Below are 144,179 nucleotides of genomic sequence, written 5' to 3'. Positions count from 1 at the left end.
GAGAGAAAAATGATAGGTTTCTGCAAGCATTTGAGAGCTAGTCCCATGGAAGAGGGATTACATTGGCTGTGCTATCTCAATGAGCTAAGAGAAAATGGGTGAAAGTTTTACAGTATAAAATCTAAGCTCAAGGTAGGAAAAACTTTCACAAGTACAGCAATCTAGAAATGGAACAAGAGGCCTTTTTCTCCCCTCAGAGAAGGTCTCCAATCAAAGCCCCAGAGGTTGTAGGGTATATTGCACAGTACATTATATAGGTCTTCAGGAAGGGCTAAAGGGTTTCTAGAACTGCTTCTAATTCTGGGTTTTTTCTTAATGAGGATAGCCTAGCTTTCAGTGATCATTTTATATGTTCCCAAATCATAGCTTAATAAAGCATTCCAGATTTTCTCCAAGAATCAGCTGTAATATTGATCTTCTTCCTACTCCCTCACCATCTCCCTCCCCTTCAGATATAACATGCAGAAGTACACATCCCTCACATTCACTGACATGTCAATGTCTACTTTAAGGCAATGTAATTAAAAACCACATGGGTAACTCTGGCACCCCAGGATGAATTATGAAACCAATGAGTTGAGTTTTTTCCTGTATTTAAACACATCTCTATGCACAAACACCGAGAGAGAAAGGGGGGGGGGGGGAGAGAGAGAGAGAGAGAGAGAGAGAGAGAGAAGAAAAAGAAGGAGGAGGAACAAGAGGAAGAGGAGGAGGGGGAAGGGAGGGAAGGAAAAAGAAGAAGAGAGAGAAGTGGGAGAGGGAGAGAGGGAGAAGAAAGAAGAACAAGAACAAGAAGAACAAGAACAAGAAGAACAAGAAAAAGAAAGAAAGAAAGAAAGAAACCCAGTGATTCTTGATGTAGCCTAATAGTGTTTTCTCTCTCCATATGAGGAAACTTATGATGTATTAAAAGATATGCTAAACCAAATATTTCTAAGAGCCAAAGACCTCATCTTGAGCTTGTATAGAACAGTCTCTCCACAGCGAGATGATGAGTAATCTTATGTGTGTGTGTGCATGCAGAACATGTGATAAATATCTAATAAATTAAAGAATGGCATTTTTTCTAAAAAAAAAAAAATTAAATCTCTTGGGTATAGTGTTCTTTTCTAATAGATAAACATCGTGCTAAGGACTAATGTTCTTTTGGAAAATTTTTTCCCAAACTGAAATTACAGCAAATTGGCACCATTCAAAATAAAACATTCCTGTCATTCCCTCCTTGGAAGCAACAGAGTAATATTAAGGGAAAAGAAAGGAATCTGAATGAAAAATTTGTAAACACTCAAGGTTTTGTTTTTTTTAATTCCTATTTCTGAGTCTGGCTCAAGACTAAATTAGCTTCTGGGACATTATTTAATTTTTATAAAATGTCTCTTAGAGGTGGGGGGTAGGGAAGGCAAGAATGTTTGTGTTGAAACTTTGTAGACCACAACTGCTGAAAAATCAAACAAGAATATTCATAGTTCAGCAAAGCTTTGGCTTTTGGCCAAGTGTTACAGAGTATTTCTAGCAGTCACTGAAACCCTGTAGAAATTGTGTTGTTGGTTTGCATTTGCCTCCAGTAGTTATGTTATGAGAGGGATTAAGTTTCATTTGTGTTTGTTTCACTTAGTTTCCATGTTTCAAAGTTCTTAAAGTAACTTATGTTACTTAAGTCCCATTCACAAGGGAGAAGACCCACTTCTAAAGCTGACAAAGTATACTTTAGAATGGGAGGCCTCCTGGAATGATAGCACCGGACAAAAATATAAACGTATTATCATTTTATAAATAGGAAATAAACATATTATCGTCTCATATCATCACTGCAAACTACTTTGTTTGAAAGTTCCTTAAAAGGAATTACTATTTGTAGAATAAAAATCATCTTAATGAACTAAAATAAAAAGTCTCTCCATCTGAGGGTAGATTTAGGTCCACCTAATTCTGAATAAAACAAGGATTTGTAACTTTTTGTGCTGTTGGTCTCTCTAGAAACTGATGAAATCTATGAACATAGATGCAAAAACTGAGGCAAGCAGAAATTAGGTGACTTGCCCAGAGTCACACAGCTAATATCTGAGGCAGGGATTGAAGTACTCAGCTGTAATGAAAGAAATGTAAAGTATTAGATTTAATTAGGGAAAAAATTATTTAACATGATACAGGAAAAACCCAAATTTGCTCTGTAAAATAATTTTAAAATCCAAGGTTCTCAACCTTTTCATTTCTCATGAAAGGTCAAAGAAGGAAAAAGCAATGAGAGTTGCCAACATGGAAAAACAGAGAACAGAGATGAAATTTCTGGCCATTCTCTATGATGGCCCCAGAGAGCTGAGGCATATGGCAGCATGACATGTCCTGAAGCTCTACCAAGTAAAACTTATTGATGAGCTTGTTAGAGATTTGTCTTAATCATCACAAATTTCTTGACTCTATCCCATGAGAAATGCTTATTGCAATGTTCTCCTCCAATATGGTCTCTAGTTCAATCTAAAGGGAAGAATAATGGCTGTCTATTAAGCTTATTTAAAATCAGAAATTAATACAGATTTATTGAGGGCCTGTTATATGCCAGACACTGTGCTAAATGCTAGAGATACAAAAAGAGGCAAAGGACAATCCCTGTCTTCAAGTAGCTCACAATCTAATAAAGAGACAACAAATAAACAAATATATACAAACAAGCTAAATACAAAATAAATAGGAAATAATTAAGAAAGGAAAGGCACTAGAATAGAGAACGGTTGGGAGGAAAAGATTATAGAAGGGGAGGGGGAGGGAGGAGTAGTTGGGATTTAATGGAATTCAGGAAACTATTAGATAGAGATGAGGAGGGAGAACATTTCAAGCCATGAGTGTAGCCAGAGAAAATGCCTGGAGCCTGAGAGATGGAATTTCTTGTGAATGATCTAAAAAGTATGCTTCTGTTACCCTGAATGGAAAGACTAAATCCATCCAATAATGTTGCTTGCTCTTTGTACTTCACATAATATAATTAAACCAATATTCTGTAAAGTACTTAAAAAACTTTTGAACTATAATAGCACATTTTAGAGCTTTGCTTGGATTTTAATCCTACTCACTAGCTTGCATAATCTTGTACAACCTATTTTATATTTCTTTTCTTAGTCTCTTAAACTATAAAATGAAAGCTCCAAACTACAGTCTCAGATTTTTGCCAGCTCCAAAGTTCTGTGAAATATGGGTTTTTATTACCTTCTAGATCTGTAATTTCATCAGTGTAGGGAACTCTAAATGAATAAATCCTCTACATTAATATAGATTAGTGATTGTTAGTATAATCTTAGAGAGTTGCCTCTGACACTAAAGTGTTAAATGACTTGCCTAGAGCAATAGAATCAACATGAACTTTGATTTTCCTAATTCTGAAGTTGGCCCACTGTCCACTGTACCTACAATACCTCTCCTAAAATACTATATATCCATAAAAAACATGACTTCTACTCTTCCTAGATGAGGAGGAGAAGGAAGAGAAAAGAAGGAAAAGAATCTTTCCATAACTCTGTATAAATCTGTAATGAATCACAATGAATTCCAACCTTTCTCCATTGGAGGAATTGCACCTAAATAAGAAAAATCCCTTTAAGAATGATAGCTAAATGATAAATGTGGAAATATGTATAGAAGAATTGCACGTTTAACGTATATTGGATTATTTGTTGTCTAGGGAAGAAAGTGGGTGGAAGGGAGGGAGAAAATTTTGGAATACAAGGTTTTGCAAGAATAAATGCTGAAAACTATCTTTGTGTGCATTTTGAAAATAAAAATCTATTGTTTAAAAAAAGATTAATAGCTAAACATGTGTAATCTATATTGGATTACTTGCTCTCTAGGGGAGGGGGAAGGGGAGAAGAGAGGGAGAAAAAATTAGAACACAAGGTTTTGCAAGGGTGAATGTTGAAAACTATCTTTGCATATATTTTGAAAATTAAAAAAACTATTTTTATTTTTTAAAGAATAAAATAGCTAAATTTCTATAATACCTACTATATGCTAACACTAAGATGAATGCTTTACAAATGATTTCTTATTTGATCTTCCCAGCAATGCTGGGAGGGAAATGTCATTACTCCTGTTTTACAGATAGAGGTTAGTTTTCACACTCTATATGTTTTCTAGGTGTGTCCATGGAGGTGAAACGACTTCTTCAGGATCACATAGCTAGTGTCTGAGACAAGATTTGAATTCAGATTCTCCTGATTTCAGGCCCAGCTCTCTGTGCCACCTAGCTATCATTAACAGTTTGTAATGCAAACTAAAAGTTTCAAGAAAACCTGAAAAAGCCAAACAAAGAGGAGAAAGCTCCAAGGCAATCCCAATAAATTTTGGATAGAAAATGCCATCTGCATCCAGAAAAAAAGCTATGGAAATTGAATATAAATCAATACATGCTGTGCTCAATTCTTTTTTCTGCTTTTTTTCTCTTTCATGGTTTTCCCTTTTGTTCTGATTTTTCTCTCTCAACATGATTCATAAAGAAATGTGTATTAAAAAATAAAATAAAATAAAGAAGCAAAAGCAAAACACAAATCTTTTAAATCCTGTGTCTGTCACTTCTCTTTAGGTTTTAATTTCCTCATTTAGTGAATTGAAGGAGGTAGCTGTGTGAAAGTCTATAGCCCAAAGACCCCTCTTAGAAAAAGTAAAAGTTATGCTATAATGAGGTACTTGATCATGATGTCCTCTATCTTTCTTAGTTTCCCTTGAATGGAGGGACTAGACAAGATAGATTCTTATTTACAGAAAAATCAAGATTCAGAACTTGCTATGTAATTTTCCACTTTTTACTAGCAATCCTACTTGGTTTATACTCCATAGAACATCATGCTTCCCTCCAGCATTCACTTAAAATCTGTTCATCAAGGAGATTAATTCAGTTTTTGATATTTTACTTCTCCTTAGCTCCTTCAGTTGCCTCTCACCTCTGACTGAAAAACTGGAGGATGTGACAATAAACTTCCCTTCTTCCTTTAAAAGGGATTCAGAATATTTCACGTAATTCTCCACTTGATTTCTACTTGGTTTCCACTTCATGGACACCCTGGTATCCCGACATTTCAGCTGTTTTGTGTGTGTGTTTCCCTTTTAGACAATAAGCTTCTTGAAAGGAGGGACTATCTTTCTTTTTCTTATTGTGCCTGGCCCAATTTAATAAGCATTTACTAAGCACTTACTGTGCCTGACACACAGTAAATGCTTAATAAATGCTTATTAAATTGAATGGGCATAATTATAACAATATAAGGAGTAGCCTTAGTTTAGTGGTGACTAGATCTTTAATTTTCTGAGGACATTTTACCATGATACTCTCTGATGAATAATTCAAGAACCATGTAGTTCTATCCCCCTCTAATTTAAAATTCCAGTCTGTACATTCAATTAAAAAGTGTCTCTAAAAGATTTTAGCCAAGGAAAATAGTTAGTAGCTTTTCTTGCACAGTTATATCATCTCCAAGGTCCCTTGCAGCTCCAAATATTAAGATCTGTTAAAAAGGAAAAGGAGGGACTTTTTGCATTATGGATTAGAATGTAAACTCTCTGAGGATTTTTTCTTTGTTACTAATATTTCCCTTCTCCAGAGATCCATAATTTTATTCATGTGAGAACTTCTTCTCACATTGCAGGTTGACAATACTAACACAATTTAGAACACTTCTAGAACAGTCAAGTGAGTCAAACAAATCAATCACTAAAGTAAACCTGGTGATGAACCTCTCAATGTCTGGCCAGCCTGTTTCCCCCAAACCAGACATAGAGCCCATCCTCAGATTCATATTCAAAATCTGTCCAGTTGGATAGGATCTGTCAGAATATGTGCTCTTGTCTTGCATGTTTTGAATTGCAAGATACAGGGAAACATTTTCAGCTACTCATAGACTTAATTTATTCTTTTTCTTTTCTGACCACTATAAGGCATGCCACAGCATGTGAGATTTAACTAGACAGATGGATGGACAGATGGACAGACAGGTTTTTTTTTTTTCGATTTAGTTTAAAAAAAAAAAAAAAAGGAGTTTTAGTGAAAGGACTTTCCAAAATAGGAGTATATAGGATAATTGTTCTAGAGCTTGAAGGAATCTCAGAAGTCATCTAGTCCAACCTCCTCTTTTTACAGCTGAGGAAACTGAAGCTCATGGAAGTGAAATGTCTTGGCAAATGTCACAAAGGTGCTAAGCATCAGAGGCAAGGTTAAACTAGGTTCTCTGATTCTAGAGGCACTGCAGTTTACTATTCCCATAAAATTGCAGGTCAGGACAAAAAAATTAAAAGGAATTTTTTTTTTTATCTATGAGAAATTGACATCTAAAAATCTTGAATCCTTTTCGGAATACTCCATGGCAAATAAACATTACTACAGGAACATCTTCCTATTTTTATGAGAACATAGCAACAAAATGAACTATTATTTAATTTAAAAAGTTATGAAACCCAAATGTTTAATTTGCAAAACAAAAAAAAGTTTTCCCTTTCAAGTGACAATGACATTGTATTAAAAGTACATTGTACTGAAAGAAATACTGACAGTTTACTGGAAATTAGATTCTATTATTACTGTTCTTAAAATGTTGAGAAATTTTGCAAAAAACAAAATGGCCTATGTGTCTTTTCTGTTTGTTGTGCTATGCTCATTCCAAGGCCAATAACTCTTTGTGATTTCTTAAAAAAAAAAAAAAAAAAAGAAAAGAAAAGAAAAGAAAAGAAATGAGGCCATGTACAGCAAATTAATGCAATGAAGATTATGACTCATTAGGAATGAGTTGTGGGATTTGGAGCTCCTGGTTTCATCACTGGAGGGACCAGCATAGATTGACAACTCTCTGAAATTTATAGTCTTAGCAAATTCTCTGGAGCAGTGAAAAGATAAGCTAACTTGTCTAACAATGTGTCAGAGGTGGTACTTGAACCCCTATCTAAGTGACTTCAAGTCTGTCTTAACTACCATACTGCCTTACCCCTCTAGAAATTACATCATTGAATTTAAAATGCCCTAACACCGAAAACTATGGAAGGAAATTTTTTTTTCAATTTTAAAAAAATTGCATGTAAAAACACTTTTTAACTTTTATTTTTTGATTTTGAGTTCTTCCCTTCCTTCTCTCCTCATTAAGAAGGCAAGTAATACGATATGGGTTATATATGTGCCATCATGCAAAACATTTTTATATTAGTCATGTTGTGAAAGAAATCACAAACCAAAAATAATAACAAAAACCAATAGAAATAAAGAAAGTAAATAAAAGTATACTTTGATCTGCATTCAGACTCCATCAGTTCTTTCTCTGAAAATTGATAGCATTTTTCATCAAAAAATTTTTCATCAGAATTGTCTTGGATCATTGTGTTGATCAGAATAGCTTAAATCATTCATAGCTGATCACATACAATATTGCTTTTTATTGTACACATTGTTCCTTACTTAATTTTGTATCAGTTTATGTAACTCCAGCTTTTTCTGAATTCTATCAGCTCATTATTTCTTTCAGCACAACATTGTTCTATCACAATCATATACCACAACTTATTCAGCCATTCCCCAATTGATGGTCATCCCCTCAATTCCCACTTTTTTGCCACCACAAAAAGAGCTAATATAAATATATTTTTTAAATAAATAGGTCCTTTTCCTTTTTAAAAAAAAATCTCGTTGTGATACGGACCTAACGGTGATTTTGTTGGGTCAGTATACACAGCGTTTCAACACTTAGTGCATAACTCCAAATTGTTCTCCAGAATGGCTGGATCAGTCCACAAATCCTCCAACAATGCATTTGTGTCCCAATTTTCTTATTCCTCTCTAACATTTGAAGAAGATTGTTAACTGGCCAAAACACAATTCTTAAACACTGCAAAGTGTTCCCTTAAAACACAAATGTATTTATAATTAGTTACATTAAGATCATTTTTTTTCCCCTCAGAGAACAGAAAAACCACACTGGCCAAATCTAAACCAGAATAGGTACAGCTCTGAGAAGAAAAAGAAGAGAGCAGAATCATTTTGAAGCATTCTAATGTATTTTTTCTGCTGATAAGGGAAGGAGGAGAAAATTATTGCCTATGTTTACATTCATTTGGGGTGTTGGAATAAATTGTTGTCTTCATTTCAGGAAAGTAAACAGATTGGGAAGGTATTTTAAAGAGTGTTTGAAAGCTTCTGGGCTTGATTTTTTCCCCCTTCTTTGTGTTTGTGGTTAACCACATTTCTGGAATCTTATGACTTTTTTTTTTTTTTAATGACAAATTCTGAAACTTCTAACACAATTTCTGACAAACTGCAACCTCTAAATAGACTTGCCTCTTCTCCTGTTGATGTTATCAGATGCAAGAACGGAAAATACACTGGGAGGTTATTTTTGGAAAATTAGATTGAGATAGAGCCCCCACTTTTCTGAAGCAGCAATTTCCAGTCTTTATCAGAAAACAGGAATTTGCAGACTTTAGAAAGTTCTTTTAGAGATAAATCTGTTGCTTTCATTAAAGCTGAATAGTGAATTTCCTGAGAGGATAGCCCCAGCAGAAATTTAAAAAGCAAAGGAATGAAACGTGGATTTTAAACTGGAATAAAACTGAAAAATCATCTGCTCTAAGTCCATTATTTTATATGTACAAACCGGAGCCTAGAGAGATAATATGGGCCAGTGGGATGTCTCTGAGCTCAAATTCAGACCCATGTCCTCTGACTCAGAATCATAGCTAAAAACTTGAGTCAGTTCTTTTGGACAGGAAACAGGAATTGGTGAAATTTCTAAGGAACGACTCTCCTTTATGTGGTTGAGGTAGAATAAAGACATGTCATGGAAGTTAAAATGATTGGAAACTGGCAGGTAAGACTTTTCAAAGGGAACAAAAATTGGAATGAAGACAGATACTGAACTTACTGGTGAAGATTCAGTGAGCTAGAGGTCCATAAAGATCTGGACAGGACAGAGTCAAATTTAATGAGGACCACAAGAGAGGAAAACATGAGAGTAGGCTTAGAATATAGGATCAACCAAAACTATAACCAAAAGATCATATAGTCCTTTCTCTTTCTATTCTTACTGTTCAGTTGTTTTTAGTCCTAATTCTCATGACTCCATTTGGAATTTCCTTGGCAGAGATAATGGAGTGGTTTGCCATTTCCTTCTCCAGATAATTTTAAGATGGGGAAACTGAGGCAAACAGGAGTGAGTGTTTGCCCAGTCATAGCTAATAAATATCTCATGGCACATTTGAACTCATGAAGATGAGTCTTTCTGAGTCCAGGCCCAGCACTTTCTCCACTGTGCCATTTAACTTCCCCCTCTTTATACATATAGGGCAATTCAAAGCCTGGAAGGCTTAATACCAATTATTTATAACTAATATAACCCTAACAACCCATTAGTATAGGACTCTGTCTTCCCTAGTAAAAATCAGTTTCTCATATCTTTGTGAGAACTGGGTGGAATTGGCAAGAAGAAGAGAAGAAAGCTCCAGACTTTTTGAGACTCCAGAGCTCTAAGAGAGATGATGGAAAATGGCACCCTACTTCAGGTCGCTGAAGGAAAAGACTGAAGGAGGACATGAGAAGAGCTGGCAGTTTCTATCATGTCCCTATCCCCAGTTGGCAAAAAGTTTCCCATTGTGTGAGACCTAGGACTTTTTTTGGTTGATTTGAGTTCCCAACTCTTAGTAGGAGAGCTCCTTCACTCTATATTGTCTGATATATTCTCCTGTAACTACTTTTTCTGATTTCTGTTTTGTTACCAACTTGGATAAATGGTCTGTTACATGTGTTTGCTAATTGTGACATGTTCATTGTAGAACTGGAATTTAATGAAAAGGGAATCAAGACCTGGATCCAAAGCTTGGGTCTTGCTTCCTCCTAATTAATGAAACAATGATCAGAAGTTAAGCTTGAACCTGAAAATTGCATCCTCTAGACTATCAATGTTTGAGGGAGCAGATAGATGTAATTCTAGCCTGGTGCCTCTTCTCTGGGGAGATCAGAGTAGCCAAGCTTCTGATTCCCACCTTTTTCTTTCTTTCCTGACAGGAATTTAAGTCTTCTTTGAAGAAGGATGAAGGGAAAAGAGACTAGAAATGTCTCTTCTATCTCCCTTTGAACCACATAATGACATCCCCATGCTACAGGTAAAAGGGACAACTCTTGCTACACTAATAAAGGCAGGAATGCAGGTCATATGGGTGGAGGGTGACTTTACCTGTTTCATGTGACTTTTATACTACTAGATCAAATTCATTTGCATGCAGAATTGGAGAGGACTTGGTGAATTTCTAAGCCTAAGTCAGATTTTTTGAAAAATCTAGAATAACTGAAATTCAGCCCTAGATTAAGTACTTAAAAGAAAGGACTTGATCTAAACCTATTGTTATATTGAATTTTCCTTTTTTTTTCCAGTAGGCTCTTGGGATTGGGTGCAATGATAGTCTCTGGCTATGGCTAAAGAGGTATCTATCTGCCTTTATCAAGGAAGGACTTTCCTTAGCATATGGATACTGAGGTGACTGGCAGGTAATCCTAAAGGCTCCTATCATGGTAATCATCAGAAATGGAAACAACCATTAGACCAAGCAAGTACTATCTGCCTTGGGGTAGGGGGTAAGGGGAAGGAGGAGACCCTGGAAGAAAGGTAGGAGGGAGATGGAAAGAAATTACTTTCAGCACAGATTATAACTCTGCTTATCAGGAAGCCCGCCAGAGTGGGCACAATGATGACATTAGTATCAATTACCAGGAAGCAAAGAAGCCATGAGTATTTCCCTTTAAATATGTATTCCAAGACACACATTCTCTATTTCTATATCTTACTACATGAATTTTTGTGTGCCCTATACACGTTTTCTAAGTGTGGCCATGGATGGTATGCATACATGTAGGAGACTGTTCCCCAGGTTTATAGGGGTGGGGAAATAATTTGCTGCGATTTATCTTACACTGATATTTCATTAAATATCTTTGCTTTTTAACTAGTTACTTCCTCTGGATGACTACTAAAAGTAATCCCGTTAGTAAGGGCTTATGACTATGAATAGCTTGAACCTGAGTTGGATTTTCTGGGGACCCCATATATGAGACCCAGATACTATATTTAGTAAAAGAAATTGAGACCTTAAGCAGTAAATAGCAGAACTAGGAATCATATTCAGTTGTCTGATTAAATTCAGAGATCTATTATACTTCAATAGTGGAAGTTTCCAGGAGATATATTCAAATAGGAGCTCAGAGGAGGACAAGGACTGGGAATTGAGAGGGTTATGTTTACAATGGATAAAGAGACGGCTAGTGGGACCAGCTTGAGATTCTTTCCCCAATGATTTCCACCATTCCTCCCCTAATTGACCTCATGCTCATATCTCATGTGATGAGAGATGTTCTCCCTGATGGGCTTGGGGACAACAGCCTGAGAGAATCAAGACAAAGAGCTAACAAGGGATCAGTTGGGCAACTGTGGATGGAGAGAGGAAGTTGGATACTCCACTTTTCTTCAAAATGTCATTTCCCCAGGGATATCATGTTTAGATTCTTCTCTGACAGCAAAGTTAGCATTTATTTCTCTGAATCATACTTCCTCTCAGGCTTCCATTTATTTCATATCCAAATAACAAAGTTACATTTTATCTGAAAATGTAGGCCAGCAGTTCCAAAGAGAAGGCCTACTTCCCACAGATATGCTGGTTGATCCTCTCAGATGGTTTCAAATTCAGTTTAAGGAATTATTCTGTAATTAGGTTGTACCATGTAGATTAATGATGGCTTTCTAAGTCATAAGTACATTTCAAAAGATTTGAATTTTACCTGAGTCTTGTTTCTTCTCCATGGAACAGGTTATGACATATTGCAGTACTAACTTTATATTATTACTCTTCTCATGCATGAGGTAAATGACTTGTCAGAATCAAGATTGGAAGGAAATTCTTCCCAGAATATCATAATGTTCTGGTCTTTCTGTGTTTCCTGAAATTTCCACCATTACTCACCTCCCGTGGAGAAACAATCATAATGGCTCACATTTATATTATCTTTTAGAGCTTCTATAGGGGTTGAGGAGAAAGAGTAGAAAAACAGGTTAGAACACTTTTTTGGAAAATGGCAGAGCTCCTTTAGGGATTCCAAGCTTCCCATCTTTTTTAATATCTAATATCTATAGGCTGCTGGTGTTCTTGTATAGTAGTGAGAAATGAGATGCCAGGTTTCTGAAGAATTAAAAATTAACATCACAAAGAAGGAATGAAGAGACAGGAGCACAGTGGATGGAACAACTACAAAACACAATGTCCCAAAAGTCTTCGTGTAGTTTTAAAATTTAGTAGGCTATGGTAGCTTAAAGCACTGAGGCTTTGTTGGTTAAAACCATATTGAGACTTTGGGGATATCTGGTAAAACCAAATGAGGAACTTTGGAATACAGGAGTAATGGGTAGCATCCAATAATTATATGATAGAAAATGGGTTAAACAATTAAACATTTTCAGTCCAATTGTGCCATCCTAATTGAACTAGTAAGTGATTCAATTTTTAAGTGACATTTTATTTTTCCAATTACATGTAAAGACAATTTTAAACATCCACCTTGCAAATTTTTTTAATTAAATTTTTTCCCTCTCTCTTACCTCCCCATTCCAAAGAAGGTAATCAATTTTATATAAGTTATATAGTGCAATCATGCAAAACACATTTTCATTTTAGTCATGTAGTGAAAGAAATAGACCAAAAGAAAAAAAATGAAGAAAATAAAGAAAATGAAAAATAGTATGCTTTGATTTTTATTCAGACTCCAGTGCTTTTTTCCTAAGTCTTTCAGAACTCTCTTAGATCAAAAAACCATTACATTGAATTCCCAATCCCTATATTTATGCACACCTGCATTTTTGATTTCCTTCACAAGCTAATTGTACAATATTTCAGAGTCTGATTCTTTTTCTACAGCAAAATAACATTTTGGTCAGGTATACTTATTGTGTATCTAATTTATATTTTAATATATTTAACATCTACTAGTCATCCTGCCATCTAGGGGAGGGGGGGGGGGTAAGAGGTGAAAAATTGGAACAAGAGGTTTGGCAATTGTTAATGCTGTAAAGTTACCCATGTATATATCCATATATCCTGTAAATAAAAGGCTATTAAATTTAAAAAAAAAAAAAAGAACTCTCTTAGATCATTTTATTGCTGAGAACAGCTAAATCATTCATATCAAACAATATTGCTGTTACTATGTATAGTATTCTGGTTGTGCACACTTAATTTTGTATTGGTTTGTTTTAAGTCCAGACTTTTCTGAAATCATTATTTTTCTTATAAAGTGTTCCCATTATTAAAAGATTTTATTATATTCAACAAAGAAAATGTTTATATAAATATACTGGGTAAAAAAACTAGATACGCCAAAAAATGAATTAACTCAATATTAAGTCCCTGCTATGTCCAAAACATGTAGCTAAATGCTGGAGATACAAAGGAGAAAAAAAGAAAAAATAATAATCCTTACCCTCAAGAAACACATTTTGCTGGAGAGATCTGAAATATATGCTGATAAGTAAATACAAGTATACTTAAAGAGATAAGACAAAGAAATTTTAAGAGGGAGAAATGTTTCCACTATTGTCATGAGTATCAACAAGAAAGACTCATGAAACATTGGACATAGAAGGTGGTACATAATCTGTTTAAGAAGAAACTAGTAATTTTGCAAAGTCAAAGTGAGAAGGTAGTGAATTCTGGACATTTCTTTGCAAAAAGCACAAAGAGATCTATAGAATAGTCACTAAGTTCCCTAAAAATATTTCAATTTCAATGGAAATCTGGGTCTGTTTAGTGATGAGCAACACATTTTGAGTTAAATTTTATGGAGCTCACAATTACTAATGGGGCTCCCAAAATTTGTCTGGTTTATGATAGATAAATTGCTCCTGAGTGAGAAATATCTCTAGGCCTAATTAGTCTCAGCTATTTTACCTATTAAACCTTTCTTAATACTTGTTCAAATAAATACTTCATAAGATGAGAAATTCAGAGGAAGAAGGAACCTTAGATACCATCTAGTAAATTTTATTTTACAAATGTGTAAAGAGGATAGAAGAGAGAGTCTACGTTATATCATCCCTACCAGCACAAGAGAGACAGAGAGAGAAAGAGAAAGAGAAAGAGAAAGAGAGAGAGAGAGAGAGAGAGAGAGCGAGCAAAAGAGAGACAGACAGAGAGCTTGCTTGAAGGTTTGCAAAGGGCTTTATAAATATTATTATTTCATTTCATTTCTACCACCTGGGAGGTAGATGCTATTATAGTCCCAATTTGCAGATGAGGAAATTGAGGCAGACAGAGGTTAAATGAATTTCTGAGATTCACACAGTCTGAGACTAAATTTAAATTTAATTCTTCCTGACTCTTGGACCAGTAAGTATTCTAACCATTGCATCATCTAGCCACCAATCAAGTTTCTTGACCGAGATCAGTCAGATGACAGATGTCACATTTGAACTCATGTCCTGACTTCAAATCCAACATTCTTTACACTATTTTACATATAGAACCTCAAAGTCAAAAAGGATCTTGGAAGTTCTCCATGCCAACCTCTACCTGAACAGGAATCCCTTCTTCAGTATCTCTGACAAGGAGTCCTCCAGTTTCTGTTTGCTGGTGTCCAGCGATATCAAAGATAAAACCTCCCAGCTCTGACATTTGGATTCTGAATTTGAACAAGATTCTAATCCCTCTGGGATGCTCAGTTTCTTTATCTATATCTAATATATAGATATTCTTTATAATATATCTATATAATATACTGTATATAATATATTTATAAAGTGAGAAAATGTCTCTGCTGGTCCTAGATTTTACAATCTTAGGATTCAAGACAACTCATTCTACTTTTGGATAGCTCCAATTAGTAGAAATTGTTTTATTGAAATGAAATTTGTTTCATTAAATGTCTTTGCTGTGAACTAATCATATCTTCTGGCTGATTAGTAAAAGTAAATATATCTTTAGGGATTCCTAAATGATGGATTTTGAGTAGATGCCCACAAAGAAGCCTGAACTTTGGGTAATAATACCTAACCTTTACATAATACTTACTATATACCAGGCACTAAATATTTTACAAATATCACTTGATTCTAAAAACATTTCTGGGAATACATGCTATTATTTACCCCCATTTTACAGTTGAGGAAACTGAAATTAAATGACTTATCTAGGATCACATGACTCAGGGTGTTGGAAAGGGATTTCAAACTCAGATCTTCCTTACTCCAAACCTGACACTCTATCCACTGCACTGTCTAACTCTTTGTTGGGTTGAGTTGGGTTCCCCAGATACTAGCTGTGAAAGATGAATTTTATTTGTTGTTCTTGGCCCTTAAAGTAGAGAACAAAGAGCAATGAATGGGTGAGAGGAATTTGGTCTCATCAATGTTTGACTTTCTCCATCAGCTGTATTATCCCCATCTTTACCCCCCCCCCACTAGCTCCCAATTCCTCACCATCTTGCTGCTGTTGTTTCTTCCAGATGTCTGCTCTGTTAAAGACAGTGCATCCTAGTGGATAGTGCATTGGACTTAATGTCCAGAATACTAAATTTTAAATGGGAACATTTTATGGGAATGCAAGTCAATAAATCTCTTTGAGCCTCAGTTTTCTAATCAGCAAAATTATTATAAAGACTATAATACCCCCCATTACATGGTTACTTTTAGATTTATACAAGATTATGAGATATACAAAGTGCTCTGCAAACCTTAAGGCAATATACTAATGTCATCTATTATACCCTAATTGATGTTGTCAGTTCCTAAGCAGTTGGACCCCTGAGAGATTACAGAAGTATAATCTGTATTTTAGCCCTGTCAGAATTAAAAAGCCAAGACTAAAAATGCCTCTGAGCTATTTGAAAGTTTCCAGCTCTTTCAAGTCCAGGCTCTAAATGCCCCCTGGATTTTGAGGGTTTCTGCTCTTCTACCAAATCCTACAATCCCATCTTCTGTACAAAGGGACTCACTAGTGCTTCTGAGGACTCTATTCATTCTATTCTGCCAAGAATCTCCATTTCCAATGCCTAACTTGAGTTAGAACAAATTGGTCCCATTCATCAGTTCTATTTCCTTGTGTCCAAATAGTGTGCCTCCCACTGAGTCGTTTGGGGTTTGGAAATATACTCGTGTCTCCTTTCTCTCTGCTTGTCTGCTTTCCATTCTTCTTCCCAGCATTAGAGCACTCCATCCAAATTCCTCAGGAGCTGCTCTGCAGAGAGGAAGGACAGTGTGTTTTTGCTTGCTTGTTGGGGCAACATCTCATTATAATAATTAGCTTATTTTAAGCCTAAGGGGCAATACAATGACCCCTAAATTTATTTCCCTACTCTTTAACTATAAGAAATTTATTTTAGATGAAAAGTTCTGACTTGTCTTAATTACTCTGAGCCCCCAATTGGGAAAACTTCTAATATTCAGGCAGGAGTTGGATTCTGCCCAATCTTATGTTTATATCTACCTCTAGTCAACTTCTGGTTTCTTGGTGGTTGAGACAATTTAGCTTTCTGGAACATTTGGGTAAAACACAACAAATGATGTCATAGTATCTGTGAATAGTAAGGCATTGGGAGGAGAAATTAAAGAAAGCTCAGGCAATCGTTTGTTGGGACCTCCCTCAGGTCAGGTTATTCTTTCCAAGATTCCTATAAAGCCAAATACTCTTTCTGAGATTTCCTTCATGGTCATAGTTCCTTTGTTCCACCTTGTTCAAGTCAGAATCTTGGAATCTCCTCCCCACACCCGTTCTAGGTTACTTTCTCCCTTTTATACAAATTGTTCAGGTCAAAGCTTCTTTAACTCTGAATTGTGACTTCATGTGAGGGCATATAACTGAAGATGGGGTCATGAAATTATGACTTATTATTAGTAAATGTTTAATTTGTATACTTATTTTATATACTTATATGCCCAGGATCCATATAAAAAAAATTTTCGGTGAAAAGAGGTCACAAGTGGAAAAAATTTAAGAAGCTCTGATTTAAGTTGTAACTTAAGATGGTTTGATTATAATATTTAATAAATGCTTAGAGAGGTTTATCATCAGAGGGTTGGCTATCAAAAACTGATACTTTTTGACCAAAGTAATGAGGATTATCAAAAAAGCATCATCATTTAAGTCCTTTCAGGTAATGAACTTCCCCAAACTTATGTAACTCTGTCTTTGACCAACTGCCATCCCATCTATTTCCTGAAATACATTTGAAGACTTGTCAGAATAGTGGAACATGCCAGAACTTGCCACAATCTTCTGATATGACCTGCAAGAACCTAAGTTTATCCTAAATAGGATTTCAGTTCATATTTAAACCAATATTCATGTAAAATTCTCTGATACCCATCAAATTCCCATGAACTTAATAGGAATAATGTAAACAAAAATTCAGACTTTTATTTAAAATTTCTATTTTCAACACAAAAATTCATTCATTTGTATTGGATTCATTAGTTTTCTTCCCTTTATTAAATGAATTATTAAATTCATTCATTTTCTTCCCTATTATTAAATTTATTAAAATATGCATCTGTTATTTTGAGCCTCTGGTTATACATACACAATGAAAGCATACCAATTCAATTAAACTCAGCAACTAAGATGTTTCCCAAGCAAAATTAAACAAGGAAAGCTATAGAAATGTAGTAAACAAAGAAAGAACACAATAGCAACTGACATCTGAGAAAAGGCTGGCAATTCCAAGACAGAATTAACCTATGTTAAATTATGAGGCAATAAATGGGCTCGTTTCCAACTCACCATATGTACCTCCAATAGTCTTACAAGTCACACCATGCCTTTTGGAGGGAAACATTGATATATTCATTCATTCATGATATACACTGATATATTCATTTATTCATGATATACATTGATATATTCATTTGTTCATGATATACATTGATATATTCAGACACAGATTATCAGAGGTAGAGGGAACTCTGTTACTTACCATCTGGATGACCCTGGGCACCTAGCTGAATCTCTCTGGAGACTAATTCCTCATCTACAAAATGAGAGAGATGGACTAAATAGCTTTTATGTATCCCTGATGCTCTAATTGTGGTCCTATGTCCATCGAACCCAATCATTTTATAGAAGAGAAATACACAAAGGGAAGAACATGGGACACATGGAAGTTAAAATAACTAGGTATATTCTACATGAGGAGGAGTCTAAAGAAGGGCACAACAGTTGCCTTGAAGAATTTGGAAAGCTGTTACAAGTTCCTGTTTTCCCATGTTCTGGATTCTCTTTCACTTAGAAATTGCTCTGGTATCTTCCTTTTTTTTTTATTTTTATTTTTTATTTTTTTTTTTATTTTAAGGACTGAGAGCTCCTGGTCTTTCCCATGATGCCTTATGATCTTCACCCCATGGTAGCAGCTTGTTAAAAGTCCAACCATGACATACTCGTTCCTGCAAGCTTTCTGAATGAGTCTGTAAAGACTCTCCCTGAGTTACATGAGTTTTTCATTTGCAAATCATCTTAAGAGAACTTCTGAGCAATAGATGTGCCCACATTTTCCAGGCTTCAAAAATAGTTCATATCATGCTCAATTATTCATTGTCAGAGTGTCTTCAATGATTGGAAGTTAAAGGACAATAGCATATAAATATTTAGCAGAGCAATGAGGACACAATGGAGTTCATTTCAGAACCCTGCTGAACAACATGTTCATTTCCCACATGTTCTAAATGATCCATTAAAACTACTTAGAAAAGGAGAAGTCAATTATTTATATCTTCTGTGCTGATTCCTCTTGGCTAATTCCTTAGCCTATCACAATATTACAAGAAGGGTTAACTGATCCATGCAAGGCAGAATAGGATTACGCTGGGAAGATATTATATGGATGGTCATTAAGCCAAAATATTACTTGAGTGCATACAGTGCTGAAGGAACTGGGCTATGAATTGCAGATGCAAAGAGATTTGACCCAGTCTCTGTCCCTAAAAAGCTTAGAAGGAAATTAGGGGAATATTTGCATAAAAAGATAAAAAAATGAGAAATGAATTTGTGGAAAATGCCCTCCATCTGCATCCACCAAACCAAGATAACTGAGTAGTTTTAGCTTTAGCTTTACCCAGTCCATTGGGTAACTCCCTTGAAACTGCCTGGTACTGTGGGGGGAGAAATACAAATTAAATATATGTACCTAATGCTGTTGGTGATAAGGAAATATGAGCATTATTGAATGAAACTAAACCACAGTGGATCTTATTCAGCTTGTATAGTCCATACTGTCTTTCAGAAAGAATAGCAGACTTTTCTGAGTGCCTGTATTACATCAGCACACACTGATTCCACACAGCAATTTTGTTGTAAGTGAAAAGCTTTACATGAATATCCTCACTTGTTCTCCACCAAGGGAGCAATGGGGGAAGAGGCATCTGATTCCAACAGTGTGACCCAAGCAATTTAATAAATGAAATTGAAAGAGGTTTGGGTCCCTCAATAGATGGCCCCCCAAGTCCTCTCAGTGGTTGTCAGAGCTCACATTCACATAATCCAGTAGAAGATACACTCAAGGTCCCATAAAAGGGCTTAACATCCTACAAACTCATCAAGTTTAATAACAATAATTTAAATAGTACTTACTATGTGCCAGACATTGTGTTAAGTGCTTTACAATTGTTATCTCATTTGATCCTCACAAAAAACAAAACAAAAACAAAAAAAAAAACCATTATTATCTCCATTTTAGAAATGAAGAAACTGAGATAAATGGAATAAAGTAATTTGCCCAGGTTACAAAGGAAATCAATTATATCAAAATACATAATCCTAGATTCCAGTCCAACTCTTATTTTGCAGATGAAGAGTTTGGGCAAGGGGGGAAAGGGCATAGGATTTGAGCCCTGGGCATCTGATTTTTGCTCAACGTTTTTGAACACTAAAACAATTAAATGTATTTGAAAGCATTTGATAAACCATAAAACTCCTAATAATGTAGGGGAGTCTTGTTATTACTCCTTGCAATGATTCTGAACATATAAATGCTCTTTCTTCACAAAAGCACAACTAAACTTGTCAGGAGTTCAGAATCTCAGAGTTGCCAGAAACTCAGCAAAGTGAATTGATTTGCCCATGAACATAATTCCTGAGACTGGATTGCGTCTTTTTTTTTTTTTTATTCTCAGTGACTCACATCTGATCATGACAGTGACTGAACAAGGACAAGGGCACCATGGAAGCCCACAACTGTTGCCAATCTATCTTTTCCTATGCAAAGGGTCACTCCAGAAGTGAAAGGGTCCTACCTTTATAAACTATAAATTTCACTACCCATTCTGAAATGATCTAGCCCTTTCCACTTTCAGTTACCTGCCCTTCCATCTTGTTATGTTATCAAGCGAATTTGGGAGGACTCAAGTAATCAGGTCCCCTAATCAAACCATCTCACCAAATTCACATACACCAGATTGTAGAAATTAATCAAAGCATGTTAAACTCCATCTTCCTTCAGACCCTAAACTGACTTTCTGTGATACACTTATGGGAAGTCTCCTCATGCAGGAGAGCCAGAAATGATTTGTTTATGATCTTAGTTATTGGACGAACTCTCTTCATTAGTGACTTCATAGATCTATGGGAAGAACTGCATGTACAATATCTCTAAATCTGTCCTTCTGATTGGAAGGTGGGAAGTTGGAACTAAAACTCCTACCAAAGCCTCCATTTATAGAGGGCTCAGAAGCAGCCAGCTCTTCATTTTCCACCAGCCACAATCCCTGCATTCCACTCCACTATCATAATCATTCCTCTCCCCCCACTCCAGCCCCTTCTAGCTTCTCCCCGTTAAGTAAACTCCTTGAAGACAGGGATTATCTTGTTTTTTCTTATCTGTATCCCCAGCATTTACTTAGCAAATGATAAGCAGTTAACAACTGTCTATTGTATTATTATGGTTCTCAACTAAGGGAACAGTGGAATTAAAGCATAGTTTTGCCTGTTTAAAGTTGTATTTACTTAACTTTTTTTCCTTAGCTAGATTTTGGAAATCCCCCTTTTTCAATTCACTCTGATCCCTTCAGTACCATCTTAAAAAGAAGAAAAAGGGAAAAAAATAGAGAAATATAATTCATCAGTTTTGTGAATTAGTTATCCTTTTTTCCTCATCCTTAAAGTTAGAAATTCACATTTTTAAAAGTTTATTGTGAGTTTTGTCAAAGGTTAAACACTAGCATCCTAGCAAAAAATAAGGAAAGATATACTCCCACCATTATTACTTTATTACTTTTATAGGTTATAATCTGGAAGGAGAATCCCTACCACCAACCCCCAACTATTTGTTCATCTTAGAGGCACCAGCTTCTAGTTAAATGTTGACAGCAGCAGGAGACAGCACTATCTATAGTAATGTAATTCTCTATGTGTGTGGGAAGGTGTCAATTTTATCTGTGATGTTTCCAATAAACCAGAAAAAAGAGAGATACCAAACTAAAACTAGAGTAGAAACTTCTGATAGGGGGGAAAAAAACACTACTTGTAGTTTCCAGCAATGAAAAAAAGAAACTGTGGATCTAAGTCATAGCTAATTAAGTCTTTTAAGATTTGCAAATTAATCCTCTCCTTCAGAGTCAGGGCTACTGTTCTTCCTATGAACTATTTATTAATTAATCCTGGCTCTCTAGTATTTTGAAGGTCATACCTAGACCCTATGGGCCCAGACTTCTTTCCTAAAGCTTAGCTGAGGAAAAGATAACTACATTTCAATAAGAAAGCAATTCTTTTGCATTCCATTTTTTTTAAATTTTCATTTTCAAATACATAAGTTGTTTCCTTTTGGAGAATAACATCCAGCCAGCAAAAACCCTGAAACCAAAATAGATTCTCATTGACTGGGATGTAGCTGAGCAAATCGTGGTATGTGAATGCAAAGAAATATTTTTTGAGCTTATGTGAAATAATAAATACAAAAATTCAGAGAGAACTTGGGAAGATCTGTATGAATTAATAAGAATTGATAACAAAACAGAACCAAGAGAATAATATATACAATAATCACAATCATGTAAAGGAAAAACACCACCAAATCATAACAGAATACAGATTCTTGCAATATCTTTTCTAGATTCCCCTAAAATGACTATGAAGTATATTTCTCTCTTCTTGATAGAGCTTGTGGACTTGTGGTCTATGACTTTGGAATGCTTCATGTTTTGTGTGATACCTGCGTGTACTATTTTTAAAAATTTTTTCAGTACTTTTTAAATAAAAGCTTTTTATTTTCAAAACACACCTACATATACTACCATTAAATATGGTCAGCCCTTTTTGTAGCGGAAAGAACCTGGAAACTGAGTGGATACCCATCAGTTGGGGAATGGCTGAATAAGTTATGGCATATGAATGTTATTGTTCTATAAGAAAAGAATTTACATATATATATATATATATATACATATGTATGTGTGTATGTGTATATATAAAGAAACATTAGCAGAATGATTTCAGAGAAGCCTGGAGAGACTTATATGAACTGATGCTATGTGAAGTGAGTAGAACCAAGAGAACATGGTACACAGAAACAAGATTATACAAAGGATCAATTCATGATCAATTCTGAAAGATGTGCCTCTTTAGCAATGAGGTGATTCAGGGCAGTTCCAATAGACTTGTGATGGAGAAAGCCATCTGCACCCACAGAGAGGGCTATGGGAACTGAGTGTGGATCACAACATAGTATTTTCACCTTTTTTGTTGTTGTTTGCTTACTTTTTGTTTTCTTTTTCATTTTTTCCCTTTTTGATCTAATTTTTCTTTTGCAGCATGATAAATGTGGAAATATATATAAAAGAATTGTACATATTTAACATATATTGGATTGCTTGTTATCTAGGAGAATGAGTGGGGAGAAGAGAGGAAGAAAAATTTGGAATACAAGATTTTGCAGAGGTGAATGTTGACAATTATCTTTGCTTATATCTTGAAAATAAAAAGCTATTTTTTAATTTAAAAAAATGTTTCTTAAATTGACCAGAAACCCAAGGCTTCTGTACCATCTTTGAGCCTTTGGCCTTTCCTTAACCATGTTTTTCAATATTTTTTCTCTGTCATTCTTTATGTTCATCTGTGAATTAAAGTAATTGAGTTTTAAGATATATGTGAATCTAAAAAAAAAAAAAAAAAAAAAAACCCAGACATCCAGCATTGGAGCCCCTCTGATTATAATTAGACATCTGGAAAGAAGGCTGACAAATTAAAAATGTCACCAACATATGTTTTTTTCTCAAAGGAAAATTGATAATATCACCTTGAAAAGAAGTTTGAACAATACCCTCTGAGGTGTTCAGTCCAACTTGAATTATTCATTGTAGATTAAGGATAGTCAAAAGAATTATACTGATAGAAGAAAGAACTAGTTGACAAAGCCTGGAAGAACTTATTATTTTTTATTTACAAGTGGACAGAATGTGACAAAGGGGACCCAGAATGCAGCAGGTGGAGGGAAAAGTCTGCATATAGTCTTACAGACATAAGAAAAGAAAACATATGAACAGATTAGAAAAAAAAATAGATTAAATGTTTTCGAAGCTACTGCTTGCCTACACTCGCCAGCTGAAGCCTTTAAATAATTAAATCCCTCTAGCAACTGCCAGACCCAACTGGAATATTGAAACAAGGCCCGAATTCAGTTTGAGCCCAACAGGTGCAGCCTAATCGGGCCTTCTCCATTCAACTCCCCATCTATGTTTATGCCCCGGGAGGACGTCTTATTCTTAAATTCAGCATGGCATTAATTAAATTAGTCTAAGTGCTGCTTGTTTTATCCCATCTTCCAAGATCAGATTACCCACAGACAGACATCACTCTATTTGCCTCCGTGGAAATGCTCGGCATAGGAGGGAAAATACAAAGGAGGCTATTTTTCTAAAACCATTTTTTTTTTTCCTAGGAAGATTTCTTCTCCGTGGATTCTTGGAAACAGAATTAACAGCTAAGGAACATTGTTTTACTTTTGATCATAAGTTAGTCTCTTCCTGCAGTGACAGCTATTTAGGAAGGGCCCCTCTGAGCTCTTCTTTAGCTGGAAAGGGTTTTGAATCAGGGCTCCTTGGTTTAGCAGCTGTGTGACTTCAAATATATTCCTCTACCTCTCTGAGCCTGTTCCCTCCTTGGTAAATTGGTGATAACCGTGATTATGTGACCCTTCTTCAGGGTTATTGTGAGAAAGGAAAATAAAAACCAAAAAGACTATTCTTTTTATTATTGTAAGTTTGTAGATCTAGAAGGGAACTTAGAAGTCATTTATTCAATTCCATCCTTGTACACGAAACAAGAGACTGCTCAAGAGGGACCCCGGCCCTTATTTACAAGCTTCCAGGCCCAGTCACATGCTGAAGGTCTGGGGGCTCATTCTTTTGTAAAGCCATGATGTTGTATAATGGAGGACTCTGCCCTCCATTTCAGAACCTGCACAGATATCCTAACTGTTTCCTGTCTGCTTAACTTTGTGAGGATGGAAAAATCTTTTTAATGGTTGTGGAACCAAAGCTGAGTGTCCTGTTTCTTCCTCTATCTCACTCCTCCTCTCCTTTTTTCTCTCTCATCTTTCTGTCTGTCTGTCTCTTTCTTCCCTCACTCTCTCTCACTCACTCTCTTGCTTTTCATTTCTCTCTCTCTCTCTCTCTCTCTTTCTCTCTCTCTCTCTCTCTCTCTCTCTCTCTCTCTCTCTCTCTCTCTCTCTCTCTCTCTCTCCGTCTCTCTCTGTCTCTGTCTCTTTCTGTCTCTATATCTCTCTTCTTCTCCCTCTTTCTCTCTCTCTTCCTCTGTCTTCTGTCTGCCTGTTTTTTTCTGCCTCTTTTTCCCTCTCTGTTTCTTCCCCCCCCCATCCTCTGCCTCTCTCTGTTTCTTTCTTCCTCTTACTTCTCTCTGTCTCTATTTAGAATGAAGAGAATGAACTGCTATTTATAAAAATACATTGCTCAATAAACTGCAATGGCTCCCAATTTTCCCTTGGATTAAATATAAACTCTTTTTTAAATTCAATTCCATCACACTCTAGCTCCAACTGATCTTTCCGGACTTATGACACATTAGTGCACTTCACGCATTCTCCACATCAGCCTAACTGGTCTTCCTGCTGTTCTGTACTTTTGGTTTCCTATCTCTTCCCTCAGACTCTTTGTACAGGCAGCCCCCCACAGCTGGAATGCTTTTCCTCCTCCCCTCTGTTTCTTGGAATCCAGTTCCTTCAAAGTTCAGCTCAAGTAACAGGCCTTTCCTGAGCATTCACTAGTGTCTTTTATTTACTTAGCTTATATTTCATAAATGCTTCTATAAGTATGTGAAAAGTGAGCCTCTTAGAAGCAGGGATAGTTTCATTTTTTTGTTTGCATGTAATTGTTTGATTGTTGTTTCTCCCATTAGATTGTGAGCTCCTTGAGCTAAGACTCCATTTTTTGCCTTTCTTTGTACCCCAGCACCTATCACTGTACCTGGCATAAAGCAAATGCTTACTAAATGCTTATTGATTGAGTGAAATAATAACTGACATTTGTAAAAAAACTTAATTTGACAAAGTATATATATATGCATATATGTGTATGTGCATATATATATAAAATCTATGTTATATATCATTAAACATGTAATATATTATATATTGCATATATAATATAATACAATATAACAATGTAATATAATATATACATATACATAGATACAATATGTAATTTTATTCAAGACTTACAACAGTTTTATGGAATCAGTGCCACAGCTATTATCACCATTTTACAAATATGGAATCAGTGTCCCATACGACATATATACATGCACATTAAATATATATATAATATAACATAACATGTAATATAATATAATATATAATTTTATTCAAGATATACAACAATTTTATGGAATCAGTGTCACATACCACACATATACATACACATTAAATATATATAATATAACATAACATAATGTAATATAATATAATATATAATTTTATTCAAGATATACAACAATTTTATGGAATCAGTGCCACAGCTAAGATTATCATCTTACAAATTAGGAAACTGAGACTAAGAAAGTTTGGGTCATTTGGCTGAAATTACAGTCCTAAAGATCACTTTTCTATTTTTCCTGCATAAAGGGCACACTTGGATCAATGCACATGGGGGAAAAATTAATCCCAACTTCGCCACAGCTTCCTTGCTCACAACAATATTAGTCAATATTGAGGGAATGGGAGCTGGGAGCACTTATGACCAAGGATTTAACTCCTTTTAATCCTCAGTTTCTTCATCTGTAAAATGAGAGAACTAAATTCTCTAATTTCTAAGTTTCTTCTAATTCCCATCCTACAATAGCTTATGATCCTGAGAACCAGTGCCAGGATTCAAAAATGGGTCTCCAGCCTCCAAATCCTTTTCCTAACCACATGGGAAAAATTATTTTCATGAGCACTGATATAAATACACAGACATACACTTCCATCTTCCTGTGTCTTTGCACCTACAGTTTTGTCCCTGATCCTTTCCCCTCCTCCTCCCTTTGCCTAGTGCTGTCTGGCCCACACATACAATTGCTTCAGTTCCTCCAAGCAGAGAAAATAAAATCCATTTAGTCTTTTGGAGATGGTGACAGATGAGTCACTTCACTATCGGTTGAGTCATGGCGGCGCATTGACATGTATTAATTTATAATAAATACAGAATCAGCTCTAGAAAATCAATGATCTCATTTAGAAAGACATTCTGTCAGTAATGTATGTGCGAGCACAATCGAGACAGCACAATTGGTGGGAGGTACTATTCATTCTTTGGCACTCTTTTAGGTGCTATTTGTGAAATTAGGTGAAATTGTGAAATATTAGGTGATAATTTTGCAAACAGGAACAATGAACTTGCAGGGTGCTAGAGGGACCACAGCAGGGTTAGCCCAGTGGTCTGCTCTACCTGAATCCACATGGGTCACTCACTCACCACTGCCACATGAGTGGGGGGCTTGCTTCCCTGGGTGGTCCGGGCTGGAAGTAGTCTGGCAGGTGCTTCCACTCCACAGTCTAGTTCCCTGTTGCCTAGCTTTTCTGTCTCTTCTGTAAAGTCTACAGGAAAAGGTGAAATTGGTCAAAAAAAAAAAAAACAGTCCCTTGCTGTTCAATCCTTTCAGTCACATCTGACTCTTCATGATTCAGATTTTCTTGGCAAAAATACTGGCGTGTTTTGCCATTTCCTTCTCCGGTTCATTTTATAGATGAGATGATACAGATTTTATAGATGAGATAGATGAGATACCCTGAGGGAAACAGAGTGAACTGACTTGCCCAGCATCACTGGGCAAACTGAGACCAGTTTGAGCTCAGGTTTTCTATTTTCTACATTGGGCCACTAATCCCTAGAAGGAAATCAAGTTGTTAATGGGACATTATTCAAAATTAGAACTAATTCAGCTCTGGGAATAGTTTAAGGCAGAGCCATAATTAGTGATTTTGGCACCTGAAGTACTAAGTAGGTAAGTAGCAAATAAAGCATGAAAATCTTCTCAAACCAAGTTTACAATGTGAAAACCACATAACAAGAAATTGAGATTAATTCACTTGACCAAGATGAATTACTTGGTTTCTGCTGAAGAAGCGGGGGGTATATGTTCAGCTTTTTGCACCCTCTAAATTGCAGTGGCCTAGAGCATACCCTTGGGTTCTCCTGACCTAATTAGAGCTTGAAGCTTTGGGAAATTGAAACGATTCAATTGAAACTGAAAATTGAAATGACCAAGTTATTGTCTCTGGTCATCTGGAAAAAATTCAGAATATTTATTTTTTTCAGATCCATTTTTTTCCTATCACAGACTATTGCTGCTTTAGACATTTTAGACATTTACCTCCTCAACCCTATTTTCTCATCCTAAAACTCCCCATACTGGGACTCTTTCTTGCTACAAATGTCCAGCTTCCTTGGTGGCTCCTGGCCAAGGTATCATAGTTGGAAAGCCAATAGGAAGAATGTTCCCCTTCCCATCAAAGCTCTTGCCTTCCTCCAGATATCCAAATTGATGCTTAGAGTGAAGTGCAGAAGAATAGAAAGAAATAACAATGCCCTGAGTCCTAGAGACAATATAAACAGTCTTACTCACAGGCTTATTCCTCTTGCCATGGCATGAAGGGGCTCTCTGAAAACCTCCTTATTTATTATATATCTTCTCTGTCTCACTCTGCAAGTGTTGAGTGATTTTCTCTTATAACAATAACAAAAACAATAATAAAATTTTGCATGTATATAGTACTTTTAGGTTTGCAAAGTACTTTGCAAATATTACCTCATTGAATCTTGCAAAATCTCTGGGAAGTAGGTGCTATTTTTATATCATTTTGCAGTTGAAAAAATTGGGGGTAAGTGAGAAATGCAGCTAAGTGACCTGCCCAAGATGACTCTAGAGCTAAGAAGTATCTAAGGCTGGATTCAGACTACCTTTGTATTCTTTTTTTTTTCCTTTTTCCTTTCTATACTCCTAGTCTTAGGTATCTCTGGTTAAGCTATATAGTTCTCTCTTGTGAGTTAAAACATGATGGTAATAAAAGCTTATTCCTTTGTGTCACTGGTACATCTAATTTTCCTCTAAATTCCTAAAAAAAAAGTTACTGGAACAGAACAAATGACAGAATCTTCCATCTTTATTTAATTGGAGCAGATGCATATCATATCTTAGACTGTATCAAAGTTTGACTCTCATCCCTGTCCCCTTGCTATATGTGTGATCATAGGCAAATTCCCCAAACCTAGACCTTAGTTCCCTCATCTGCAAAATAAGGCTTTGGACTAGTTAATTTCTATAATCATCTATGACCCATATTCTCTTTGGAATGTTTTCTTTCTTAGCCCTCTCTCCATCCAAACTCCTCTATAGCTTTTGAGAAAAATATTGTAATTCTTTCAATTCAGTGAGATTTCTAAGCCCTGCATATATTTTCCTACTAATTGCTAAAGAAAAAACAAAATTGTGCAATTATCTAATTCCCCAACTTTTCTTCTCCATATTTACCAATAAGTGAGATTTCAAATGTTACAAGCTCTAGAAAAGAAAAAGTTTTAGCATCATTTTATAGGATAAGTAACTAACAGAAAATACTACTTATTCAAGGTGACATGTTAATCCTAGTAGTCTGATGGTCAGTCAACCTGCTAGCATAACCTGGGAGTTTGACAATATTCCCTGAAGACATCTTTCTCACCTGTGTCCACCCAGGTAAGACCTGGATAAAGACAAAAAACAAGCTCCTTAAAATCCATCTCTGTGCTTGAATTCTTACTTCTAGGCCCATTCAAATAAGATTAAGATAAATGAAAAGAAAAATATGGAATTAAACAGCCTGTTGAAAAATATTAAATTTTAAAATTTATGTATCTTTTAAATAAGACCTTTAGAGAACATAATTTTTTTCACATTACATGGTACTTTTCCAAAAAGAGATCATTTTCAAGGAGCTAGAGAAACTCTAAATAAACATAAGGAAGGAAATTATTAAACACATTCTGCACCTATGTAAGGGACAGGAAAGAGAGCTTTGATCTTTTCAATCAATTAATCAATCAATCTTCTTCAAGCTTTTCAGTTTTTTTTTCCTTCAGCAATCTCGAAATAGGTTGATATCTTCCATCTTCTCTTTCAAATTTGGCCATAAGAAGTGCCTTGGGAAAAACTTGAAGAAGGCTGAAGAGACTGGAGCTCTCTCTTGCATTCTCACCAACTTGCCCTGCCCCTTATACAGGATCAGGGCATTGATGTCCATTGAGAATAGCATCCTATACCAATGGGCTTTGGGTCTGAGGTTATATACATTTACAAAAGAGGGGAGAAAAGAAAAATAAAATTAATAATGTGATATTTTTAAATAGAAAATTAACACAATTAAAATGAACACAGAAGAAATATAAAAAATTAAAGGGGACATTGACAAAATGAAAAATGAAAAGCTTATAGGAATAACTTACAAAACAAACAAATGATATTTCAAAATTAATAACAATGATATACCTTTTAAGTAACATGATGCGCCAAAAAAAAAAAAAAAGAAATTAGAAAATTCAAATCACCATTTTAAAAAACTACAATGTGAATTTACAATGAATGGGGAGAAAATAAAATGATGTAGACCAAATGTGTCAAAAACATTACCTGTAGGTTGGCCCAAACCATATTAAAATATTTTGGGGAAATATTTATCAGGATAAAAACATATACAAAAAAATAGATAATATTACATTTTAAAACTAAGTCAATATACAGTCTGAGTGAATCCTTATGCATAAATTAGTGGCCCCCATTTCTATTTGAGTTTGATACTGCTAATGTAGACTACTGATTATGTTTGGCACTAGAGGGAAAATGGCTAGAATTTGCAAAGAAGCAATTTTAGACCCTGACTTCAAGAAAAACTTACTAACAATTAGAACTTCCAGAAGTGGAATGAATTGCTTCAAGAGGTGGTAAGTTATCTACTCTTTGCAAGTCTTCAAACAAAGACCTTACAATTGCTTGTTGAGTATGATGAAGTAGCATCTGTGGCTATATGGCTTTTGAGCTTAAACACCAGAATGTCACTATTAGAAATAATAATAGTAGAAAGACCATTGGGAATGTTATTCATTTTTTTAAAATGTCAAAGTTTAAGAAGAATGCACAGAATTGAATGGCAAAGCTATTTGGGAAAGCAGAAGTCACAATAATTTGGTCATGGAATTTAGACAATTTCTCATGGTGACATTAAAGTAGACAAGTTAGTGGAAAAAAATAGATAGTCAAGAAGGGAAAAAAAGCAAACAGATGTTTTCCATCTTTGGCTATGTAATTCCATCTCCTGGAGGGATGTTTCATGCTTCATTTAAGGAATGATGACATCACTTAAACCATTTTCAGTATGAGGGATAACCACAAATAAAGCATGTTGTTGATAAATTATGTATTTTTTAACCCTATAAAAATAAAAAATTTAATTTCCAAGTCTGCAAAATATTAAAGACGTTAGTTCTAGAACAAATCTGACAGATAGGTAATCTAAACTACATCACTCATTTCACAGTTGAGGTAATAGGCTCAGAAGAGTGAAATAAATTTTACAATGGTTCCCAGCAAAATTCTAAAAATGGATTAGTAAAGGTTTGGGGGTTTTGTTCTTCTAAAGGGAAGAAGTGATTACTATTAACCAAAATATTTTGAGTAAGAGTGGCAAACAAGTTTGTTCAGACATCCCCAAATAATGGGATCCCATAGTTTTTGTATGTTTGCTACCACAAAGAGTTCTGTTATGAATTTTTTGGTTTAATTAAACTTTTCTGTCTTTGACCTTTTTTAAATATGTCCAATTATAAAAAATTGTTTTTTAGATTGGAGAGACTCCTTTGCAGTATTACTAGCACTATATTAACGTAGCCAGTCCTCCCATATCTGTTTTGCATTTATTTCTGTCATTTGTCATCATTGCCAATTTTCTGACTATGTGGTAAGACCTCAAGAGTAATGTTAACTTGGGTTTCTCTTATTATCAACAACCTAAGGCAATATTTCATATGGCTGCTGATGTGCAATTCTGTTGATAACTGTTTATATCCTATAACCACTTTTCTTTGGGGGAATAGTTCTTGGTCTTATATGTTTGTATTCCCTATCTTATATTTTTACTAGAAATATCCAGTGTAAATATTTTTCCCAGTCCAAAGTTTCCTTTCTTATACTAGCTGCATTAATTTTGCTTATGCAAAGGCTTTTAAAATTTTATACAGTCAAAATTGTCTATATTCTCTTTTATGATACCTGGGATTCCTTGTTTGGCTATTAATTCTCCCCCCTTTTCACAGTTGTGAAACATCTTTTCTTCTATCAGCTTCCAAAACTTTTTGTCATATGACATTTTTAAATTAGATCACATATACATTGAAACTTATTGTGGCATTCAATGTATAATACTATATATATTATAACAAACTGCTTTCCAATTTTCTTAAGTGTTCTCTTCAAATAGGTTGTCCTTCTGATAGGTTTTGTTCTTGACTTGAGTTTGGGGAGGAGGGGTTGAGCCAATTGGGGTTACAAGGTCACAAAGCTAATAAGAGATCTGAGTCCACATTTGAACTCGGATCCTCCTAATTCCAGGGCTGGTACTCTATATTCTTGGGTTTACTGAACAATGGACTTAGTCCAGATGTCTCTCATCTCTGCCAGTTTGGTCTATTCCACTTAGGTACTTTTTCATTTTTTTTTAACCAATATCAGATAGTTTCAATAATCACTGCCTTATAATATGCTTTGAGGTCCAGAATTGGCAATGTCCCTTCATTCCTACATTTTTTCATTATTTCCCTTGAGATTTAAGATGTTTTGTTTGTTCAAATGTATTTTGTTATTATTTGGTCCTGTTTTATAAAATAACTCGTTGATAGTGTGATTTTCATAGCCCTAAATCAGTAAATTAATTTAAGTTTTATCACAATTTTTATTATATTGGCATTGATACTTAACAAATAATTCTTTATTTCTGGAAAGAGCATTTTGTCATTCTATATATAAGTGTCTTTAATGTGTCTCAGGAAATATATTTCAAGCTATTTTATGTGTTTACTAAGTTATTTGAATGCTATTAATCTTTCTATCATGTTCTCCAGGTTTTTTGTTAAAATGTGAATTATCATCTTTTTTATTATCATAATAAAAAACGAATTGGATAAGTTTACTTTGTGTCTGGCCACTTTATTTTTAATTTTCACAATGAATTTCTTTACTGATTCTCTGTGGTTTACCACTTTGAAATCGGGCCAGTCATACAACCTCCTCTTTCTAGATGTGCTTCTAATTTTCTAGATTTCACTGTTTTGTCCCTATACCCTACCTTCCTCTCCCCTTACACTTTTCAGATCTCTTTTATGTATTATCTTCTCCCATTAAAATGTAAGCTTCTTGAAGTCTTTTTGTCTTTGCCCCCCCTCCAAGCCTAGCAAAATGCCTGGTACATTTTCAGTTTTCTAACCTTTGCTTGTTTCTCCTGCCTACAACACTTTCCCTCATAATCAGTCAGATGCCAAGTCTTATCAATTCTACCTCTACACCATCTCCCAGGATAGTACAGTAAAATAAAGATTGGATTTGGAATTAGAAGACTTATAATATCTATTATTATTCTATATAATTATTCTATTAATATATATTACATATAATTTTATCATATATACATTTATATGTAATATAATTATATTATATATGATATATAATATATAATTAATATAATTATATTCTATATAATTATAATTCTAACTTGAATTTCTAACCTTATCACATATTAATGCATTTCATACAGTCTTTGGTCCAGTCTAACTGATTTCCTTTCTATTCCTCACAAAGAACATTTCATTTCCCATCTCTATTTTTTTTTTTTTTTTGCTGAGGCAACTGGGGTTAAATGACTTGTCCAGGGTCACACAGTAGTAACTATCAAGTGTCTGAGGTCAAGAGTCTTGAACTCAGATCCTCCTGACTCCAAAGCCAATGCTTTATCTACTATGGTATAACCTAACTGCTCCTCCAAACCCATACTTTTGAACCAAGAGTCCCCATTCCTAGAATACATTCTCTCCTTTTCTTTGCTGCTTAGAATTCTTACTTTCCTTCAAAGATTAACTCAAATGTAATTTCCTACATGAGGCCTTTCTTAGTGTATCCCAATGGAATGTAAGTTTCCTGAAGGCAGAAACCATTGTTTTGTTTTTGTTTTTGTTTCCCTATTTTTAGCACCTAAAATAGTACATAGTGGGCACTTAAATGTTTGTTGATTATAGAGGTAGAATGAACAATATTTGGAAATGGAATAGATGGGAGGAGTGATGGGAAGTGAAGAATGAAGATAATTCCAAGATTGCAAAACTAGGTGACCGGATCAGAGATGGTACTTTCAACAGAATTCGGCAAATTAGCAAGAGCAAAGGGTTTATGGGGGAAAATAGCATGTTTAGGGTGCCAAAGGGAACATCCATTGAACCCTTCTTATGGTGAGATTTAAAAAACGGAACACAAAATCATACACCCACAAAATGTTCTGTTTAATAGAAAAAACACTGACTCAGTAGGAGAAGGGAAACCCGGGTTCTAGTCTTGGTTCTACTACTAACTAGTTCTGGAATGCTGGAAAAGTCACGTCTCTATCCAAGCTTTAGATTTCTGTCTCCTTATCTCTACCATAACAAAGTTGAATCCATGGGTTTTTGGTACTTTCCCAGATCTAACATCTCATGATTCCAGTAAAAATACATGTGTATGCACTAATAAAGAAAAGATCAAAAGGGAAGGAGAGCTGTAAATAAAGCTCCATGTTCAATGGGTTCTTTTGGACGAGTTCCCAGAACTGCTGAGCTGGAAGGGACCTCACAGGGCCCCTTAGGCCTCCCTGTACTCCAAAGATCCTTCTGAACGACAATTGCTCATAACTCTAAAAAAGCTTTCTGTCCCATAACAAACAATCCAAGGGAGAAGACTGGCCCTGGCAGACCTGGGGGCAGCCACATGGAACTCTGAGTACACAGAGGAAGAGGAAGGATACAACAGCTCCTTCTAAAGCCATGGGTCACAGCTGGAATCACTGCCAGGGGGATGAATGGAACGGAAGAAACTGTTCTTGAAGTTTTCCCCCATCTTGGAGTTTGGATCATCGCTCCTCCCCCAAAGGCGAGGGACAGCTGGGATGAGGAACCTATATATGGCCTGTTGTCTCTGTTTTGTTATGGTTTATACCCAGGGAAGCTGAGTGGATCAGTGGATGGAGTTCCAGGCCTGGAGTTGGGAAGATTCATGTTTCTCAGTTCAAATCCGGCCTTAGACCCTTACTAGCAGTAGGATTCTAGATAAATGACTTAATCCTATTTGCCTCAGTTTCCTAATCTGGAAGTGGGAAATGGCAAAACCCTAAATGGGATAATGGGGACATGATCGGACAACAGCAAATATACACCCATTTATAAATTTGACCTGGAAATGGAAAAACTTCCCGTAGGGCTTTTGGAAATTGTCGTTCTTCAAAATTACACACTCTCTATATTGTAACCTATTTAACATGTATAGGACTGCTTGCCATCTGGAGGAGGGGGTGGGGGGAGGGAGGGGAAAAACTAGAACAGAAATGAGTGCAAGGGATAATGCTGTAAAAAATTACCCTGGCATGGGTTCTGTCAATAAAAAGTTATTAAAAAAAAAAAAAAAAACAAGAAAAAAAAATTACACACTCTCATTTGTCTCTTTTGGAAGGTTATTTATCTCACATTCAGCTTTCAGAAGGGGGTGATCCATTGATATTTTGAGTTTTTTCATCAAAGTACTCCAGCCTAACCATTCATAAAGAATTCTGTACAAACCAGCTTCAATCAGGGACTCAAGAAGTCTAACTGCCTTCCTGGAAAGAAGATGAGTCTTAACTTTGTCAGCAAAACTTAATACTTCCTAGCTGTGTGACCCTGGGCAAGTAAGTCACTTAACCCCAATTGACTCAGGGGTAAAAGAATCTTAAGACTTTCTTACTCTGTTTTCTTCTCTAAGGTTGGATTGAAAGGCAGAGGAGTAGAGTTAAAGCTATTTGTCTAGAGGAACCTGCATTTGAACCTAGCCTCTGACAAGGACTTACTCTCAATGTGACCCATCAGCCATTTTCTTATTTGAAAAAGAGAGATACTCCAAGTTATCCTTATGATGAAAGTAAACTTCAAAGAAGTCCATCAGTCTGGAAAGTTGTCAATGTGAGTACTCCCTTTGAAGGATCAAAATATTCTGGAGATACCCTGTTTCCCAAGCTAAGGCCAAATAGGCAGACTGTTCCCTGATCTTGGCAATATAACAATCCTCTGCGCTTGGGATGATATCACCTTCTGGCAAAGGGCATTGTTTGGACCAGCACCAGGTGTTCTCTGGAGGATTCAGCTCCCCCATTTCCCAGGGTCATCCATCCCATGTTCACAGTCCCTGTTCCTTGTAATTCCCTTGTAACTGCACTTTTGTTCCTATCCCAGAACTCTGCTTCTACATCATGGCCCCCAAGACCTGATACAGTGACTCTTCCCACAGGACCCTTTTCATGGATCTAAGTGGCCCCACTCTCAACAGGATTAAGCCCCCTCCTTCTCGGATTGGCAGATGGAAGGGGGTTGGGGGGCAGGGGGCCCACTTCCATTTGCAAATACCATGTTCCTCACTCTGAAATTAATTAAGCCCGGGTCTGTGTCCTGGCTCTCCTATCCTTAGCCCGCTTTGTATGGTTCTAGGCTCTCACATGTTAGAGGCTGGATTGGGTCGAGTCGATCAATGATTATAATCTGCCAGTGTCATAAAAGTGTAGTAGAGAAAGCGAAAGGATACGCTGGATGGAACGCCAGGACTGGGGTCTGGAAAACCTCAGTTCTTGTCCAGCCTCAGGTTTTTACCAGCTGGTGACCATGGGCAAGGCACTTGACCTCTGTCAGCCTTAAGTTTTTCATTTGTAAAATGGGGATCACAATAGTACCTACCTCCCCAGGTTATTGTGAGGGTGAGAGGGGATATTTGTAAAGCACTTTATAAACCTTAAAGCACCATATAAATGCTATTTATTACTGTAATAGTAGTACTAGTACAAGCCATCTAGGGGAGGAGGGGGGGAAGGGAAGAAAAATTGGAACACAGGTTTTTCAAGGGACAATGTTGAAAAAGTGTCCTTGCAGAGGTTTTGAAAATAGTAGTAGCAGTGGTAGTAATAGTAGTAGTGGTAGTAGTGGTGGTAGTAGTAGTAATAGTAATGATAGTAGTAACAGTAATAGTAGTAGTAGTACTAATAGTGGTAGTACTAACAGTAATAGTGGTAGTAATAGTAATAGTAGCAGTAGAGTGGTAGTAGTAGCAGTAATAGTGATAGTAGTAACAGTAGTAGTAGTAGTAATAACAGTAATAATGGTAGTAATAGTAGTAGTGGGACTAGTAGTGGTGCTAGTGGTAGCAGTAGTAATAGTAGTAGTGGTAGTAGAAGTAGTGGTGATGATTGTGGTAGTAGTAGTAATAGCAGTAGAGTAGTAGTAATAATAGTAGTAGTAGTAGTAATAGTGATAATAGTGATAGTAGTAGTGGTGGTGGTGGTGATTATGGTAGTAATAATAGTAGTACTACTGCTGCTGCTGCTACTACTACTACTATTACCACTATTACTATTACTACTACTACTACTATTACTACTACCACCATTACTACTACTACTACTACCAGCATTACTACTGCTATTACTACTACTAGTATTACTAATACTTCTTCCATTACTACTGCTACTACTAGCACCACTACTACTACTATTACTACCAGCATTACTACTGCTACTAATACTATTACTATTACTACTACTACTACTACTACTACTATTACTACTACCACCATTACTACTACTACTACTGCCAGCATTACTACTGCTATTACTACTACTACTATTACTAATACTTCTTCCATTACTACTGCTACTACTAGCACCATTACTACTACTATTACTACCAGCATTACTACTGCTACTAATACTATTACTATTACTACTACTACTACTACCACCACCACCACCACCACCACCACTACTACAACTATTACTGCTGCTACTTCTAGTACTTGTACTATGTGCAGTTTCATTTTATTGGGGTGTATATAGAGGGAACTGTTATAAGGCAAAGGACTTCAAGCCAAACAACTAAGATCATTAAACTTAATTTATCAAACTAGCAACTTGGTTTTACTTTAAAAACGAGATATATCACACTAAATTCTTTTTGAGACATGAGGGTGTGTCTGGGTACACCCTGTACACATGCCCATTCAGGGTCCTTGCCTTTTTCTCTTACGCAACTTTTGCCTATTTTTTCCAGTAAATCTTCCATTGCGAGTTCACTTCACATGTCGAAAGGCCTTCCTTGACTTCTCTTGATGTAGTGTGGATAATTCCCTTGTCATCCTTCATTCTTGTTTCACAATAGGCCCATCTCCTTTCCGCATATTCCTCCACATGAGCTCTCTGTATCCTTCTCTTTCACAATTCTTTGTTAGTTATGGGCTATAGCCTCATGCTCATCGTAAGCCTTTTCAACATCCTTCAGGTGATCCTCAAATTTAATTGTAGGATTTAATTCCCTGCCTTCTAGCCAGTAGTATCAATACTTGATAAATATTTATTAAATATCTGTTATGTGCCAGGTACTGTGCTAACCCCTGGGGATACAAATATAACAAAGATAGTCCCTTTGTTCAAGGATCCTACAATCTAATGGGAGAACACAACACATACACAAAAGGAAGTTAAATAGTAAGGGACTGAGAGGAAGAAGTTACAATGGTTGGGGCAGTAAAGAGATGGTGACCTAGAAACCCTCTTTAAATAGAAGCTTTGGGAGGAGTTCTTTGCTCTGCCCTCTACCTCTTTAATCAGAGAGGCAAAAGATATGAAGGAACTGATAAGGTGTGAGTATCAAAACTAATATAATCTCACTGGATGATAAGAATGGTGTATGGGTAAATGTTCAACAACTGACTCTCAGACAAAAAAAATGCATGCATAATACACTTCTAAGTTTAATGGCCATTATTAATATTTTCTCTGTCATTTTCTAAAATCTAGACAAAAATAAAATAGTAAATCAAGCCCTGATTTATAATGTTTGCTAATTTCTCAAGTGTAAGTTCTCACTCTGAAAATTTAACAATCAGATTTCTAGCATTTGTTTAAGAACTCCAGCACACTACTGTTTCTAGCTATATAGTATCACCCTAAGAGTAAAAAGATCGGCTGCTATCTTAAGAAAAACTTAAAAAACCTGTAATTACCTTTGAGAAATTAAATAAAGCTATTAATGATTTTCCTGATTAAAACCTTCAAGCACTACAGAAATGTGAGGTATTATTTTTTCAGTAATAGGACCATATTATTTCATCTATGGTGTTTGTTCAATTCTATCATCTTATAAATGGGCCACAGCTACTTAAATGTAATAATTCTGCAGCAAAGTCAGTAGCTATGGTCAAAAATAAAAGTATGATCTCTGATTCTGATTTCTGATGTCATATTAACAAAGCTAATATTATGAACTCATTTTCCAGAGAAAAACATTTTAAGTTTATTTTTCTTATCCTGTAGCAAGAACAAAGGATAACCAAAGGAATGAATATAGATATAGATATAGATATAGAGAGAAGTAGTAATAGTAGTAGCAGTACTAGTAATAATAGTAGTAGTAGCACATATGTATGTAAATAAATATATAATGTATATATATATGTACAAAAGTTGGTAAAAGGAGGAATTGGCAAGGAATTTGAAAGTTTGGAAATGTCCAGAAAGTAGAAAGGTGGACAAGGAACCAGGTAAGATAAGGTGGAAGCTTGCCAACCCAAGGCCATGGTCAAGAGTCAAGAATCCAAATTGCAGTGGGGAGAAGCTAAGGAGAAGGAGAGTGTGCAGAAAATCAGCATGGCTTAGAGATGGTACATATGCTCTATGCAGGGATCCTCAAACTTTTTAAATAGGGGGCCAGTTCACTGTCCCTCAGACTGTTGGAGGGCCAGACTATAGTAAAAACAAAAACTTTGTTTTGTCGGCCTTTAAATAAAGAAACTTCACAGCCCTGGATGAGGGGTATAATTGTCCTCAGCTGCCACATCTGGCCCGCAGGCCATAGTTTGAGGACCCCTGTGAGTCTATAGGGTTCTACATGATGGCAAGAGAATGGGAGGAAAGCCCTCACCATATTGGGCCGGTCCTCTGTGGCAAATTTATGAAAAGACATGAACAAAGCGCCAGGACCATGCTAAGTTCTTGGGATACAAATGCAAACAAAGAGAAAATGAGGGCTTGCCCTCAAGGGACTTACATTCTAAGGATGGAAGACAAGACATAAAATGGGGCTAAAAGGTGGAGGGTAGGGTGGAGGATATAATTTTATTTTATTTGAGGATAATATTTTCATTGGAGCAAGATGGCAAAATCCAGAGAATGAAGGGGCCTGGTTTGGACTCTTTCTAAAATAGATGGCCCAGGAGGAACTCAACAGTGGGGACCAAAAGGGAGAGAGGGAGGAGACAGGTGGAACATGGTGGCAGTCTCCCATTCTATAGTGTGACACTATTCCATGCAACTCTATAATAATAACCCCATAGTCCTGAAGGTGACTGGCACAAAAACGGCATTGCAAAATTCCTTCCACGAAGCAGCACATACTTGGACTGCGTGTCAAGCCCTTCATTTTCTGCCAGGAATAGTACTTATAGGGAGGGAACGTGCTATCTCTAGCACAAAGAGTTCTACTGAAAGTTTAGAGAGAAGAAAATGTCTTTATACTTCAGTGACTAGAAGGAAAACACTTGTGGAAAAGATAAAAAACAAAAAGTCTGAGAAGTGTATGTTACTAAGGAAGGGAGGAAAGGTGATCTGGTTAAAGAAGTATGTTCATGATGTCATAAAATAGATGCATCCCATATAAATCAGCCTATATCGATTTAATATATCCCTAATCCCCACAATCTGGTCCACAAAATGTCAAATCAAAAAGCAATCAATCAATCATTTAAAGTGTCTGACTTTGGGAATACAAAGATAAAAATGGGAAAGTTCTTGCCTTCAAGGTGCTTATATTCTAATGCGACACCTGGTCAGAGAGGTAAATAGGTAAATGCAAATCAATCACCACTACTCCAATAGGCTAATGGGTCTGTGAGCTTACAAATGTGGAAACTCCCACAAATGTGGGAAGGTATCATTCTTGTCTCTGCCTTCCCATATATTCACTGAAGAAGGTCCTCTCAATATGCTAGGGGATATTCCATATTCTCTTTTTATGGTAGAGTATCATCAGTTATCTCTTGGTCTCATTACACAGTCCGTCCATTGGTTTTGATCATCCATTTCTCTGTTGACTTCCTTTACTTTAGCTCTCCTTCTTTTATTCATTGAACTCTGCTCACAGCCATCACATCTCTCCATTGCCTCTTTATTGTATTAATTTTTAATTCTTCAGCAGCTATAATATTTTCTGATTCCACATAATGAGGGATCCTAGTACAATATTAAAAAGATTGGCTTTTATTTCTGGAAGAAGGTTGGGATCGGTAACAGCTTTGCAGTTTTTGAAGGAAGCATTCCAGCAGACTTTCCTTCTCCTGTTTGATTTATAGTATAATTCATTGCCCATTTTCATTGTCTGTCCAAGACATGTGTCTAAAGTTTGTCCACCTAACTGTGTGCCATAATCTAGACAATGGATATTTATCATGAATTGTCATTGCAATGAAATTTTCTATATAGAAGGGTAACACTGAATTAAGATGCACACATTAACATCCCCTAATTAACTTTTATTATCTTACGGAACAATATAACTTAAAGAATAAAGTTTTTTTTTTAATATATGGTAACAAAGGGATCATGGAACACTACCCTCTCAGAATCAAATGTAGCCCAAAGAGTAATGGAAAGATGCCTGGTGGGCACAAAGAGACAATAGCACATTATAGAGAATAATTCCTCTAACTGCATGTGTTTAACCTGTATGGGATTGTTTGCTGTCTTGGGGAAGGGTGAGAAAAGGAGGGAGGGAGAAAAATTTGGAACACGAGGTTTTGCAAAAGTGAATGTTAAAAACTATTTTAGCATGTATTTGGGAAAATAACATACTATTAAAAATAAAAAAATATTCTGCAGAAAATAATTTAAAAGATATCACTAAAGACATATATGACTATTAAAGAAGGTATAAGGAGGACATTATGTATGAGAGGAACAGTTAATCAATGGACAATCCAACAATAATGATGGTATCAGAGAGATTTTAAGAACTAGGAAAAAAAAAAAAAAAAAGGACTAGGCAGGGCAGCTAGGTTATGCAGTGGTTAGAGCACCAGTTCAAATCTGCTCTCAGACACTTTTTTTCCACTTTCTGGCTGTGTGACCCAGGGCAAGTCACTTAACCCCAATTGCCTCAGGGGGGGAAAAAACTAGGGAAAAGCCTCAACTAGGGTAAATGCCATATAGAGGAGTGATGTCAAACTCAAATAGAAATAAGGGCCACTAATGTGTCTATAAAGATCCCTTCAGGTAACATATTGATTTAATTTTAAAATGTAATGTTAACTATATTTTATTGTGCTTTTGTTTATTTTATTAAATATTTCTGAATTACATTTTAATTTCTTTGGGACCACATGTTATGCTGTGAAGGACCTCACCTGGGTGGATAAGACAAGACCCTGGTCTCTATGGTGATTCTCATGCAACATACTCCAGACATTTTCACTGGCTGTTCCCATTTCCATGCCCGAAATAATCTCCCACCTAATTTCTACTTCTTGGCTTCCTTTAAATTCTGCCTCAAAGTCTGCAGAAAGCCTTTCCTGGCCTACCTTAATTCTAGTTTTGCCTCTGGGATAATATCCAAATTTTCTTGTACATATATTGTTTGTATGTAGTTGTTTTTATTTCCCCCATTATATTGTGAGCTCCTTGAGTTCAGGGACTAGTTTTCAGTCTGTATCCCACTGCCTGACAGCAGGTGTTTAATTAATATTAATTGACTTGACAATTATGGCATTAGATGAAAAGGCACGGATGGGTTGGTGTCTACATAAATTGTTTCCCTTGCAGCATAATGCAACTTCGCATTTCATATTTCTGTTGTTAAACAGAGTGACTGGCACATGATAAGTACTTTAAAAATCCTTAAAATATAACAAAAAAAAGAAAAGAAAAGCGTGGTAAAAGTTATATGAACTGATGCAAAATAAAATAAGCAGAAGCAGGAAAAACAATATACACAACAACAATATGAATAGAAAGAACAAAAAAATGATTGAAACTGAATGCCATGTAATTATAGTGCCCAAGCTTGGCACAAACACAAGATAGAAGTAAGTACCTCTCCAGCTCTTTGAAGATGTAGAAGACTAAATTTGTGGAGGAGCCTATATATAGAGTTGGACTTTTTTCAATGTGTTGATTTATTTTTTTCTTTTTCCTTTTTTTTCTGTGATGACTCTCTAAGAAGGACAAAGGGAAGGGATAAATTGAAAAATGTAAGTCAAATACCAACAAAAGATACAATTTTTTTTAAAGTTTGTTCAGATAAGTTGAAATAAATTGAACTGCACAACTGGAAAGAATATCCACAGGAAGGAGATTCCAGGTGCACTGAAGTAAAACAGAATTTAAAAAGAGATTAAAAAAAAAAACCTCAATTCTCAATCATTCAAATCCAAGACTAGTCATGGTGCATTACAGCTTCAGCATGCATGTGAGGCTACAGACCATTTTTGAGTATATTTTTAAACACTTTAAAAATAGAGCCTCAAACATATATTTTGGTTTCTTTCACATGAGGTTTTAAAAATATTCGCCCATCCCTCCGCATAGCTCCAGTCATGTGTTTGTTCACTTGCTAGTCTTTTTTGTAAAAGAGACCAAATATAAAAAGCAGACAGAAAACCGAACTGCTGGGGTGGGGAGTTGGAGGAGACTTGGTGTGCTGTTTCTATGTATAGATGTACACCCCGTACTTGCTAAGAATTTTACTTAAGACCGATTTTATATATGCCTTATGGGCGCCTCTTAAAAATTAGAAATAGAGATATTCAAAGAATGTTCCTCATGAAGTTTAGTAATCTTGAACAGGACGGCAGCTACTTGGGTATCAGGGGCATTTCACCAAACCCTTTGGCTCCCAAGCAAAAATCTAAAATTGACCTACACAGTCCAAGAAATACAATTTGGCTATTGAGATGATTGATTAGGGAAGCTGAATATTTTTCAAGGTAGCTCAATTATAAGGGCAACTAGATGGCACAGGAGAGAGAGAGCTGAGTCTGAAGTCAGGAAACCCAGTCTTAAATAGCCATATGATCTTAAACATGTCCTTTCCCCTTTGTTTGCCTCAGTTTCCTCAAACTGTTAATTAAGGCAATAATAGCATCCACCTCCTAAGGTGGTTGTGAACATCAAATGAGATAATAGTTCTAAAGTGTGTAGCGTATCAACTGCACATAGAAGATGCTTAATAAATGCCATTTCCTTTCTTCCTACTCTGACTACACAAATCAGTCCCATTTCATACGAATAATTAATCCCCTGAAATAGTGACATATTCTAATTTATATTTTTTAAAACTATAATTATGTAAAATAGGATAATTGATACCATCTTAATCGAAAAAATATAATGCAAATAGTGCAAATTCAAATTATGCGATTCACACATCACTCAGCTAATTATATAACAGTAGTCTTTTATATGTCTAGAAATCCCTAGTTCCTTCAGGATTTAGTTTCCCCATAGCCCCTTTCATTAGTGCTTTCCTCCCCATTAATTTGCACATATTATGAATTTGCTTATCTATATACCTGTTTCCCTTTCTGCTAACCTAAGAGAATGTAAGTATCTAGAGGGTAGAAACTTTCATTTTTATTTATTTATTCATTTGTCTGTAGAACCACAGAATATAACAAAACTGCTTGGAACACAGTAACCATTTAATAAATGCTTTTTTTAATTGAATCAAACAGAATTAGGTAGAATAGCAAAACTCCCCCTTGGATTCTGAAAAGGGAAGCTGTCTTAAACCACTTGATAATAGATTCAGACTGAGTTCTACCATTTTGAACAAGTTATTTTTTTATTGGATTTTTTTTTCTTGAACCAACCCGGCTTGCTTTGGTCCTTGGAGGAGGCTATGTTAGTCTGCCACCTGGAGGAGTACTGGAAACATTACAAGAGGCAAATTTCTCATCCTAAAATTGCGAAGAAATTTTAAGTAAAATCATAATCTGTGAGTTGCAAATGGTGGCTGTGGGATCTGGTTGAAAATATTCATCCAGTAGCAATAGAAAACCCATTTTAAAAGAGTTGTTGTTCTCTCTTAATTTATAATCCTATAATTTCTATCTATATTTCTTATTCCCCCAGGAATTCCTGAAGAATTGAATAGAATTGGAGATTAGATAATGACTTCTATATCTATGCCCCAAAGATCTTGGGTTTCATTAACTTAAATTCTTCCAGATTTTATTCCCTCTTCAAATCAGCAAAATGATCATCAAGACTTGCTGTGGCTTGAAAATTCATCAACCTGAAGCAAATAGGATGATGAACCTCTCCCTGCTCACCTGGGTTGTTCCCCAGGTAACAGACCCTCAGTTTGTCCCTACCCAGCCCCGTCCAACTGGCAGAGCTACCACAATTTATGCCCTTCTCATTTTACAAAGCACAGCGTCGATTCCACTATGATAAGGCATCAGAGGAATAAAATAGATTTTTATTTTTTTTATTTATTTATAGATCTACTGCTAAGCCAAGATATAAGGAATTGAGCATGGGACTAAGAGTTAAAAGAACCCGTTTTCATTTAATTGATCAACTGCACCACCTGGGAATCTTCCCAGAGAGTTTCTGTCTTTGTATTCCTGACACATAATAGATGTTTATTAAAAGCTTATTGATTTTTATATTCTTTTCCTCAATTCATTCCATAGTTGCACTGTGTGAACAAAAGCAGGTCTAGTACAGTTATCCCTTTCCCTGTCATGGTTTTCACATATTGAGGGTCAGCATAAAAAAGTAAAGGAGAATTTGGGGGGAGTTTTGTGGAAACCATAGAGGGCACAGAAAAAGTATAGAAATTCAGGAATACATAATATATATGTAAGGTATTATATATTATCAACATATTTTATGTTTTAATATAATTTATAGTTTAATAATAATTTAAACTTTTCTGGTACTGATGGAATTTTAGCTGCTGCCCCAGCCCCTTATTCTGACTCTACAAAGGGACGTTTTTACCTTGCATATCTAGCTACTAAATGCTGATTCTCTCTCTCTACAACAAAAGGAGTTTTTCTATGTATATATTATCTGAGATATACCTAATCACAGAGATTTTTTCCATGCCCATTTTTATCTGAGATTGCCCTATTTTCCTGTTCTTTCTTACTCTACCTTCTCAACATGATCTCTTGTCTTACTTTGCTGGCTTGTCCCTCTCCCTTAAGGAAGAGGTCCACAAGCTGGGTCACTCCTTGTCCCAAGTAAATGCCCAAATAAATGCCTTTGCAGAGATTTGGAAACAGTTTGAGTCTGAATTCTTTTGGAGATGACACTGAAACACATGTCCTGGTATCCCAGCAATGCAAAAGAAGGACCAAAAATATTTTATTCTGATTTCTCATGTCAAGGAGAATGGGGGGCATTGTACCCCCAATCTTTGCAATGCAGAAGGGATAATAGGACTTTTGTCTAGCTCTGGAAAGTCATTCTATCTTTCTGAGATTGAATGTTCTTCAAAAAAAGTGAGGACGTTGAAGAAAATAATAACAAACAAAATAATAACAATAATAATAATAAACAACTCATGCTTATATAGCACTTTAAGGTTAGCACACTTTCCCTAATGCCACTCTATCTATCCCCTGAGGTCCCTTAATGCAATAACAATTTGGGATAAGAATTAGAGATTAAGAGTCTAGAAAGCCCAATGCAAGTCATGAGTTATAGCCAAAAGTTAAAGTAACCTTGGTACAACCTAGAAATATCTAACAAGGTCATTCATTTTGTGATTAGTTAGCTATAGTCAAGCTCAGGTTATTGAGATTAAAATGAGCAAAGATTTGTAAATCTGGAGATGGCAACTATCTTCTATTTATAAACTGATTGACAAATCTATCTCCTATAATAATTAATGGCATTTGAATAGAGCTTACTTTTTTTTATTTGTTTGTATTTTGGAGGAAACAATTGGAGTTCAGTGCCTCACCCAGGATCACACAGGTATTAAGCATCTGAGGCTCTGTTTGAATTCAAATTTTCTTGAATTCACGGCCGGTGCCCTATCCACTGTGCCAACAAACTGCCCTCTTGAATGATACGGTATTATATCAAATACTTTACAATTATTATTTAATTTGATCACCATAATAACTCCAAAAAATAGTTACTATTATTATCCCCATTTTATAGATGAGGAAACCGAGGCAAATAAAGGTTAAGTTATTTGCCCAGGATCACATAGCTAGTAGGTCTCTGAGGTCACATTTGAAATCAGATCTTCTTGACCTAGGTCTGATATTTTATCCTTTATGCCAGCTAAAGTATATATTGTTTGATTGTAAATATTGTTTTACTTTTTGCTTATTTGTGTATGTGGGTATATGTGTGTATGTTTTATATTCTAGAGCTTAGCAACAGTATGTTGCTAGTCGTGGGCACTTAATAAACGTTTCCTTAACTGAATTATGCAATTCATCGGTTACAAATATTTATAATCAAACATTTGACTAAATGTTTAAAAAAAACTTTATTTATTAGATGCTTACTATATACAAAGAACTATGGCTAAGGACTGGAGATACAAATCAAAAAGTAAGTCAGCCTTTGCTCTCAGGGAGCTCACATTCTTTTTTTTTTTTTAAGCTTTTTATTTTCAAAACATATGCTTACTTAATTTTCAACATTCACCCTTGCAAAACCTTGTGTTCCAAATTTTTCCCTCTCCTTTCCCCCACTCCTCCTCTAGATGGCAAGTAATCCAATGTTATGTTAAACATATTCCATTCTTCTATACATGTTTCTACAACTATCATGCTGCACAAGAAAAATCAGATCAAAAAGGAAAAAAATGAGAAAGAAAACAAAATACAAGCAAATAACAAAAAAAAGGGAAAAATCCCATGTTGTGATCTACACTCAGTACCCACAGTCTTCTCTTTAGTACAGGTGTCTCTCTCCCTCACAAGAATATTGGAATTGGCCTGAATGATCTCATAGCTGAAGATGGCCACATCCATCAGAATTGATCATCGTATAATGTTGTTGTTGCCATGTACAACGATCTCCTGGTTCTGCTCATTTCATCAGCATCAGTTCATGTAAGTCTCTTCAGGCCTCTTTGAAATCATCCTGCTGGTCATTTCTTACAGAAAAATAATATTCCATAATATTCATGTATCACAATTTATTCAGCCATTCTCCAACTGACGGGCATCCAAGAGCTCAATCCTAATGTGAGACAAAAAATATATATAGAGAGAGAAGTTTCAGCTGCAATTCAGATGGGAAAATTCCATGATCCTGTAGGTACCACAGCAAAACAGGTGGTGAAGGCTTTTCATGGACACCAAATATATTTAAATCTTAAATAAAACTCACATTAAGATTCAATTGTACCCAGAGAATATTTAAAGTTTTCCATAGCATTCTACAGTTTCTTTAAAAATAATAAAAAGGTAATTGGAGATGCACTAGTGGAAAATTATTCCTCTTATTTGGAACTCCTCTGAATAGTTTGGTGATATGTAATATAGAATGTGGAATCCTTTTTCATCTTTCTTTTCCTTTCTTTTTTACTAAATACTAAAGTGACTCATCCCTATGTATGAAACAAATGTAAATACCAGGAGGGTGGATTCCCTAAAGGGAAAAATCACTGCAATATTTAAAGCAAAGAACATTTTAGAAAATTATTTTAGTCACTTATTATTAGCAAAACATTCTTCAGAGCCTAGAGCAAGTGCCAAAAATCTTGACCTGAGAGGGTCCTCCTACTGATGCAATGAGGAGGTCTACCTCTACCTTCAGGGGACATCCTTCGGGAGGCCAGAAACATTTAAAAGTAAAGACCTTGACCACAAGGGCAAGGGGCGTTCAGACAGATAATCTTTATAGTTAGATAGTGCAGAGAACAGACCACTAGGCTCAGAATCAGGAAGATGTCTCTCTGAGTTAAAATCTGATCTCAGACAATTACTAGTCGTGTGACTTTGGGTACATCACCTAATTTTATTTGCCTCAATTTCCTCATCTGTAAAATGAGCTGGAGAAGGAAATAGCTCCGGTATCTCTGCCAAGAAAATCCCAAATGGGGTCACCGAAAGTCAGACATGACTGAAAAATGACTGTCCAACAAAAACAATTCTGACTGTATCTATTTCTGGTTTCTCTTTTCCCGGAATCTGGTATACTTCTGATTAACATTTTAACATTTGGCATGAACAATTCTAGCCGTTCCATGAAGGAGACACTCCATCTCTTACTCTGGGCATTCCTTTGGGGTGTCCCTGGAATGATCTCCCCTCTCCATTCTGGCTTCCTTTAATTCCTAAGAAAAATCCCACCTTCTATTAGAAACCTTCCCCAATCCCTCTTAATTCTAATGCCTTCCCTTTGTTAATTATTGCCTACTTATCCTTTATTTATGTCATTGCTTTCTATATATCTGTTGCATGTTGTTTCCCCGATTAGATTGTAAGCTCTTTGAGGGGAGGGAACTTTCGCTTCTTTTTGTGTCCCTGCCCCTTTACAGTGCCTGGCACACAGTAGGCACTTAATAAATGGGTTTTTTTAATTAATTGATTGATTTTTCCATCCTCTGAATCTCAGAATTTATTTCCCTAGCAGATGCCCAGAGTAAGCTCTTAAGGACTAGGACTGTCTTTTTCCTTTTTTGTCTCCAGTGACTGGCTAACACAGTGGTTTGCAAACTAATCCTTTGAAGATGCCATTAGTTTTCCTCCTCTTAAATTGCCTCCTATCTATTCTGTATGAACTTTCTATTATCCTCTCCCTTTAGAATGGAAGTTCCTCAAGAGCAAGAACTGTTTTAATCTATGATTTGGTTTGTGAACAATCACAAGCACTCTTTCCACCGCTGGAACTGTGACCAGAGTCCTCTGCAGCCATCAGCTCCACTGTGCTAAAATTCCTCCTCACTCTGGGACTGCCACCCAGGTCTGATCAAGTTCAAGTTCAATGCTCTTGATGCCAGCAAAGGGATGCCTGTAAATCTCCTCCTGATTCCTTGTCCAATCCCTTTACATTTGTGAGCTGAGAGGTCTGGGAACTGCCACTTGCTCCCATCCCTGCTCCTGATTTGTTGATTCCCAGTCTGTGATGACCAGATCTGCTCTCTCCCCCTGGTGAAAAAGACTTCCTTTTTTTTTTATTTTTATTTTTTTTTTATTTAATAGCCTTTTATTTACAGGTTATATGCATGGATAACTTTACAGCATTAACAATTGCCAAACCTCTTGTTCTAATTTTTCCCCTTCTTCCCCCCACCCCCTCCCCCAGATGGCAGGATGACCAGTAGATGTTAAATATATTAAAATATAAATTAGATACACAATAAGTATACATGACCAAAACATTATTTTGCTGTACAAAAAGAATCAGACTCTGAATTATTGTACAATTAGCTTGTGAAGGAAATCAAAAATGCATGTGTGCATAAATATAGGGATTGGGAATTCAATGTAATGGTTTTTAGTCATCTCCCAGAGTTCTTTTTCTGGGCGTAGCTGGTTCAGTTCATTACTGCTCCATTGGAAATGATTTGGTTGATCTCGTTGCTGAGGATGGCCTGGTCCATCAGAACTGGTCATCATATAGTATTGTTGTTGAAGTATATAATGATCTCCTGGTCCCGCTCATTTCACTCAGCATCAGTTCATGTAAGTCTCTCCAGGCCTTTCTGAAATCATCCTGTTGGTCATTTCTTACAGAACAGTAACATTCCATAATATTCATATACCACAATTTATTCAGCCATTCTCCAACTGATGGACATCCATTCAGTTTCCAGCTTTTTGCCACTACAAAAAGGGCTGCCACAAACATTCGTGCACATACAGGTCCCTTTCCCTTCTTTATAATCTCTTTGGGATATAATCCCAGTAGTAACACTGCTGGATCAAAGGGTATGGAAAAAGACTTTTCCTAACAAACTTCTCAATTGTCTTGGGTTGGAAAATAATTTCCCTTCCTCTTATTGTGGACTCTGCTACTCTAAAATTTGTTTAAGAGTCATTATTTAAATAATTAATTAATTGATTTGATTATTTATCTTAATAAATAAATATTTGAATGATGGTATTAATAATAATATTTAATGATATTAAGTAAGATATTTGGAAGAGTTTGGAGGAGAGCTCAGGCGTGTCCATGCCTCTACTTTATCATCTTAGCTCTGACTCCAAAACTTACTTTTACTCCTTAACCTGAAAAGAGAACTAGTAAAATTTCTTCTAGGGACCAGACTCGTCAGTAGAGTGGGATATAGGATAGCCGTCCCAGAGTACATTATACAAAAGAAAGGAAACATAAATTTTAGATAATCACTTGGGAAAGAATTCAATTTCAGAAATAATCAAAGAAATATAAATTAAAACAATTTCAAGGTACTATCGCTTATTCAGTCAACTAATACACATGAGTAAAAGTATGCTAGTGGTATTTTTGTATTTAGAGCTGGAAATGATCTTAATCATCTAAAATCATCTCTTCAAATACAGTTACAGATATGTACACTAAGGCTGAAAAGAAGTTAAATGATTTTCCTGAAGTCAAGAATATATTTGGTAGTAGATCTGGGATGTGTAACTAAGTCCGCTGATTAGAAAATCATTTGGTAGTTTACAATAAGAACCCAGGAAAATTGATTATACATTTTGATCTAACGATGCCATTATTGCAAATACACCACAGAGTGTTTTGAAAAGAATGGGGGGTGGGGAAGAACTTTCTCTACAGCTTTTTATAGATTCATTATTTATAAGATTAAAAAATTGGAAGTAGGTTAAAAGCTAAATAAATTGTGGTCCATCATCACAATGGAGCATAATACATACAAAATGATATGAAAGTAAATAATACAAAATATAATACAAAATGATTATGATTGTATAAAAATATGGATAAGAATGAACAAAGATTAGCAGGGGAATTAGGGAGAATAATGGGCAAATTGTCCCATTTCTTTATTATCTTTGTGCAGGTATTCCTTCCTGACCCATAATACTTTCCCTCATCACTTCTGTCTCTAGAAATTGTTCCCTTCCAGGTTCACCTCAAGAGCCACCTTTTACCCAAGACATTTACTGATCCCTCAGTAATTAATGTTCTCCCCCCAAAAAAATTATACTGCATTAATTTTGTTTATTTGTGTGTACATGTTGATACCAAAAAAAAAAAAAGAAAGCTTATGGAGAGCAGAATTTTGTACTTGGAACCTAATACTTAGTAGAAGTATGTTGTTGGAAGTAAGGTAAGTTCTAAAAGGGAGTTAGTGATTAATAAGGGGGAAAGATGCGGGCTAAATCCTAGAGGGATTTACAATTAACAAGAGACCAGACACCAGAACAAGAGGGAAGATGGGAATAATGACCTGACACCATAAGGTGGGGTAAGTTCTTAAGGAATTAGAGAAGTTCAAGTAGGTTCTTTTACAGGAGAGAAATCCCCCTGGTTGGCGTCCCCACTGGATGCAGGAACTGGGAGTGACAGTAACAAAGGCCCACTTAAGGACCAGATAATCCAGTCTGTGCCTTTCCCGGCCTGCCTAGGAGGGTAGCTGTGGGAATCCAACTCGGGCCCAGGACAACAAAGGCCCACTTAAATTCCACTTAGATTTAACAAAGGCCCTCTCCTATCAATGTGTCAGACACACACACATGTGCCAGGCCCCATAGAGACACAGACACAAATAAGGGTGGGCTCACTGAGGAAATCACTGATCTCTGGAAGTATTAATGAGGATGTCATACTGCAAATGATTGCTTTCAATACTGTATTAGTCTGCCTTGTTTAAAGCCTAAGTATAGACTATAATTGTCCTATTGTTAAAATTTTTTTAAAGAAGAAAAAGAAGAGGATGATAAAAAAAAATTTTTTTTGAAGAAAAAGAAGAGGGATGATAAAAAAAAATTTTTTTGAGGAAAAAGAAGAGGGATGATAAAAAAAATTTTTTTTGAGGAAAAAGAAGAGGGATGATAAAAAAAATTGAGGAAAATACCTTTCTTTGAATTGAAATTGATATTAACATCCCTAAATATAAAATATATATTATATATGAGGTAAAAATATAACATAATATAAAAAATTGAAGCTTTTACAGTAAATTTGTTGTTTTAATTTTCTGTAATGATTTTTCAGTATGTATTTGTATATCTGTGTACACACACACACACACACACACATACACCCTCCTTCTCCCCTTCAAAGAGATCTAATTTTAGGGCCATGGCCCAATTTGAGTCAATATGCTTATGTAATGCTTTGCAAAGTGGAGAGCAGATTTACTGTTCTTTTATGGATTTACATGTTTTTAACATTTATTTCTATTTTGAAAGGCAGTGTGGGTTTGGGCCTCTAAATGAGGAAGGCTGGCTTAATTCTTCCCTTTGATATATACTGGCTCTGAGACTCGGAGCAGATTCCTAACTTCTCCATATTCTAGCTGCTCTCAAATACCATAAATTGCCAAGAAGTTGTCAAGCTTCACTGGTTAAAATACTTTCCTTAATGGAAATCCCTAACAAAAAGCAAAGATAAAACATTTCCTCTCCCTTCCCTTTGCCCTATTCTCCCAAGTAATATTTTAAGATTGTTAGGGACCGTGTGCTATATTTTGTCCAGATAGATTGCACATGTTTACATGGGTCTATTTAGGTATGGCTTGAAGGGAAACATGTTTAGTATCTCTCCTGAGAAGAGCAGGAGCTGGGGGCCAAAGGAAAATGAACCCATGAACAAAAATATTTATAGCAGCTCTTTTGGACTAAGAGAGTATCCACCAATTGGAGGTATGCACCAATAATAATGCTATGAATTAATACATTATAATAAAATAATAATAATTTGTTTGAATCATGGTAAACAAATGTAATAAAATACTACTGTGCCATAAAAATGAAGAAAGGATAGGGTTTGGAGAAACCTGGAAAGATTTGTATGAAGTGAGTTTGTAGAGATAATTTATTCATGTCTCCCCTTAAGCCACATCTAGAGAGATCCATGTGAACACAGATAATTTATCTGGGCAACACACACAGATACACACACTCACACCTTACACAGATGTGTAAATCTTTTGATTTAGGATTCTGCATTTCACAAAGTTGTTTTGTGATTGCTTTCACTAAGAACAATTCAAAAAGCCTGTGAATATATATATATATTGCTGAGGAAGTATTACGCAGTATTAAGTGTCTGAGGTCACATTTAAACTCATATCTCCTAACTTCGGGGCTGTGCTCTATCCACTGCACCAACTAGCTGCCCCAAGCTTGTAAATATTTTAAAATATACCCAATGAAGCTACAAATTTGACAAATGCTTTTACTGGCTTTTGGCAACACGCAGTACAAATATCGTTTTTCTTGAGTTTGTGCTTGAACAATCTGAGAGCATATTTTGTAACCTAAAGCAAATATTGGTATCATTTGGGGAATGTGAAAAGCTTGAGAAATTTCTCTCTTCTTGTGTATCGAGCATTGAAAGGCTGGACTTTGGGCTTAAAAAAATCAATGGAGAACTTCTCAGTGTCACTGGGGCCAAGGTAGACTTTTCCGGTGAAGGACTCCAGAGAAGTACATAGCTGTATTAGGATGTGCAATTCCAAATTCTCCCCTGCACATAATCAACAATCCTTTCAATCTGGCCTTGTCTGAGCTCTGCTGTATGTCATGTCCCAGGTTATTTCCTTCTGCATGTGTGGGCTCAGGCTATCCCAGAAGGCTAGAACACACTGGAATGCCCCCTAATCTCTCTTCACAGAAGCCTTTCTTCCTTCAAAGCTCAATTCAGATTGTACCTCTTATAATTAGGGGCTCTTAATTGAGGAATCCATGAACTAGTTTTAAAAAAAAATTTTAGAAGTACATTTCAATATAATTGGTTTCCCTTGAAATGTTGGCTTTAAAAAAAAAATGCATTTAAAAACATTATTCTTTGAGGTGTCCATATGTTTTGCCAGATTTCCAGAGGTCTGTCACACACACATACACATACACATACACACACACATTTTTAAAAAGTTATAGCAAGTTTTTCCTGAGACTTCTGATTGTTAGTACATTTTCCTTATCAAATTATGTCACTTGTTTGTATAAGGTTATATTCCCTCCCATACCCCTGCAATATAAATTCCTTACGGACAAAGACTGGTTTTGTTTTTGTATTTGTTCTTGTATTCCTAATACTCAATACAATGTCATATATCATAGGGCCTTAATAAATGTTTGTTGAATTGAATGCAGAATTTCAAAGCAATTTTATGGAAAAGTTGGAAGTAGTTGGAGATGTCCCAGTTACGGTAAATTACAACTAATTCACAAATTGAATACTATCCATAATTAAATTTTCAATTCAATTCAATAAATATTTATTAGTGTCTTCTATGTCCCAGGCACTGTAGTAAGATACAAAAAGAGGTAAAAGATAGTCCCTACCCTAGAAGATTTTTTTATTTTTTTTTGAGGTTCAAAAATTCATGAAAAATATTCTTTGGAATATAGTAAACAAGTAGAATAGGCAACTTCTAAATGAGGACTTTGACCACTTTTGCCTTAAAACATAAGCAAAAAGAAATGAAGGGAAAATCCAGTTTAATAAGAAGGTACAGCAAATACTCACTCTGTTCAAACCTTTGTGCTGAATTCTTGGAATACAAAGCAAAAAAATACAATGCTTCCTATGGTTCTGGTGGTCTTTGTGATTGAAGTAGTCGGTGATTTCCTACTTCACAGGATACAATACACTTGCCTGAATCCTTCCAGATATTGAATGATGGATAAGAAATAAAAATATATTGAAATTCTGTGTTGGGCTCCAGAGTAACACACTCCTGAATAAGTTAGGGAAACCTCTGGTGGAAAAAAAAATGGTGGGAGAGGGGTCAAACTCTATAGTGTATATTTAGCATGCTCTAGAGAGAGCTGTATTTTTTCTTTCCCATGCAATCGAATCCACAAACATTTAGTAGCCCTAATGTTAAGGTAACAGAGGTGTGTCATGGTGTTGCCTCTGAAATAATTCAAACAGACAGTCTCCAGTCCAAGCAAAGGCATTTTTACAAGATTTGCACACTCAGTGGGTGGGCCAATTCCCTGGAGTCAGAGGCCCAGTAAAGCAAAACAGGAATTTTTATAGAGTAAATGGTGCTGATCGTGTCACAAGACATGCAAATTGTGAGGTTATAGAAGGAGTTTACTAACATGGGGAGTCCTAAGCTTTGGTGGAACTGCAAGAATGATTACTCAGAATGCATACAGAAAAGCCCACAGTGGGCGATGGGGGATTAATGTATGGTAATGATATTATAACTAGCATAAATTTACCCAAGCCCAGCAAGACAAAGAGGATGCACAGGTACCACATTGAGGAAAGTCCCGTCTGTAATTTGCAATCCAAAATCCTGCTCTGCAGCCTCCTGGACCTTCCTTATTGGCTGCTTTCTGTGCTCTGTTTCAACCAATTGGTGTGGTTACAGAGCATGTTAACCTGCTTCTCAGCAAGGCTTAGAACTGGGGTGGGCTGAGTGCAACAATCAAACTCCCATCACGGTTATATGGAAACAAAAATACAGTCCCTGCTCTTTGGGAGCTTATGTTCTATGTGGAGGTTTGCATAGAGAAATCAAGAACGTTCTCTACTTCTGATCTGCTTTAGATTCTTTTTCTTACTGAGGGGTTTGCAATGGGGAATAAAGATTTATTTACATTGTTGCAAATAGCCATGAAGTTATGTTGTTAGCTCAGCCTTGAACTGGAAAAACTGATGACCCAAAAACTTGCAAAGGAAGTGACAGATTTCTCCTTCTGTCATCCTCACTCTTCACTTATTGTGTAATTGATCTCATTTGATCCACCAAGTAGTCCTGGGAGGTAGATGCTATTATTACCCCCATTTTGCAGATGAGGGAATTGAGGCTGAAGTCTATTACTGATTTTCAATCTTTTCTTGCCTACTGGCTCATCCCCTATAGCCTGTAAACATTGCTGTGCTTCCCTCACCCTGAAAAAAACCAAACAAACAAAAAAAAAAACAAAACCTCACTTGAATGTACCATCTTTGTTAGCCCTTTTCCTATATCCCTTCCTTCCAATTGCCTTGAAAAAGACCTTTTACATCTAAATTCCTTGAAAAGCACCTCTATTTTCTCTTCTTTTACTTTCTTAACATCTTGCAGTATACAAAATTTAAGATTTTACCAAGACTACTCCTCCAAAGTTACCAAGGAATGATCTCTTGATTACTAATAGTCTTTTCTCAGTCTTCATTCTCCTTGATCCCTCCCAGGGTTCCTCAAACTACGGCCCGTGGGCCAGATACAGCAGCTGAGGACGATTATCTCCCTCACCCCAGAGTGTGAAGTTTCTTTATTTAAAGGCCCACAAAACAAAGTTTTTGTTTTTACTACAGTCCGGCCCTTCAACAGTCTGAGGGACAGTGAACTGGCCCCCTATTTAAAAAGTTTGAAGACCCCTGCCGGGAAAGCCTTTGAAATATGGATCATCTTCTCCTTGAAAATCTCTATTATTTAGGTTATTGAGAGATGGCTTTTTCCTAGTTTTCCTCCTACTTATCTCACCACATATCTCGTGATATAATCAGCACCGTTTTCTCTATAAAAATTTCTGTCTTGCTTTTCTGAGCTGTTTGCTGCTTCCCACCAGGTTCTATCTCAGATTCTCTTCTCTTTATACTTCTTCTGTAATACCTTCCTCTCTACTATTTCACTTGGCAATCTCATCAACTCCAATAGGTTTACTTGCCACTCTCTGGTTTTGCTTTGCACTCAAGAAGCATTTAATAAATGCTTGCTGATTTTATTGAAATGAAAAAATAGGAGAATGTTAGATTTTAGTGAAATTTGAACAAATGAGAATAGGGGCCTAAGCCAGAGTATATTCTGAGTTCAAAGTGATTGTTCTGTCTTTCTATATTACTTTATATTATATTACATATTTCTATATTATATATACAATATAATAAAGAAATATATATATTGTAGAAAGCTGCTTAAACTATGGTTCATAACCTCAATAGGGTCTTGTAATTGAATGTGGGGGTAGCAAAATTATGATAAGTGTTTGATTTGTACACGTTTTATACACATGTGTACCTGGAGGTCACATGAAAATTTCTCAGCAAAAAGGGGTCACAAATGGAAAAGTTTAAGAAGCCCTGTAATCTATAGAACCTACTTCCTTATCTGAATAGCAAGTACGCTGTGGAGCCCAAGGAAGCTCGAATATATGTAGCATGTAGGCAATGATGCATTGCTCCTTAAAACAGCAGCGAGAGAGAAGCAGGATAATTTGTGCTTACACACTTTTTGAAGTCTAAACCCACATAACTTTAAACATCCTACACAGTTAATGACCTATAATTGGAAAACAAAACTATCAGTAGCATCTGCCTACTCCTTCAGTCTTTGATTGGGTATAATTAAGTTCAATGACTACTGTCAGCTTTGGTTGAGCTTCTCCCTCCTTCCCCTCATCCTTTTTGTCCAGACAATTTAGCTAAGTGTATTTGTATAAATGTAAGCTTTGAACTTCTATAAACATGCTAACTTCTCTATACAAAGGTCAATAGGATCTTTGTATATTGATTTATCTGACCAGATACATTATCTTGAATCTGTCTTCCCTTTCTCAGCCAAAACTCCTCATCTTTGTATTACCAGAATTTCTACTTTCTTTTAAAGCTCAGGTCAGGTGTTATTCTAAAAATAATAATAAACTAGCACTTATAGGACACTTTAAGTTTTGCAAAGTGCTTTGCAAATATTTTCTCTTTTTATCCTTACAACAACCCTGGCGGTAGGTGCTATTCCCATTTTATAGATGAGGAAACTTGAGTCAGAGATTTTGTGACTTGTCCAGGTCATTTTGTGGTTCCGGTTCAGGGTCACACAGCTGTTAAACATGTCTGAAGTTAAATTTGATCTCAGGTATTCTTGTTTCTCTGTTATGATGTTTAAAAAGTTCAAGAGACAATTTCTGGGTAACTAATAATTTTATTAATCACGATAACATTCTATTAATAAGGTTATTGACACTGACCTTGAGGAAAGCCAGCTTACAATTAGAGAGAATGAATATTACAATGAGAATGGATCTATTTTAATGAAGGGCTGGGTGAATACATCATTTACTTCTAAATTGCCCAGTCTTGGTCAATCTAATCAAAGAATTTAACACCCTTCCCCAAATCTGTGTAGAGCACAATGGGCTTTCTGACCTTCCTTTTAATTCTTAGTAAGATTAGAAGGAGTTTGAATGTGACTGAGAAGAGTTAATCCAATCTCATTATTAGTAATGTTCTTCAGAGACTTTGAAGTGAGGCCTTCAGAGCAATTGAAACTCTGCATCTCCTCAAATCATAGGTTATTAATAATTATTTCTATCACTTTCTAGAGCTTTATCTAATGTACTATCTGGCTGCTTCACATAAGGCTTTTTCTGATAGTCCCCAGTTCCTAGTGTCTTTCCCCCAAAAATTATCTTTTATTTATGTGTTTTGTACATATGTACATGCTGTCTTCCCTAGTAGAAAGTTCTTGAGTATAGGAACTATTTCTCTTTGTGTCACTAGGGCCTATGTATTTCAAGAGAAAGTGGGACTCTTAGAGAGGAAGGTTACTAGTAACTCTCTAGAAACAGCAAGAGTTTTCCTTTTTGTCAAAAGGCTTAAGTATAAGTCTCTTTTACTTTTACTGTCTTAAAATCTTTCCCATCAGTGATATTTTGTTAATTCTAGTTCTTGCAAGGGAGCTGAAAGTCCTTTAGGAGAGAGATAGAGATAAAACATTTGTTTAGCATGTATTATGTCAGACATTGTGCTAAATGCTGGGGATGCAAATACAAACATGAAAGGGTATAATTCTAATGTTCCCAAGAGATAATCATGTTGTTTGTGTTGAGGTTGGGAAGGAGGGGACCCCAAAAGTTTGGGTCCCATAACAGAACTGCAATTCTCAAAAGAATTTTCAGGCTTCAATCCATCTCCTAGTCAAGGGGCAAAACTTTATTGCAATAGTAATGCCATTACAAAAGCAGGCTGGATTGTAAGGGAATTCAGCAGAGAAACAGAAACAAGGAAAGACATTTATCCAGTTTCTACCATAGATATACTAATGACTCATAGGTAAGAAGGAGAGGTCTCCAGAAATTATTCTGGATGACAAGATTACCGGTCAGCAATGAGTTGAGGAGTGGTCTTATTCACTCTTGTTTTGGGAGTTTTGATCTGTGAGAGTTTCCTGAGGCCAGAAGCTATCTGATTAAGGAGTAGTTAGACAGATTGGGTATGGGGGTTTCCTGAGGCAGATTCCAAAGCTAGAAGATTTAGGACTACTGACTTGTTAGAACAGAAGTCCCCCAAGGTCAGGGAACCCCAAAACCATGACTATATTTCCCTAGAAGCTATACCATATCATTTGAGAATATAAATCAAAAAATAAAAAATTTTAGAGGCATTCCCCCTTCTCCTTTCTCCCAAGGCTGGACTACTAGAGTCCAGGTAAGAAATGGGTTACAAATGCTTTTAGACTGTGAAGTCACCATTTCTTGATAGATCTGTTGACGAGCACCCATTTCCAGGAGAGACTATTATATTTCCAACATACACACACTCAGCAATACAATTATAGCTCTTTGGAGAAGATGATCATCCAGGTCAAACTTTGATTGAGAAGTTGTGACTTGATTAGAAGTCTCAGAGCTGATCCACAGCAGACAACAGAGGAATGGAGGTCTTTTGAGCTTCCTTCCAACTCTGACATTCTCCATTTAAGTAAATGAGGATGGGCATCTTCCACCCCCATAAAATAAAGAAAAAAAGGGACTTGGGAGGGGGAGGAGGGAAAGTATAGACAACTTTGAACTTTGGGGGAGTGGGAAGTCTTTGGTAACAAAAGCCTTTAGACAGTAGAAAGAGGGGGAATCAAGAGCCTGGGGTTCAAATCCTGGGTCTGGATTTGGTTATTTTTGAACTCCAGGCAGGTCCCTTATGTGAGCCTTTACACGTTAGAAATAGGCACTGATTTCTCCAAATCAGGGTTTGATTAATCTTGTGGATTGTCTGGGGTTGAGAAAGGGAAAGAGAATGTGTTTATAATTTCACAGGTGTGTTTGCCAGCGCGGCTTTCTTAATTATTCTAAGGGATGCGTTGTTGCTTTTCTGTTCCCCTCCATTCACTGACTTGACAATTCATACAAGTTACATTAAAAAGGCCGCTGTCAGTCTTAGTGTCTTGAATGTCTCCCCACAGGAAGGCACGGCTACGCCCTCCCAAACCAGGACAGATATGTACTTTATAATGACATTTCCCTTCTGATGAGCTCCATTCATCTTGTGATACAATAGAATAGTTATTCCCCCATATCTCTTGTGATCACTACAAGAGCCATTGCAGAAAATATCTTTTCACATCCCAAATGCACCCATTTGCACTAGCCCAAGCCAGCAGTACCATCGGGCCATGGTTACTAGGCTCTATGTGCCATGACTGAAAATATCGGTCTGAATTACTATTACTCAGAAAACATATCCGATTGTCCTGGTGACGAGGTCCCCGGATGGAATAGGTCCCCAGGTGCCGCGCTGGACATGGAGATTCCTCGGCAGGTGGTGCGGGCACGGGGCAGTATTTAGCCTTAATAATTGAAGAACTTGCTCAGCAGAACTTAAACCAAGGTCTTAGGGTGCTGTTGACCAGAGGCACACAGTACCCCGAACCTCGGGGGCTTTAGTGACACAAAAGGGTTCCCACAGATGTTCTTTCTGATGCTTTCCCAGTTTCTTCAGGTGGTGCCACAAGGAAGCCAGTTTCAGCCTTGCAGACATACTGCCCTGAGTGTAGAGGGGTGTGAGGGCTTCCCTCCAGCTGACAAGCTCGGGCCCTGGAGGATTGTGCAGTAATGCCCAGGGCTGGTCACTCCCTGTGATGGTTGTCAGCAGTCTCAGGGGCGTTGTCAGGCTTCCGAGGGCCCTCTCGTCCCCGCCGACTGTGTCTCCCCCTCGTTCCTGTTGTCGGCCAATTTCCAGGTGCTTCTGGGGGCACCCGCCGGTCTCTGGTTTCTGTAGAGATACCAAGGAAACCTGGACCCCATATTAGTATTCTGTATGGGCCTGACCAAAGCCATTCAGGATTCTTATACATGACCTGTGTTCGTGCCTGACAGCATGTGTAGGAAACATTTAACTGAGACAAAGTGTCTCATGGCAGGGGACAAGTCATCGACAGGTGAGAGCTGGTGAAAACTGCGTGCATATAATGCCCTGTCCAGGTGCCCCTGTCCCGGGGGGGGGGGTAACCTCCCCCTTCCCTTTTCTTGTTTTGTGAGGATCGCCTTCAAGGTGCAGTTAGCATGTTCCACAAGGGCTTGCCTGGTGGGATTGTAGGGGATACCAGTAATGTGCACAATCCCCATTTCTTTTATCCACTCCTGTAATGCATGGGAAGTATAAGCCAGACCATTATCAGTTCTAATTTCTAAAGGGGTCCCTGCTATGGAAAAACAATGGTATAAATGATGTTTGACACAGGGGACTTGCTCGCCCCGTGTGGTGGCCATTAGGAATATGGAGCAAGTGTTAATGCATACATGAATACAGCTGCCATTGAGGTGCATAACATCCCTTTGCCACATTTCCTTGGGTGAGGATCCTGGGGACTCACTCCAGCCCTGGGGGAAGGTGTGAAGGGAATACATAAGCATTGTTTAACTATTTGCCAAGCCTGTTCTTTAGTAACACCATACAGGCCCTGTAAGTGAGCTGTGAGAGGCGCTGAGGAGTGGGCCGCGAGGGGCGGCGAGGAATGGGCTGCCTTAGCCTGTTCTTCAGGAGAATAAAGGTATGCAGGGAGGGCATTAAAGCTAACCTGGTACCATCAAACAGGGGGCCAAGTCCATCTGTATGAAAGCAGACATGCAAAAGGTAAACTGGTCCTGTGCGTGCAGAGAGGTCCGCTGAGCACGCAAGAGTGAGCGCCAGCAGTGGCCTTCTGGAGTGCGAGCATTCGCCAGTCTGTGCTCAGCTTGGACGGCATTGTCAGAGAGGCCATGAATAACCTGGGGATATGATAAGGGAGCATGAGCCCAGAGCTCATTTTTTGCGGGCTCTCCTAGGGAGTGTCTAGGGCGGTGACTTCCTGAGACTCCCTGTGGACCAAGGCTGCTCTGTGTTGTTGAGTTAGGCCCTTGGACCGGTTGCTGTGGGACTATCTTTCAGGGGGTTGCGGCCCAATTTTCCCACCCGGTTTTAGTTAACGGGAAGCACCTTGCTCCACCTGTACCCATTGAGTGAGAGTGGCCCCCATGAAGTCCTGTTGGGCTAGCTGGTTTACTTCTTCCTTTGTTAGATCCACATGAGCAATGGGCAGGTGGCCAAATGCCATGGCTGTTCTCTTTGCTGCCTCAAGGAGAGCTCTGCCTGCTTTCTGTAAGCACGGGACGATGTTCTGGTCCCCTACACCCATTCAAGGACCCTAAGTGCTTGATGTATGGCGACAAACAGGGTTGCATTTCTTATCAAGGTAAGAGCTCTGGGAGCGTTCTGATCTGCCCATGTGGCTGGTACATAGAAACAATCTATCTTGGCACTCCTTTTTAGCCTCAGCTGTCCATATTTGAGGGGAAGTCAGGGAAGAATCCCCCTTCAGTGATTCATAGAGGGGTTTCATTAAAGTAACTGGAATAGGGATGCGTGCTCTGAGCCATTGGATAGAACCTAGTAATTTCTGAAAATCATGTAAGGTGGTTACTTTTTCCCATTGAATTGTCAACGGTTATTGGGTTATTTTTACATCAGGCAATGTAAACCCTAGGCATGACAAAGGTAGATGTGTTTGAACTTTATCGGGTGCAATGTGTAAACCTAATTGTTGTAATTCGGTTACCACAGTTTTGCTAATTTCTCTCAAGGTGGCTTGGGAAGGATGAGCTACTAAGATATCCATGTAATGGGAGATGCAAGCCTCTGGTCATTTACTTCGTGGGCCCTGTAAGGCCTGTGAGACATACCACTGACATAATGTTGGACTGTTACCCATGCCCTGTGGGAGCACTCTCCATTGATACCTTAACATGGGGGCTTTATTATTGACCTGTGGCACGCAGAAAGCGAATTTCTCCCTGTTTGTTTATGCAGAGGAATACTATAGAAAGTCTTGGATATCTACTATCCATATTGCATATCCTTGAGGAATAGCATTAGGTGATGGGAGGCCAGGTTGTAAGGCCCATAGGCTCAAGGACAGCATTCACTTCTCTCAAATGTGTTAGCATCCTCCACTTGCCCGATTTCTTTCTAATAACACAGGGGAGTTCCAAGGGGAAAAAGTCGGCTTGATGTGACCATGGGCTAACTGCTCACAGACTAGATCATGTAGAGCGAGGAGCTCCTCAGGAGTCAGGGGCCACTGTTCCCTCCAAACAGGTGTATTGGTTTTTCCAGATTAAAGGAAGGCGTGTGTTCCCCAACTAAAAACACTATTTGTAAGCCTCAAATTTAAATGTTTCATTATATTCCTTCCCCATAGGGAAGGGAAGGTACCAGGTACCAACAGGGGTTTCAGTCATCCAGCTCTATTGTCCAACTTCCATTCTACCCATTTTATTGATTGCATGGCACTTTGTGTGCCTCCTATGCCATATATATGGGTTGATGCTGGCTCTAGGGCCAGTCAGGGGGTCAACAGGAGGCAGTGATCACTGCTCGATCAGCCCCGGTGTCTAACAGGCCTCGGAAAGGCTGTTCCATTCAGTAAGACTGGCAAAGGGCTTTCCTAGTTCAATCACCTGACTCAGTGCTACAACAGGTTGTTCTGGGACAGAGGATAAAGGGACAGCTACCGTAACAGAGTAGTTGTTATCTATATAAGCAGGTTCATCATGGGGATTGGTGAATATTATGGAGGAGGTCCCCGCTGGGAGAATGCAAGGGTGGACAATACCAGGAACATAATCAGACCGCCACAGAATCAAAACAGAAGGAAGAGAGTTAACGAGGCCTTCTCCTGTAGCATGAGGAGGCACTTCATACTTGTCTAGGCTGTATATGGGTTCTGTGGGATTTTTTGACCCCATAATTGCTTGTATTCTCCTTCCAAGGTCTGAGCTGGATAAACCTGAGGCTTTTGTTCTGTTTGGGGCAGATATGGGCCGCAAGGGGGCCCTCACTGCATTTCCCATTTCCTATTGGTTCTGCACCGTTTGGCATTGGAACAAGTGCCGCAGGTCGTTTTTGTTTACAATCCCTTCTTACCTGCCCTAGCTGGCCACATCCATAGCATTTCTCGTCCTCATTTTTATTAGCACAAATTGCTCCCGCTAGCAGCTCAGCTTAATATCAGATCTGATCGTTTCACATCTATTTAACATATCTTCTAGCCGCATTTGCAGGAAGACCAATCAGCGCCTTCTTACGATCATGATTGGCATTTTCCCTTAACATCATTTTTAGAACTCCTTCTGCTCCTTCTACGGGTCCCCTGCACCGGGCCACAGCTTCGTGCAAGCGGGCAACGAAATCTGGAACAGGCTCTTGCCGATTTTGTTTTATCTGCGCCATAGGTTCCCTATTGCCCGGTTCTCCTATCAGCTTAGTCCCCGCCCTTCTAGCGCGGCTGGCTACCAGTACATCTTGTGCAGGCAAACACTGCGGCGGGCATCAGTGCCCTGTCCCAGACAGTGCTGCATAAACTTGTGACGCCCCATTCCCGCGGCTCATGGCTTCCTGCTTAGCCTGCTCCGCGAGTCCAGCTCGCCCTACAACAGCCTGCCTGTCCAGGGGTCAATCGTTAGGGCAGAGGATAAACATGGGGACAGTTGCTCAATTTGAGTTAGTACAAAAGGAGCGGTAGGGCCGCCTGGCGCTGCAGCGGCGGTTAGGTCTTTAATATGTTTCCATGGGATAGGGATATACCCCACTAGGGGCTTGTGGTTCCGGGTTTCTATGACTGGGCAAATTCCACATTTTCTCCGCTTTCACGGACCTGCTCTGTAGCTTTCTCTAATTGGCAGATTCTGCTTTCGCTGTTAAGTTAAGGAGGGGTGAGCTAGGACGACCCTTTCCTTTTCTTCATTTATTCCATTTGTTCTTCCTCATGCTCTTCTATTTCAGGGAAGTTTGGCTTTCCAGGTGCAAGCCCTTACAAGTCCTTATTCTCCTACAACCCAGGGGCGGCTTCCTCATAACGGGTCATTTGCTCCCCTACAATTTTCCATTTAGCTTTGTGCCGCCCTGTGTCAGAGAGCCCTGGGGAACGCTAACCCTTATTTTTTTAATGCCCTTCTATAATTGCCTAATTCATATCTTATTTTCCAATCTTCTCTTTTTTTTCCTTTTCTTTTCTTGCTGAGGCAATTAGGGTTAAGTGACTTGCCCAGGATCACACAGCCAGGAAGTGTTAAGTGTCTGAGGTCAGATTTGAACTCGGGTCCTCCTGACTTCAGGGCTGACGCTCTACCCACTGCGCCACCTAGCTGCCCCCTTATTCTCCTCCGGCTTGATGACGGGTATTGCGTTTCCCATCTTCCCTCCTGCCAGCGCCGCGAGAAACGCTCCTTGCCTTCCCGCCCGCCCTGCAGGGGTCCCCCTCCTTCCTGCCCAGTGCTCCCTCAGGCCCCTGCCAGCGCTGCAGCTGCGAGCAGCCGGCTCTTACCTCCTCTCGCGTATACTCGGTCCCGGCAGCGTGTCCCACAGAGAGTCACAAGCCGGAAGAGACGGACCAAGCCGCTCTTTATTGGGGCGCGTTAGGGCAAGGACCTTTTTCTCTCCCCCAGTTCCCCCATTTATCCCTCAGCCTCGCACACCGACTGGGAGGAAGTACTTTTATGCTGACTCAAGTCAGGAGCGATTCTCGCACCACACATTTGGGGTCGCCCTTATCGTTCTTTGACCTACACCCCGGTTAGCAGCCTCAGCATAGTCTGGCTCTCGCGCTGGTCAGGGAGTCGGCACAAACTTAAGCGTCCCAGCCTCCGGACCCCAACCTGGAAGGAAGGTTAATAAGGGCGCAGGCTTCTTTGTTGAGAAATCGGGCCGTTAATGTTGGGGGTCAATTTCATCATCCGTAAAATGGGAGGGTTAGACATGGACTCGACCCCTCTAGGTCGGTCTCCGGGATCTGGGAGGAGTCACCTCCTCCTCCTCCCAGCGAGCAGCTCCGCCTCCGGCTTCTGTCCTCCTCGGAACCGGAAGGGCGGGGTGAGGACGCGAACGAGGTGACGTCAGGGACACTCGAAGTGGACGCCAGCTCTCCGCACCGCCCCCTCTCCAGGCCCCTGTGTCGTCTAGGCGCCGCGTGAGGGCGCTGCCGGCGTCACGACGGCCCTCGGTGCCCCGGATGTTCTCCCTTCAGGCCCCTGACAGGGTCGGGGTGCCGCCATTTTGACTCCTCTCAGAGTGGGTGGCGGCGGCGGCGGGTGCTGGCGGTCCGGAGCCACCCGCCGGCGACAGGCACCTCGCCCGCTTTTTTTTCGGGAGGTGACTTCGAGTTTCCTTTTCCTTTTTTCCTTCTAGCCCCGTGCCGCGGGTCAGCTCGTACGCTTTCGCCAGGCACCCGGCGCGATGTCTGGCGACGGAGCCGCCGAGCAGGTGAGGAAGGGAGGCCGGTAGAGCCTCATGGCCACCGTCCTTCCGCCGGAGCCCGGCCCGGTTGGTCCCGGGTCAGGGAGGGACGAGACGAGGGGACGCGAAGGGGACGCGGGCATGTCTAGGTCGTGTTTAGGGGGCAGCGTGGGGGTGGGGAGGGGGCCGTGTCCCGACACCCCACCGAGCCGCGCGTGGGCTCGGAGGGGGCGGGGCCAGGCCGGAGGGGCCCACCCCAAAAGCAGCCCCGCCCCGACTTGGAGTCCTCCTCCGGGGACCCGTAGGAGCGGCGGGTAAACCTGGGGCAGGTGGCGGTAGGCGGGCGGCGGGAGTTTCTTAGAGCCAGCTCTGATGGGTCCGGAGGGTGGGAGCCTCCCATGTTCCACCCTCCCATTCCATCGCCTCCACCACTTCCCCTCCCCCACGGGCATGGGAACATGACCGCATAAAGCGGGGGCGGCTGCGGGGGGCGGGGACAGCGGGAGGGCGACGGCCGGGCCCGGAGTCCCGGCCCTTTAAAAGAGTTAAAACCTTTTCGGGCCCCGGAGTTGGCCGCGATAGCGGGGTTCAGGAGATGGCCGGCGTGTTTTTGTTTGGGGCGGGGGTGTCGTTCCTCCCCCCCGGGGCGTGGCCGGAGCCTGCCTCGGGAGGGGCGAAGTGGAGCTTTGAGCTAGTTTGCCCCAATAGGAAGTCACCGTGGAAATAAACGGTCAGTTTTCCTTCTCCCTTGAGACTCTCGATTCAGTACTTGAAGTGCACCATAAAGCAGTTTTAAACCAGGTTTTTTTTTTTTTTTTAAGAGTTAGGTTTTTAAATGGAAACTTTTGAAAGGAATAAGCTTCAAAATTTCACTTCTCTGCTCATTTTCAAGTTTAGTAACTTTAACCTAGGGGTCCGAATGCCTGTGCCCTCCCAGCAGCGCGGAGCCACTGCGTGTGGCCGCGGAGGGCTCCAAGAGCGGGCATTTATCTCCCCTGTAAACAGTCACGCCCTGGAGGCGGCGCTTGTGGGGGCCGCAGTCCGAGACTAGATCGGGCTGGCTTAGGTTGGGGCGCCTTTGGATCCGACCCCGCGCCGGTCACCAAAGTGGAAGGCGTCATAGCGGCGACTCCCCCGGAGCGCCGGCGAGGCTGCCGGGCGGGGCCCCCAGTAAGCGCCTGAAGGCAGGCCCAGCTTTAGAACCGCGGCAAGCGTCTGTCGGGAGGAAGGAAGGTGGCCCTCGGAGACAGACGCGAAGTGTAGCCGAGTGAGGCAGTGCAGGGTTTAGCGGGGACAAAGTGGTCGCAGGCAGATTTTTTCTCAGTAACATTTTATTTTTCCATCTACATGCAAAGATAGTTTTCAACATTTCATTTTTCTAAGACTTTGTGTTCCCAGATTTTTCTCCCAACTTACTTTTCCCCTCCCCAAGACGGCAAGCTGTCTGACGTAGGTTAAATATGTGCAATCCTTTTAAACATTTCCATGTTTGTCACGTTGTGCACGAAAAATCAGACCATAAAAGGGGAGGGAGGCAATGAGAAAAACAAAAAAGGTGAAACTACTATACTTCGATGAACATTCTGCTCCAAAACCTCTCTGGATGTGATTGGCATTTTCCATCCCAAGTCTACTGGAATTGCTTGGAATCACCAAATTGTTGAGAAGAGCCAAGTCCATCACAGTTGATCATCGCATAATCTTGTGGTGCGCAGAGTCTGGAGGCAGATTTTGAATTGCTTAAATACTAAGTTTAAAAAATGTGTATTTTAATTTAGAGGCTGTATGGAGCCATTGAAGTTTCATTAGTAGAAGTGATAGGGTTAAATGTTTGCATTTAGGAGGATGGTTTTTGCAGCAAGTTTATAGAGGAAGAACTGGAATGTGGGATTCAGCTTTTGCAGTAGTACTGGAGAATGGGGGGTGGTTGTGTTTGTGGAAAAGAGGAAACAATTACAAAATATGTTGTGAAGGTCACTAATTGGATTGAGGATGGATATTGCTTACCTGGATGACTGGAAGAATGAAGTTGTCCTTAATGGCAATACACAAGTTTGGTGAAGGGAAATAGGCTAGCTTGGTAAAGAGGGCAGGTTTGTAGAGGAATATAGAAGATAAATTCCATGAAGGAAAGTAGTTAATTAGTCATGTGTGATTAGATGGAGCTCTTGGGTTGGTGAGGGAGTTATCTGTCTAGAAATTATAATTGAACCTTTAGGAGCTGAGGATATTACAAAGAAAGAAGGCCCAGGACAGAATCTCAATTCTGGAACAATTATTAGTCTCAGTTTATAGATGAAGACACTAAGCCTTAAAAGTTTAAAAGGGTAATAGGGGTAAGTTAAATAACTGGGGCTCATAAAACTGTTCTCATCCCCCCAAAATATTTAAATCTATCAGGGTTTAGATAAGACTTCCGCAGCTGGCAGAGATAGGGAGAGGTTGAAGTTACAGCAAATAACCTGAACGAAGTCAAGGAGATGTGAAAGCACAATTTATGATTTGGGTGTGGCAAGCTTTGTCTAATTTTTCTGTAACATAGACTATATGAAGGGAAATTACATGAGAGGATAGACTGCAAAGGACAGAAGATTTTCGCACCTCTGTGCATAAGCAAGCCATTTTTGCTAAGGGTATTAAGAAAGAATTGGAAGGTTCCCAAATTCTCTTCAGGAAATTATAAGCTACTTTAAGGGCATTCTTCCATTTTTGTTTTTCATTTGCAATGCTTTGCATTCATCCATTAATTCATTTACTTTTCCCCCATCCATTCATTCATTTCCTTTTTCCCAGGCAATCCAGGTTAAGTAGCTTGCCCAGGTTCATATAGCTAGTTAAGTGTCAAGTGTCTGAGGCAGCATTTGAACTCAGATTCCCCTGACTCCAAGACTAGTGCTCTATTCACTTTGCCACCTGGCTGCCCCTTGCATGTAATTCATTCTAACAAAGTTAAAATAATTTGGAAGTTGTTCAGACATAAAGAAAGATACAGATAATTCAATCAATTTGAACTTGGAAAGAGAGGAGTGAAGAAAATAACTTACTTAAGACAATATGAAATTATGGGAAGTATATGTGTAAATTGTTGGGGTTTTTTTTTTCCTTTTAACTGGGCAAGAAAACAGTTGATCTTGGCCAAGTGTCAGATGTGCTAGTTAGTTAGGTATTATGTAAAAAGTGTGGTACAAAGTGTGGTCCTGTTCTGATTACATGTTGTAAAAAAAACCCAATTATATTGTCTCAGTGTGTAGAGTACATTTTTTTTCCCAAAAAGTGTTTGTGTTTTGGATTTCAGTGGAGGAGAGAGAAAGATTTGTAGAGCTTTTAGTCACTTGGTGATAAAAACTGCCTCAAAAATTGTTGACTTTTATGCAATAATTTGGTAGTGTTTGGTAATGCAATGCCACAAACTTTCTTAATTATTTGAAGTGAGTGGTGGCATTGTGACTGGTAGTTTGAGGGTCCTATGGTTTAGGAGAGGAGTTCTGATACTAAGTGTCGAGACTATTATAATTAGGAGTATGTTTTTTGTCTTATTTCTGATCTCTTTATTAATATTAAATAGTTTGATAAAGAAATAGTTAATTAAATTTTTTTTTCAGCTCTTCATAAAGTGGCACTTTACAGGGAATCTGCTTTATGTAATTTTTATGAAACATCAAAGAATTCATAGTTCCTTAACTAATACTATATATTCACTCCCTTTGCCAACATATGGAGAAGTGACTTTTTGCCCACAGAAATCTCAGATCTTTGTGAGGAATTAGATCAATTTTATTTTATTTTTGGCATCTAAACTAAAATGAGCACTCTTCAAAAGATTGAGATAGGAAACACTCCTCCCCCCAGGTTTTCCTGGCCTGTTATTGTTCTGTTTTCTGTTTCCTTCTCATTATCCTTTAGAGAAAATGCTTAAGAATGTATATTAAAAAAAAAAAAAAACAAAAAAAAACACCATTCCTTTACCTTGGGGGAGCTATTATATAATTAATCAGCAAACAGTATTGAGGATTCCTAGATACTGTGGTAGGCTGGAAATAAAAAACCAAAAACAAATACCATTCTCCCTTAAGTTTTATACAAAATGTATATAAAATAATATTATATATATTATCTAAAATTAAGGCAAATTTGAAGGGAGGCTCTATTGGGGAAAGGATATGAGAAATGTGGCTCTTAGAACTTTAAAGGAAATTAAATGTTCTTAGTTTTGACTGAAATAGTTGATTTTAATGAGTACATTTTAAGCAGTAAGGTGTGCAGTCCTAGTGGGAAGTCTGCAAAAATACAGGAGAGGAAAAGCATGAATAAATTACTAAGGGTTCTCAAGGACAATATTCAAGACCAGAAATCAGTGTTTGATTTTTGTATTAGTGAAAAATCAGAGCTTGCAAAGTTATTCAAAGGAGGGAAGATTTAAAACTACATGTGAATCGTGAATGTGGTATTGACTGAAGAAAAAGATTACATTCTTAATATCTGCTCATCAGCATTCAAAAGAAATTTCAACAGTTCAACAAAACAAGGTTTTAAAATCTGACTAATATAGATATAGGGAGAGAGGGAAAAAGTGGGAAGCATATGTGTGAGAAGAGAATGTTTTCTCCAGGTTCCTTATAGGATCACAGATTTAGGATTTGAGGGATCTTAAGCATTATTTATTCTAGTCTTCTCATTTTACAGACAACAAAGCTAAGGTTCAGTTTAAAGTAGCTTATCAAAGAAAATACATAGTAAGCAACAGACCAGAATTAAAATGGAGCTTATGTTGTGTAGTTATACAAGATAGAATATAGATATGCACATGTATTTGTACAAACAAATAACTCAAGTTTTGAGAGAAGAGGGAAATTACAAATTAAGAAGTAGGAATGCTTCATGAAGATAAATCTTTGAATTGGATCCAAAAGATGGTTAAATTAGAATTATATCCACAGAGGTGTAAGGGTAAAGAAAAAGGCACAAATGAGGAGACTTACAGCAATATTTGGAAGAATGGCAAGTAGTCTGGTGTGGAAAGTTTACGAAGGAAAATCCAAGGAGTTTAAGATTAGAAGGGTATTGGGTCAAATTACTTATCTCCAAGATGTGCTGTAGACATCTGAACTCACCATGTCCAAAATTAATTGTCCAAGTCAATCTTGTAATCATTTGTGGCTTTTCCTTTCCTTTATTACCCATATCTAAACAGTTGCTAAGTCATCTAGTCTATACCTAAAGTCTAGGTTTCCATACCTCTTCATCCTAACTTTTCTCTCATTTCTTGTCCTAGGATTATTATAAAGGCTCTATTTGTTAACATCAATAAAAATTATGAGTAATATTTTTATTAGCACTTTAACTGGGAGTTAGGTGCTTTTGTTATCTCCATTTTATGGATGAGAAGTAACTTAGTTCAGGATCACAGCTCTTAAGTGTTTGACGGCACTTTTGAACTCAGGTCTTACTGACTCTGTGTCCAACATTTTATTTACTGTACCATCTATCTGCTTTATTATTGGAAATAATAGAGGGAAGGCACCCATAGGATTTCAATTTAGTGAGTGTTTATTAAATGCCTTCTATGTGCCAGGCAATGAGGATAAAAATAATTCCAACAGTAGCTTCTAATGGCAGGGAGCTTACATTCCACTGGGAGGGAAAGATGAATTGGAAGAGTTAGAATGATGAAGTAAGATTATTTTAATAATATAAATCAGATTCTTTAGCTATGGTTAAGTGATTGCTTATAAAGATTGAAACTGAGAAAGTTAGGATTAATTACTTCATCAAAGATCAAGGTGGGTCATTGGATGAGATGGCAGAAACAAATGGTCAGTTGAGTCTAAAAGGCTGAAGTGAAGGAAAAGGTAGATGTTTTAAGGAGGAATGAGTGGAAGTTAAAAAGAACCTTTTATCTTAAAAAATAATGAGATGAGATTATTTGCCATTGTTAGAGTAAAGCTCCGATAGGTGTCTGAGAAAAGTGGAAAGGAGTATGTAATAGTTACAATGGGGAATGGTATGGAGTAAACATAATTTTCTGACAACTATGATGTGTGGGCATAACTAATTGTATTCTTTTCCCTTTTAAGCATTTTAATATGATAATTTAAAAATATAATTGTGAGTTCTTTAAGGAAAACGCTAAACAGGTTTGAATCCAGGCAACCAGAGTTCTTATCTTAACTTTTTTTTGTGTCATGCTTTTGGCATCATTAGAATGTTTTTAAAAGCTTTAAATGAATTCGTTTTAAGAAATTTGATCTGAAAGGTAAATAAATACATAAGTTTGATATTTTTAAAAGGTATCTTCACATTTTGACTACTCATAACTAAAGGGAGTAAGAACTGGTGCAGTGACTGCCTCCTTTTAACTATATTGGTCATTACCTGTCTGTAATTTAATTTTAGCAAGTTGCCAGAGGTTAAGTTAGGATTTGCCCAGTGTTGCACAGCCTGAGTATGGGACTTGAATCAGGCCTTCCTGTCTCAGAAGACAGTTCTATCTTCTAGGCAATTCTTAACCTTAAAGAAACCGATTATATAATCTCAAATTAAAAAATAAGCCATGATTCCTCTCCTATTAAAACAGTTGTAAATTCACTTTCCCAGAGAAAGCATTTTTCTGTTGTTTCTTTTTTAAGCTGTTTTTTACTTTCAGAAGGTTTTTAGGTAGATGAACAAATTTGTCAAGGTTAAAAAGTATTAGAATAATTATTTGTACAGAATAAATAGTTGAGTAATTGTTCTGATTTAGAGAACATAGTTCTAAAGTGAAGCCTTTGACCTGTCCACTTAGCAAGAAGATTTTTGTACTTTTGTAGAGCTTGAAAGTCAGTTTTTTCCCCTTTGTAAAAATAAGATGTGTTATTTCATAAGTTTTGCTTTTTTTTTTTTTTTTCCTTAGTAAATGTGTATTGTTGGAACTTCTTATTTCACAGAGCAGTTTTAAGCAACTGTCAGGGCACAGCTTTCTGCTTCAATGGCATTGATAGAGCCATCTGATCAAGTGTTTTATTTTGTGGATATGACAATTGATGCTGTAACTTAAAGCAAATTAATTTAGTAAATAGATTTGCAGAACTAAAGTTAGCAAAAGCTAAATTAAAGTAGGTTTTATTTGATTATAATTTCTTGAAAAAATAATTTCTTGTCTCTCTTTAGCAGAGTATTTTTAGTTCTGTTTTAACCACAGTTAAATGAAACCTGATAATATGAAAATCAATATTTTTAGAACGACAAAATTAGACCATTTGTATTTCAGAATGACTCAATGTCTTATGTGCTTTAATATCCTCAACTGTGAAGAGGCAGTATTTGCTCACATGATGTGCCCATTTGTTTGGCATAACATGATAGAGCTTTTCTAAAGCATTCAAATTTCTTAGAAAAGAATTCTCCTCTCTAAACATCTATTACATTCATCATCTCTCATTCATACTGGAACTACCCTACTTGACTTGGGCTACTAAAATAATCTCCTAATTGGTCTCCCTGTATCTAATCTTAACTTCTCTAATCCATTCTCTATCCAACTGCCAAAATAATAATTCTGACAATATAACGCTCCTGTTTCACAATTGCCTCCTTTACAGCTAGCATGAAATAGAAACTCTTCTATTTGCCTTCTCAGATTGTGTGTTATTCTCGTTCTCTTTTGTGTTCCTGCCAAACTAGCTTGCTTGCTGCTCCCTATACAGAAACATTTGCCTCTCCATCTCGGTGCCTTTGCACCAAGGTCTTCCATATATAGAATGCAACTAAACTAAAATTCAACAGCCTTATATTATTAGTGTCTGTTATGTCCCAAGACCTGCCTGTGTATACTACCCTGGGCATACTAAGACAAAAACACCAGTCATTGCCCTGGAGTAACTCAGATTCTATTGGGAAGCATTCCTGTCTTACTTCTTTGCCTATTTACCCATGCTTCCTTCACAGATCTACTTGACAGTTCCTACTTGTGAGGGCTTTCCCCTTCCAGACAGCTTGGTGAGTTAGTGTGATTTTGAGCAGCAGGCCTGGAGTCAGGTAGTAGACTTGAATTTAACCAGCCTCTGATACTTAAATTAGATGGGTAACCCTGATGAAATCACTTATCTTTTCTCAATTGTAAATTAAGTAAGAGTGTTTACCTCAGCAGAGTTGTTGTGAAGATCAAAAGGGATATTTGTAACTAGCTTATCTGAGTGTCTGTCACATAGTAAGTGCTATGCAAATTCTTATTCTCTTCCCTTTTCTTCCCTCCCATTCATGTATATGTGTTTTTCCGATAGAATGTAAGCTACTTGAGATAAGGGAATCTGTTCCTTGTGTTAATCCTTCCAACTTGACTGTATGCCTAGTACTAGTTTGTTAAGGACCATGCCTAAGTGCGAAACCCAGAAAGCCTGGAAAGAAAGGGTTAAAAGGGCCAGTACCATTAAGGAGCCGGTTCTCTGAAAGCCTCCACAGCTGGGAATCACAGCATACTTGAAGGAAATGCAAATCAGCCTTTACTGACACAGATGTTGCTTGTGAATTGGAAATGAAATAAATTGGAGGCTAGAGGGAAGAGGAGGGAGGTCAGAGAATGCAACTGCCTCTCAGTCTCCTTGTATCTTTATCATCCTCTCACAGGAAGGAAATCTATTCTGCTGGCCAGAATTAGATTCCCAGCAGCCACTAGTAGATACATGATAAAAGATAATTTATTGATAAGTATATTGATTGATTCTTCCTTGTAAATATTGCCTAATTTATCTGCTGTAGGGTTGAAAAAGCAAATTCACAGAATATAGCATGTTGTATTTTAAAACTCATACAACATAAACCCTGGATTTGGAATCAGAACTTTATTAATCAGTAAGCATTTATTAAGTGTATTATGTCTAGATATTGGACTAAGTATAGGGATACATAAAGAGGCAAAAGACAGTTTCTGTTCTCAAGAATCACAGGAATCCTAGCTATAAAATCACAATCTAATGGGGGAAACAAGAAACAAAACAGAGGGAAGGCAGTAGAATTAATAAATGTTGGGAAAGACTTCAGAAGATGGGATTTTAGTTGGGACTTAATGGAAACCAGTAGGCAGAAATGAGAAGGGAAATAATTCCAGTTATAAGAATAGAGGGGACCCAGAACTGAAAAGATGATGGAGCATCTTGTTCTAGAACAACTAGGAGGCCAATGACACTGGATTAGAGAGTATATGCTGAGAGTGAGGTAGAAGACTGGAAAGGTAGGTGGCTAGGTTATGAAGGGCTTTGAATGCCGATGAATTTTGTTTAAAATTTGAGGCAGTAGGGAACCACTAGAGATTTTTTGAGTATAATGGTCATGTAGTTGAAATTTAGGAAAATCACTTTGTAGGCTATTTCTATAGTTGAGGGGTGAGGTGATGAGTACCAGAGTATAGGCTTTGACTCTGTGTCAAAGGAGAGAAAGGGATATGAGAGATACTGCAAAATGCCATCCTTGGTAAATATGAGAGTTAAGAAATAGTGAGGCATTGAAGATAATGTTTAGATTTCAAGCCTGAAGGACTGGGAGAATGGTACACCCTCTACAGTAATGGGGAAAGTAGAGGAGAGAGGGTTAGGGGTTAAGATGAGTTTAGTTGTGGATGTGTTAAATTTAAGATGTTTATTGAACATCCACTTTAAAATGTAGAAAGTTGGAGATACAAAAAAGAAAGTTGAAGACCTGTAGAAAAGTTTTGAGGCAAGATAAGTAGATTTGAGAACCATCAGCATTTGAGATAGTAATTAAATCCATGGGAGCTGATGAAATCTCCAAGTGAAGTAATATGGAAGAAAAGTGCCTAAGGTAGAACCCTATTGGACACCTATAGTTAAAGAATATTCTCTGGAGGAGGATCCAGCAAAGGAGACTCGGGAATGGTCAGAGTGCTGTCCTAAAATCTTAATAAAAGAATATCAAGGAGGAGTGATTATCAGTGTCAAAGGCTGCAAAGAGATCAAGGAAAGTAAGAACAGAGGGAAGAAAAAAAAAATAACATTGCATGGCAATAAAGAGATCATTAGTAATTTCAGAAAGAACAGGTTTGGTAGAATAAGATTGGAAGTTGCTAGAATGTAAGATATTGAGAAAATGGTGAGAGGAGAGTAAATGCAAGCACTTTTTGTAAATGGCCCTTTTTTTTAAGTCTTGCCTTGGCTGAAGAGATAATGGAACAAGTTAGTAAGGATGGAAAGATTAAGTGAATATTCTTCCTCTCCCTGGGAATATTTGTAGGCACTTGGGAATGAGCCAATTGATGGGGAAAGATTGAAAATAAGTGATAAAGGAGGAAGTCTTTGGGGGAGGACACAGGGAGTAACGGAATGACTTGAACAAGTAGAAGGATAAGGAATAAGGGTGCTTTATGTGATAATAGTGAAGGAGAAAGTAGAAATCCTCTGAGTGATAGATGAGGAAGAAAACAGGGAGTCGTCAAAGTTTGGAGCTGGAACTCTCACTATACACTCTTCTAGCAAGGAGAAAGATTATGGGAGTGATACTAACAGAGTGAAGCTTGAGCTATTAAGAGTTGGTTTCTGAAGAACTGAACTCGTTTTCTCTGACTAAGCCCTGATTCAAACAAAGGTTAAGCATTATTTGTTTGGCATAATTATTTATTTGATATCATATAATATCAAAACTGTAAAGGATCCCTGATATCCAGTCCAGGGGTTAAGTTTTTGTTTAAATTGAGAATAACTAATCTTTACATAGCACACAATTTTTTAAAATTTTATTTTTAAGCGTACCTATTTTACAATATTACCCCAGCAGCGGTTTCAAACCAGGCAAATAACGATAGTGAAATAACATTGTACACAGACAAAAACAACCTTGATTCAGGATTCAGTTAACAGAAAAGTTCTCACTAAAATCTTTTAGTGAAAATTTTGATGGTGAGTTATGCAGAAGAAAAAGTTCTGTGCCAGTGATAAATTTACTAAATGATCCCAATTCAGTAATCTGTTTAGTGAGTACTCAAAGTCACCGATAGCCGTTTTGCTTCTAAAAATCTTAGACAAGTCATTTTTTAAATCACTTTATGATGTTCTCAAACAAAAGACAAAGTTTCACCAATAAAATTTTAAAAGGTAGTTTTAGTGAAAATTCCTGAACAATTTAGATTCATCAAATAGAACAAGTAGTTATTTAATTTTTGAAGTGTTGGAGAGAATTATTTCACTAAAACCACTCCTAACCCTTAATAATGCTTCTTCTTTCACACTATTCAATCAGCCTTTTCCTACTTTTGGTCTAAGACTTGGGGAAAAGGGAGTGATTAAAGTAGATTAATTGAATACCCTTTTCCTTTGTCCAATTGGTGATTCTTTAAAAATAGAATTCCTCTTGAACTTTGCCTTACTTTCTCTTTCAAAGAGATTAAGCCTTTGCAAAGGATGTTAAAGGGATTTCAGAGTAGGACAGTGATGAAGTATGGGAAAAGGTTTTCTATTTTAGTGGAACCAATGATTTTAGACAGTATAGCTTTTTCTCCCAAAGAGAAGACAGACTTAGTATAGTTACAATTTTTAGTCCTTTAAGCATGTAAGTAGTATTTCAAATTGGAAAATTTAGTGGAAACAGGAGTATCAAAATGTGTGGTACAGAGTCAATTTAGTAGGCTGATTTCTCATTCTGAGTCAATAGGCTCAAGGTTGTTTGCATATTATCTTTTGGGAATAACTTTAGGCAACAAAGGTGAAGCCGGCAGAATGCTGGATTTGGAGTAAAGAAGACATACTTTCAAACTAGGTGTGTGATCTGGAGCCTCGCTTCAACTTTTTTATGTCTCAGTTTTATTCTCTGAGAAATAAGGATAACAAGAACACTTATCTCAGTGTTGTGAAAATCAGATATTTGTCAGGTTCTGTCATTAAAAGCACTTCATAAATACTAGTAATTATATTTATCTTTGTGCTATTTCCTGTATGATCTGATAACTTTTAGTGCATTCACTTGAATAATCTTTCCAGATCTCCTATACTATTTAAGTAGAAGAAACCACCCGATAGTTGTTGATATGAAATTGTACTTTTCATTGTTTCTCTGAAATTAGCATCATCTTTCTTCTTTATGTGGTACCATTGTATAGTAATTAGGTTGTTTTTGTTAATTTCATGGTAAGTTTTGAGTAAAAATTTTAGTGATTATGAAAGTAGTATTATTTTGATTTTGGAGCATTCACAGATCACTGAGGTTTTATGATCCTCTTTGAACTCTTGACTTGAGCCATTTCACTTTCGACCAAATGCTTTAGGTTATCCACATCTCACTTTCTGATATCTGCCTTCTCTACAACAGATCATTTAGAAGGTTAGCTTAAAGCTTAAAAATATAATACATGTTAGTCCTTAACATAACATAAGGTTTTCTGTAATGAAAGACAGGTTCTTCCCTTAGAGATCTAAATTTGGCATCACGGTAGGTTTTTATTATAGGAAGGTATTGAATTACAATACTTAAACTGCTTTTCATCTGTTCCAAGAGTAAGGCAAGCTATCCTCTAATCAAGAAATGCTCTGGTAGTGGAGAGAAGAAATCTTAATTTCCCATTAACTTCATTTTCTCATTCAAGATTTTTTTGTGTGACTAGTATTAGGAATAATAGTAAAATGATTAGACTAAGAATCTGTAGTTAAAATGCAATAAAGGGAATTTCTTTTATTGTGGACCAGTTTACTTATCAACATTTGAGGCATTATCCATTTTCTACCAGGAGAATGGGAGACAAGGTAGATTCTTTCTAGCCAGCCAAAGGGGAAAATAAGTGATCATTTTATTGCTGTTCCTTAAAAACTACTTAAGTATGTTCTCCTGAGAATATTATTTTCCACACACATCTTATCAATTAACTTTACATATACTTTGGGTTTAGGTCTTTTGTTTTCTTCAGTTGAAATTGTTCCTTGTAAGTTTTTAAGTAAAGTCAGTGCCCAGTTAGTACAATTGATTTAGGGCTTTGAACAACCTGAGCTCTTTGACAGGTTTTCCTACCCTTAATTGGATTGATACTGGGTCCTAAGTGACTGGGGAGGAGGGAGGGTGCGGGGGAGAGGGGGATAGGGAACATTTTTAGGAGACTTACTTGGCAATGAGTTTGTCATGTGTAGAACTGTTGGCTCATTTTGAAATATTAACTATTAGATACTGAATATTATATGGGCAGCTAGACAGGATAAAGTGCTAGACCTGGAGTCAAGAAAACCTAAATTCAAATCTGGCCTCAAGACACTAGCTGTGTGATCCTGAGTCACACACTTAACCTTGTTTGCTTCATTATATTCATCTATAAAATGAGCTGGAAAAGGAAATAGCAGAACACAAAGTACTTTAGTATCTTTGCCAGTTTAAGTTCAGTTTTTTTCAGTTGTATCCAACTCTTCATGAACCTATTTGGGATTTTCTTGGTAGAGATAAAGGTAATTTTTACTGTGTTCTTCCCTGCACCACCTAACTGCTCAATCTTTGCCTGTGAAACCCCAAATAGGCTCGTGAAGAGTAGGACATGATTGAAACTACTGAACACCATTACTACCATTGGATGTATAAGGAATCTTTGTTTTCCCCAGCAGATTTCCATTTCCTATTGATATGGGACGGATTCTATATAACAAAGTTTCTTAATTTTTTTGGATCTTTGTGACAGTCTAGTAAAATCTGTGGCTCCTTCCTCCCCTCCTCCCCCATTCAGGATAATGTTTTTAAATACATAACATGTTCAGTTATTTCAGTTGTGTCCAATTCTGAAGTGATTTAGTAAATGTCTCAGGTCAGATTTGAACTCAGAAGATGAGTCTTCCTGACTCCAAGCTTGGCACATTTCCATCGATCCATCTGACATGAAACAAAGAAAAACTATAGAAATAACTTATCAAGAGAACCTTAAAAAATTGAATTCATGGAGCTGGAATTAAAAAACCCCTACATTAAGCATATATTCCTTCATAAATATGATGGGTGGGGTTGGGAGTAGAGTATGACCATGAGAAGTTTCTATTATGTGAAATTGAACTGTGTTACTAAGCTAACCAAAATGGACTACTTGCTGTTTTGTGTTCATGTTTAGTAGGAAGAAGCATTTTAATGTGTTCCTTACATAGCTAATAGCCAGAGCAAGTTTATTTCTTAGATTTATTGACTGGGAAGAACTTTAGAAATTGTCTTGTGTGATCTTTGGTTTTGCAAACGAGGACTCTTAATTTGGTGAGCAGGTCTTTAAATTATTAGAAATATAGCTTGGTATAAGGTAAAAAGTGCTAGGCTTTCAAGGTTACCTGAAATCAAATCCTTAGTTAACTAGCTGTATATTTACCTCTGATCCATCATTTATAAAATGAGGAGATAAGCCCTCTCACAGTTTTGAGGAAGGTATTTTTTCAGCATAAATGTGAATTATTTGTAAAGTTAATCTGACTTTTAATTATTGGTCATACTGTAGATTTGTACTCTTTTATTTTTATCTTTCAAATGTTTCTTTCAAAGAAACCAGTTTTTTTCTCCCAATAAGAGAATTATGTCCTAAAATCCTTAATTGGCTATTACCCAAGTTTCTTTCCTATACTCTCTTCTCCTTTTATACTCTCTCCTTTTGGAATCTCATGTGGTACCTTGGGTTTAATTATTATATCTGTGCCAGGATTCTTAAGTCTGTTTATCTAATCCTAATTTCTTCTCTACCTTCCTCTTTAAAACAGAACTAAATTTTTCCTTTTCCCTTTTTGCTTTCCTTCCTCCCATCCACTCAATAAACTCTAGTGGCACCTTATTACCTCCAGGGTCACATATAAACACCTCTATTTGGTCTTTAAAGGCCTTCACAACTTGTCCCTTTACTTTCCCCTTAAACTGAAACAATTATTCTTCTGTGATCCCAGCAACTCTGGTTTCCCCTTCTGCCCTCCATCTCCTGGCTTCTCTGATTTCCTTGGAGACTGTTAGAATCCTACTTTCTACAAGAGACAATTCCCACTCTCCCTGTCTGCTAGTGGTTTTCTCTCTGAGATTACCTCTTATTCATACTGTAGTTATAGTTTTTATACAAAGACAATTGTTTTCATCTTGTCTCAACCATTAGAATATGAATTCTTTGAGGGCAAGGACTTGCCTTGGTGCTTAGGGTGCTTATGGTTGTCACATAGTAAGATTTTAATAAATTCTTGTTGACTTAATATCTACTTTACATAATGGAATATTTTTGGTGCTTTAACATTGAATCCTGGGGTTTATGTGTTGTAGATTAAATAATTAGCACTGGGCTCTTAAAACAGTAATTTCTGTTCATTATCTGTTTTTTTCCCCCCTTAGGCTGCTGAATATGTCCCAGAAAAAGTGAAGAAAGCAGAAAAGAAATTAGAAGAGAATCCATATGACCTTGACGCTTGGAGCATTCTCATTCGAGAGGCACAGGTTTAGTGATATAGGATTACATTTCCTTCTCTATGGGTCCAATCACACTCTTTGGTTCTGGAGTAAATATTTACATAATCATAATATTGTAAATGCTATTTATTGGTTTTTAATTTTTAGAATCAACCTATAGACAAAGCACGGAAGACATATGAACGCCTTGTTGCCCAGTTCCCCAGTTCTGGCAGATTCTGGAAACTGTACATTGAAGCAGAGGTTAATATTTTTTATTTTATTTTCCTTATATAACACCCAATAAGGAATTGAAGTTTACACAATAGTGTTAGCAAATAGCAAATTAGGAACATAACCACAACTAGGACAAGGAGGATTTAAATGTCTCTTGCCTTTATTTTGTAAAATAGGTATAAAGGAGTAATTAAAATGAATTCTGAAATTTGGGTCCTTCACAAGCTGATGATTGTTGCATTATGGAATTGCAACAACATTAAAACAGTTTCAATGGTATTGGAGTGCTTTAGCCTTTTATTTACTTGTCGTGTCAATTTATTGCCTCCTGTGTCATTTATTTAGAACTCATTTTTTCTTTTTGTTCCTACTTACAAACTAAATATGAATGGGCTTATGTGAAAATCTGGAAATGTTAACCTTAGTTTTATAGCATATTTGAGTGTCTCCAGTGATGGTGTGAAACACTGCTTTGGGCACAAATGATTTTCAGTTTAAATTTCTGTATTAAAATATATGGGTTATCAAAGTATTGTAATCATTTAACTAATACAAAAAGAATTTCATGTGTCTTGCATAAAGGTTAATTTTAAGATGAAATAAACACATTTATTTTTCTAAAGACACAAAATTTATACAAAATATACTTGTAGAAGAAATTCCTGAATTTTTATAATAGCCATAGAAAGAGTTTAAAATTTATTTAATATCGGGACTGAAGTCTTCTTGTTTGTCAGTTTAAAATGTGAAGTCAAGGCAGTAGGTTAAATATTAATGAATTTAGTCATTTGAAATTGATTTTTATAAATGATTTAAAGTCCAAATTAAGCTACAAGTTGTCTATCTTTTAACCATTTTTATTTTGGATAGAAACTTCTCAATGTAAATTCCTAGCTACACTGGAACCTTTTTATAACATCACCTCACCATATACTATAACATTTACTACAACATGGGGTCTCTTTTGGAGATGTTACCAGAAGTACTGAAAGGACTTTACTATAGCACAATTTCCACAACATGGCCTCTAAGGATAGCGTTATAGGGAGGCTCCAGTGTACTAATTTCATTTGTGGTCTTTTGAATCATATTACTTTGCAAAATTTGGAAGAGATTAGTTTAGAAGAGTGTGAACATTGTGTGTGTGTGTTCGTGTGTATGTATGTGTGTGGGTGTAGGTGTAGGTGTGGGTGTGGGTATGTGTATTAGACACATACTTTATTCGGCGTCTAGTTGCATTTATTCTTCTGCTTCACATGCTCCAAACAAATCTTTGAAGATACCTCGCTCATTCTCTGGTAACATTCCTTCCTTTTTAAAACTAAACCATCAGATTAGACTGCCACAGATACAACAGGTGAGTGAATAGCCCTATCTGAATTGCAGACATCTTTGCTGCTCTCTGTCATTCAGTAAAGAAAGGAACCTGGAGCACCTGAACCTGATCTGCATTGCAGTGCTGGCTTTACAGAGAAACTAGCTTACATGCAAGCTCATCAGATATGATTGTATATCATATGTAATATATTTTCAATTATGGAAATATGGTAGTTCTCTTTGTATTAGAAATACTACATTCCTGCCACTCACCTCCTGACAGAGAAGTGATGAACTTAAAATGCAGAAAGACATACATTTTCAGACATGAGCAATATGGGAATTTGTTTTTGCTGGACTATGCCTCTACATCTCAAGGGCTTTATTTTTCAGTTCCCCCCCCCCCCCCCCCCCCCAACAGAGGAGAAGGGAGTGGAAAGAAGAGACAGATAAAAATGACTTTTTTAATAACTTATTTTTTTGGAAAATAATAACTTTTAAAACGTTTCTTAGATCTTGAGACAGTAGGCAAACATTGAAATTGGGAATTGGGGAAAATTCCCTAACTCGTTAATCAGGAAAATACACTGATAGGTCCTTACTAAGGATATTGAAACCAGCTATTAAATATAAGCCACATTCTAAAGGAATATAATGTTTTTTCAAAATATCTGCAACCAAATTGAATTACTAAGGAGATTTTTAAAAACATGGTTAGACTCATTTTATGGTACAGTTCAGAACTGGCCATCTTTTTATTTGCCTCAGTAGTTTCATGAAATATTTACTAAAATGATTCCTGTCAGGAAATAAGGTTGATCTTTTTTTTTTTTTTTTTTTAACCACAAGACTATAAAAGTTGTGTATTTTGTGGCATCATTTGCTTGGTTAGGAATTTATAATATATTTTCTTATTCAAAAAAAGAATTATTTCTGGGATATTTTTCTCTACTGGCTCTCAATTTTTTTTCCTCAGATTTGGTATTTAATTTTTACACTTATATCAGAATTAACATATTTTCTTTGGTCATCCCACATAATTTGGTATTGGTATTCTGGAGTGGCATATATGACATTTCAACTTCTTAATGTGGTAACATGGTGGCTGGAAAAATACATAAGGGAAAATTCATAATACGTGTTAAGCTACTTTAAATTATCATAAGATATGTTATGTGTACCTGTAAGAAAATGAAATTTTGTTAGCATATTCACCTAGGGAGGGGCAGGTATTGGCTCTTAATTTCATTCAGGAGCTCATTCAATAAAACATTAGTAACATATTCCCCTGAACTGAGAGTTGAGTCCAACAAAGTGTTAGTGCGATGTTCTGAAAAATAGGGAAACCAGTGATATTTATCACATTATCTTCCTACCTCCAGTAGAGAGAAAGGAAGGGGAAATAAATTTCTTGAAATTATTTTTACTTACAAAAATGACAAAATTATTATAAAACAATTTTTCTTTCCTTCTACTGTCAGTGATAAGAATGAGGTGAATTTTTAAAGTTAGAACTATTAAAATAGATAAATTATATTTATTTAGGAAAACAGTAATAGAAGAAATTGCTCATTAGTTTAAATTTTGGCCAGTGAGATTTTTCTTTTTTACACATAGAATAAAATAACGGCAGTTATAGCCATTTAATGTGGATTAATAACATGAAACTATAAATTATATCACTCATTTTACAGAAACACTTGTTTCTTGGTAATAGTGAAATGAGTTACTTTTCTTATTCTGCAATTGATCCTGTTATATGATTTTCAAAATAACTTTAATGAAAAGTCTGCAATGACTACCTTTTTGTGTATACATGTACTGTTTGAAAAAATCTATTTCCCCAAGTTACTTTTGACCATGATTTTGCCTTGAAAGTATATGAATTATGGATATTAAACCTTTAATTTCAGAAAAGGAATTAAATATATATTTTTAGTGCATCATGCTTTTAAGTTTAAATTATTTCTATGTTGAGGTTTTTGATACTTGGCCACGTAACTTGTCTAATAAATAAACATCAGTAATTAGAGTCCAAACATGACCATTACATGATCAAACTATTTTTGGTGTTTTAAATTGTGAGATACTTTTTTTTTTACAAAATCTTACTGAGAGTACAGCCATAGCTGGAATTTGAATCATTTTATATAATTTAAATGAAAGTAGTCTGTATTTTAAGAAATGTCATTTCATCTATTCCCCTGGGTCACATGGAATGCAGCACTGCTGTAATGAGCATTGAGAAGAAACAGCTTTTAATCTTAAATTGTTTTGAATAGTTAAGAAAATAATGAAAATCATTGTCAAAATTTCAACGCTTCTTGACATTTGCTGCTTAACACTAGAATTGTAGACTATGAACATACATGATGTGTTTGTCATCTTGTTTGTTGTTCTTAATTATTCTGTAGTTGGTGCGCATTTATGTGTAGGCAATGAAGACAACATAGAAACTGCTGCAGCATTCCCTTATATTAGGTACAGCTCAGGTTTTCTGAGTTGTGACCATTTTATGAAGATATTTGTTCCTATTGAAGGATGTTATTTATTGGTAGCTAAATAAATAATGAAGACTAAAATGCTGCTATTTACTAGGATGAATGTTTTGTTTATAAGCTGTAATTCCTGAATAAAAACATGCAGTGAGTTGATTGCTTCTTTTGAAAAATGTTGAATTTTAAAATTTTGTCCCTTATTTCTTCAGTTTTATTTTACATATAATAGATTAAAAAAAACTATATCTACCATTTTAAAAACATAGGCTTTCTTCTTGGGAAATCGAAGTGACTTCTGGATGGAGCTGGAAATCAAAATAAACTTCTCCATTGCTAATATTTCTCTTTAATAATTTTTTGAGCTAGTCTTCAATTACACTGTATATTCAAGCTTTATTTGTATAAATATAGCCATGTGACTTATACAAGTGGCCATCTCTATGATGCTTGTCGTGTATATCTCCATACTGCATATAGCATGTAGACAGATTTTTTTTCTGTTTTATTCTTAATCTAAAACTTAAAAACATCTGTACTTTTTCCTGATGGACTTGCTCTTTTTCTGTTTGTAATAAATGTTGGTCCATGTCTGTGTGATTATTACAGATTTTATCATAGAAATCAACTGTGCTTTTTTTGTTTGTATGATATGCTTTTCTGAAAATTAGTCTCATACCCAATGTATAAATGGAGTAATATACAATTTTGAATGGAAATGAGTGACATTTTCTTGCAAACACATGTTTTTTTGCTAGCACAGAGTGCCTCAGCTGTATGAAGGCAATCAACTCAACAGATGAATAACTTAATATTTAGAAAAGGAATATCTGTTAAGAGAACTCCTAGAATGGATAGATGTGTCCTTTGAAGATTTTTTTAATGTTTATTAAGATACTTTTTTCTTTTCCTACATCTCACCACATTATTTGTAGGATAGGTCCTATGTATTTCCATTTCCACGAACAGAAGTATGTTCTCTTCTTGGTAATTATTCTTCATTTAACATTTCTCAACCTTATTGTGGAAAGTCACTGTTTAAACTAAAGGAATTTTGCCTCAAATAATTCTTTTAAACAAGTTACTCATTTTCCCTCCAATAAAATCTTATATTTCTGTTTCTTCTATATCTTGGTAGAAGCACAAAAGCCTTTTTTTTCCTTTGAAATTTAGCCCAATGTATTTGAAAGGTACAAGGTTTTCCAACATATTAATGGTACTCTTCAGTTACAAATCACTGTACACCATACACTTGTTTTTATTTCTCGGTCATTTTGTTTAAGTGAAAGCAGTTCATTAACAGACAGGGGAAGAAACATACATACTCTTATCTTTTTAAACATATAATAAACAGGTTTTTATTTAGTCACCATACAGTATAGAATATTCATCTATGGCAATATGAAGGTGCATCTTTAGCCACTGTGGTAGCAAAAAGTAGGAGAATTTGAGAGATAAATGGTATATAAGGGACAGTGTGTCCACCCAGAAATTCAGGGCAAGATAGACTGTTGATATTTTATTTAGATTCATTGATTAATAATCTTCAGATTATTATGAAGATATGTTATTGAATGGAAATAAACTTTTACATGTTTCTTAAACACTGGGCAATTTACTTCTTGCTTTCAGTTTGTTATGTATATGGTTATTTTTATTGTAATACTTTGGGTCTCCTACCCCAGGAAGTATGTAGTTGTCACTATAGTTATTCTTCTAATTCCTTCTGTGCAATATCCAGTGTCTGAATGAACAGAGAAGAAAGTATTAATGTTGAAAAAAGATCAACAGAGCAAAATGGTAGCACGTGGTGTTATTTAGAAATCTAGAGTATTTTGCAAATTTAATTTTGCCCAAAGACAAAAATGTTCTATCTTGAGACACTTGCCACAAATAATTTTCTTGCCCATATTGGAACTGTTTTGGCCATCTCTTTTTAAGTCATACAAATAAAACTCTAAAAGCTGGAATTCCTCAAAAATGCTTTCTAATAGATTATTAGGTTTGGGGGATTTAAATCTGTATTAACTGAACTTTGCCTTTCTATGTGTAATGACTTTTTTTTTTAATGACCAAACTTGATCAACCTTTAATGGAGGTGTGAGGGGAAGGAAGTCAGAGATAAGGCTTTAAATCTTGACTCTGTTATCTCTGGTCAAATCACGTTCACCATTCTGCCTTCTCTTGTCTCTGAAATGAAGGAGCAGATGATTACTAAAGCTCCTTTCAGCTATGCATCCTGATTTTATGAACTCCTCTACACTCAATCTGCAACTGTTTACACATGCCAAATTTTGAATGTACATTATGTTACTGTTAGTAACAATAGCTTTTTAGAACAATTTATCTTTTTGGCACCTACTCGATTAGAGATGGCTATGTAGGTGATTTAGTATACAGTAATAATTTATGTATTTGTACAGATTTCATTTTTTAAAGTATAGCACTTAGAGAATTAAATCAAAATTAGATTATAAAGTAATTCTGTGAATCATGATTTTCCCCATATACAATTATTTGGAAATTCACTAAGTACTTTGATTCATTGACATGAGTTTAAATAGATTATAGATTGTAGAACTTGATAGAAAGCACCTTAGAGAATAGCTTGTGCCACTTAACACATTTATAAAAATTGTCCTGTACAATGTCTCTGATTTGCTTAGGTGCATGAGGGTAGTTTAGTATCAAGTAGCTCATTTAAAAACATTGCTTTAATTTAAAAAAAAAAAAAAAAAAAACCCTTTCTTCTTCCGAAGTTCAATTAAATGCTGAATCAAAGAATTTTTATTTCCTTTGGAACTGAAGGAGTTTTTTCCAAAGTTCATTGCTTTCCATTTGTATATGTGCTTTATCTTTTAAAAAGCACTTTTAAATAGGTTTTTTCCCCAAAATTATTGTGAATAACTAACTAAAACCAAAGGAGTTGTACCTTATTTATCTGTTACCTGCAGATCCATAACTTGAGTTTAGCATCTGTCGAGTCATTTTGCAAATAAACCATTTGATAGAGACAGGTTACCAAATTTTTTGTATCTACACTATGAATATATTTTTACTACTTTAGTTTATTAAGCAATTAATTGTGCTTAATATTATGGTAAATTATTTTTCTTCTCTGCCCTCTCTTCTAATGCCCAGTATACATTTATTGACCAATAAATTACAAAGCCAGTGTTTGATGCTAGTTTTCCTTATTATACTTTGGTCTTTCTATCTGGATTGTTTTATTTATGTAATTTTAGAAAAATGTTGGATAATTTTTTAAAAACATGTTTTTGAGTACTTAACTATGCTTGACACTGCAGTTTTCACTATACAGTTGAGGTACTCAAAAGACATTTTCTGGCCTGGTTTTGCTATTTGGTGATCTGATGCATACCTCTAAGAATGCTATGAAATAATACTTCAGCTCTGAAGAAATAAACCCCTATAAGTTTTGGATCCAAATTGCTGAGTTCTAGGAGCTGTACTTAGAAAGATCTATACTTGTACTCATTCAGTTTAGAAAGGATAATTGCAAAAAATTTAAAAATTTAATATATATGGTACATTTATACTGCATAGTTAAAACTACTTTTAGAGCTCTGTGACCTCAGGACTATGGAGATTTTCTTTTCTGTATTGGTGCTTATTCTCCTTCAAATAAATGATTATAGGATATCTCTTTATGAGGAACAAATAATTGCTTTCTGTTCAACAGACTTTTCAGGAGAGTGTGATCTTTTTTATACAAAATTTTTTGAGTAGATTTCTGTTCCTTTAAAAGATCACATTAATGGTGCTCTAAAATCCTGATTTTATGATATATTTTGTTATTTTATAATCAGCTAAGTCTGTCTTAGTCAAATATTATTATGGATTTGAAATAAAATTACAGAAGCATTAAAATATTTGCTTTTCTTAACTTTCCCAAGTTGTTCCTAAACCTTAATGTAGTTTAAGGACATTCTAATTTCCTGAAAGTAAAAGTCATTAAAGTCCATTTTTTTGAGCACTCTAGTTTTGCTTTATCTAGTAAATGGGCCAGTAACCTAAGAGTTAATGTTGCTTAAGGACCGGAAAATCAAAAAATAATTATATAATTTTGTCATTTTAGCATGGAAATCCAAGTTTTCTGATTCATGAAAAAATATTTTTATGGGATCTGTGATTTGATTGTATCATTCCCAGAATGGAAACTGCTTTTTCTGAATCATATCCACATTTCTTCTATAACTTTTAAAGTTTTAGAATTAACTTAAGGCACCAAAAATATTACTTCATTTACTTAAATTAGTGTGTTTTTAGAAGTTGATTGGACTCACAGCCAGATTTTCATTGTTCCAAGGCTGGCTCAGAATCCAACAGCCTGTATTACTTCTTTATAATATTTCTCTCTCTCTCTCTCTCTCTCTCTCTCTCTTTCTCACTCACTCATTCTCTCATACACATCATTGTATAGAATCCTGGGTATTATTTATACTAAAACTATACGAATGATGTTTTTGGTTTTTATGCTACAGGAATATCCTTTAGTATTTCTAGTTAAAAAAAAAAATCCATTTGGACTAAATTTCAAATTGTATGGGTTATAATTAAATTAGTAATTTAAGTAAAAAAAATTAGTAATTTAAGGTAAATTAGTTGGTGTAGTCGATAGAGCAGCAGCCCTGAAGTCAGGGGGACTTGAAGTCATATCTGGTCTCGGGACACTTAACACTTCCTAACTGTGTGTCCCTGGGCAAAATCGCTTAATCTGAATTGTCCCTGCAAAAATAAATAAATTGAGTTTTTAGTATTAGTAATTTTTAAATATTTAATAAATATGCAACATTTATTAAATATTTAAATAAAACCTGCATGGATTACAATATTTAATAGTTGCATTCCTGTTTCTCACTATGCTTTAAAAAGAAGAAAAAAGTTTGATTGTTTATGTGCACATTAGACTTTGTGGAGTATTATAAAAATAAATGATAGGAGCAGTGTGACCTAATGGGAAGTGCTATATTTGGAGTCAAAAGAATGTTGATTCAAACAAAGCTCTGCTATTACACATTTGGTGATGTCATTTTAAGCTCTGATTCTCATTTTCTTCCTCCGTAAAGTTAAGTAGGGAAGAGGACCATTGATTTAAGTTCTTAAATATATGATGGGTTTTATATTTTTTATAGGAAGTGCCTAAAGTTTCATAGAAGAAAATGACATGCTTTGTCATGTTGAATTTTCTTTTTCTAAACTTGGTATTTATGGGATTCTTGAAAACAAAGATTTTAAGTTTAATTCAGTTTAACCTCCCAGTTTCAGTTACCTCATAAGTAAAATGATATTTATAACTTCTAGTACATTACCTGTTAGGAAAGAACTTGGTAAACATTAAAACACTACAGATATATTGAAAGTCTATGTACTCATATTTAAATGACTTTATGGTCATTTGTGTGTCTCAGCAGTATATTGAACAGAATTTTCGCATTCCAGTTAAAACCGCTTGCCCAATGACTTTCAGTACAAATGTACTTTTGGAATCTTTTCTAGCATAAATGTAAAGTAATGTTACTATAAAACTAATAATAAAATAGACATGTTTGAGAATGAGTGCTTTTTATGTAGTTACTTATCACAAACTATTGCTGTTAATAGAATGTAAGCTCTTTGAGGGCAGCAATTGTTTTTGTCTTTTGTAACTTGCTGTAGTATTCCTTGGCACGGAGTAGAGACTTAATAAATGGTTTTTCAATTGATGATAGAATCATAAATTTCTATTTATTGCTTTCTTAGCCATTCTTGATTAAATGTATGCTGTGTTGATGTGGCTTAAACATGCATGTAGAAAATATTTTGAAGAATTTCTTTAAAAGAAATGCAAGGAAATAGATGATGTAGTAGAAGATGAATGGATTTTAATATCAAGTAGTTATATGACTTTGGGCATACTACTTGAATTCTCTGTTCTTTGGTGAGTAGGACTCTTGATAATATAAAGTACCATTCTCCTCTGAAGTCTTAGGTACGTATATATTAATAGCTGGAAATGGTAATTATTTGAGCATGAACTCAAAGCATGTACATCCATTTCTCCCTTTATTTTATAATTATATTTTTGATACCACTATTCTAATTCAGGGCACCTCATCATTCTTAGTGACTTTTGTAATAGCTGTCTACCTGGTTTCCTGTCTTCAGTCTTAATTCCTCTCTAGCCCATCTGTTATATAGATGTCAAATTCCTCTTCCTAATCATGGATCTAGACATAACAGTCCTGCTTTTAAAAGTTTAGTGGACTATTAAAAGTATAAAGGTCCATTACCACTTGTTTCCAACCTTGCTTTCTATCCTTATTCACACTGTTAACATACACAACATCAAATCTAAACTGCTGGTCTTCTATTTCAGTGTACACTCCTTATATTTGTGCTGATGGACTTGGGCCTTCAATGAAATCTTCCTGGACGAATTCAAATGTTTTATCCCCATGTTACATTTCCTGTTTTGCTAGATGAAAGTGAACACTCTAAATCCTCAGATTTTAAACCAGTTTTAGAGATCCCTTTTTTGCCCTTAATCTGTTCTGTTTTGTCATTCATTTGTTTACATGTTTTATTCTCTACTGTTAAGTAAGCTCTTAGAAAAAAGATGTGGCTTTTTATCTTTGTATTCTCTATATCTCATGCCTTACACTCATTAGGTGCTCAATATTTGGAGAATTAAATGCCTAAGAGGGAAAAAATAGAGTGGCTTTGTATGTAACCTCTAGAGATGATAATTTTACTGTATATATTATGTAGGTTTACATATTACTTATTTTTCATTCTAATGTATACAGTAAAATTTTATTTCAATGGATAATTACCTGGGGCCTATACTTTTTCATACATGCTGCCTCTTTGTCCAAGATTATTTGTGGAATACTGGTCCCTACTGAACTCTTTTAATAGTTTATAGGGATGGTAAATTTCACTGTGAATGACAGAAATTGGGAGATTGAATAACCAAGTTTTTCTTTTTATAATACTAAATATAAGAAATTCTCCCAGATACTTTAATAAAATGGGGGGCGGGGTGGGAATTAAATTTCACATCAATTACTTTTAATCTGTAAGCAACAGAAAAAATGACCCAAAGGATGTCAGTCTGTTGTAGAATTCAATTTTTGTCTCCCTCTCCCCAAATTGTATAACTTGGTTTGAGGTTAATCTTTTTAATCAGTAATCCTTGTTCTCAGTTTTGGCTTTACAAAAATTGAATTTAATAGGGTAATTCTAAATTTAAAATAATCCAGGTACTATGGCTAACAGCAGCATTTTTTTTTTAATAGCCTTTTATTTACAGGATATATGCATGGGTAACTTTACAGCATTAACAGTTGCCAAACCTCTTGTTCCAATTTTTCACCTCTTACCCCCCACCCCCTACCCCAGATGGCAGGATGACCAGTAGATGTTAAGTACATTAAAATATAAATTAGATACACAATAAGTATACATGACCAAAACGTTATTTTGCTGTACAAAAAGAATCAGACTCTGAAATATTGTACAATTAGCTTGTAACAGCAACATTTAAAAAAAACTGTTACTGAACATTTCTATGAATCTGCAGATTAGAGCAACTATAATGGATGCTTAGATGAGTTCAGAATGATAGTTTTCACCTTATAATTTTCCTGCTTTTAAAGTTCTCTTATTTCCTATAAAATGAAGATGATAATACTTCCTACCTCACAGGGTTGTTGTGAGGCTCAAATGAAATAATGTATGTAAAGAATTTTATAAACTTTAAAGCTCTCACCATGTGCTAGCTATTAGTATTTTGCTGTTCTCCATACACCTATATTTTTTTCATACAATTTAGACCTATCCAGTCTACCAGAGTTTGGTTAGATTTTCAAGTTACATTTCTTCAGAAAAATTCTTTGCTTGGATTGGGTAAGTATTAATAATTTAAAGGCAAAGAAATTTGTTAGAACATACTTTTGGCCTGAAATATTAGTTGTTTGAATTGGATGTTAACAAAGGACTTGTGATTTGTAAATAGATTTTTCATTTCAAAATGGGGTTACATTCTTGAACTTAAAGTAAGACAGATATTTGTAATTTATTTTATTCCATTAATCCCGAGTCAAAATTTAGGAAAAAGTCTTAATTAGATGTGTCCATCCCATCCCCTTCCCCGCCATATTTCCTATTCTTTAATATTTTTTCTTTTCAATGAAAAAAAATCATAGGTTTTTCAATTTTGGTTATAGCAATAGTGGTGATGGTAATAGAACTGGAAGGCAAAGACTTTCCAGCATTTTCAATAATTATTTGACTTGGCGAATCTACCTCATTTAAGTCTTCTACAAAATGCATTTAAACTACTAACCACAGAATTTCAAGAGTTGTACAGGAACTCTAGAAGCTATTTAGTACAACCTGTACATGAATACCCTCTTAACATCTCTAAGAGGTCATTCAGACTTTCCTCAAAGACACCTAATGAGGAAGATTTTCCTCCTTCCCAAGACAGCTAATTTTTACTTTGGAAAGCTTTTTTCTTTGCATCAAGCTGGAATTGCCTTTCTACGGTTTCTATTGCTTCCAGTTGTGCCCTATGGGTCAAACATAACAAAGTTTAATGCTAAGAAATGGTTTAAGACAGCTATCATGTTTCTCTTAACATTCCCATTGTCCCATTGGTAAAATCTAAAGGCTCACCATCCTATCTACCTTCCTGTGACTTCTCTTGCTTTTGCTTTAAACATGGTGCCCAGACTAGATCATAATTCTCCATATATACACCTGTCTGGGAATAGTACAGTGCTTCTGTCAACTCCCATATTCATGATGTTAATTATGCCTTTTGATCGCAACTGAAATTACATTAACAGTTTTGGAAACTCATTGATCCATTAAATTTACCTATTTTAGATGTGAATTTGGCCTTTAATGTTTTTTGGTTGACTTTCAAATAATTATGAAGTTTCAAACTATTGGAATTATGAAAAATACTTAAGAGAGATTGTGGTGTATAAGTTGTAGTTACCCATTAGTTTAAAAAAAATAGTGTGGTACTATAAAGACTAACTTAATTGAAACCAGAAGAACTCATGCCATAATTAATTGCCTATATTGTTACAAGAGGACTTTGGCCCTAAAACCTATTGTTTTACTCATTTTGCCTGGGGAAGACTTCGTTTTTCCATAATTCAATTTTCTGGTAATTACTAAGTTAGATAAAATACAAACATGGTTTGATATATTTTCAGTGATTGAGAAGCCTCTAGGATTGTAAATATAATACCTTGAAATATAAAATGAATGGGAAACGGAAAACTACTTATTGGGAAATTTCCTAAGTTTATAACTACTGCTCTAGGAACACCAGATTTATAGAAGTCAGCTTCCATAATATGCTAATCACTAACACTGTCATCCTTTGAGACATTATTACTCCTTTGCAAGAAGAGAATTGCATTCACAGAAAACCTTTTCATCTAAGTTTTACTTATTCATACCCTTTTGGACAAGTAACATCAAACTCAGTTAACTTTTTTTTTTTTCTTTTAGTGGCATTTTATTTTTCCAAATATATGCAAAGATAGTTTTCAGCATTCACCTTTACAAAACTTAAGGTTTCAAATTTTTCTCTCTCTTCCCCCAAACTGTTTCTTCAACTGTAAAATGATAACAATACTTGTCACATGTTTGACTCAATTTCAAGTTGAAAGTATTTTAAAAGTACTATAAAAATTTTATCTGCAGGTTGATGTGATAAATAACAAGGTGGTACTTTATCCTGGCTATTAAAAATAAATCAGGTAGCACTCCATAATATTACAATTCTAGTTGTGAAATTGACTTGGCTTCTTTATAAAAAATCTTTTGGATACCTTTTATTTGACCTTTATTTAGAAATATATCCATCTTATACTCCTACTTAGTGGCTCATGGCCTGTTTTTACAAAAACACGTGAACTAATGTATCAACAGAATCTTTGTATACACATATAAGATGTTCTACACTCAGCCTCCCACCTGTGGAAAAAAGTGAGATAAGTTTTTCTCACTTTTTCTTGCCATATTTACTGACTGCCTTTCATGATTATATCCAAGAAGCCATCTGATAGCCAGCAAAAGAATGATATATTCCGTTTTCTTTTAGGAAACTAACAGTTAATACTTCATGTGCTGCTTATAATTTTTTAAGCTCACTATGTGAAGCTTTTCATAAAGTAGTTTTGTTTAAGGGTACAAGATATACTCTACATCCTGTCTTTATTGTATATAGTACTTCAAACATTAGTACATTTTTAATATCTTAAGTAAAAGAAGAAATAAGAAGCTTCTAGGTATAGTAGTTAATAGTGTAATTTAGAAGCTGAGTACTATTCTGAGAGAAGCTTGGTTATCTGGCATTTGTCTTTTAGGAACTGGGGGGATTGGTTTTAACTGCTAAGATGAAATTGGCTCATACCACTATACCACTAGTGGCAGCCTGGCTTTGAAATTCTTATGTTGGGAAGTATGATAGAAGATTGAGCAGTCAAGTGGTCATGAAATCTCCAAGCTTTGCCACTGGAACACAAGCACTATGGGCTTATCAAAATGAAAAAATTTTGAGCTCTGATTCTGTATTGTCTAACATCAGCCAAGTTAAGTTCAGAGAAACTCCCTCACTAGGTTAGCCACAACAGTAAATTTTTTCAGTCATGTAACTTGAAAGACTATGTAGACATTGTAATCTCTGATAATGCAAGGTGTAGATATACGTCAATAAAATTTCATTGAAAACCAATCAGAAGAAGTTTCTCACATTACATAAGTTATACAAGAGTTTGTGCGGAAGCTAACAATTTTATCACCTGGTGGCCTAACTGATAATGAATCTCTTTGACCTTAGGCGGGTAGATATGCCAGGCTTTCCTGTATTTTAGATCTACATAACAAAACTAGGTTTGGTTGATTCCCAGAATTTTCTTTTGACACCGGCAAATCTTTTAAGATAATCTCTTAGTTTCCTTCACAAGAGCTTAGTGTTAGAATGCTAATGGTTACAATATTTGAGTTAGGTTCTAAGCTTTAGTATATGCTTAGTACCAGTGTAAATTTGGGTGATAGAATAACAAGGGTTGGATATGTCAGTGGAAGATAACTGATAATGATTTCAAAGAAAATCCCTTGACACTTTTATTTCATCTTAAAATCATGAATAAAGTCCTTTCTTAGTCTAAAGATTTTTACATTTTATATTAACTGTGAAGTGAATTGGTTGCCATGCCCAAAGTATTTTTGAGATTCAACTTTAAGAAAATAGATATTTAAAGGAACATTAAGGTCCTTTTCCCCCCTCCAATTTTTCTGTTCTTTGTACATCTTGTGAACAGTGACTTGTTTTTTAATAAAAACTTGCAACATTGACTTTTGTTTTGGCTAAAAGGTGCTCTTCTTCTGAAACTTATTATTGTGAAAATGTTTTTGAAATGGCACAACAAAATTCTAAGTTGAAGATAGACCAGAAGAGATCCATGGTTTAATTAGTGTGAGATTTCTTAAATGGCCGAAATCCCTAAACAATGAGTTTTAAGAATGTTTAAATACTGAAACAAGGTTTTTTTTTTTTTTTTTTTGGGGGGGGGGGGGTTGTAGCATCTTAAGTGTACACACTAAAAATGTCCACCTTAATCAGAGATAAAAAAAAATTTGAATTTTTTTCCTTAATTAACCACAGATTTTACTTCAGTGGAATCATGGAATTTCAGACTGGAAAGGTCTTTGGAGATTAGTTCTGTCTGTATTATAGATAGAGAACTGGGTACAAATAACTCATGGATTGATCTGGAATAGAGTTGCTACTTCTGACTTCCAGTCTCACCACTGTTCCTATCATTTTTCGTAAGTGGCTTCTGAATCTTTGGATCTGCTGTTAGCACAGAGGAAAAAAATAAAAGAAATAAAGAAAATAAAATACATTGTATTGATTTACAAAATATTAATTATGTTAAATTCATAACAGTAGTTGGCAAATCCATACCTCACAAAAAGTAATTTGGGGCCAAATAACTTGTTGACCAAGTTGTCTACATTAAATATAAAAGAATTAGCTTTTTAATTTTGAATAGAGTGGGCTTGTCATTTATCTTCTTGAATATTTCTTAGACTTTCATTTTGATGATGTTAGATTGGAAGAAGTGCAGAGTGGGGAGGAAGTTTGGACTTTACCATTTCACCAATTTGGGAATTCTTAGTTGTAGAAATTCCTTGCCCTGTTTCAGATCAGGAACTTAGCTGTAGTTTACAGTCTTGGGAATAACTGACTTGACAGTGGCTCCTGCAGCCTGCTTTTCAGAATTATTAGATAGATATATTAAGATCCATGGATATTTGTATAATTGTAGTATAGTTAGTTTGGCCCTAAGGTCACAGATTTATTTTTTTCTTTTTTAAGTTCTTAAGAAATTTGGGGAAGCTAAATAAGAGCATCAGCAGCCCTGGAGTCTGGAGGACCTTAGTTAAAAATAGGCCTCCAATACTTGAAATTTACTAGGTGTGTGATCCACGGTAAGTCAGTTAACTCCAATTACCTTGCAAAAATAAATTATTAGATTCACAAGAAACCTGAAGCAAATGTAAAGAATAACTTGCCAGTATAAAATATATTAAGGTCATTTAATAGTCGTAGCTAAAAAAAAAAAAGGTCTCTAACCAATCAATAGAGAAATATTTTTGTAGCATTTGGTGGGAAAAGTGGATAGGTGGAATTGTATTTCAGTACTAGTGAATTGTATTTGATCAAGTTGGTGACTTATACTATTAAAGGAGAATCCTCTGGATAAACAAAAGGAGTCAAAGTTTAGTGCAGATGTTTATCTTCTGTCATGAATGCAGAGCAGTTCACTTAGGAAAAGCAAATAAAAACATTGAAATTAACTTACATTTCTAAACTAGTCATTTCTCAACTAGCTGTGTTATATAGGGAAATAATATTTTTCTATTTGAGGACAGGTGTTTTTGGGGAAGGTTTGTTTTTATGTTCCTCATTTGTACCACCAAAATATGAAATCAGTTTGCAGTACTTGGGCCACATATAAGGAGAGTCAAGAACCAAAGCAGTGAGGTCTGGCCTGCCTTCCTGCCCTAAGAGTAAACATTTTCTTTAGTGATTCACATAGTATAAAACCTGTAGTGTAGATAATTGTAATTCACCGAAGTATGAAGATGTGTTTGAATTAAGTCCTTAAGAATTAATGTTTCTAAAAGTTGCTATGTTCTCTACAATGATGGTTTACACCCTTTATCTTCACTAAAGTTCAGCTCTAGTGGTCAACTCATGGCTTGTGGATGACCCTTAAATGCTAAACCAGGAGGGTGCAAACTACCAGTCTGGAAAGACTTAAGAGTTTTGGACCCAAAACAAATAGTTGTTTTAAGAAATAGCCTATCCATGTGAAGGTTGGCCCTCTCATGAAGGGTAGAGATGATGATTGGGATTTTTTTTTTTTTTTTTGGCAACAGCAACTTAAGAAGTCACCAACTAAAATGTGGAGATGTAATTCATTTTGATAAAAGCACAGATATTGAAATATTACATATTTAAATTACTTTGAGTATAATTGACCTAATACTTTAGACATTCAACAATTACAGGCAGTGGAATTGAAACTTCAGCATTTCTTTTTTTTCTCCTCTGTCCCTTACAATCCTTAGCTTCATTTAGGGATTATTTTGTAGGGAAATCTTTTTCAATCTTCACTTCATACATTCCTTGTTCATACTGTCTCATTAAATTACTTTTTAAGTTATATATCCCCAGTAAAATGTAAGCTGGAAGGTAAAGGGCTAGTTTGTTTTTGTCTTTAATTCCAGCAGCTAAAGATGACTTGAGTAGATAATTAATACATGTTGCATGAGTAGCATAATCTGTGCTTTGCCAGATAAATAAATCTCTCATTTTAATATCACCTATTATATCCATAATTATGTGTAAAGGACTGTGAGCATGAAGATAAAGAAAGCTAGCTGCTCCTACCTGTTAAAAAAACAAAACTTATTCTGGGGAATGCATTAGGTATAAAACAGACAAGAAATGTGCAAAATAATTTGAGAGAAAGGAAGCTCACCTATGGGACTCCATTTAGGCTTCTAGGAGACTGAGCTTTTATACTTGATTTCCCAGGATGAAAAGTGTTGGTAGCATGGAGGGGGGAGGGAAATGGTAGGGAATAGGGAGGACTATGCAGACATGGAATTATGGGCTTCACTATATGGGCTGATTTGGCTGGAATGTAGATTGCCTGAGGAAGAATAAATCTTCAGTTTCTAAAGGTAGATTGGAGTCAGTTTATGAATCACCTAAAGAACTAGGCTGAGGATTCTGTTTTGCCCTACAAGTATAAGGAATTCCCCAAAGACTTGAGGGTAGTAATGACAGACATGATTTTAGGAAAATGATTTTGTCAACTTTGTTACAGGTAGTTTGGAGAGGGAGAGAAACTAGAGCAAGGTCATCCAAGAAGTTACTGCTCTAGTAGAACTGAATCATGATGAAGGCCATAATTAGAGTTGTGGCTCTGAGTGGAGAAGGATTGAGGTGAAGATAGATGAAATGGATGACACTAAATGGATTGACAACCTTGCAGGTTTTTAAAAAGTTGGGTATTTGAATGATGATGATTCTCTCAACAGAAAGAGAAATATTTAAAGGAGTATTGTCATTAGCAACTTCTGTTTTGGATATGTTAAGTTTAATATATGGAATGCCCAAATAGAGAGGGCTATCAGGCAGTTGATTAAATGGGACTGGAACTTAAGATTTGGAATCTGCACCATAGGATTTGGTGAGAGTACTAAAAAAAGGTGTAGGGAAAAGGGCATAGAGGCCAGCAAAAAGTATTAGGGGATACTAGAGACCAGGAGTCCTCAAACTTTTTAAATAGGGGACCAGTTAACTGTCCCTCAGACTGTTGGAGGGCCAGACTATAGTAAAAACAAAAACTTTGTTTTGTGGGCCTTTAAATAAAGAAACTTCATAGCCCTGGGTGAGGGGGATAATTGTCCTCAGCTGCCGCATCTGGCCCGCAAACCTTAGTTTGAGGTCTCTAGTAGAGACCAAAAAAGAATGGCCAGGTATAGAATAAAACCAGAAGAGAATAGTGTCATGGAAACCTAGCAAGGAGAAAGTATTTGGAGGAGAAGGAATAGTTGAAGATTGTCAGTAACTGGAGAGATTGAATAATATGAGGTCTGAGAAAAGACTTGTCAAAATCAGCAACTAAGAGATCCTTGTGGGTTATAACATTCTTAATTATTCATAAATCCTTATGCTTTAGAGACAGTGCTTTAAAATAGCAGTTCATTTTCTGAAAATAAGTTTGTGTCTAATTCATGAACAGTAAGAATGGTTTAAAAATTGGTTTAAGTATTTTCAGAAGTAAGGGATGAGAGTCTTAAAGTATGGTAAATTACATAAAAGCCAATCCATTCATGTTTGCCTCAAGAAAATAACCCAGAGTAGATAACATCAGAAGCTTGTTGTTTAAGAAGTCATTTCTGAATCAACACTATGTAGTAAGTAGACTACTGACTTAGAGATCAAGATTAATTCAAAATTGGGGGAAAAAATCAGCAGAAAAAAGATACATTTACAATCTCACCTATTTAAACAAGAAAGGAAAGGATGATACCAATTTGTAAGTTTTTTTTTTAAACAGAATTTTGTGTGATGTAAATGATTACTGTAATAAAACCCAAAAGAACTTAAATTTTGGCTCAGTTAGCAAGTGCCTGTTTAGGCTATAGACTTGTTAGCTGTATCTTGGAGGAGGAAATGAAGATTGAGTAACCTCGTCTAATAAAATAGAAGCAGTGGGAGGGAGATAGGTTTAACAAAAGCTAGTAAGAAAACCAACTAAAGTCGCTGAAAAAAGTATTAAGGATGGAACTATAAGGAAGAACACAACAAGGACAGTGAAGAAGACTACAGTTAACATTACATTTGAATACTAGCCTTAGAATTCAAGAAGTACTGCTTGAAGTGGAAACGATACTTAAGAAAACAAATATAGTAAAGAACTACACCAATTAAACACAAAGAAGTTGTGTGTGTTCAGAAGCAATACAGGGTTGAGGGTTTGATTCTTAGGGTATCCAAAGAAGGGGAAAAATAAGATGTGAGAAAAAAAATCTTGTACTGGGGGGAAAAGCAATTAAAAGTAACGGTAATTATTGATCCATATGCCTACTTTCCTATCTTGATTTTTTAACAATGAGAAGACATACATTGACGGCATTCAATAAGAATGATTTTGTAAGTGATATTCCACAGCAGACCACATCTCTGTAACAATTCACAAATATTCAAGTACAAGATCTCACTGTATTTATTCATGATAATTTGATTCAATAGAACAAGAAGGTATCTTGAAGGGACTTCTTTGGCTTATGTGAAAATTATGCAAGATTCCTTTGTTCAATGATAGTATAATTTTATCAAGCCCCAAAATACTTCAGAGCCTCTTAGATAAGATTCTTAATCACCCAAAAGAGGTTGGCTTAACTATCCAAGTAGGAAAAACCAAATAGATGAAAAATGCCTCTTGTCCAATAGTACTCATTTGGATGGACTTCCAATAGAGTTTTATATATGCACACAATAGGGGTGTGTGTGTGTGTGTGTGTGTGTGTGTGTAGTCCCTTAGAGGCTGCAAAAGGACTGAGTTGGACCCAGAATAAATGGGAAGAAAAGGCAGAATTGCCTTTGGAAGATTTTAAAGTTCATTTTAATGTTCATTTTAACACAAGTAATCTTCGGGTATATGTTACTGGATGTGTGGAATGGTATAATCTCCAAAGCATTGATCTAAAGGGCAAATGAAAAGTGATATATAGTACCTATGAGTAGAATGCAATATATTACCAACAAAAGATTATATAAGAGTAATGGTATAAATGATTTCATCAGAGATAAATGAAAAGGGCAGGCTGATCATATGTGAGAGAAGAATGATCAAGAATCAATGTTGTGAGTGAGGTTGGTCCTAGAACATTGAATGAGATTTCGTTTGGTGAACATTTTTTTCACTTATGGGATTTGTGTGTTTCACGGAATGGGCAGACATAGGTTGAAATGATAAGTAAAGAATTCATAAATCTATTGGAGTATATATGGAATAATTATTAGTCAACCTAATTTTAAACTATGAACTTTAAAATCACCAAAACAATAGCTTTCTTTTGTTTCCTATTTGTCTATCATAAGGCAATTTCCTCTAGCCCTTTTCCTCTTCTCTCATGCCTTTCAAAAAGAAGCTACTTTTGTTTTTAGTGTTTTTATAAGTTTTGACTTTTTTAACTTCAGAAGTTGAAATGCAATAAAATCATTATGTGATAACTTTTTATTGGTTGACTTGCATAATTGCATTGGGCCCATCTGGATTAGTCAAATGGGAGCACTTTTGCCTCAAATTTTTTTTATTTGATATCAACATGATGCCTAACATCTCTATGAAAAGTGAAAATTCAATGTTTAGCTGTTTGAGGATGCACAGTTGATTAAAAATTGTAATGGGTATTAATAATGCTTCTTAAAATAATTTTAAATGCATAAAATAAAGTCCATAGGATTACAAAGTAAACCAATTATATTGAATTGTAGTTAACAAAATGTTTAAAAAAAAAAAAAAAAAAAAAGCCCCATGGACTTCAACTTGAGAACTCCCTTTTTAAACAAAATGATTATAAAGTAGAAGCTGTCACCTTTTCATTGGACATGTATTTTCTTTAGTATTTTTCTTCACATTAAGGTTCTTAAGATTCTTTTAAGTTCATGAATAATTCTGACAGTTTTTTTTATGTTCTTAAGTAAAATTACAAGTTAATAAATTGCCTTCTTTAACAGCTCTATTTATGAAAAACAAACCAAAAAAAAAAACCAGTAAAAGCTCTATTTATGCATATTGTTTCTCATTTCCTGATGTGCATCTTTGTTTCTCAAACCACATAAAATATACCTATTAATTTTGATATAGTAATAAATTTATTCACTAAAATAATCATCATTAAATTGACTTTAACAGACTTTTAAAAAGCATCAAATGTCTCCTTACAAGATTGTTATCTTTCATAGTGAACAAATTTAACTCAATATGCAGCTGTCAGGGATCCTCTGATTCAGCAGCCCCATTTTTATTTGATGTTGACATCTCTACATCAGTGAAATCAGAAGTCTAAGCAAAACACAAATATATTAGCAGTACGGTATATATTTGGGAAAAAATTAAGTATATTTTGTGGAAATTCTTTTACAAAATATCTTTTAGGCAAATTTTATGAAAACATTTCTGAAGTGTTGTGAGATTTGAGTTTTGATTATCTCAGAACTATACAAATGCTTTCCTCAGCACAGCAAATATTTGGCTTAATTCTATTAGAAAATTGATTTGCATATACTTGAAAATCTTTTCTAATGAACAGACTGTAATGTCAACAGGAGTTGAAATTCTTTGTAGCTTTCTTTTCTTTTACTTTTACAAATAAAGCTCAAAGGCACAACTTCCAAGTAATTGGATTTCATTAGTTGTGATCTTGGTGATGGATAAATCATATAGAAACTTTAGCTCTATAAATACATAAAAGTATCAGAATAAATCATTCTAATGAAATTTCTTTCTAATACAAAATAATTATAAAATTTTATAGTAACTTTAATTAAAATTTTCATTTTTAATGTCTAGAGATGGTATTTAAATTACTTTGAAATTCTTATGCTTTTCTCTTAAATCCCATTATACTTCTCATGTTTATATGTAATAAAAATTTTAAGAAAAGTTTATTCTTGTGTAGACATTAATTTTTAATTGTAGAAAGACAAAACATTAAAACTTTTTTGTCTCTTCTAGGAAAAAAAATTAACTGAAAAAAAAATTCCTTAAAATGTGCTTTAGAATTGCATTAGCTTTTCAGGTGGAAAATTTTTGAAGTTCTTAGAAAATAACGGGAATAAGTAGGTAAAAAGTCATTTAGCTTTTGAGTAGGAACCTTACATCATTGCTCATGGTTGATATTTTGTTGTTTTAGTTTTTCTTACATCTAATTGAAAAGTCTGTCATTTGAGCTCATTTCCTTTATTCTGCCTATTTTAGGCAAAAATATTTTGCATCAAGCCAGGCATTCAGTTGCATGTTAAAAGTCTAGTTTCTCATGTAGACATTTTGCTGTCATGTAGGCATTACATTTGATTACTTGGCTTGAAATTCAGTACTTTTACTCAAAATTTTATATTATTTGTACATATTTATGCAAATAAAAGGAACCAAATTCATTACTTTGCCATTTATATTATTTTTAAATCCCAAAATGAAAATTATATAAATACATGATCACTAAATGTTTTCATTTATATATAGGGCAGTACATGTTTAATGCATGGATGCCAGAACTTGTAATCTTCATTTTTATCATTAATATATCTTGACAGACAATATGATACAGTAAATAGAGGTCTGGCCAAAATATCTAGAAGTCCTGCTTCTTATAAATATGACTTTCAGGATGTTATAACCTTGTAGGATCCTAGACAACTTTGTACAAATTAAGTTCCAGACAAGCTGAAAATTTTATTTTTAACAAATTTTAGTTATGCCAGCTAGAGTGTACCAAGTGTTTAATAAATGCTAATTGAAATTCAACCTTACTTGACAAAGTCATTAATTTTTTTCCTATGGATTCTTTCAGTTTTCACTTTTGAAATCCCTCTAGCAGCTCAAACTTCTTAGATATGAACCTAAATTGGATGTTTAATAACATTATGCAATTCATGAGACCATAACCTCTGATGTTTTTATTTATTTGACTTCCAAAGAAAAAAAATAAGTGACATGAGGTACATGTACATTGAAAAACTAAAATTTCTTCCAAGTAATATTCATGTTACTAAATATTTAATATTGTTTATTATTCCTCCCTCTGATATGATTTCATTTTTTTAAAAAACATAAGACTTTATGCTAAGTATTTATCTGATAGTAAGTTTTTAAAACAGGTTGTTATAATACTTTGATTTGAAATTGAATATTTCCAGAGAATATCAATCAGTCAATAGGATAAATCAGTCAATAGGATACAATTAAGAATTGACATTTTATTAAATAAAAAGTTAGATGCTAGTTCCTGTTTATAAAATTGTCAAGGAATTTTAGCCAACATTTCTAAAAATATTCTAAAATTTTTTAGCTGTTTCAATTCAATGCTAGTACTGTGTAGTTCAATTACATTTTCAAAGTGGGGAGATGTTTATAGTGGTCAATAGGACTTTACATTTATAGTTTATTCATTGTTATTGTAACATGTCTCAACTATTAAAGTAGTACATAAAACTAATATGAATTTAAACTAAAATTTTGTTATTTATTTTCTTTGACTTAGCGTTAATTATTACTTATAGGTTCCTAACTCAGCCTAGCTTTAAAAACTCCCTGTGTTTGCACTTCAGTACCCTCCCTCTATGACTAAAATGGATCATTCTCTGTCTTTGTTGAAATTAACGTGGCATCTTCTCCTTCATGAAGCTTTCCCTGAATCTCTTCATATCATGACCTCACATCCAGTGAGAACTGAGCCTTCAGGATACTTCTAATTCTTAATACTTTCTGAACACATTATATTTATGTTTCTTCCTCTGAATGATTTTTTTTTTTTTTTTTTTGGCTTGGAAAAGTCTTATTATAATTTAATTACCTTTTGTTTTTGATATTGATAATCAGAATTAACTTCATTTTACTTATGAGGAAAGAAGCACAAGTGATATAAGACAGGTGATATAACTTCTCCCAAGTCCCTTTTTGGCCTAAATATGTATTTTAGTTAAAATTGATTACCAACTAGAACAGTCATCCTGAGGAGCTTTAATGAGAAGTTTATTTGCATTAGGCTGAATTGCGAGTATGATCTAATAATAATAATAGATACAGCTTTTCGGTATAATACCATATTCAACTTTTGCCTCTCTTTCCCCAACCTATGACAGAGGGTGGCATTTCTTGCCAATGCCAGTCTTTTTCCTTGTGTACTTGATCCTGTTCTTTCCTGTTCTTTTCTTTTTTTCAGCAGATTAAAACCATAATCATTTTCACACATTCCCAAGTCTCCCCATTCCTAAAAATCCTTTACGATGTGCCACAGTACCTTGTGCTATCATCCTGTAGTCCTCCCTTTTTCAACTAAATTCCTTTAAAAAACTGTCTACACTTATTTTTTCCACTTCTCAAATTATCTTTGCAATCTGGCTTCTGATCTTATAATTTAATTAAAATTGTTTTTTCCAAAGTTACTAATTCTCTCTTAATTGCCGGATCTGATATGGTCTTTCCTTAGTCTTAGGGCTGCATATCTCTTTCTTCCGAGTATTTTCTCCTTTCTGGATTTTCTCTTTTTTCTCCTCTTACCTGCTAAGCATTGTTTCTCCTTTCCTGACTTTATCCATATCACAGTTGTGATTTCCCAAAGCTAGGTCTAGGCCCTCTTTTTCCTCTACTTTCTTTGTTTTGGTAACCTCATTGTCTCCCATGGGCGTAATTATTATCTCTATATACATGACTTGCCTATCTATATATCTGGCCCTTACCTCTCCCCAGATTGTCATTCTTAATCTGGAGCCTCCTTTTAAAATTTCAAATTGACTGTTCTTGAGGCATCTTAAAGTGAACATGTACAAAAGTGGATTCTTCATTTTTACCCAAAATTCTCCTTCCCTCTTCCAAAGTTCCCTACTTCTGTCAAAAGCACCAATATCTTTCAGTCTCCCAGGTTCACAACTTTAGGTATCATCCTTGATTTCCTCATTTTCCCTTACCTCACATATGTATGTGGTTGTTAGATCTTATCATTTATATATCCTTAACATCTCTTGGATTTTCTCCTTTCTCACCATTCACACTACCTTAATGGTGAGCCTTTAGTTCCAGCCCTCATTGCTTCTCACCTCCATTATTGCAACAGCCTTTTGATTGGTCTCCCTGTCACAAGTGTCACCACTCTAGTCTATCCTATACCATACAGCCAAAGTAATTTTCCTCATGTGGATATTTGATCCTGACATTCTCTCTTCAACTCTTCCTTATAGAGTCCCTCTCTTCCTTTATGAGTCAGCCCAAGTGCCATCTTCTTCAAAAAGTTTTCTTATTCCTAATATTAACTGTCTGTTGAAGGCTTAACAGTCTGCATTTCCTGACCACTGAATATTTCTAGAATAAATTTAAAAACTCATTCCTACTTTTTTCTAAGGCACTAATTCGTAACTTGGGCTTCATGAATAGATTTCAGTGGCCTATGACCTAGCATGGGAAACAAATCACATTTATTTCAATATACTTTATTTCCTTTGTAATCCTAAGCATTTTATTCATTTAAAATTATTTTGAGAAAGGGTCATCAAGCTTCATCTGACTGCCAAAGGGGTTTATAACAAAATAAGTTAAGGACTCCTGTTGTAGGGAACAAATTTGTAACATTCCCTATATGTTGGGTTGATTAAAAAGAAGCAGGGTCAGGAAATCACTGGAATGCCAATGAATAAACTTGTCCTTGTTAGTCATTACCACAGCTTCTGGGAGGTGTATCATAGAGATAGGGTCATGGTAAAATTTTGTTGTTTAAAGTTACAGTCTGAACAAACAACTAGTTACCTCACAAATACCCAAGAATGCTGGAAAAGGAATATTGGTTTCTGTTTATGAAACTTGATCTACATTAGATGTCCATCTCCAGGGATTTCCCAGCCTCACCGTCAACCACATTAATTTCTTTAGCTTTATATGAAATGTTCAGTAGACTTTAGCAAGTTTGTGACGGAGAAAGTATCTATGGCATTACCATGATAGTAAAATATCTCCATAAACTTTTTTAATTGAACCATCAAAATATATTCTACATATAATTGTGTTTTCTTACTTTTGGTTGTAATTAATGTTTTTATACTTGGAACCAGAAAAGGAATCTTAGGTCTTTTAAACTCAGAAGTTACTAACAATGTGTCAGTCTGAATGTATGTGTGTGTGTGTGTGTGTAATATATTATTAAGCTCAATATAATCGGTGATAACTTAAAGAGAAAAGAACCCTGAAATTGAAGCCAGGAGACATATTTAAATACAGACTCTTGAACATGAACAAATTACTCACTGATCATCTGTTGCCTCATCAACATAAAAGTATTACACTGAAGAAAGCTTTGGATCTAGAGTCAAAAAGACCCGAGTTCAAATTCTGCCTCAGACACTGATTATATGATCCTGGGCAAGTCACTTAATTTCTCAGCCTCAGTTTCCTCATCTGCAAAATGGATCAATAACATCTACCTCCCAGGATTGTTGTGAGGATCAAAGGATGTAAAATTTATAAAGTATTTTGCAAACCTTTAAGTGGTATATAAATGCTAGGTGGTATTATTAATCTTTTAGGTGTTTGGCTAATGTTTAGATGACATGAAAATTAGAGAAAATTAAATTTCAGTTTGTATGGTAAACATTAACTTTAATAGGAATCAAGATTAAGCAAGAAAACTTCCTCTCTAAACAATTTCAAAATCTGTTTCTTGTCTCTGATAAATAATTTCTCATCTATAAGCATTTGCTTGGTTTTTCACAATGATGTAGGAGAATATATTTGTGTAGCTAGTATACATTTTTACATCCTCTGGATGTTCACCCTTCTCAGAATTCTGAAAGTATGTCTCATACTAACTTTTTACTTTCAATATTGTGATATGTAAAATATCTTAAAACTGTATATATCAAATATATGGTATGAGGAAGATGTAATTTAGGAATTAAGTGTTAAATTGGAATATATATATAAACTTATGAAATCTCTTAGCCTTGAAATTCCAATTTAATTAATAGTTTTAGTCCATAGCCTATATTTCCTTCTTGCCAGTTAGTGATGTCCTTTTTTTTTTTTTTTTTTTTTTTGTTGTTGTTGTTGTTGTTGTTGTTTACAAAAAAGAATTATAGGAAAAGTAAGTTTTGTTTCTGCCTGATGTGGATGATCTAGAATGTAGTCATAATCCTAGCAATACTCCTACACTAAATGATTTAGGAAGTTTTTGCTAAATAGATTGAATTGTCATTTTAAAAGGAATGATGATTTCAAAAAGAACTATTTACAAGTATATGTATGCACATATTTATGGACAGTTAGGATCATTGGATCATAGATTCAGAGCCAGGAGTTAAGCAATATCTATTCCAACCTATTCTACAAATGAAGAGAGGAGATCAACTGAGTGACTTGCCTGAGGACAGTCACACAAATAATAAATATAGTCAAGGCAGGGTTTGAATTGAAGTTAAAATACAGTTATATACAATTCAATATCTCGGTAATTTTAAAAGATGGAGAAGGTTAAAAATGGAGGCTAATATGAACATATTGATTCTTAAAAGACAATAAAAAAGTAGAGATTTAACAATTTAGAATGAATATATAACCGAGGCAACAAACATGTTTTCACATTGTGTGGAATATCTGGTGTTTATCAGATTTCTTACATTAATTTCAAAGATATGTTTTGACCAAGTTGAAAGAAATTGATGAATGGAATTGGAGCATAATTTAGATAAATGAAATTAGAATTCATCAACATTATGATCAATTCTTTATTCAAGTTTTAAACATGAACCTGTTCCTCTCACATGCTCCCCAAATCTATAGCAGGGGAAAGTAGTTCTTTTAAGAACAGAATACATTTAGGAAGTGGTAAAATACATTATAAAAAGACCATGAGGTCAAATCACAAATTGTGTTTTCTTGACTAAGAACTTGATATGAATGAATTAAAATTAGGGTTATAAATTGCCCAGTAGAATAGTGCAAACATTATTTTTGACCTATAAATTGTACTGGTAACAGTCTATGTTTGTAAGGTGGTTTTGGTGAGACATTTTATTTTAAAGGAGAAGATACTTGGTATTCAAGTTTTGCAAAATGAGTTTTAAAAGCTCTCAGTCAATCCTGACTTTCTTTTGCTTCACACTCGATTCCCCAATATCCAATTAGTTACCAGATCTTGTAGATTTATTTTGTCTGACCCCCTTTTCCATGCCCTTCGAGTTCATATCACCTCTTTTCCCAATTCAAGACTTATCATATTTGGACTGGACAGCTTCACCCTCTCTGCATCCAGTCTCTCCCTTCTTCAATACATCGTCTACAAGGCTCTCAAGATAATATTGCTAAAACCAATTTGAGTAAGTCACTACCTTACTCAAAAATCTTTATTTGTTCCCAGTAGCTTTAGGACAAATACAAAGTAATTGGGGTCTTTTATGGCATGAGAGGCAATAAGCAGGGAGAAACAGACAAGGTCTCATATCGAAGGTAGTGCTTGAGCTGCACCTTGGAGGAAACTAGAGATTGTAAGAAGATAAGCAGGGCATACATTCGAGAGTGGGGGATGGCCCATGCGAAGAAGGAGTGTCCCAGATGAAGAACTGGAGTCTAGTCTGGCTTCCTGAAGGGAGGGAGCCTGAGAAAGATAAGCCAGAAAGACAGATTGGCCCCCTATTGTAAAAAACCTTAAGGGTTAAGCCAAGGAGGCAAGAGAGAACCACTTGAGGTTATTGAGTGACATGGTCAGACCTATGCTTTAACCCTTGGCAGTGGTATTGACTTTGTATTAGAGAAGGGAGATATTTGGACAGAACCAATTAAACTATTCAATTGTCCAGGTGATGGATGAGAGCATTAACTCCAGTGATGTGTTGAGTGGAGAGGAGAGGATGGATGTGAGAGAGGTTGCTGAAGGACAATCAGTTAGATTTGGTTCCTGAGTAGGTACGTGAGGTAAGTAGAAATGAGGAATTAGGAGGACCAGGTTTCCAAATGAGTGTGATGAGAGGATAGTGGTACCCTCAACAGAAATACTAGAGTACAGAAAAGGAGATGAGTTTGATCAGGGGAGAAATTATATGTTCTGTTTTGGGCCATAATAGCAAGCATTGATATGATGCTTTTTAAGGACCCATTTGGTCCTCACAACAACCCTGGGAGGTAGTTGCTATTATTATTCCCATTTTACAGATGAGCTACTGAGACCAATAGAGGTTAAGTAACTTACCCAGTATTACATAGTTTATAAGTCTCAGGTTTTTCTAACACCAAGTCCAGTACCAGCTATTGTACATCTGTTTGCTAAGATAGTGCATTCAAGATGACTACGAGACATGCAGTTTGAAGTCCTCAGAAGACAGTTGCTAATGTGTGACTGGAGCTCATGAAAAGGACCACAACTGAGTATGTATAGATTTGTGAATCATCTGCAAAGAAATTAAAACTGAACGATGGGAATTGATGAAGCCACCAAGAGATCCCAGGACAGATTTGGGAAATATCTACATATGGATAATGAGCCAGCAAAGAAGTCTGAAGAGCAGACAGGTAGGAGAATCAAGAAAGTATTATCATGAAAACCTAGGGGAAAAATATTTAGGACGAGAATGTGATCAACACTGTCAAGTACAGAAGAGAAAAGTTGAATAAAAAAAGACTGATAAGATTTATCAATTAAGAAATCATTAATAACTTTTGGGAAAGCAATTTTAGTTGAGTGATGAGGTTGGAAGCAGACTTCATGAGGTTGAAAATGAGAGGAGAGGAGGTGGAATGAGTTTCAAGTTCCCTTCTATGAAGGTTTTCAAATAGAAGGTAAATTTATATTTATACACACACACAATACACACTATCTGAAGGGCTTTGATGTGGTTAAAGATTCTATACTCCCAACCCTGCTCTGCTAGTTTCCACAAGGTACAGTTAGGAGCAATAGGTAGAAGTTACAGAAAGATTTAACTGTAAGGCAAAACTTCCTAATAACAAGAGCCATTTAAAAATTAATGGACTGCTTCATCAAAGATAGTGAATTTTCTCACCCAAAGTCATTAAGCAAAAATTGGATGATCAGTTTGTTGGTGTGTGATGGGGAAGATTCAGGTACTGGTTAGATTACATGGCCTCTGCTATTTGTGAATTTGTGAGAATAAAGAGATCATATATTAATATATGGAATGCCAATTTTACCTCTACCAACTTCACTATTACCACCATCTTTCGGTTTAGTTATAAAGGATGCATAACATAGTGGACAATTAATTACCTAATGCTCAGAAAGTAAAATGAAATTTTGAATTTAGCAAATATATATCCCATTCAAATTCGCTGATAATTACCCCAAAAAAACTGATAAAAGGAAATTTGTTGAATAAAGATATATTCATTGATTTCATGTTTTATGCAAGTACTTTTATGTTATTTAAGAGGGAGAATTTTATCAACATTGAAAATTAAAGAATAAACAATTGTATTATATTAGAAAGTATATTTGTATATGAGGGGTTGGGTAAATTAATGATCTATTTCCTTGAATATCATTTAGGCTATCAAATAGAAAATTTGTGTATTCAGATTAATGGTTTGCAAATATATTTTTTGTGATACCCTCAGGTATTAACATTTTGAAGCGTGACAAAAGATTAAGCTCCAAAAACTTTTAAGAATTTATTGATAGAGGTATTTCAAATCAAAGGAATCTTCCCCAAATTCAAATAAAAAAATTTTTTTCCTACTAGAATTTTCAAGATTATTTTTGAAAGTTAACATTTTCCTTGTTTTGAAATGCTATATAATAATGAGAAAGTTTACATACTTATACAATAATATTGATCTGAAGAAACTAATGCCCACCTAAATTGTTTATTGTATATAATACTAACACATAGACCAAGTACAAGGCAATTAGTGAAATGGAGTATTGTCAAGCTTCATAGTCATTCATATTGAAAGTGTACCTTAGGTATTAAAATAATCATTTTTGTTTATTTACAATACCAAGTGTACAGGCAGTTGTTTGATTTCATTTGGTTAGGTATGCAAGGTCAAGAGCATTAGGATTTTTTTTTTTTTTTGTCTTTAAGTACTTTAAAATCGGAACAGTTAAATCTGCGGGGAGGGGGGTGGAAATCTGGTATTTAGTGACTCTACTGAAATTACTCTCTCGGGACTGATTTTTTTTCTTCTCAATTCCAATTATTACAATTAAGAATGAGTTCTTAACCTTATAAAAATATAAAAAAAACTTTCCCTCAAAACTGATTCCTTCTTATATCTTTAACTCTGCTTCTTTGATTAATTCAGTCTATTATGCTGATATTTTAAAAATGTATAATATCTTGAACTCCAGTCCTATACTTAGAATTTCTAATTAGACATTTTCCATTTTGTTGTGTCATTATCACCTGAAATCCATCACATTAAAAATTTTGCTTATCTCCCTAATACTAGCTCCTGTTACTCAATTTCATAAGTTAATTTAATTTAATTATGTATTCAAAGTCATGTAGGAGGAAAGTGAAATTTGATCTTAATTCAATTAAAAGTATAGCTCACAGTCTGTAAATTGATGCTCACTTAAATGAAATGTACCATCTCAAATCAACATTGTCTGCTGTGTGCTAGGCACTGGGAATACATAGATAATACAGACAATTGGAAGTTTAGAGAAAGGATATATTTGAGAGGAAAATAAATTCTATTTTGGACATGTTGAATTTGAGATGTCTACATAACATCCAGTTGGAAATATTCAACAAGCAGTTGGTGAGATGGGATGGGATATCATTAAAATTGGGACTAGCTATATTGACCTAGGAGATCTGTATTCAGAAGGCGTTGATGAGATCAACAAGAGAGAGTATAATGTAAAAAGAAAAGAGAAGCCACTGATGAATAGAAAGTTAGTGAAATTTTATGGACTAGTTTTTAAGCCAAAAATGATTCATCTGAAAACATTTGAAAATGAATTGTTAGGATCATAAATTGTATTTTTAAGCTCCCCATTATTGACTAAAAATCCCATTTGAGTAATTTCTAAAGTAAAAAAAATTATTAACTGATCAAATTGTAGTATAGTAGAAAAGCACTGAATTTGAAAGGTTAATCTAAAATGTATAATTTTTAGAAACAATCCATTAATGCTGTTACTGTTTTATTTAGGCTAAGTGTGATTTGTTCCAGTTAGTGAAGAGATTGAAAGTCAATGACATTTTAAATTTCATATATCCATTTAACATAGGTAAAGGAGCAGACACCATTGCCTAGATAAGTAAAATATTCAATACTGTACAATATTACTTTGTACAGCTTTTCAAATTGTAATTCAAATGATATGTCTAGTCTTTTTATATGTGTGTATGCATACACATATGCATATATTTTATATACAGATACATGTGTGGGGGCATATATCTAATTTCTAAATTGGATTTTTTAAACTACCTTTTAACAAAAATCTATTTGTAGGAGCTTATTTAAATAGCTGAACTTTGTGTGAATTAGAAATTTTTAGGGTATACAATTTAATTCTTTTAGAGATTTAAAAGTTGCATATTTATATAAATTGCTTAATTCATTTCAAATAAAGACAATAATAGCAATCTTTAAGAATAATGAAAATGAAAAAAGTAAAGTGTAATAAATTGAGGAGAAAAGTTGATATTTCTTATTAACTTCAGATGCCAGATAGGAGATAACCTTCATTGCCCTCCAATACAACTTCCTCATTAGTGATGAGAATGAGACTGAGGTCCTTAGGTGTCTTGCTCAAGTTCATACAGAATTAATAGAGCCACATTATGAAACACTATTCTTCTGATGACAAATACATTTTTCTTTGCAGTGTACCACACTGTATTAGCTATACTATGCTTTACGTGATTCTCATTTAATCTTGACCATGGCCCCTTTGATAAAGGTATTACCATTTTATAGATGAAGAAACAGGCTGAAAAAGGTTACTTGTCCAAGTACAGACAATTATTAAATATTGCAAGGTGATTAAAGACATTAAAAAATCACCTTTCCTAGATATTGTATTAGTCACTTAACAATTATTAAGTGATAAGCACTAGATTAAGCTAAGACAAAACAATCTCTGTTCTCTGGGAACTTTATCTTTTAACATGATCTTAAATTTGAAAATGTTTTCTTTCTCTCTCTCTCTTTTTTTTTTTTTTTTTTTTTGGCTGAGGCAATTGGCATTAATTGACTTGCCCAGGATCACACAGCTAGTAAGTGTTACGCATCTGGGTCAAATTTGAACTCAGGTCCTCCTGACTTCAGGGCTGGTGCTCTATCCATTGCACCACCTAGTTGCTCCTTAAGATGTTTTCTTTAAAAATTTAAGGATGATAAATATTACTCAAAATGCTAGAATGTGGCATATCAGAGTTTTTAAAAATTCCTTTTGCACTGAAAATTATGATTTCATGGGAGTTTATATTAAGTCTATGAAATAAATAGCTATGTCCTGGGAGTAAATTATGATTTATTTTTCATAGAACTGGATCTTTATAACTCAGATTTTCATGCAAAGAGCAGAGCAAATAAAATGATGCTGTATTCTTTTCATTTTAAAATAATTCTTGGGGCAATTAAGTGGCGCAGTAGATAGAGTACCAGCTCTGAAGTCAGGAGGACCTGAGTTCAAATCTTTACTCAGACACTTAACACTTATTAGCTGTGTGACTTTGGGCAAGTCACTTAACCCCAATTGCATCAGCCAAAACAAAAAAAATGGGGGCAGTATTTCTTGTACTGCTTCTGTCACAGGTTAAAATAATTCTTGATATTCCTGGGTAAAATGGATGATACTCCAGTAAGACACCAGCCTATACTTAAGTAAGACAATATTTGGTTAGGTATAGATTTTTTATGTCTTTCAAAAATAAAGTACAAATTCCACCATCTGCAAGAAAATGCATTATATATATTAAGTTCACATGAAAACTTAAGTTGCAAAAGACAATTTTTCATCATTTAGGTTAGGGAACCATTGTGAATTTTAACTGACCCACAAGTCATGAATCACTTTTAAGACATGAGGAACATTATTTGAGTTCATTTGAAATTATAAAATACTTTATTCTACTTAAAAAGATAAACCTTATTTCAAATTAATCACAATCTTAACATTTTTGTTTAAGATATAAAAACTAATGAACTAAAACTTTTTTCCCCCTCAAAGTGAAATACTTGATTTTTGGCCAATGCATTAAAACTTGGATATTTTTGAAAAAGTAATTTCTGAAATGAGCTTAAATTAAGCCTTCTATCTCATTCTTTTTTCACTTTAGGAACCTCCCAGATACTTATGAAAAGAGCAAATGATGAAGTTTTATGAGATATTATCATTTTATATGTATATGTGATTTTTAAAATAAAGTATTCCTTTTTTTTTTCTGTCTTAGAAGGTATACAATGGTACTGTTTAAGTGCCTTGCAGTAATTATCTAGACAAACTTAGTTTGAGTAATAAATTAGCATATTCATCTGTATTAGCATTTCTATCAATGAGAAATATTTCAAGATATTATGATACACACTGTTAAGTTTACAATAATGTTTTTAAATGGCATTTCCTATTGGTACTATTCATTAATTGATTGAGATTTAGCATAGAGCTAAAGGTAGATTTGTGATATAATAATTTAGGGTTTATTAAATACTTTACAAATATAATCTCATTCGAGACTTCTTTTAATTTTAAATAAGTTTACCTCATTGAGAGGTAGATACTATTATTAACCCCATGAAGAAACTGAGACAAGCAGGAGACAAAATTACATAATCCATAGTCTCATAGCTAGTAAAAATCTGAGGCTGGATTTGAAATCAGATTTTCTTTACTGCAGACTTAGTTGTCTATTAACTGTGTCTGGTATAATGAAAACCCAGAACAGAAAAGATATCAAAGAGGAGAAGATGTTCAAAAGTAGTAGTTATCTCAGAATGAATGAAGACTGAGAAAAATCCACCAGAGCTATTAGTCATGGGTATCTTTGGAGAAAGTAGGCTCGGTTGAGTAATGAAGTCAACTGCCAGCTATAAATTATTGAGGACATGAGACAGTCTTCCATTTTATATAGTAAAAATTATAGAAGCATTATTACAGGATTATACTACCATCAATCAATCTACAAGTATTGATTAAACGCCTACTATATGCAGTCACTGCTAGTTACAGGGAAACCAAAGAATAAAGCAATTTTTTATATTTGTTAAATATATTCTAGTAGGGAAGGCAACAAGTGCATATTTTAAAAGATACAGATAGATATAAAGTGAACAAATACAAACATATTCAGTATAATTTCGGGAAAAGAGCAGTAGTAACTTTGGGGATCAGAAATGGCATTTTGCAAAAGGCAGTGCTTGAGCTGTATTTTGGAGAAAGGAATTCAGTGAGGAAGAGTTGAGGAAAGAATTCATTCTAGGCATCTGAGACAGGCTGTGTAAAGGAATTGGAGAAGGGAGATGAATTGTCATGTGAGGAAGAGAGAGGAGATCAATTTGGCTGGATTTCAAAAGCCGGAAGCAGGGAGAATAATATCTGAGGAGGCAGATAGATTGGGACCAGATCATGAAGGCTCTTAGTAGCTAACTAGAGTAGTTTATATTTTTTCCTACAGACAATTAGGTGCAAATGGGGTTGATCAATTTAGAAGTGACAATGATCATATCTGTGCTTAAGAAAAATTACCTTTGGCAACAGAATTTAGGATGGATTGATGTGACTTGAGACAAAGCTGTTGAAATTTTATCTAGACAAGAGACAGTAGCTTGTGAGAAGGGATTGGACACAAGATGTTGTAAGGAAAGAAATGGCCAGATCTGGCAGTTGCATTCATAACAAAGAAAAGAGAGGAGTCAACACAGGAAGAATGGTGGTATCCTCTACAGAGATGGGGAAGTTTGGAAGAAGTGAGGATTTCTAAAGGGTGAAATGTTCAAAAGGCAGGTGGGGATGCAAGGCTGAAGCTCAGGGGAGAGACTTGGGTTGGTAATATATAGATAGATAAAAATAGAGATGTAGAGATCTATGTTATGAATGAATGAGCTTTTATTAAGTGCTTACTATTCTAGGGATGTTGGCTTAGAGATGATAATTAAATAAGAGATAGCATGTAGAGGGTTCCTCATCCTTGGAAGGAGATTTTGTGGAGTAAGCTGTTGTGTGATGTAAAGGAGATGAAGAAGGAATGGTTAACAAATAGGAGGAAACTTGAGAGAAAGGAAGGGTTAAGGAGAGGATGAAATATCTAGAAAGAAAAAATGGTCATCAGATAGATCAAAATGAATGAGTGAGAAAAGACTATAAGATTTGGCGATTAAGAAATCATGGGTAACATGAAAAGAACAGTGTCTGTTGAGTGATGAGGTCAGGAATTAGCTTGCAAAGCATTTAAGAATTGGTGAACCAAGAAGAAATGAAGGTGACAAGTGTAGACACCTTTTTCAAATAATTTAGCTAGGAAAGAGTAGAGCTACAGGATAATGACTAGTGAAGGTCATTTAAGAATAGAGTTGCCTTGGGTATGTTTGAGGCAGTAGAGAGAGGATAAAGACATGAGAGGACTGTTTGAGGTTGTAATCTACTAAAGAAGAGAGGATGGGGTCAACTTTGTCATCAATTGAAGTTGGGGGAAAGAGTGGGATTTAATGTCAATAGATTTAGAAATTAGGAAAATAGAGTACTAGGGTATTCATTTAATATTCTCCATTTGCTCAATAAAGTAGGAGGTATGGTCCTCATCTGAAAAGGAGGGAGAGACATGGGATGCTTAAGGAACAAAGAGCAAGTTTGAAATTAACTTCAATGGAGAATGAGCTAAGGATTCATTTAAAGGGAATAAAAAGACCACTGTGCTGCAGAGAGAGCCTAGTGGAAGGTGGATAACATGAATTTATAACGGGAAACCAGCTGGGAGACTTCCTTCAGCTTTGTTCAGTAGCCCATGAAGAGAAGTGGAAGAAGGAGAATCAGTTGTCTTGTTGAAAATGATTGTGAATGGTCATGATTGAGGTATTTTACATTTCTAGAAGGGTGGTGGGTTGGGTTTGTCAGAGCAGGGGCTGTGCTTAGGAATGCCTTCCTCAGAAAGCATCTTGATTCGGTGAGATCCCTGAGGAGTGCTGGGGTGGGATTGGTGTATATATAGTGTCACCAAACATTGTACTTGTACCCAGAACTTAAACCTTAACCTCTGACTTTCTCATACAAGGAAGCTGAAAAACATTTGTCACCATAACTGCAGAAATTTGGTAAGAAGTCACAAAATATGATATTTGCAGACTGCCTATCAGTTGTTTCAGTTGCACTGGGCTTTTCATCACCCCAGGTCACAGTTGGCAAGGGTCCGAGGCCAGATTTGAATTGAGGCCTTCCTGATTCCAGGTCTGCTACCACCACAACAAATGTTAGATTTGAAAACTATCCACAATCCCATTTGATGTCTTTATCTTATTAACCTCAAAGCTTATAGCATTGGAAACACAATATCGGAGATAATTCTAATGTGTATAGAAGAATTGCACATGTTTAACATATATTAGATCAATTGCCATCTAGGGGAGGGCTAGGGGAAAGGGAGGGAAAAAAATTAGAACACAAGGTTTTATAAGGGTGAATGTTGAAAACTATCCATGTATATATTTTGAAAATAAAAAACTTTAATTTATAAAAAAAGATAAATTTTATAGCTTTAATAGAGATAAGTCTCCATTACTAAAGTATAAAGACCTGACAGTGATATTCATTAACTGCCAGTCCAACTCTCTAATAATTGAATTCATATGCTGTAACACATATATATATTCAGAAACTCATTGAAATTAATCTTAGTTTCTTACTCGATGATTTCATTCCATCACTCCATTTGCAGCTACTTGGTAAAGACGACACTTAAATCAAATAGTACCTTCTTTACACATTTCAAATTAGTCTTTTATCAGGTGGTCGGTTTTCTTACAGATTCCTTTTTGGTTTAGGGGCTGTGGAGTTAGCATTCTGTATAAGTTGTGAGGTTCCTTCAGAGCTGGAGGCTTGGACTAACTGTGCTTTGTCTCAAGACACCAGAATTTAGGGTACATTGTTAGTACTTGTACTTCTTCAGCAGGACAAAATAACTGAGCTTAATGCCTAGTTCTTAGCAAGTATGATTGCTTAAAATAAAAAGCTACCCAATGGACTTTCCCTTAGTGATGGCTGCACTTATCCTTGTTCCTTCCCTGGTAACATCTTCAACAGTCTATCCTATCCCCAGGTCTCTCTCTCCCTATGTCATAGGATTTGTGTCCAAAGTCTGACTGAGGTCTTTTATATAATAGAATTTTCCTTTATAAAGTTCATTTGAGGTTATCTTTCCTGCCGTTTGTCCTAGGAACATTTTTGCAGTATCTAGTTTACCTTATTTGATAACTATGCTGAGTTGCCTGATCTGCCTTGACATTAAAAGTTTATGAAAATTATTGTACTATAGTAGTTTTCTAAGTAAAATAAGTTTACAAGCTCTTTTTTGCTTCCATACTCTTATAGTATTTGCTATTTTAAGAAAGAACAAATTTCTAAGAAAAAAAAACCCTTAAAAATGTATAGAAACATTTGGTATTCTGAAGAAAAAAAATTAAGCTTTTATTTTTTCTATCTCTCTGCAGATTAAAGCTAAAAATTATGACAAGGTTGAAAAGGTGAGTGCCTTCAAACATACTCAAAATATTATGCTATAGTTTAACTGGTAGGTGCAATTATATTTTAGGTCCATAAGCAGAAGAATAGACATAAGCACTTAAACCTCTATATAAATGAAGACATCCTAGACTATACAAGTTCTTTCCTCATATTTATGTATCTTTATTTATGAGAATACAAAAATTACCTAATACAATTGCATTATTTTTCTTTCTGCTCAGTTTAAGTTCATGAATTTCACCTCAGAAATGTATAAGTGAAATTTTATTATTAGTAGCTAATGATTTTCTCTTGTGTCAACAGTTATTTCAGAGATGCCTTATGAAGGTTTTACATATTGATTTATGGAAGTGTTATCTTTCCTATGTCAGAGAAACCAAGGGAAAACTACCCAGCTACAAGTAAGTTAAAACTAGGGGTCCAAAAGATACAAATCAACTCTGGCATATATTTGGACATTTGCTCCTATTCTCTAAGACACTAAGGAGAGTTAAGAAAAACTTAGGGAAATAATTCATAGTCCTCAAGTTTCAGTGAAAGCCAATGGCTCAATTACTTTTAGTGATCCCACAAATACATATTTAAATTTTTTGTGCTGAAACACCAAACTTAGTAGAATTCAGCTTAGTTTACACTAACTCTGATAGTTTGCATGATGTGGTAGTTGCCTTAAATAATTTTATATGACTTTTTTTACAGTCTGTTTTTTTATCTTTTGTGGGGTCTAAGCCATTCTCTACCTACCTCCATACTTTCAGCCAACAATGCATTCTTTTGACTTTAGGTACAATTTTAATGTAAAAGATTTTCTTTTTCTTTTTTATATGTATTTCTTTTAACTTTTATGTTTTATATTTTTTAATTTTAATTTTCATTAAAAAATCTTTTGTCTATCACTTGCTTAACATTACGTTTCACATGTAATCAAATTTACTCTCTAGCTTTTTACATTTATAAATAACAAGTGAATTTAAAAACATAAAACATAATTTTTTACTATGTATTTCTAGTCCTCATCAATGTTCTTTATCTATTAATTTTCATTCATTTTTCTACTTGTTGTAAATATGTAAACAAGGTAAAAATACTCAGCTTATTAGTTTTTCTTTTTCTTTACTGTTTAGTAAAGACCTGGATTTCTTTATGTTGCTTATACCTGTCCAATTTAATTTCATTATATATAGTATTCCATTATATTAAGATAAGACAATTTGTGTAAATATTCCCCTATTTTAGTTCCTTTAGGTTGCTTCTAGTTTGGAGTAATTCTAAATACTAGTTTTGTAAAAGCCTTTAATAGGCTTTTTTTTACCTTTTTGATAATTCTTTTCTGTTGTATTTCCAGGAATGTAATTATTCATTCAAAGAGCATGGTTATTTTATAATTTTGACTGCATATTTCCAAATTGTTTTCCAAAAAGATTCTGCTAGTTTGCAGTGCAAATGTTTACACCTGCAATGAATCCCACCCACATTTTCCCCCTTTTTTATTTTGCTGAATTTTTTTCTCTTCTTTTTCTTTTTTGGTTTTTTTTTTCATAAGAAAAACAGAATAGAAAAAAGAAAGAAAAAGAAGATTAAAAAGCAAAATAAAACATTGTCATGTGCCCAGCAGAACATCAGGGAAGATTCAAAATGTATAATAAATTTCCTTGTCAAGAAAACATAAATAATAATAGAAGAAATTATATTTATGAATCCCCATCTTTTCTTTGCTTCCTTGTAGGTTATTTTTCTGCTGAGCATTTTTTACTTTATTCTTTTTTTTTCCCCTCTTTCATCCTCTCATTCTCCTTCCCCAAGTAGGCTACAATTAAGCACAGGTATATTTGTATATTCATATTCACTCCTACTCACAGATTCATACACATATACATATATCTATATACATAGACCTACATTCATACATGCCCCCATATATTCAGATACATATAAATACATATATATTTACCCATATGTAAACCTGCATCTAAAACAATAGTAATATGGTTGACATATAATGTTCTCTCTTGATTGAATCTTTTGACTTTGTCTAAGGCCAATGATTACTAATCCTACTGTTTTTTTTTTTTTTAGTAAATTCTATTCCTGATCCTTGTTATAATGTTTCTGGATGTCTCTTCTTTCCTATCCCTGCATTTTTTCTACTTTAATTCTGCTCCTTAATTTGCTATGCTATTACTTAACTTCTCACCCATAGATCCCTCCTTTGTCTTCTTCCCCTACCCTTTCCTTCCCTCTTCATCTCATTCCCATTAATCTCCATACCTTATCTCACTCTAATGAATCTAAACAACTCTTCAGCACCCCCACTTTATCTCATGTTATTCTTTCCTCCCTCTTTTATTCCTTTGCCATTAATCTACATACCATGTTTCACTATCATCACTGTATACATCCTTCTATATCCCTTCCTTATCCAGTGACCCCTCCATTCCAACCCCTTTATTTCTTTATGGATTTTGGAGGATGCTATATACCCTTCATGATATATATGTAGTACTTGCCTATTTAACCCCTTTCTGATGTGAGCAGATTTTCAGAACTACGAGCCCTTCTCCCCCTCTAATGCTTCTGTGTCTGTTCTTCCTCCGCACTTCATTTGTATAACAAATTACTAATTTACCTTTTCCTAGGCAGTTTTGATTTTTAGAGTCAGATCATACTCAATTCTGCCCCAATCTTTCATTTGAGCTATCCAATTACTTATGCCAATCTTAAATATATGGTATACATTTCCACGTAAAACATAAAACAGTTTGTTCATGTTAAGTTTCTTAAAATTGATTTTTGATATTGACTCATATGTTAAATTTTCTATTTAAGTTCAGCTATAATTGAGAGCAAGTCCTGAAAATCTGCAAGTTTGTTGAATGTCCTTTTTTTTTCACTCAATATTATGAATAATTTTACTGGATATAATCTTTTTGGTTACAGGCCTAATTCTTTTAATTGCCAGTTTTTTCTTGTTTCTTGCAAAACTTTCTTTTTGATCTGGGGATTTCAAAATTTGACAATAATATTCCTGTGTTTTCCACAAATGAGGTGGTGATCAATAGATTTTTTCTATTTCTACTTTCCCCTCATGTTCTATCACTCATGAGCAATTTTCTTGGATTATTTCTTGCATCATTGTGTCAAAGTTCCTTTTTGGTCACAGCTTTCAAATTTGGAGAACTTGAAATTTATTGAACTATTCCACTATCTTCCCAGAATACTCTTGAGTTCCCTTATTTTCAGTTATTTTTGTGGGTGTGTAAAGTGGCACCTAAGAACTGTTTTAAACTTTATTTTTTTGTATATTACTAAAGTTGCACCTTGGACACTTATTTAATCTAAACAGACCAGTGAATTATATAGACATAGCCAAAAATTCAACAAAATATATAGCTTTTAACAGATTTATTCTGAGACATACTCCCAAAAGGAGAGTAAAGCACATTACAATTTTTCTGCAGAAAAAAATATGTATTTCCCTACATTTTATCTTTCTCTCTCTCTCTCTTTCTCCGCCCCCTCCTTCTCTCCTTCCCTCCCTATATATCAATGGCTATCAGCAAAGTGGTGCAGTAGATAGAGTGCTGAGCCTGGAGTTAGGAATACTTATCTTCCTGAGCTCAAAACCAGCCTCAGACACACTAACTTTGTGACCCTGGGTAAGACACTTACCTCTGTTTGCCTCAGTTTCCTCATCTGTCAAATGAGCTGGAGAAGGAAAAAACTGGTATTTTTGCCAAGAAAATCCTGGATGGGGTCAAAAAGAGGCAGACAATTCTGAACAACAACACAGATATATCTATATCTCTAGATCTAAATGGTTTTATTTCTCTAGATCTGTATCTAAGTTCTAGATTTCACAGCTTATAAGTCTTTTTTTTAAATTGAAGTTTTTTATTTTCAAAACATATGCAAGGATAATTTTTTCAACAATGAGCCTTATAAAACCTTGTGTTCCAATTTCCTCCTCCTCCCCCCTCTCCCTTCCCTACATGGCAAGTAATCTAATATATGTTAAATGTGGTTAAAAAAAAAAATATGTTAAATGCAATACAGGCATACATATTTATACAATTATCTTGCTTGCCAAGAAAAATCAGATCAAAAAGTTTTTAAAAATGAGAAAAAAATAAAATGCAAGCAAACCACAACAAAAAGAGTGAAAATACTATGTTGTGATCCACACTCAGTTCCCACAGTCCTCTCTCTGAGTGTAGATGGCTCTCTTCATCACAAGATCATTGGAACAGGCCCGAATCATCTCTTTATTGAAAAGAACCACGTCCATCAGAATTGATCCTCGTTTAATCTTCTTGTTGCCTTGTACAATGATCTCCTGGTTCTGCTCACTTCACTTAGCATCAGTTCATGTAAGTCTCTCCAGGCTTCTCTAAAATCATCCTCCTGATCATTTCTTATAGAACAATAATATTCCATAACATTCATATACCATAACTTAATCAACCATCTCCAGCTGATGGGCATCCACTCAGTTTCCAGCTTCTTGCCACCACAAAAAGGACAGCTTATAAATCTGATTGTTTATTCCCTCTCACACACTCTACTTTGCAATAAAACTGGTGGTTTTCAGTTTCCTTGGCCAGTCCATGTGATGTTATGTTTCTTATCTTTCTAAGTTGTGCCCCTGGAATGCTCTCCCTCCTGACTTCTCAAAGAATAACTCTGGGATGGCCTCTTACAAGAAGCCTTCTGAACTCTGAAATTGTGAGCTCTTCCCTAGTTATTTTGCTTTGACTGCATATTTTGCTTTTTTTTTTTTTTTTTTTTTTTTTTTTAATCTATGCTCACGTTGTTCACCCTCTGTAAAATGTGCCTCATGGGAAGGGATCATTTTATTTATCGCTTTCAATCCCCAGTACAAAGCTTGGTGCTCAATTTATGAATTAAATTGAGATCTTTCTTATTACCTGTATTTCAGAGAAAAAATGGCACAAGCATATGACTTTGCTTTGGATAAAATTGGAATGGAAATTATGTCTTACCAGGTATGTTTTGTTATAAAAATACTTATACCAAATTTAATGGATATAAATATGTAGAGAAAGTCAATGACCTTTTATTTTATTTCTCAGATTTGGGTGGATTACATCAATTTCTTGAAAGGCGTGTAAGTATTTTCAGAATTTCATTTTATTCTTGAACTGTTGTTTTTAGTGTGATAGCAAAAATGACATGCATTATCTATCATACAGGGAAGCTGTTGGGTCCTATGCAGAAAATCAAAGAATAACAGCTGTCCGGAGAGTTTATCAGCGAGGTTGTGTTAATCCAATGATCAATATTGAGCAACTTTGGAGGGACTATAATAAGTATGAAGAGGTAAATAAGACAGTCAATAGTTGGCTACAAAGTAGCTCAGACATTGAAAGTTCTGGCCTTCCTAGTGCCAGATACCTGGATAGTGCCATTATTCATCACTTCCTGATGAAAGAGTTCCCAACAGGGCTCTTAGGAGTATTTAAGTTTCTATGTACTGCTGATGAGAGTTACTTATAAGTATATTCTGACTGAATAGTATGAAGCACAAAGGGCATTTTTGGTTAGACTGTATCTGGAATATAAACTGTTTTTTTTTTTTAATCAAGTAGAAAATCAAAAATGCTACCCTTGAGTAATATGGCTATGTTGCTGAACTATCAGGAGGGTATGCAATTAAATTGTCCAGTGCTGGTGACAGTTTTCTCTGAGCCATTCATCATCTCTTCTCAAGTGACAGTGGATTGGTTGGTGAGAGGTAATTAAAACCATGGGCAGTCAGGCACAGTGGAAAGAACACCAGATTTGGAGTCAGAGGACTGGGATTCCCATCCTGTCCTGATGTATGGTCCCTTTGGGATCTTGGGCAGACTTCTCTCTCTCTCTCTCTCTCTCACTCTTGGACTTCAGGGATCTCTGTTGGAAGGTGAGAGGATGGGTTTGGATGCTCTCTGATAATCTCTGGCCTCATGGTACCATGTCTTAACCAATTGAGTTAACTGGTCTAGCCAGGGGATAATAATGCCTATGTATAGAAGGAAGTTAGTTATTATCTCCATGGTTCTTTGGAAGCACTTTATAAATTAGGGAAGGAATTATGACCTCCTAGGTATATTTTGTACTCTTGTTTGAATTCTCAAAAAATCAAAGTTATAGAGATGCAATTAGTAAGGGATGAACCTAAATGATTTGTTTTTAGTGTTGAATGTTCAGCTTCTCTCATTCTTTATGATAGAATTTTATCAAAAACTCTATTTTAAGTAATTATTCTTTTTTAAAAAAATTCTGTTCTATGTTTAAAGATGTTTTAATCATCCTTAGCTAAATATGTCTGAGGCCAAGGTCAGATTGGATAAGATAGCATGCCTTAATATGCCATAATATAAAGGTCTCGTCATTAGTTAAAGGAAAAGATTTGTTTTTAAAAGTACAAACTAATGCTGACTATTTATGATTCCTTTTCTTTGTCAGGTACTCAATGTTAAATCATCAAATATTAACACATAGCTCTTGAAAGCATTTATGTACAGGAGACATGCTCCATCAAAGCCTTTATGCCTTGTATTGTAGTAAATGAAATCGAGTCCATTTGAGGATTGTTCCATTCTATTTATGTGAATGCATTTGTTCATCCTGTTTCAATATGTACTTCCAAAATAAACCTATTCTTAGAATTATTTGTGTACTTCCATACTATAAGCTCTTTGTTAAGAATTTTTTGGTTTTAAAATGAATGTTAGAATTTTTAAATGTTAATAATGTAACATGTTTCCTGCATATTTTATTCTAGGGCATCAACATACATCTAGCTAAAAAAATGATTGAAGATAGGAGTAGAGATTATATGAATGCACGACGTGTGGCAAAGGTTTGGAATTTCATCTGTATGTTTAGTTTAATAACCTAATTTTGAATACATGCTCTTAGGTCAGAGACCCTGGGTTCTAGTCCTAACTTTAGAACAATGGCTGTATGACCTGAGACAAATTACCTAATCATTGAAAATTGAGGTTCCTCCTGTGAAAATTATTTGTACATTATCAGGTACTGTGTGAAATATTATATATTCTATTACCATCACTGCTCTCTGCCTGGATCAGTCTTCACGTATATATTATTTGATAAATAAAATGCAAGTAACTTTGTATTAAAAAGTTAAAATTATTTTGCATGAACAAAACAACAAAGAGGGAGGGGTATAGAACATGAATGATAAACTAGATTTGACTTAAACTTAGCTTGGTAAGATAATATGTCTCAGGACATATCCCTGTATGTCAAATATAATCTTATACTCTACATTCATTTTGGAGGAGATTGAAGAAAATATTCCTATTGTAATCTACTTTATTGAAAAGCAGAGGTATTTTTAAAAGAAGAGTAATAATTAAGTTGTTCCCTTATTTGCTACTGTGATCTCTTAAATATCCCTAGAGGACCAAAGTAGGGGCTTCTGAGCTGTTTTCTTGGGGTGGTCAGGACAATGTTGCTTTCCATTATCACCACAGAAATAGCCTTCTTTCTTCACTGAAATGTAAAATACCAATCCTTTTTGGCTATAATAAAATGAACAGTATTTGAAAAAGTCTTTTGGGCAGTTTATGTGTATAAGTAGTTTCCATTTAATCACTTCTTCAAGCAAATTTGCCCTGATGGGCTCAATTACTGTTTATTTTGGCAATACTTGACTAAAATGGGGTTCATACAGGGAAGAGTAGAATGACTCCAGTACAGGAGGAATGATGAGCAAATTTCTGAAGGCTTCCATATTCTGAAAATAAATTTGAATTTTTTTAAGCCAAAAAAAGGCTTTTTAAAATGTGCTAAATATTTATTTTTTAGGAGTATGAAACAGTAATGAAAGGCTTAGACCGCAATGCGCCTTCAGTACCTCCACAGAATACTCCCCAAGAAGCTCAGCAAGTTGACATGTGGAAGAAATACATACAGTGGGAAAAGAGCAATCCTCTCCGAACAGAAGATCAGACGCTCATAACAAAAAGAGGTAGTCTAATCAGCTCCCGATTTGGGGACTCTTAGAAATTGAGAAAGCGTGAGACAGGACAGGCTCTGTAGTGCCTTCCACAGTGGTGAATGCACCTCTTGGGGAGATGGTGAAGTGGTCCCTGAGAACCGTTTGTTGGGAAAGTGGAGAGTCTATTGAGACCAAGCAGCCGTAGCCAGAGCATGACTGTCGTTGTGTTTGAACGTTTTTTGTAGTGATGTTTGCATATGAGCAGTGCCTGCTGGTGCTGGGCCATCACCCGGATATTTGGTACGAAGCTGCCCAGTACCTGGAGCAGTCCAGCAAGCTGCTGGCTGAGAAAGGGGTAAGTCAACCCCCAAGCTTCTGGTGGGATTGGTGGGACCATGAATTCAAAGATGAGAACCCATTTGTGGTCCATTTAGAATGCTTATCAGTGAGGAAGCCTAAGCATCAACAGGCTAGACACGGTTCAGAAGTAAACATGGCACAGTGGCCTTTAAATAACTATTGATGATGATTCAAATAGCAGCCGTTTTTATATAATACTTTGGCTGTGTGAGTCAAGATTATGCTTTCCATTTATTTAGTAATAAATGAGATAATATTTGTTAAGTGCTTAATTAGCACGATGCCTGGCATATAGATGTTCCATAAATGTTTGTTCCCATCCCCCTTCCCCCAATAAAACATGGACTTTTAAGCTTTTAACAAAATATACATCTTACATATTTATTCATGAATAAAGAAAATAGGATAAAATATATTAATCATCTGCATTCTCGGTTGTGTTAAAATAACTGAAGGTGAGTTTTATTTTTTGCCCTTCCTCCATAGGACATGAACAATGCTAAATTATTTAGTGATGAAGCTGCTAACATATATGAGAGAGCAATTAGCACTTTACTGAAGAAAAATATGCTTCTTTATTTTGCATATGCAGATTATGAAGAGGTGAGTAGAGCAAACCAATGTTTGGACATTTTTTCCTAAATGTGTAGAAATGATTTCATTTATTATTCCAGTGCTATTTCCAGCTATCCCCTTTGCCTTATTTATCCTTGCTCGATGTGGGAGGTGGGAGGTGGGGGCGGGGAATTGAATGAAGAATAATAAACCCCCTTGCCTTTTGTATTTACTTATGTGTAAGTAACGCCATATTTTTGTGAGAAGAATCTATATAGAATGTAGGGGCTAAGCACAGGACCTGGCACACAGTAAGAGTTTAATAAATGCTGATTGATTGAATATTGCTTACATATGGATACGGAGACAGGATATGAATTTAGATTTGTGTTGTGTGCATTTACCATTTGTTTCCAAATCTTTTCTGCTACCTCAGAGTCGAATGAAATATGAAAAGGTGCATAGCATATACAATCGACTTCTAGCTATTGAGGATATTGACCCAACTCTGGTGAGTAGTAGCTTTAATGCTTTCTTTTACCCACTTTTATAGTATCTTGTGGTTTTTCTTTATGAAACACAAGGCATAAGCAGTCTGTCACATGTCATACTTCTGGAAGAGCTTGGCATGCAGCCACCCTAGACAGCTGCCATAACACTGTCTCCAGGGTCCATGAGAGGAGAGGTAGCACTTCAGAAAATAAGTAGCTTTGGAAGAAAGTCTGGGTTAGTAACCTATATTTTGCTCCATAATGAATACAGTATTAGTGGGATTTCAATGTGTAATCCTTGGAAATCCTTGTATCTTTAGCACCAAGAAAATTAATTGACTGGAGTTAAATAAATGCTATAGTTATTTATGGAGAGTAATACCTCTTTTCAACACTTAAATGATTTAAGTTAATACCTACATTTTGGGTATATTAAGATTGCTCCCTTCTGAGTAAGTTAACTAAGAAGGGAATAAAGTATGATTCAGACTTGGATTTTTCAGGCCTTACTGTGGCTCAACAATATGCAAATTTGTTCTCAGACTTCAGGAGTGATTTTTTTCAAATTCTTTAAATCTATATAGGTATATATCCAGTATATGAAGTTTGCAAGGCGAGCAGAAGGCATCAAATCTGGAAGAATGATATTTAAAAAAGCAAGAGAGGACACTAGAACACGCCATCATGTCTATGTCACTGCAGCATTAATGGAATACTACTGTAGTAAGGTAAATACTGAAATGCCATTTAAAAAAAAAACCGTAAAAAAAAATGAGTAATGACATTTTCTCCCATTGAGGAATGTTTCTGGAATTGAAAATCATTGTAGAATTATATAGCTTAGTTCTTCAATATTTCAAGATCCATGTTGTGAGATCTTCCCAGAGTCAAAGATATCTCTAAGAAATCTCAAGGCTGACTTTGTGAACATGTTCTTCATTTTCATTTAATTTCATTTTATACTATTTTCAACACCTTCACTCATTACTGGTCATTTTTTGAATCTAAGCAAACCAATAGAATTAGAATTTAAGTTAGTAAGGTTTTCTCTCTGTTTCTCTCTCTCTAGGATAAATCAGTGGCCTTTAAGATTTTTGAGCTGGGGTTAAAAAAATATGGGGACATTCCAGAATATGTATTAGCCTATATTGACTACCTGTCTCACCTCAATGGTAAGTAAATGCTGGACTCCAAGAGGATAACTCACATATCTTAATTACCACTTGGGGGTTTGTAGAGCACAGGGGGAGTGCCAGGATCAGGGGGAGGCCTGGGTCAGCAAGATACTGGGTGGAATCCTGCTTCAGACCTGAGATTGTCCATCACCTCGAGCAGGTAATTTCCTGCCCTGAACCCATGCCCCAAAGGATGATGCTCACAGCACCACCCCAGCTGTGGCGAGAATGGGTTGAGATCCTGGAGGGAAGCACTGGGCAAACCATGAAACCTGAGACAAATCGGAGCTGCTTGTGGCTTCAGTGGACAAAGAGACTGAGGCTCAGAGCAGTTGAGTAACTTGTTCCAGATCACCAAACCGTGCTGGGGGCCCAAGCCATCATCGGGAGCCTCCATTCATTCTGGGAAACTGTTGGGAATGACCCAATTGAGTTTGTTTCCTTTCCCGGTGGCAACTGCAAGGACAGAGGAAACCTGAGAGCAGAGAGACAGAGACTGAAGGAGCAGCAGGGAAAGCAGAGAGAGAACCCAGAAATACAGTGACAGGGCAGCTTGTGCTTGGAAAGGAGGAGGCTCCTTTCTCAGGGAAGACCAAGGAGGGAGCAGCTGAATTTGTAGATGCAGGACATCAGCCCAGATGCCTGCTGAGAGGGCAGTTTGTAGATGCAGTGGAGCATAACATTGGAAGAAGGAAAAGTGCTCAGGTGTTAACGTGGAAGAAGGGTCCCTTCTGTGTAGTACAACAGAATTATGGGCCGAACATCAGGACAGCCCCAAGTTTCAATTCTGGCTCTCACACTTATTAAAGGCTACTCCAGGTGGGGCAAATCATTCCACTTTCTTAAACCTCAGTTTCTTCATTTGTAAAATGGGGCTAATGAAACTTATAGAATATCACAGAGCTGTTGTGAGGATTGAATGAGCTAATGTGTATAAAGTTTTCAAAACAATCTAAAATGATTAGTTATTATTAAAAATCCATGAATTGGAGGCAGGTCCATTTGCTCTTTGTCTTGCATCCTGATTGACAATTGAACTTAATAGTATCCTCATCTTTTATTTTAAATTTTATTTTTATTTTCAGTTCTGAATTCTCTCTCTCCCCATCCCCTCCTCCACCTATTGAGAAGTCAGAAATATCTCCATTACATATATATGTTCATTTTTTAAAGTTTCATTGAACTATTCTCTGTTGAACTTAAAAACTTAAAAGGTTAGAGCAGCAAATGACATTTACTTTTAGAAGTATTATAGTAACTACATGTACAAATTGCCATATTTCATTACAGACATGCTGTTTTAACTAAATTAATTGTAAGACTATCTAGTAAGTTCTTCCTCTTTTATTCCCTGAGGCAATTGGGATTAAGTGACTTGCCCAGGGTCAAACAGCCAGAAAGTGTTAAGTGTCCGAGTCCAAATTTGAACTCGGGTCCTTCTGACTTCAGGGCTGGTGCCCTATCCACTGTACCACCCAGCTGCCCCTAGAAAGTTATTCCTAGAAACAACATCCCTTCTGGCCACCACTTAGAAGACTTAAGTCAGACCTAATTTACATTTGATTATGAATTTTTTTTTTGTACCAAAAATGGTTATGAGCTAATTTCAATCATTTGTTTTCTTCTTGAATTCCTCTAGAGGACAATAATACCCGAGTTTTGTTTGAACGAGTATTGACTTCTGGAAGCCTTCCTCCGGAAAAATCTGGGTAAGCCTAGCCCAAAAGTGTTAGGCCATAAAGTCTACATTTACCTGGAAATTTGGACTTAATGAAAAATTTCTATTTAAGCCTAGTTTCAGGGAAAAGAAATACTTTTACAGATGAATTTATATGCTTCTTTTTCACTCAAAACAAAAACCTTACAGTTTGTCCATGTTGATCCAGTCTCTCGAAAATTTGTTTCCAGTTTCTGCCCATTCGTATCTCACATACTTTATAATACCTAAGAATTCTAAGAATAAGGGATCTTTTCTTTGTTTTTCTGTCTCTGGCCCTAGCACTTACACTTGAACTTCTCCAACTATTCTAGTACCTTGGTGCCAAATGCATGACCATTTCTGACCCTATAATACAAGATTGCTACAGAGATGTCCATTTTAATATTCTCCCCATACAGAAGTCCTTTCAAAGAAGTCCTTTGTTACTCAGTTGTTCTTGCTAATTTTAAAAATTTTGCTTTTATCTGAGTCTTTCCTCAAGAAAATAAGTTAATATAAAATTATTACTATAATATAAAATAATTAGTAAATCCTGTCAGCTTTTATCTTGGTGTCCAGTGTATAATTTTAGCATCAAAATGTCCAGATAGTTCTGCAACATTCTATCTTAGGAAGTAGAGGAAAAAATTGTTATTAGCTTTGGGGCATTCTTGTTTTTCATTGCATTCAATGCATTTGGTTTATAGAACATAATCGACTCTGCTATGCTCCAAGAGCACATTGACAAAATGTCCTTTTTGGGGACCCTCTAGCATGATGAAACAGTGACTTTTGAGGCACACTAAATAGTGACTTCACGTGATTCCTCTGTGAGCCAATTGTGTGATGATTTTGTCACTCGTGACGAGGGCTTTTGAGAGACAGGTTTAAACAGCTGGCTGGTGCACATTCAGGAAAACCCTGTGGCCATCTTGAATTCTTGTTTTTTTTGGAGGGGGCATGTGCCCATCCAAGAGGGCAGCCAACAAATGCCACTTTTTCCCCCTGAGGCAGGCAGGAGGGCTTGCTGAAAATTCAATTTTATGAATCATCTGCCCTTTTGGAAATGTCCACATTGTCATTTTGGGGAAGATTGTCATATTTCTGTTACATGGAGATTGGGACTGCCCATATTGTTAATAGAACTGGACATCCTGAAGCAGCTCATCCTGGCTCCCTGGAGCCAAATGGCCACGTTTTCCACATGAGCCTTCACACCCTGGAAATCAATAATGCTATAAGTCAAAGATTAACTTATTGTGGTGTGGGCATAAGATACTTTTTTAAGAGGGAAAAGGAGACCAATTGTTAAATATTTCCCAGTATACTCCTCTATACAACCCAGAGCAGTTCTCATCAGTCCCTTTTAATGAAGAGATAATATGGTCTTTTCCCCGACCTCCCCTGCCCCCAAGTCCAAAATTCTCTTTTATCAAAGGATCTGTCTGATGTTAGTAACTAATACCTTTTTAAGACTAATTTTAAAACCAATGCAAACAAGCTTTTTGGCCACAGGCTATCTTGCCCTCTGTTAGGCCACTGGATGATGTTTCTGTCCGGTCCCTTTCACTGCCTGCAGAGCAGCTGCTGAATAATGTCCCCAAAATGAGAAAGACGAAGAGGGGTTAGAACATATCCAAGGGGCTAATACTCACTCTCCTCTCCTCTCCTTTCCTGGGCAGAGAAATATGGGCCAGATTCCTCGCTTTTGAAAGTAACATTGGTGATCTAGCCAGCATCCTGAAAGTGGAGAAAAGACGATTCACAGCATTCAAGGAAGAATACGAAGGCAAGGAAACAGCTCTTCTGGTGGACAGATACAAATTCATGGACTTGTATCCCTGCTCTGCAAGTGAACTGAAGGCTCTCGGCTACAAGGTAGGGGGATAGGGCCTGTGTTCTGTGGCAGGTGGTGGTTTTCTTCCTCTCCACTCTACACTTTCTTGAGCTTTAAGTCATGGGAAATACTGAAAATTAATTCAGTCAAAGACAAATTTGCACCCCAGCATTTGACTATGTGCCCCCTGACCGACCTACCTAGTTCCCTCTTGTCAATATCCAAGGATGCAAAAGTCAAATAGAATGGGAGGTTTAAAAATAAAAATCAAAATGCTATTAATTCTCCCATGTAATGTTCTCTGTTCAGTTTTCTTGGTGTCTCTGGAGGTCTCTGGGAGCAGCCTTCATTTCAGTAGAGTCATCATCACGAGAGTAGTCAGGGGTTAAAGTCCAAATCCTTTATTGTTTCTTTCAAAGTCTTGTCTCCTTTCCTGTGGCCCGTTAGCTTTCTTAAAGGCCTTCCCAAAGTTTTGGTTTCAGTGGAGAAGCTAAGGAGGAGAGCCTGTTACCACAGGGTGTGAGATGGGATGAATGAATCCGAGTCCAAGGGTTTGTGATTCAGCCTCCAGTCCACTTGTCTTCTCTAGCTCTCTCTCAACTCTGAAAGCTTAAGCTCCTGCCTCCAGTTCTCTTGTCTTCTCTGCCTCTGAATGAACCTGGCTGAGGCTTCTAGTTTATATGCTCTACACTGAGTATAAACCAATCATTATATCACTAGGAAACCATTATTTGTTAAAAGATTAAATCAATCATGCTGAACTTAGAGAACTATTAAGCACCATGCTAAACTAGATAACCATTGTCTCATCAGTTCCACTTAGTACCTTATGAGAATCCTTGTTTCAAGTTCAGAGTTCTGGCCCATAACACTCCCAGAGATTTCAAACTATTCTTTTTTTTTTCTTTAAACTTTAAAGTAGTTGGAGCTGATGGTGCCATGAATCTGTCTCTCAGTGTTTATTGATTGATTAAGATAGTTCCTGTATTAGAGTTTGTGAGATACAGTAAAAGGAAACCCTGCCCTCTCTTACCTCTGCAGTGTCAGCCACAGGCCAAAGCCTTGGTGGCCCCAGGCAGAATGATCTGGTCTGAGCCAAAGCAGTGGGGCCGTAGTGGGACGTCTGAGCGGCCTCAGGAGTCGCTCATGCTTAGAAAACTTGTCTTCTCTTTGCCTTGTGCTTTCATGAGCAGAGGACAAACTATGTACTGGGGTCATTTGGGGCCAGTGGAGAGACAGATGGGGTGTTAAAAAGGCAACTGTTCCTTCTCTGTCCTCTTTATTTCATATTTTCAGAAGTGCAATGGATGAGAAAATCAATGATTGATATTAGTTGTCTTTAATTCCCAGTTGCTGTAGCCTATCAGAATGGCAGAATGAGTCAGGAGTTTATTGCCTACATATAGTATGTCCATGGAGTATATTCACTTCTGGCCAAACCAGCTCTTAACAAAAATTCAAGAAATGTTCAGACATTTGTCTTTCCTTTAAAAATTCATGAAGTTCTTAGGCTACAGCATACAAATGGGGAAACCAAGGCTAAGATTGAGTGACTTGCTCCATGTTTACACCATTAATAAGAATGAGGTGGGATCAGAACTTGTCTCCTCACTTTGAGTTTAGTGCTTTATCCACTAGGCCATGAAACATGAAGCCATGTCAAAGCAAATGATACAAAATTTCCCTTGGACATCTGGAAATATTTGACTGGATTTTTTTTTTTAATTTGTTTTTTAATATGATCTTAGCAGTCATCAACGTAAATATTTACATAAACCAAAAACAAAAAAGATTGTCTATGAAATTGTGAACCTGTTATTTTATCTTTTAATGTATGTATTTTAATATTAAATTTGAAATGGTCATAATGAAATTGCTATATGGCCCTTTGGAACATTATTCTATATATTTTTTAAATATTTTATTGGTGTTTTTAATTTATTCATTTATTGCATTTCACCCCCTACCCAAATATGCCTCTCAAAGTGACAAATATAAAACAAAGAGATTCATTATACTGGACATGCATGCAAAATGTAGGTCATATTTTTTACCATCACCTCAGTGTGGGGATTCAGGCAAATCCAAGACATTCCCTTCCCTACCTGATTAAAAGTTGCACCTATAAGGTTTAACCTGTTTGGGATTGCTTGTTGTTTTGGGGGGTGGGAAAGGAAGGAAAGGGGAGGGAAAAGAAATGATGAGATACATGATTTCAGAAAAACATGGGAAAACCTATGTAAACTCATACAAAGTAAAGTGAGCAGAACTGGGAGATCATTGTATAGAGTAACAGGAATATTGTGTGATGACCAATTGTGAAAGACTTGGCTATTCTGATCAACATGATGATCCCAGACAGTTCTAAAGAAATCATGATGAAAATGTAATCCACCTCCAAAGAGAAACCCAATTAACTCTGAACACAAATTGAAGTGTAGTTTCATTTCGTTTTCTTGCTTTTTTGTAATATGGTTAATATGGAAATATGATTTCCATGATTTCCCACATATAATTGATAGCATCTTACTTGCCTTCTTGGTAGGTAGAGGGCATATAGGGAAGGAGAGAATTTAAATTTCAAAATTTAAAAGGAAAAAATGTAAAAAGAGTAAAATTTTTTTAAGTGAAAAAGTTGTGCCTACTAGTGAACAGTTTTGAGAGAAATTTACTAGTTTGGCCAGAGGGTAAAAAAGAATTCTTTAGGTTGCTGCCAGGGGTTTCTGATAATGGTGCCTGGTTTATTAATTGTTTTTGTAAAGGCAGCCTGGAGTAAAGGGAAAAGCTTTGGATTTTGGACTCAAAAAGACCTGAATTTGAATTCCAATTACCTACACCATGGGCATGCTATTTTTCATATATGAAATGAAATTAGGTGAAATAGATGATCTCTTCTAGTTCTAAAACCTGTGATGATATGTGCAAACATTTTCTTCAAGGCATCGGTGGAGTCTCTATTTCCATTCCTGATTTTCAGACAGGACTTGTAAGAAATTCTGAGTAGTTTAAATCCTTTAAATCCAGGGGTATTTCGAATTTCAAAGTATCTGGTATTTTAAAAATCAGTGCATACGAGAAAGCAGAAATGAGAATCGAGCTCTCAAGATTATAGTCGTGCTCTAAAGGAGCCAGATGTTACTTCCCCGGGCAGGGCTTCGCCCTAAACTTGACAGCTGGGGCTCGGCCACTCCAGAAGCACCTTCCGGGCCTTTGGCACATGCGTTTGAGCCCCAAGTCCCTAGGACCTTGTGATTAGTGCACACGCATGTGAATGCAGCTCCTTCCCGTGTTCTGACACCTGGCTGCAGAACTGCACGACCTGTTCTCAGGCCTTCCTCTGCCTCAGGACTCTCCTCTTGTGCTTTTTTCAGGACGTCTCCCGGGCCAAGCTGGCCACCATTATTCCAGACCCCGTGGTGGCCCCTTCCATAGTGCCCGTTCTCAAAGATGAAGTAGACAGAAAACCCGAATACCCCAAGCCAGACACCCAGCAGATGATTCCCTTTCAGCCAAGACATTTAGCACGTAAGCTCTGGCCCTCCCTGGACCTGTGGGTTTATTTTCAGATTTTAGAATGTACTGGATGGAGAGACGGGGTGGGATGGGGGAGGCAGCCCGAAGCAAAGGCCTGTCCTCTGGCAGCGAAGTGGAGGCCTCTCAGAAAGGCTGCTGAGTAACTTAGTACACCAGTGTGACCCAAAGCCCCCTCCCACTCCTTGAGGCTTAGGGCCCCATGCCAAAGGAGCCGGCTCGTGGATGTCCCAGCACAGGCCGCAGCCTGGCCCCTGCTGGGATCCCATCAGCACTGTGGCTGCTCCCTCTAGTGGCGGAGAAGGAAACTGCCTGCCCTCCTTCCAGGCCTTGTCCATCTGCCCAAACTGTAGGGACCGGCTTCTCCCTTCAGACATATTTCCCGAGTGTCAGTGCAGCCCACAGGCCCGTCTGCCCCTCTCTTACTCAGTTATCAAAATGGCTCTGAGGCTGCCTCCAGGGGGTCCCACATCAGTAAGGGGCCCCTGCTCTTGGGCCTAGCCACTTAAGTGCAGGATGGGAGGTTAGAAGGCACCTTCCGGAAGCCCCTAGGTGTCCACAGGGCCCGTCCAAGTCTGCTTGCTCAGAAGGATGCAAAGCATCCACCTTGCTGCCGGTCATCTCACATCCTGCTTTGCTTTTCAGCCCCCGGCTTACACCCTGTGCCTGGTGGAGTATTTCCGGTTCCACCTGCTGCTGTAGTTCTAATGAAGCTCCTCCCTCCTCCCGTCTGTTTCCAGGTTGGTTCAGTTTTTCTGCCCGTTTTGGGCCTTGCCTTGGTGAAAGGGAAGTGGGCAGTAAGGCCATTTTTCTCTCATCGCTGTGGATTAAAATCTGCTCTTGAACACAGGGTCCTTTTGTGCAAGTTGATGAATTGATGGAAATTTTCCGAAGATGCAAGATCCCAAGCTGTAAGTTCCCCAAGCACAAAGTGGGCAGAGCTGGGGTCCTGGAGTGTGGAGGGGGAGGGCTGGGAATATGCTTGGCGTTGAGGTAGGGCATGAGGTTCTGGCAGGCCAAGCATGACATTTACATGATTTCTACCCTCTCCCCTCTGACCCCATGCACAGCGCCATCAAACTGCATTTTCTTATTTTAATGTAAACATGAATGCATGAAAGTGATTCTTTTAAATGGTCACTAAAGTGGCACTAAAGTTATTTTTAACAATTCAAAGATGAATGATTTCTAAAACCTGGCCCCATCACTGAATGGACTAGGAAATGAACGTTGCTGATAAAGGAAACAGTTGGGTCTGGTTCAGGGGCCTTGTTGTAGTTCTGTTTTTCTGTGACACTTTCCGCATGATGTACCCTAAAACCAGCCTTTTGTCCCCTTGCACAAAGCTGTTGATGAAGCCGTGAGGATCATCACTGGGGGGGCCCCGGACCTGGCCGTGGAAGGGAACGGCCCCATGGAGAGCAGCGCCGTGCTCACCAAAGCGGTCAAGCGGCCCAACGAAGACTCGGACGAGGATGAGGAGAAGGGCGCCGTGGTGCCGCCCATCCACGACATCTACCGGGCCCGGCAGCAGAAGAGAATCCGGTGAGACGGCCGAGCACTGCTGCGGACAGATGGGGCAGGCGTCCCTTTGTTTCAGAGACAACACTTTGTCACGAGTATCTTGGGGACAAAGTGATGCTGTCACCGGTGCCTCTTTCTATACAATGGTTCTCAATAAACACTTTACAAGCCAACTAGAAGGGTGGGTCTTACACTGTCGAGCAGATCTGTGCTTTGAGCAAAACTAAGTTTTCAAAAATGGGGAAATAGTGCAAAATGTCTCAACACATTTTGTTCCCTCTTCAAGTGTGTCTAGTGACTCTCTTGAAGCCTTGTTGGTTTTCAACAGTTTTATTTTAAAAACTGGATGGCTTCTGATTGTGAAACATTTTAATTCACTTGTTCTGGAAGTTAACTGTTTGCTCATGTAAAGTCCTGCCTTATTGTTTGTTTTTATTTATGGCAGAATGTATGGAATCTGTTTTGTAGTTTAAAAATGGAAAGAAAAAAAAAACATCAGTTCTTTTAACAATAAAAGGATCTTCAAAACCCCCTGCCTCAGTCTGCTTTTATTTAGAAGCAACTTCTACTTCTCTTACCCATGTCATGTAGCCCTAAAGCCCTTTGAAAAACAGCAGTACCACTTCTCTTTTCATGTAATTTTTATTTTCAGTTCCAAATTTTCTTCCCCCTTCCCTACTAACAACTGAGATGGCAAGAAACAGGATAGTCATTAAACAAATGAAGTCATGTAAAATGTATTTCCACATTAGCCTCAAGGATCCATTTAAACACTTGCAGTAGTCAGCCATCCTGCAGTTTCTGTGCCAAATGCAAATATACACTTGACTCAAATGTCCCTTCTTGACTGTACTTGAGGCAATAGGATCTATTTTCCTTCTACAAGGAATTCTAATTTCATTAATTGCGCCCTGTCCTGAAAACAGCTTTTGAAAGGCATCGCCCGCCAACCTTCAGCCATCCTGACCTTTCACCACCATTTTTTGTTTAGCACATTACAACGTTTCTCTATTCTTTTTAAAATAACATTACTTGGTTAAGATATTAAAACCACCGCTTCCCCTGCTGATGCCCCCCTTTGTGGAGGACCCCTCACAGTTGCCGTTTGTTCAACCACAAATCACGCACATTCAATGCAAGTGATGATGTGGAATGATGCTCACCCAGTTTAATTCCACCTATAAAGTTCAGTTATATAACAAAAGCCATGAAGGGTTTTGAGAACAGTAAGTGTTGAAGGAACTGTTTGTTACAGCAGCATTCCGAGCTAATTCGAGGTGAATTAATCTGTTTTGCATTTGCCTGGCAGCTGAGCACAGAATAGGACAATTCGGAGTGAAGGGCCATAGCTAAGAAAAAGCAGAGGCAGAAAGAGGGTTTGATGGCATTATCACGGGGCATGCACCACACCAGTTACATACATTTATCGATGACATTTCAGACACAAGGTCTCACCAGTGCGTCTGAGCTTAAGCGTGACAAGCAGAAACATAATTCTTAACACTAATTTATTGAATATTACAAGTCTATATTAAGACTACGTAAAGTCAGTCACTAGCAGGGTGAGTCTCATTATGTTCTCCAGGTATCTCCAGGATAAATATCGACAGCTATTCATGTTTCGCTATCCTCACATCTGGAGGGTGGGGGGTTCTCTCCGTTTGGTTTGTTAGGCTGTCTACAAGGTGCCCCCGATACACAGGAGCCCCTGCCTCGAACCCTAAGGGCACACATGGCAGTGGACAGCCCAGAGCCCAACCTCTCACAAGACGGCACTTTGGAGGAGCAGAACTGATGGTTCAAGACCCCTGGGGGAGAATCACTGGAGCACCAAGTAAAAATCGCCCTTCCGGCTCTTACTGTGGGCAAAACAACTGTAATCTCCTTGGGCCTCCATTTTTTTTTTTTACTCTGTAAAATGAGGGGTGGGTCTAGCTGGCTTTCCAGGTGCCTTTGCTCTGGAGCTCTGACTCAGTAAAACTGTATAAAAAGTCAAAATATTAGGGCAAGAATTTGGAACTCAAAATCATAAAAAAAAAAAAAAGTTAAAATTGTTTTTACATGTAACTGGAATAGAAATTTTTTTTTAAAAAGCAAAACCAAAGGCCAAAATGAACATACCCCTTAAGTGAGGTACGCCCACTGGCCAGTGGGGACTGAGCTCTGGAAGATCGGGGCCAATACAGACTTCCTGGAGCTTATCTGTGACGGTATCTACAGTAATTCCTCTTAGGCTTTTTGTTCAGAAATTGCTCATTTTCCAACAGAAGTTTTTTTCTCACAGGAAGAGAACTTCCTAATGTTTTACCTCAGAAGCTATCGCTGAATGAGTTTTATAAATACTTGATAATTTTTTGGTCTATGTGAACCGATTTTACAGTTTGGGGGATTTCAGAATATTAAATTAACTCATATTTCCTTCTTGGCAACCAAGTTGCCCACATGCCCGTCTAACAAGCTAATAAGCAGATTAGCTCGTGCCCTCAGGTCCAGGAGCTGAACAACCCTGAAGTATATTTCACAAACAGTAAAACGCGATTGAATTTAGCCAATGTTTGTTGAGTCCCACCGAGGGACACTTTAAAAAACGACTTAGAATCAGGACGCCTAAAGCCTGTCTGCTGCAGGCGCCCGCGGCACTCGGGCTTCTCCGTCTTCTGGAGACCTTGTTAATGGGAGATGCCTCGCGCCAAATTCTGCGGAGTCCAAGACTTTCTAGAACCCTCGGCTGCCG

General features: G+C 36.2%; 1 protein-coding gene across 1 annotated transcript; it reads left to right on the top strand.

Annotated features, from left to right (window-relative positions):
• The first annotated feature begins 67,004 nt into the window (after positions 1-67,004).
• Positions 67,005-141,980, top strand: CSTF3 (cleavage stimulation factor subunit 3). The gene is made up of 21 exons (XM_031941793.1): positions 67,005-67,402; positions 82,667-82,768; positions 82,889-82,984; positions 122,271-122,303; positions 122,608-122,705; positions 127,241-127,307; positions 127,395-127,429; positions 127,515-127,641; positions 129,089-129,166; positions 130,141-130,303; positions 130,519-130,628; positions 131,120-131,236; positions 131,625-131,699; positions 132,264-132,407; positions 132,749-132,851; positions 134,494-134,563; positions 136,236-136,431; positions 139,762-139,915; positions 140,567-140,661; positions 140,772-140,832; positions 141,268-141,980. The coding sequence occupies exons 1-21, from the start codon at positions 67,376-67,378 to the stop codon at positions 141,468-141,470; spliced, it is 2,154 nt and encodes a 717-aa protein (XP_031797653.1). The 5' UTR covers positions 67,005-67,375; the 3' UTR covers positions 141,471-141,980.
• The last annotated feature ends 2,199 nt before the right edge of the window (positions 141,981-144,179 follow it).

Source organism: Sarcophilus harrisii, chromosome 6, assembly GCF_902635505.1.
Source record: "Sarcophilus harrisii chromosome 6, mSarHar1.11, whole genome shotgun sequence".
In the NCBI taxonomy this organism is placed as follows: domain Eukaryota; kingdom Metazoa; phylum Chordata; class Mammalia; order Dasyuromorphia; family Dasyuridae; genus Sarcophilus; species Sarcophilus harrisii.
Note: the sequence above shows the minus strand (reverse complement) of the source record. Positions and strands in the feature narration are given on the sequence as shown.

Excerpts from the sequence above, each read along its gene's own strand:
- CSTF3 (XM_031941793.1), top strand. The coding sequence starts at position 67,376 with ATGTCTGGCGACGGAGCCGCCGAGCAG. Across the intron at positions 82,769-82,888 it reads TTCTCATTCGAGAGGCACAG|AATCAACCTATAGACAAAGC; the intron begins GTTTAGTGATAT and ends TTTAATTTTTAG. Across the intron at positions 127,308-127,394 it reads TGGAAATTATGTCTTACCAG|ATTTGGGTGGATTACATCAA; the intron begins GTATGTTTTGTT and ends TTTATTTCTCAG.